This window comes from Hakea prostrata, chromosome 6 (genome assembly GCF_041222555.1).
Source record: "Hakea prostrata isolate BN-2017 chromosome 6, UWA_Hpros_2, whole genome shotgun sequence".
Classification (NCBI taxonomy): Eukaryota; Viridiplantae; Streptophyta; class Magnoliopsida; order Proteales; family Proteaceae; genus Hakea; species Hakea prostrata.
The window spans coordinates 18,656,482-18,778,649 of record NC_142605.1 but is presented as its reverse complement, the minus strand read 5'-3'; the positions used below and the strand labels follow the sequence as shown (position 1 = coordinate 18,778,649).

General features: G+C 37.5%; 1 protein-coding gene and 3 pseudogenes across 2 annotated transcripts; 1 reads left to right on the top strand and 3 right to left on the bottom strand.

Annotated features, from left to right (window-relative positions):
- Positions 1 to 12,921: 12,921 nt before the first annotated feature.
- On the bottom strand, positions 12,922 to 14,371 carry LOC149012442 (allene oxide cyclase, chloroplastic-like; annotated as a pseudogene). The gene is made up of 3 exons (XR_016173960.1): positions 14,036 to 14,371; positions 13,812 to 13,934; positions 12,922 to 13,689 (listed from the first exon to the last, which is right to left on the bottom strand). The product of XR_016173960.1 is annotated as an allene oxide cyclase, chloroplastic-like (transcript).
- A 15,136-nt stretch (positions 14,372 to 29,507) lies between these two features.
- On the bottom strand, positions 29,508 to 31,024 carry LOC149012441 (F-box protein At3g26010-like; annotated as a pseudogene).
- Positions 31,025 to 37,844: 6,820 nt separating this feature from the next.
- Positions 37,845 to 39,632, top strand: LOC149012440 (transcription factor AS1 pseudogene; annotated as a pseudogene).
- A 2,110-nt stretch (positions 39,633 to 41,742) lies between these two features.
- MAP1C (methionine aminopeptidase 1B) lies at positions 41,743 to 76,119 on the bottom strand. The gene is made up of 10 exons (XM_089157839.1): positions 75,738 to 76,119; positions 75,422 to 75,506; positions 69,334 to 69,571; positions 54,101 to 54,262; positions 53,970 to 54,011; positions 52,003 to 52,074; positions 51,039 to 51,118; positions 46,737 to 46,834; positions 44,354 to 44,401; positions 41,743 to 42,001 (listed from the first exon to the last, which is right to left on the bottom strand). The coding sequence occupies exons 1-10, from the start codon at positions 75,868 to 75,870 to the stop codon at positions 41,856 to 41,858; spliced, it is 1,104 nt and encodes a 367-aa protein (XP_089013965.1). The 5' UTR covers positions 75,871 to 76,119; the 3' UTR covers positions 41,743 to 41,855.
- Positions 76,120 to 122,168: the final 46,049 nt, after the last annotated feature.

Sequence of the window (122,168 nt, the reverse complement as noted above, 5' to 3'; positions counted from 1 at the left end):
ATCCAAGATCAATAAGGGCACCAGAAAGCTTGGAAAACCAATTACGGGATGCTTGCTTAAGCCCATTAGTGATTTGTGCAAGCGACAAACCAATCCCCCTTTCGATGATAACCAGGCGGAAGAGTCATACATACCTCTTCATCAAGATCGCCATGGAAAAAGGCGTCGTTGACGTCCAATTGATGTAAGGACCATCCTTTGATAGCAGCAATGGCAAGTAGTGTTCGGACAGTAACCAACTTGGCAACTAGGGCAAATGTCTCATGGAAATCAACCCCTTCAATTTGAGTATAACCCTTTGCCACCAAACGCGCTTTATAGCGTTCAATTGACCCATCTGAATACCGCTTGATTTTGTAAACCCCTTTGCAACCTATGGGTTTCTTGTGTGGGGGCAAAGGTACGAGAGACCAAGTTTTGTTAAGGTCAAGAGCTTCAATTTCACTATCCATTGCCTCCTTCCAATCAAGTGAAACAATAGCCTTGGCAAAGCTTGTAGGTTCAATTGTAGCATTGAGGGCCTTGAGATACCTGAAATGGGGTGAGGATAATCTATGATAGGACAAAAAACAATTAGTAGGAGTGAGAGTACCTGTGCAGGAAGGAGAAGCTTGGGCATCCATAGTTTGACTCAACTTGGAAACGATATCCCTTTTACTTCTATATTACTTAGACAATCTTGTGCACTTGCGAGTACGAATGTAATATCCCTTCCAAGAGCTAGATTCTATTTAGAAGTTGATTTGTTTGGTTTATGCCTAAATGAATGGAAGACAAATGACAACAAACTATTTGGTATGTTTTTGGACAATGTTGCCCTACAAAATTTCAAACAACCGGAAGTTTAAAAACACACGATGAGTCCCAACATAAAAAACTCATTTAATATAGACTTTAAACATATGCCGTATAAAAAAACCATTGTGGCAATGGTTCCAATATGAAAAATTAATTTAGTTCTAGGAGAGATTTAGCAGTTAAATCATAGTAGTTAATCCAATATTAAGAACTAAATTAAGATGAATTCAATAAGAATTCAATAATAATAATAAATAAATAAATAAATAATCATGGCTACAATCCCATGATAAAGAGCTCGATGGTCTTTTTCACTCAAAAATGTTCTGGGAAGAAGATAAAAGAGAAGCTCCATCTTGTAGTTTGTTTGATTTTTTTTTGGGGGGGGGGGGTTAGAAAGTCAATATATCCACGCATGCATGACCAGCTCATGGACATCCTTAAAAAAGTTTGAAAGCACTAAGTGGAACAAGACTGAAAAGTTCAGCATGCCTTAGATACAGTCCTCTATTTATCCAGAGGGTCAACCACCTTGTTAATCTCTCTAGGAATATAGTGGAAAGAACAAGATAAACATCGCCTAGCAAGACAAACACAAGATGTTTCTTGGACAATATTTTGAATTTCCAAGGGAAGGACTTCGACTCCCTCCAAAACTTGAATCAACTCTAGAGAATCTGATTCCACCACAAGATTCTGCTATTCCTTGTAACAAACCTAATTGCATAGCCACATCCTAAAAACCCTTGAGTTATAGTTGAGAAATGGGCTAGTACACAAGAATAGCCAGGATGGGTTTATGTTCATGGTCTCGAAAGACAAATTTAAGGACAACCCTCCTTTGTTGTTTATCAAGAAATGTCCACATTGAACTTGATGTTGAATGGTGAAGGACGCTACCACCCACCTTCCCTAATGCGGCTATGATTTCCCCGAGTTGGCACTCTAGCTAGTTGTTGACTGGTGTTGATCAGTACTACCAAACTCGTTAAAGCCAAATTCTTCATGGGCTATAACTTGCTTAGGGTCTTTTTATATCGGATTTTCCTGAACCATTGAATCAGAATGAACCGTCCGGTTCGGTATATCTTGTTTTAACCTAGCTCAGTGAACTTAGAAGAAGTGAGTTGGCATATACTTTTCGAAAAGTGACTTCTACTTGAGATCATCCTCATGGCACACCACGTGGAAATGAGGACATGGCAGTAGAAGCATCCAAAAGAGGTTGTCACAAATGTCACTTCCCAGCCAAAGTAAGGAGAAAACATAAAGCAACTTGCGTTTGGCCCCAAGCACATCAGAGCATTAAATGCTTTGCTCCACTCTCTTAAGTACTCAATGCTCATCAGAGGGGAATGAATCCACCTTAATCTCCTCGGGATTACTTCTTGATGATCTATCTGGAGTGCTAACACGTCAAATTAAAGGGTTACATAAACTAAGATCTTCGATAAATTTGGGGCCAGGTGTATCAGGTCTTTAGCTTCTCTAGGAAGATTCACACCTTGGCTTCTCTAGCTAGTTAGTCGTGACATTCAATCTGCTCCCTTTATTCGTATATGCCAATCTAAGGAGGAAAGTTAGTCTTCTCCAAAGAGGTAACTTGAATCCTCATTATAATGCCAAAGATCCAAGAAAAAGGGAAGCCAAGAGAAATCTTGCATTAATTCCCCTGCAACTATCCAAGTAATTCAAAGTTCTTTGAGCTTTAACTCCTCATTAAGAGGAATTGTGTTGTCTAGAATCTGACTAGATCGTCTAAGGTGGCTTCCGTCCACAGAGGCGGCCCACTCTTACTGTTCTTCTTGTTTACAAATAATTGGTTTGGAGATGACTCAGGTTATCTTTGAACCAACCTTAGAGCAAATTTGGGAGCAACATCTAGCATCGTCTGTGGGAAAGATAATTACTTTTCTCTTGTATTTTACCTAGCTGAGCAAAGACGGCTGGAGACAATTCAGATAATAACGGTTCCAAGCTCAAGGACATCCACATGGGAAGAAGAAGGCCAATACTCGAAAAGAGGGAACCTCAAAAGATACCTCCAACTAGCCATCATGTGAGATACAACTTCCTGAACATGGATCACCACAAATATTGGACTTCCCTTGTAGGGAGCCATATCAACCCCTGCATATGATTCGGTGCAAGCACTAACCCTCCAAGTGAAGATGATGGAGATGATGAGCTCCTTTCAGACGATGGTAAATTAGTGGAGTCGGCTCATGCCACCAGCAGTTCCAACTGTAGTCTTTTCTGAAACAGTGGTTCCCTCCCCTATCCATCACCAAGATGGGGCCTAGGGAGAAGGAGTGCCTTTGCTCCCCACTAATTCAGCTAGGAACAGACCAGATGATTGTCGGAAGGATCATCATGAAGCTGCCATCGTTCAGTTTTCGACAGACTGGGTACTCAACATGATAGACACTCATTTCCCAAAGCCACAACCAAAGGGTGCTAACTCCCTAAGGTTAGAAAGGCTCCCACGGAACGTTCATTTGAATCCAGTGCATCTACGACAGCTGATGGAGGTTCTAAAGCTTCATTGGCAAGACCGGATGACAAATATCAACAAGTTAAAGACATGAATGATCGTCTTTATCAGCTGGATAAGAAGGTCCCAAACGAAATGCAGTTGGTATTTAATCAAGATCCTTTTGTTCTTAAGATTATGATAGCCCCACCACTTATGGGTTTTCACACTCCTACCTCCACAGTATATAATGGGACAACAGATCCAATGGTTCATATTAGTCATTTTAACTCCATCATGACGATATGTGAAGGAGGAGATGTTATAAAGTGTAGATGCTTCCCTACTTCCTTGACAGGTCTAGCAACAAATTGGTACTCGCGACTGCCAAAGCACTCCATCACCAATTTCATAGAACTAGGCTATGCCTTTGTAGCTCGCTTTATAAGCGGGATCAACAAAGATAAGACAGAAGACAACCTTCTAGCATTAAAGCAATGGCGTACTGAATCGATTTGTGAGTTCATAACTCATTTCAACAACATCTCAATTCTAATCAAGGACTTGGATGGTAAGGTTGCTTTCACCGCATTCAAGAGGGTTGTTACCAATGAAAATTTGGTGATTTCCATAGTGGAGAGGAAGCCCAAAACTCTGGCTGAACTCCTAGATATGGGGTACAAGATGGCAATAGTGGAAAAAGTCTTAGAGGCGAATAGGAGTTATTATAAAGATAGAGAGAAGCCCTTCAAGCAAACTGTTCGCGAGGAGAGCTTCAGGCCAAGACCCCCAAGAAGAGAGTAGAAAGGGAAGCAAAAATGGCAAAGCAGGCATATTGATGATGAGGAGGAGGAGGAGGAGGAGGAGGAGGAGGAGGAAGCCTTCACTCTGCTTAGTAGGTCATGATCTGCCATTTTAATGCAGATCCGAGACACAAGGTTGTTAAAGAGACCCAAAAAGTTACATGCCAGGCCAGAAAATAAAACCGACATGACAAAGTATTGTCTTTATCACAAGGACAAAGGGCATCACACTAATGATTTCCTCGTGCTCAAGATTGAGATAGAGAAGTTAATTGTTGGTGGACACTTGAACCGATACGTTAAGTCTGGCCGTCAGGGAGAAAGATCCCCTCTGAGAAGATATAGAAGAACTCCACCCAGGCAATGAGATGAATCTAGAGGGAAGGCCCCAACAATTCCCTAGAATGAGGATCTTCCTAAGATCAACACAATCTTTGGGAAACCAACTCCTGAGTCCCTCCGCCAAGTACAGAGGAGTATGCGTGTGATAGGCATCGTTGAGCCCTTCAAGAACACAAGGTTTATTCACTGTGAGCCTATCACTTTTGCTAAAAATGAGTTGGTGGATGTACGCACTCCACATGATGACGTCATAGTCATCAAGGTCAGACTAGCCAACCATATGGTCTATAGAGTATTAGTGGATACTGGATCATCAATAGATATTTAATCTCTAGATGCTTTCCGTCATCTCAAGATAGACCAAAGGCGCTGACTTGAAGTGCAACCCTTCTTTATGGGTTTGCGGAAAGTTCAACCACATTGGAAGGAAATATCCAACTTGATCTGACGGTGGGAACTGCTCCCCACCAAGTGACATTACCAACCATGTTTATGGTCGTGTGCAATATTTCAGCTTATAACATCATTCTGGGAGACCAACCCTGAGTGCGTTAGGAGCTATAGTCTCCCCCAGGCACATGATGAGTAGGTTTCCCACCAAGGAGGGTATTGGCATTTGCAAGATTGATCAAAGACGGTCTAGGAATTGCTACTTCAACTTCATCCATAAACAACAAAGAGTAATAGATCATCTGTGAAGGCAAGATTAGATATGGTTTCCCCATATCTTGACAATTTGGTGCCTTTAATTTTCTTTTCTAGCTCGACTTTTTCCAAGTGACTAGAAAGCAGTTTAGCACAAAGAGCAAAGATGTAGGAAGACAAGGGTTCTCCCTGTTAAAAGACCTCAAGAGGGTTTAAATGGTTCAGAAGGGCAACCATTGATAAGCAATGAGAGTTGACATGTGGTGATACATAATGTTATCCGCTTTATCCAGCAACTTGGAAAGCCAAATGAACACAAAATTCTCTCAATAAAAGACCTCTCAAGTTTGTCTTACTCAAGTCCAATTTGACTGCCATGAGTCCAGTCTTGGTTCTCTTACTTTGTCTAATCTCTTGCATCATCTCATGGCCAATCAAGATATTGTCCTAGATATGCCTACCCTTGATAAAACCATTTTAGTTGAAAGAGAGAGATTGGAAAGGATGATTTTGAGTCTGTTGACCAGGATCTTAGAGATTAATTTATAGCTTATATTACATAAGCTAATAGGTCTATATTCTATCACAGAAGAGGGGATGTCCACTTTGGGTATCAGTGAGATGAAGGTGTAATTGATGGAAGCTAAGAAAGATGTTAAGAATACTATACCTTAAGCGGAATAAGCAAGAAAACACAATCAAAGACAAGACACAAGGTTTACTTGATTCGGTTTTAAAGACCTACATCCAAGGATGAGTACAGAAACTCAGCAAGCATTGCACTAATTAATATCAAGAGAAGATTACAGCCCTACATCTACCCATCAAGTGCTCGCAAAACATGAACCAAGAGAGACAACACAAGTGAAGAACGACTACACCTGATAAACAGCAATAACAACTTCTCTCTTCAACACTAACCAAGAACACTAAGCATCAGTGTCTCCCATGCATTAGAAGCTAGTAGACTTCACCATCTCCATGCTTGAACACCTTACTTGAGCAGAAGCAAAGCACCTCCAACAAGAGCAGAACTAGAGCTCTTCCTCACGAACAAAACAAAGACAAGAATATGGATTGAATGGATGAAATCCTAGAGCCAATAATACAATATATACTGAACATCAGAAAGACCTTATTACCCTTACAAACAATAGCATAAGACCCTCATATCCCTCACATACATAAAAGCTCATATCCCCAGCATACATAAAAAGACACTAATGACCCTAACATATTACAACAAAAGAGTCAGAGATAAAGAAGCTTCTTGCATGATTTATGATTCAGACTTACAGATTTCCAGGTAGAGTGCGGTAGGAGCTACTAGAAAAGTCATCAGGGCTAGGAAATTTTAAGGAACTGATACTGAAAACTGAGCTCTTTATTCCTCCCAAGTGATAAAGGCCATGAGAATCTCCACATTAGATGTGGTTACTCTACCTTAAACCAGATCAAAGTATGAATCCAGAATGTGGGGATTAGAAAAAGTGTAAACTTCCTTGAAGTGTTTAATGAAGGCACCTTCAATATCTTTGTCATCGATATGTAAGACATCAACCTTCAAATTCTAATCCCGCTTATAGCTCTTCTATTCACGGTGGTTAAGTGGAAAAGTGTGTGTTTCGATGACCATGTAATGACCAATTTAACCTTGATTTCTCCTTTTGTAAGAGAGTCAGTGTCAGCTTTGCATTCAAATATTTTTTTGGGTTTCCCATTCTGTAGATCTATTACATTGTGGGGTTTGCAAATGTGATGCTAAACTATTTCTGGTGGAGTCTTCTCTCTTAGATAAATTTCCCACAACTGAACTATTCCACTGCTCCAATGCAAATTTGAGAAGTTTTTAAAGCAGGAACAGAAGAATTTGATCCATAAAATTGTACCTTCCAGGCTTCGGAAACAGTGGACAAAAAAGAAGGTTCATGAATATAGAATTTTTTAAACCTAAAAGGTTTTGATGCTGATTTGATAGGGAATTCTACATGAAGAAGAACGGCATGATGATCTGAAGCAATGAAGTGATTATGTTGTCATGAGATTCATGAAATATTTGATAGCAAGAGGTGTTGGCTAACAAGTAGAAGTCCTTGAATTCTTTTAATGCCTTTTTGTCTATTACACCAAGTAGTTTTAGGCCCATGTTCTTGAACAGGGATTAATTGGGCTAATGAAATGAAAGTTTGAAGACCTTTTTGAGTTTATTGGGCTTTAAAGAAAGGTCACCCACTTTATCATGAGGGAATAGATAAGAATTCCAATCCTCCTCATGCCCCAAGCTATGGTTACAAAAGAAGCTAAGTTATGAAGAGTTTGCCATTGATTTTTTTTTGAATGGAGGTGTAAGGGCTCATATAAATAGAGGACACACAGTCCATTGCTTCCAATGATTCTTCCCAAGAACATGTATTCACCAGTTAGAGAGGCAAAGTACATCCACAGCTATACTATCATCCCAACATAGCAAAATGCCTCCAACTCCATTGAAAGGAGGATAAAACACAAGATTGAAAAACACAAGACAATGTACCGTAGTATGAACATGTAGCTTAAATTATGTTCTTAGGATGTCTACTTGCATGGTTAGGAATACCTCTAACATGTTATGACCCTATTGTCAAGCTGAGTGACTCGTGGCAGCAGTATTTGGCTAGTAGGCGCCCAAGATGGCGAGATGCATGAGGGGACACAACATTGTCATGGGGGTCATTCATTAGTAGGATTGCATATAATAAGTTTGGGCTCGTGGGTGCCCAAGAAGGCGAGATGCATGAGGGGACACTAGACCTCCTACCCTCCCCCATTTTATATGGATGACCAATAGTGTGAAACCCGGCCCTAACCTTAACCCGGATACTCTATTGTTTGTAGTTCCGAAGACCCGAAGTAGAAGTGAAAGTCAACTATGGGTCTATCAGTAGAAGACATGGTATTCGACTCCGAACCCATGGAGATTGACGATGATGCCCCATACTTGAAGACCTTGATGGATTTGGAAAAGAGACTGCACCTTAATGAAGAGAAGATTGATTGATGGCCTTAGAGCTTGGTTGGACATGATTTGAAGGCATTCCTCCATGCTAGTGAGTTATAGTTCATGTTGTGAGAATCTATATATATATATATATATATATATATATATATATATATATATATATATATATATATATATATATATATATATATATATATAATATATATATATATATATATATACTTTCCATTTTTGGACAGATGTTATATACCAATTTTGTTTCCGCTTCCACATTTTTTAGATCCTTTGATTATTCTTGATACTAATTATTATTTTAGACATTGGATTCTATTAATAATTCTTGTTTATGATTATGTTATTATGTGGAGTGGTGTGTGATTTAACGTGAAACTGATCTAGTGACTGTGAATCACTCCCTCAAGTACTCAGGAGATATGGTGTCACACCCCACCCAGCCGGATCCGGTCATACCTGAATGCTCATGCGGGTGATACACCGCAAGATCTAGGTTCAATGACAAATCCATACAAAACATGATATGGTATAATTAAATGGACAAGAATAAATCAAGTTTCTCATATAAAGTTATCAAAACTGAAATAATGGTTACAATCATCCATTACTTCAAAATAAAAGTATAACATCAGAGTTTTGAAAAGAAAAAAGGATGCCTTGCAGCAGAAAATAAACTAGACTAATTCTCTAATGGAATCCCCACTAACATTAAGCTCCAAGTCCATCCACTTTTTCTTCGGTCACTCCTTCAAGAAGATAAGTCGGCAACGAATCCTCCATTTGGAAAGAGTCATCATAACCTGCAGTATAATCTAATAGAAAAAGACATATAAAAGGAATGAGTTCAACAGAACTCAGTGAGGTCAACTCAACATCATACTATGCATTCATTCACAAGATTCTACACCACACATATAACATGAATTTCGATAATGTAATAATAATAATGATATAATATATGAATGACTATGATATTATGCTCCTAACTCTATCATGAAGTCTCAATGGTAGACAAGCATTAAGTCACGCACCAGTCTTCTTTAGGTAGTCTCATCACTCTTCCCTCACGGCACTCAAGCAGGGTCGTTAGGTTCTCCCGGTTGTTGTGTAAAGTCATGTCAAGCCATGGTTGGGGATTAAGTCACCACTCTCTCACATCACCATTGGTATAAGATCTGGCGCGTGTCAAGGATAATCCTAGACCCAATGCAAAGTCATACGGTCTCGTACTACATGTGGTATAGATACTTCCCCTATGGCACCAACCAACTTGATTCCGTATCCAATATCTCCCCTCATGCCTAGTGCCCTTTTGGTTCATACTTTCCCACCTATGAATGGAATCCTCAACGGGAGGCATTTGTTGGATCCCATCCCTTAACCCAGCGGTCATCCACATATAATGGACAGGATGATCTCCATGTCCTCTCAAGGGTCATTTCACTGGTCTTGAGCGTCCATGAACCCTTATCTATTATATGCAACCCTACCTCTCTATGATGATAGTGGGTCTGCTTGACACACAAGACCCAACCACTAACATCACGGGTTAACCGGCTTCAATACCCCTGCCGAAAAGGTAGTAATACTCATGAGGTCACCTAACCCAACATTTCTAGACATGCCCTAGGTATGTCAATCAGTAATTAGGGAAGCGTCAAGGGCACCATAGGAATGCGTCCCAAACCGCCTCCTTTGGTATCCTATGGCAGAAATGCCAAAATGGCATTTCCCATTCCCAATTACGATCTAAGGGCAATGGGTGAACCCACAACCCTAGTTTTCAACATGAAATAGAATGAGAAATTTATACATGTAATATAAAGTTAAGTATATTCCTCACCTTTCACTTTATTCTTTTATCCAAAGATTAGTAATTCTTTGTCACAAATTAGTGGTTAAAGACATATTAACCTATTCATGCAAAAGAAATAATTATCACAAATTAGAGCCAATTTGGGTTTCAAACGATATCTCAAAATCTTCCCACGAAAACCCAAATCCTTACCACTACTTTACAAAGGGTAGTTTTCAACCTTACTAGTGAATGGTCTCTAAATCATCACCAATTCGAAGTCTATAACGAAATAAAACTTTGGGGGAAGTTAATTGGCAGCAACAGGATCCTACGGGTACCTTTAATTTGATTAAATTTAACCCATCTCAAAAAGCCCCAAATTTGGTTCTCCTAAATCACCCGTGGGAGACCCGGGAAGCCAAAATACATCAATCAAAGCAAAGGATCTTACCAATACTCCCAAACACAAGGAAACATTAATACAAGAAAAGGACATCATCCAAGATACCCAATAACCTTCTTTTCAAGATCTCCCAAATGAAAGAGAAAAGAAATTACTCCCAGAACCATGTATAAGAGAAGGATTAAAGAAAACTAACCTTCCATAATATTTTCGCAATGATCGAGTAGCCAGAACACCTTTGGTTGGATGGGAAATACTCTTCTCATTTCTTTATCCTTTTCTCCAAGCCTCCGCCTCATTCTAGCCTCCAAAAATGCGTTTACGGATGAGATAAAACATAAATAGGACTTAAAAATCCTAAATTCCAATTTTGCCCCCAAATAGAAAATGGGGTGGGGGGTTGGTTCACCCAAACGGCCCAACTTTTTGTCCATGGTTGGACCCCCAAACGAACTCCGATTTTGATTATTTTTGGCTCGTTGGAAAGGTCTTTCGACGATCTTCGATTTGATACCTTATTTGTATCAATCGGATTCTCCATCACCAATTTACGGATATTCTAAAATTACCTTTTTTACACTATTAGGATTAATCTTCTCTCTTTACTAAACTCTAGAAGAGTTTTTGAGTCATCACAAGGGTCATCCACTAACATTGGTTTCATTTTCAATCCTTCGGGCTCGACTTAAATGGCCCACAGTTATCGCCAACTCGAGGACCGGGTTCTCGGTCTTGAAACCATGGGTTAAAGGAGTAGAAATCCGGGGGATTTCACATTTGGATACCGATTGGATGAATGTGACAAGTTGAATAGGTAGGTCAAGTTTCACAGCAAATTCAAGAAAAGCCTCTTCGTGGTGTACTCATGGCTAATGAAATTGCGAAGTCATAATCACAATTGAAGGGAGAAGGGTTTGAGATAGACATAAAGCTCTCTGCTTCAAAGGACCAAATTGAAGATTGAACGACATTGAAGCAAGGGAAGAAAATCCACCAGATGTGATCTGAGGGACTAGAAGCTCTACCCTGAATCCCAAAATTTATAGAGGATGCTTGAGACACCCCGAAGTGGAGGAAGAAGAGTCCTATGAACAAAAGGAGCACTGCTGAAATTGACCGTTAGAGACGAGCAAATATGCCTGAAAACCAGCTAAACCCTATATTCTTAGAGAGAACTAGTTGAAGATCCACCATGCAGACCGATATGAAGACCTAATCCCCAACATTAGGAAGAATGTAGCTTTCAACTCTCTAATCCTAATTAGTGTGACTTGCATGCTGCGCATTAAATGCGCAGCATGTGCAGCGCACGGTCGAGATCGAAATCTCGACCGTGATTTCGATCTCAACCGTCTGTCTCGACACCGAGACGGACGGTCGAGATCGAAATTTCGGTCGAGATTTCGATCTCGACCGTGCGCTTCACCGTGCTACGCATTTAAACCGCAGCACTGAAGCACGACCCAATCCTAATGAGCTATGTCCAAGCACCCAAATATCCATCCGAAGAAGAAGAACGGATGAGGAAGGAGAGGAGCATGTCCAATACGGGGTTCTAGGGAGGATAGATTGCAATGCAAGTAACAAAAATGAAATTTAAATGCATGCAACAAAATGATTAGGATGGAAACCATGCTTGCATGTCATCAATTAACAAATTAAAAGGGGGGGGGGGTTGGGGAATTGATGAAGAGGAAATTTGCATTGAGGAAAATGAAAAGGTCTTTTGGTCGTATAATATCCAATGTAATCGAGCCTAATTGAAGAAAAAACGGTTTATGAAGTGGTTCTTTAAGGGCCTGTTTGGTTACACGAGTCTGGAGGTTTCAAATCTATAGATTTCAAATCTATGGAGTTATAATTCATAAAATTAATTGTTTGGTTGTGGAATGAACTTTGTGGATTCATCCTGATTCATCCTAAAAAACTATCTGATCAACGTGATTTTTGTGAATGTGCAAATGTATAGCTTTTTTTAAATCTTTGAATTTCACCCCTTACCCATAAATCTACAGATTCACGTTTTTAGTGTAAAAAGGTGAATCTCTAGTATTCATGAATCTAGAGATTTTTACAACCAAACGGATATAACTCTCAGTTCATCAAATCTCTGGATTCATGTAAACCAAACAGGCCCTAAGGGAAGCTATTGCTGGATCTTTAGCATTGTTGGTCCTTGAACTTCTCAAGAAGAGCAAAGCTAAAAGCAAGCAATCTTCCAAAAGGCAAAGATCCGAGCGCCGTCTCAAACAGGAAGTTTAGTGGAAATCACAAAAGACAATCCTTTCTACCAAAAAAAAGACAAAAAAACAATTCTACAGAACTTTTCTCAACTAAGGCTTTCCTTTCTTGATTTTCTCCTGTATAGATAAAGATCAATTGCATACTGTATCAATTTTAATACAATCTAGAACTATACGACATCAGAACATCCTTTCAATGTAATATCCAACCATGGCCCAAGGATGTGCAAAAAGTATAATTTCTGTAATACAATATAATTTTTAGTACACTATCAAAAATCAATACCCAAAACTGAAATTATACCATTCCATTTTTGTATTTACATTTACAAAACCATAACCATATCCCGGTAAGATTTCCATATGAAAACAATATGCATATGATATTAAACTGTAAGGTAATACATTTTCAATGTACAGCCGTCACCACAATAGAAATCATTCCATACCATTTCTAAGAAAGTTGGTGAAAATGCGGTTTTAAATAGGCGAGTTTTGATGTACGATTTCAATACCAAATTATTGAAGGAGAAAAAAAAAGAAGACTACCATCTAAAGAGGAGTTAGACATTTCTATGGGGATTTTATTTCTAACCATTTTCTCCATCTGAAGAGTTCTTACCCAAAAAAAAGAAAAAACCAAATACATAGAAGTTTAAAGAAGGTAACGGGAAAGGAAACAAAAGGAAAAATATTGAAAATGAAAAGACTACAATAGTCCGTTCATGACATGATGATGATGAAGAAGCAGAAGCAGAAGAAGCCACTCTCAGTTAGTAAAGTTGGGAATGATGGCATGTGGTTCAGCAGCTTTGGCAGCAGGTGAAGGTTCAACAGTCGGTGATGGAGGAACTGGTGTAGTCACGAGCTCAGCAGGCAAATCAGGAATCCCTTTCAGATAAAATGTGTAGAACAGCTTGAAAGGGAAGACCAATTGCTGCAATTTCACCTGCCCATAAACCCCTTCAAACACTCCTGTTCCACCCGTCACAGCAAGATAAGTATCTTCATGGGTCAGATAACAGCCCTGCACCGCAATATGCCCATAATCCCCAAAGTAGAAACTGTAAATCGCCTCAAATCTTTCTGCCTTCTTCTCTGGAATATGTTGGATTTGCACACATATCCCGGCTGTTATGCCAAATCTCTTCTGCAAATCCGCGCTATAAATCTGAAATAACCATAACCCACAGTTGGATTCGAATTGAATTCCTTTAATTTCTCAGAAACAGAGTCAAAATTTTACTTCTTTCCCAACCCCCCTTTCCCCAAAACAAAAGAAACTAAACTTGCCTTGTTGGTAAAAGGGACGAGATCCGCCCAAAGACAATACTTCTTTCTGGCTCAGGCGTAGCATTGCAGGGCTTCCACGATCTCTTTCGTTGATCTCGTAAACGCTAAGCTCCTGGACTTTGGCTGCAAATGACAAAATTTGTAACATCACTAATAAGTTAAAGTAATAATTCAAAAACAAAAGGAACGATTTTTAGAATCACCCAAAAAATGAATATACTTACTGGGTCTGGTTGTGTAAGAAGAATCTGGTTCACCATCCTCTTTCTTGCAGAAGAAGGATCTGGTTGTGATCCGACGGATGGAGAGTCTCTGGTTTGTGCTTACGGATCTGAAGATCCGGGAAGACGGTAAGGCGGGACTGTTAAACCCTAAGAGTTTCTGGGTATGAACATAGGAAAGAGACGATCTTGATTCAAAAGCCCTAATTGCAGACGATAAGTTCTTGGAAGCTGCAAATGATCCAGCAGACGCCATTGATGGTGGAGCAGGAAAAAGGGCTCAGACGCACCAGAGTGGGGGAAGAGAGTGGAATATAAAGGGAGAAGCAAAAGTCACGATGGAAAAGGCTAAAGCAGGTTAGGAATAGACAATTTATTTACAGCTTTTTCACGTGTCTTTTTTCTCCAGTAAATCATTCCTAATTTTTCAAATTGCCGTTTCTTTTCTACCCCGAATGCCGTTTCTTTTCTACCCAGCTTGATCGGTACGCCTCTACGGCACAGCCGGATGGCAGGTCCAAACATTCTCTGCATTTTTTATACTACCACCGTGACAGCTGAATGAGTTTTGTGTCAGCTATTAAGGGGTGTTGTATGTCCACCCATGAGGTGTGTATTTTGTCCCCCTATATGGGTGTTGGTGCTTATTTGGTGCTACACTTGTTGCAGCTTTCTTTTTAAGGGTATATTGGGCTTGACCCTATCTCTTGGGCTTGACCCATCCCTTAGCTTGGATGACCCTGTCTATAGCATGTTCGGCAGGTTGGTCAATTTCCATTCCTTGGATATGTTCGATCCTTGTGTTTTCATGCTTTTCTCTATTGTAGTTACTTGTTTCAGTGAATGAAGTGTTGTTTACCAAAAAAAAAGAATGTTGTTTCCAAGATTGTTTCGGACTTTGCTTGGGTAACAATGCAGGACCATCAAGTCGGCCAGCAGATAAGAATTTTGGTCGAAATTTTAATCTCGGTCATTGAAATTCAACTGTGGATATTCAAATTCAACTGAAATTTTAAATCTCACGGTCCAAAATTTTGACAATTTTCACAATTTTCACAATTTTCAATTACATGATTATAGATTGTGCTACATAGCTTTAGTTTTTTCGGGATTGGACCACTATAATTATAAGGATAAGAAAGAATAAAATCTTTGGGAATGAAAAAGTCATAGATTTGCATGACATTCACATGAAAACCTTAAAACCAGAATGTTCGATTGCAAAGGCAATGGTAAACAGAAGTGAAAGGAATCCTTTTTCTCTACGTCATTCTTAGTTCCTAAAAAAGTCAATTAATAATAAATCGGTTCAATAACGTATTAGGTTAAATAATGTGTTTGGGTTGAAGAACTGGTTCAAGTTGTTGTCCTTAAAAACTTCCAAATTTGTCAGTGCAAGCGAAAAAGCTTCGAAGATCAAGGTGGTTCAACCCCCGGCAGGTTATGTACCACCCTCCCCCTATATATAAAATGTGCATTTGTACCAAAAAAAAAAAAAAGAGTTAGTGAAAGCACACAACTTTAAAAGAAGAAAAAGCTCACAATGCTAGAGAAAGTAACCCCAAAATGCATACCTGATAAAGGTGAAGGCGTGAATATTTATAGCTTAGTAGGTTACCTTGATTGTGTAGTGATGGAGTTCAACTTAAACTTTAGAATTGTTCTTAATTTCCCATAAGAGATGAGGAATTTTATCTACTAAGAGAGTATTATTTGGATTGTAGTTGTGGAGTCTAATATGGACTCTAATAGATATCCAAATTATCTGACTTAATTGAGATCTTTATCCCTATCTTTAAGGAGGATGGATAATATTCATATTATAAACATTGCTTAGTGCATTCGTTTCATATGTTTATTCGTGGTCCAACCATTGTTTGATCGGTTCAGTTCTTCTTTGGTTCACCTAGGTAGGTTTATTACAAATCGTCCATAACATAAGCAACCTAGTCACTTGGTCACGTTAAATTCGATGTTTGGCCAAGGGACTAAATTTCTCCCAACCATGATTCAATCTAGTTGAGCGATTTTTAGCTTGATTTGTGCTCGATCAAATTTGAAGACAGATTAGGTGACGTATTAATTTGTGAAGTGACCATTGGATGTGCCAAGGCCTATAGCATGTTTCTCGGAGTCTTTTCATTATATGCAAATCCTTTGAACTTTCCTTGGTTTAGTACTTTTGGCAAAGAATCCCTGGTCGACCACTTCTTCTTTGCATAGAATAGCAATCATTCTATATTTTTTTTCAAGACACAGTAGCCATGGTATCTTGGAATTTTAGTGGCTCTAGATATCTTTCCTAGATGCTATGTTAGATTCCGTGAATGAAGTCATCTCTCGTCTTTATCATTTGTGCTTGTAGGAAATCAACCAAATCTTAAGGGGTATTAATGTGAAATTCTATGAAAAGAATCTTAAAGAATCAATCTGAATTTTATTCCACTAAAAACGAAAAGTCTTTTTCATCAAGTTAGTGTAGACTCTAGAGACTTCCTAAAATCAAAAACGTGGAGAGAATGATTCGTTGCATACTCCAGGGTTTTATTTCCTATTTAGAACTAGATTAAAAAAAGGAAGATGGAAAAATCTCGTTATTGAGTGTCTTTGTCCAGTTTCAATCAAGTGCTTCATCGGATGGTCATCCGGTGTTCAATCAAACTGATTTTTGAAGAGGAGCTTCATAACTTCTTACTCTTCAATTCCAACGGTGAGATTGTGCATTTGAGCTCTCGAAGTCAATCTGATTTGTACGCCAAATCCTTACTTGGTTGAATCATACTAGAAAATTAGAATCGTACCAAATTCAATAAAAAGAAGAAAAACACCCGCTTGAGGAGGGTTTTGGAGGAATGTAGAGGACGAATTTTGGAAACTTTGGTTGGCTTTGGAGACTTGGAGCTTGGGAGAAAGTTTTTTTCATCTTCTTTCAATGTTTACGAACTCTTCTGTGATGTTTTTAATTTCTAGAATGGACTAATTTAATTTTTTTGAGGATCAAATGTAGGCTATCTTTGAATTTCCACTTTTGAATTCATCAATATAATTTTGAAAATTGTTTTCTTTGATTGAATTTTTACTTATGTTCTTAATATTTTTTATTAATTGGCTACTAATCAACTGATTCGTTAATCATAATGAACTGATAAGGAATTTATATGTTTAGTTTGTTGGAGTAAATGCTATGAATTACATGTAAGATAAAAATATACTTACATGGTTTGTGTAGTTGTTACATGGGAATTCATCGAATTTAATGATCTCTTAGTTGTTTTAACTCACATAGAAATATAGTGGGTTAGCAATAAAACAAATTTTTATTAATACTTGGGAGAGACTAGTAAATGGGGGAAGAGAATCTCGACTATCAATCAAAAAAAAATATTTTAGATTATAAAGATAGACCAAAGGGTGAGAAGGATTAGTGTTAAAGAAATGGAAAAGAGACACAAATGAGGAACCAGGGCGACAACGCGCCCAACCGCCCCACACCAGGGCGAGGAGCGAACCGCCCGAACAAAGAAGCCCAACGAGGAATCTCTGAGTTTCGAGCACGCAAACAAAAGAGAAGACGGGTTTCTCACTACGGGAAGCAGACGAAAAGGCAGAGGGCCCCCGCGACGCGGGGGACCCCGGGGAAAGAACGGACGAGCCGGGAGAGGGACGACAGGCGGAACAAAAGAAAAACCAGAACAAAAAAAAGAGACGAGAGAGGGGGGGAAAAGTTAAATAAAGGCGAATAAGATTGTCAATGTGAGCTATACACATTAAATAAACAAGGAAAGTTCATTAAAATTAAGAAACGTATATTTAAAAATAATACAACAATTAGTTATGGTGAAATCTAATCCCTAAATTTTTAGCTATTAACAGATCTCAATCTAAATTTCAATTTGCAATATAGTTTAGAAAAATTTTCTTCCTTATCATTTGTTCGAATAAAATTGGTATAATTAATTTGGTACTTACTCTACAATTCTCGAGGGAACAATTCTTTTATCATTATATTACTTATTACAATAACAACACTTGCGTTATTATTTTTCACAACAAATTTTTGGCTCCATTGCTGGGGACTATTAGATTAATATCAATATCAATTATTGTTGGTTTTAATTTGAACATATTTTTTTCTATTATTTTAATTTATTCATAGTTGTGAATTGGATTTTCTTCCAGGTCCTTTTGATTTTGCATGAGAAGGAGAGGAAACAATAATTTACTTCCTTCCAATCCCGAATTAAAGCAACTTGTTGAAGGAACTCAAAAGCAAAGAAAGACAGACATACTCATCTTTCACTTCTAGAGCAATGGATTTTGAAAATAATCCACCACATCTTGAAATTGAAGCACCAAGGTGCAAGACTTTGGGAGAGTATGTTGTGCCAACTATGAGAGCTAATATGACAGCTATAAGGCATCCAACTATAGCAACTAACAATTTTGAAATCAAGCCTGCTATCATCACAATGGTGCAAAATAATCAATTTTCTGGATTGCCTAGTGAAGACCCAAATCTTCACATTGATGGATTCATGGACATTTGCGACACATTCAAGAGCAATGGCGTTACTGATGATGCAATGCCATAAGATTGAGATTGTTCCCTTTCTTATTAAGGGACAAGGCTAAGAGTTGATTGCATTCTCTGCAACCAGGATCCATCACTACTTAGGATCAAATGGCTCAAAATTTTTTTGTAAAATTCTTTCCACCAGCTAAGACTGCCAGTTGACTAACAAATGTTTCTATTTTTTTGCAGCATGATTCAAAAACACTATTTGAGGCATGGGAAAGACCCAAGGACTTGTTAAGGAAATCCATGGAATAAAGCAATGGAGGCAAATTCATATATTTTTTTATAATGGCCTATCTTGTAACAACCCCCGTCTTTCTAACTTGAGATTTGTATTGCAGGTCCGATAACCCGAAGGTCCAACCGGAATAAGTTATGGAATATCTGGATTGAAGTCCATGATCCATATCCTGAATCCATGGATCTTAATTCTCTTCATGAAGAACCTGCCTTATTCGGAAAGTGGATCACCAATTGGAGTCAAGAGGTGTTTGAATATGTCCGAAATAAAGGTAAGATCTCCCCCACATGTTGTATAGGGTTAGGCTTGAGTTAGGGATCAACCCCTTGAGCAAAGCACCCAAGTACTGAAAAGTACTAGGGGGCGGTTGCCCTAAGCGACCACCAGGTGTGCTTATGGGATTTTTACCCTAATTTGCCCCAGTCCCATATATTTAGCAAAACCATGACCTTTTTACTCATTATTCTATTCGAGATTGCTGTTGTGGACGGTTAGGAGGCAAAGAACACGAGTTGGAAGGTGAGAGAAGCATGGTTTGAGAAGATCCAATCCTTCGCTTGTTTTGCGAATCAAATAGAGGTAAGTGATCCCCACACTCTTATCTTTCTTTCTTTCCTCATCTTTTAAATGGTGTGGATCCATCCCCTTTGGATTGGTGGTGAGTGAATTGTATTGGTTCTATTCCTCATCAGTGAATTTGATTGGATCCTGTCCGAAAACGAATCCTTGCATTCAAATAAATGATGATCTAATTGAAGGAGATGATTTGAATAATGAATCTTTAGAATTCTTGAGTTCTGTTTTGTGCTTGTGTTGTAGGCTCCTTAAGGACGAAATTCTGATTTAGATCTTCCCAAAATCGAATTAAAATTGGGAGATCAAAAGTCAGAATTTCAGTCTTAGAAGTAGTCTGTAACAAGGGCGGTCGCTTGACCCAAGCGACCGGATGGGTCACAATAGCTCTGTGAAGTTGGTCTTTGCTCTGATTTGACTAATGTCTTCTATATATTTTTGCAACTTTATATTTAGGTGATCTCTAAGGTTCTCTGAAACTATTGTTGGTGATGTCTATTTGCATTTTAGTAAGGTTCTTACATATTTACAGGTAAGGATACACTATTATATATATGCGATGATATGCTCTATGATGAACTGTTTAATTCTTACATGTATCATTGCTCGTATAACATGCTATAGTTGAATAATTAAATGATTAGTAGTCAAATGTATGTTGTATATATATGCTTTATTACTTTATGATATAGAATGAATGGTTATGGTTGGTGATGTGATGTAATTGTGATGGAAGGGTATCCATATTGGGTATCCATAGCTTGGGATATCAGAGAGTTGTGGTATGGGACACATGCTTACTGATGCCCCTAGCACTATCATGATTGCTGGATGACATACCTAAGGAGTCTAGATTGCATGGCTAGGTACCCATACATGCTATTACCCTTTCGGTAGGGGAATTAAAGCCGAATGACCCGTGATAATAGTGATGTGACTCTATTTCATCCTACAACAATAACCAATCCGTGTGGAGATTCAGTGGTCCACTGTTGATCATACAATGGTAGGTTGCATAGGTTAGGGTTTGGGCTCATGGTCATCCAAGGAGAGGCTAGGAGTTGTGATGGGTCATGAGAGCATCCGCCCCAACAATATGTGGATGACCATAGGGTTATGGAATGGAATCCAACAATGGTAGCCAGTCTATGAGGGTTCTCATTCCTAGGAAGAGAAGGATGCTGAACTGAGTTGGTTGGTGCCATAGGGAAGATCTGGATTACATGAAGTATGTTACCGTATGACCTTGCAATGGATTAGATACCTCGACATGCACCAATACTCATGCCAATGGTCATGGTAAGAGAGTGTTGACCTAAACCCCAGCCATGGTTGATTAACGAGGACTAAACCCCTTTACTCGGGATCCCAACAGAGGTAACCAGTCTGTGGAGGGATCAGAGCGATTAAACCTACCCAGAGGAGTGCTGGTGTATATCTTAAAGCATGTCAACCGTCTAGAGATTTGCATAATTAGGTCTTAGTAGCATCCATATATTTGCATCTCATTTATTACATGTGTTTCATTGGATATAATGTAGATATATATGTGAAATGTGTTTATCCTTACTCGAGTTCGTTAGAACTCATTTCTTTCTTTGTATGTTAAAATATATTGTACATATGGTGTTCCCGAATCAGGAGAAGTTTTGTATGACTGGAGCAATATGGTACCGTCAGTGGGAGACGGAGATTTTTGCCACAAGCCTTCCTGCGGGTGCTTGGAGTGCGCTTATAGCACTCATTGACGGCAGAAGGAGGCAGATCACTTGGCATTTTGAGAAGTCTCTAAAGAAAAAATGGAGAACCCCCTTTATTTCTAGATTAGAAGAGCAAGTTTTGTCTCAGGAGCGAGCTACCGGAAAGAAACTGATTTAGTTTAATAATTGCTTTCGCTGGACTTGATAAATTTTGAAACTTGATTACTTTGATTATTTTCTTTGATTCATTCTTGGAGTATTTGGACTTTTGTAATCCTTTTTATTTAATTATTTGAACTTGTTCTTGCTTATGATTATTATTACTTACATTTATTATTATTGATGATAAAACCGTGGATCCTGTGACGGATCGCACCCACGGGTTGTCAGGCGGGACCGAGACCGACGGGTGGGGTGTGACTTTTGCAGATGGGTTTTTCTTGCACACACACTATTAACCCATGAAACAATGATGATCATAGGTGCATAAAGTAGAAAATGGGAAGACCATCAATTTATGGAGGCAACGAGATTTAGAAGTTGCATCATATCCCATAGAGGTAGCAAGCTCTACGGATGGAACAAAGTGTGGATCTAGTCTATGCATGGATTGTGCGTTACATATTTATTCATACTGACTAGTAGATCCATCTTTTTCTATCTCCATCTATATTTATCCGGAGTATTGGGAACAATTTGCATAACTGTTTTATAACCATTGATTGTTTGTGAAGACGTTCAGAGGTAACAACTGTAAGCCCCAGGCTATCTCTTCTCTTCTCACTTCCATGATTCACTTAGAAGTTTCAAAGAAACTCTCTCTTCATCAATCTACATCAAGTTTAGTGCCTTGAAATCTAAGGACCACGTAATTGGTCATACAGGGAGTAGGTGGAATGAAATTAACTTTCCTAGTCCTCTTAAATCGACATTTGTGGAGAAGAAAATAGGCAATAGTAAATACACCCAAACTGTATGGTCATTGCATGCTTTCTTTGCACAAAGTGCATGCTGTAAGAGACTATTGCTTTTTGATTGCCACAACTAACATCCATATGATTCGGAGAATTCAAGGTCTGTCATTTACAGGTAATAAAATGAAATATATATGGATGTTCATCAATCATACCCGAATACTCGTGGGGGTGATACACTACAGGACCAAGATTTAGTGACAAACCCACACAAACACATGATATAGCGTAATTCAAGGACAAGGATAAATCAAATTTAAATACTAAAGTTATAAAATCTAAAATATCAATGTTTACAACCATCCATTAACTAATGTTGATCAAAATGAATATCAAAGTTTGAATGAAAATAAGAGTTTTGCAATGGAAATAATTAAGTGTCTTGACAGAAGATGACCTCTCACTTCTAGAAGGATATAAGGGTATAAATGTAAAATAGAGTCATGAAAGACATTATCGAATCCCAAAGCCCTACTAGTTCCTACTGGAATCCAGCTCCATAGGAGCAATCTTGGCATGAGCACGAAGCTCCATGCGAGTCCACCTCCCCTCCAATCGCTCCTTCATAATAATCTGTCAGCGACGGATCCTCCATTTGAATGGAGTCCTCATAACCTGCAGATTAATATAACATAAACATACATATAAAATGAATGAGTTCATCAAAACTTAGTGAGATCAACTCAACATCATATCATGCATTCGTTCACAAATTTCCACATCACACATGTAATATTAATAACGACCATATAATTAATGATAATAATATGATTAATTGATGAAGATGATGTTATGCTCCTAACTCTATAATGAAGTTTCTATGGTAGACAAGCACTAAGTTGTATATTAGTCTCCTCTGGGCGGTCTCATTCACTCTCCCTCAACAAGAGATGTCTATTGGGTTCTCCACAGTTGTTGGGTTAAGTCACAATCTGTGGATGGGGATATAAGTCACCACTCTCTCTCATCACCATTTGGCATGATAACTGGCGCGTGTCAAGGACTACTCTAGGCCCAATGCATAATCATACGGTCTTGTACTACATATGTTCTGGATATCATCCTCAATGGGAGGCATCTATGTCACGACCCCGCAAGGCGGGGGGCCCACACAGACATCCACTAGGGCACGGACGCACGAAAGAAACCGTTTAACACTAAAACCGACTAAACATCTAGCACAAACAAACAACCGCGAAAGCCTCATAAACATATATGACACAGCAAAGCCGGAATTACAGACCCAAGGCTAGACAAACATGCAGCCAAGAAATATAACAACGCCGATACAAACACAAACGACGAAAGAAGAGAACACAACAAAGCAGGATGGCAACACGCACAGAACGAGACGCAACAACAAAGAGCGCGGCCCGAGAAAAAGAAACCAGAAGTAAGTCGGCAAACAGACAACAACAAGACAAAAATATAACAACACCAAACTTTCCGCATTCTCTTCCCCCTACGCATTAGTATCGACAATAGTCGAGCCAGGCAAACCGAGGATGACAACCTTCACCACCGAAGTGGGCTCACCACCGAGGGCGCCTTCACCACGAGGGCTGCCTTCACCACCGAAGGGCCGCCTTCACCACGAAGGGCGCCTCACCACCGAGGGGGCCCACCACCGAAGGGGGCCTACCACGAAGGGGCCACACCGAAGTGGCTGCCTTCACCACCGAAGGGCTCAGGCACAAGGCGACACCGGGATGCAGGGACCAATCTTCACGGCTGCTCATGCCCCATTGGGTACATAAGAGAACTTCGAAGCATACAATCCTTACTCTACCAATCAGAGAACAAGCCAATTTCAAGATACATTCACAACACAGCCTCATATGAGAAAGGGGAAACGATGTGAACGATGGAAACCTCCATCGATCGATTAAAGAAAAAAGGAATGATATTTTTCCGAAAGTAAAGAAAGAATGAAGGATAAAGAGTAGAGAAAGGATAGGGAACAAGAGATAAACCAGGGGGGCAAGATGAGGAGTTGAAACAAGAACGATGAAGGAAGACAAACAGCAATGGAGGTGGGACAAAGAGACAAGATGTGAAAGAGAAGGTGGAACAAAGAAGAGGGAGAAGTAGAAATGAAGAAGGGAAGTGGAAGAGAAAAAAGGACCCAGAGATGATTTCCCCAGACAAGGGAAACACAAAAGAAAACACCCACAACAGGGGAAAACAGGGGGGAGGCCAAAAGGAGATGAAAGAAAACGAAACGGGAGCCAAGGAATCCCAATCACCAGGCTACGAACCCACACCCCCCACCCCCAACGAACTTAGGTCCCTCTCTCTCCTTCCACATCTCTCTCTCTCTTCCTAACCGAACTCATCAAGCTACTGCTACCTCTCTCTATTCCTCCCCTCCTCTCTCCTCCTAAGACGTGCAAAATGAAGGAGATAGTGAGGACATGGAGTACCCAATAAGGTTGGATCGTGATTTAGATTTTAGGAAAAGCACGAAAAGCGTGGACACTCAACAAACGCAAGCTCATCCCGAGGATGGAGAATTTGAAAGGACTATTCAAATATTGGAAGACATGCTTAAGGCTGTGTAATTGACTTCAAGGGTAGCTGGAGTGATACTTATGTTAGTGGAATTGCCTATAACAACAACTACTAATCCACCATAGAGATGGGCCATGAAGCAGTATGGAAGGAAATTTAGATCTCCAATATGTTAGAGTGAAATTGGTGAAAAGCAAGATGAGTCGGACCTAGTGAACGGACTTGTGAGAAAATAAAGGTAAACAAAGAGGTGAAGAGCAAAGAGAAGATGTAAAAGAAAGCCGAATGAGGTGGGCGATAAAGTTTTCCTAAAGAAACACTAATGAAAGGGGGGAGATTTGGCAAAAGAGAAGCAAGTCCAAGATATATAGGATCATTTGAGAATCTAGAAAGAATTGGAGAGAGCAAAGACGCAACTCCAAAATATGATGTGTTTATGTAGATGCTAAAGAAGAGAGAGAGTCAGTGCTACGATACAAAGTGGAATTGAAAGAAGATCTTCCCTATGAAGAGGAACTAGTTGAGATACTCAAACGGAAGGAAAAGGAATGAGAAAAGGCGAACATTAATGAAACGCACGGGCAAAAGCCAGGGAGAGAACGATATAAATACGATGTCCCGTTAGAGGATCAGATGCAAATGAGGACGAAAAGTAAGGAGGGGAGGATGAAGCCGATTAGATATAAGGGGCGAAGGAGGATGAGGTGGAATGTGTAGGAAAAGGGAAAGAGAACGAAAGGAGGAAAGAGGAAAGGAAGAGGAGAAAAGAGAAAGGGGGAAAGAAAAGGGGAAAGGAGAAAAGAAGAAAAAAAAAAAGAAAAAAAAAAAAAAAAAGAAAGAGGAGAAAGAGGGAGAAGACAAAGAGGAGAGAGAGAGGGAGGGAAGAAGAGGAGAGAGGAGAAGGAGAAAAAAAAAAGAGAGAGAGAGAGAGAGAAGGAGAGGAGAAGAGAAGGGGGGAAAGAGAAGAGAGAGAAGGAGAAGGAGGAGAAAGAAGAGAAGAGGAGAGAGAAGAGAAGCCAAGGAAGAGGAGAAAAGGGGCAAAGAAAGAAGAGGGAGAACAGGAAAGGACACACAAGAAAGAAAGAAACAGAAAAAACACCAAAGAGGAGGAAGAGAATGAGAAGAAGGAGACACACGCAGAAGAAAAAGGAAGAAAGACCAAGAGAAAAAGAAAAGAGGAAAAACAAAGAGAGAAGAAAGAAAGAAGAGAAAAACACCGGAAAGAAAGAGGGGGAGCAAGAAGAAGAAAGGAAGAGAAAAGAGAGACAAAAAGAGAAGGAAGAGGAAAGAAGAAGGAGGAAAGAGAGGGAAGAAGAGAAAAAAAGGAAGGAGGAAAAGGAGAAAGAAAAGAACAAAAAGAGCGAAAAAAGAAGAAAGTGGGAAGAAAAAAAAAAGAAAAGCTATAGAGGGAACAAAGAGTCTATAAAAGGCAGAAAGAAAAGAACAGGAAAGAAGGAATCTCTCCTAAAGGGAAGAAAAGTAAAGAGAAAGGATGATAAAAAGAAAGGCAAGAGAGTCGGAGTAATAACAGACATAAGCCCAACAAAGGGGGCTCCCCAAGGAGAACACTAGGAGAGAAACCAAAATGAGATGTAATCAGGGAGAAAGATTAGATGGGGGAAAGGGATAAGTAAAGAAAAGGGGAAGATAAGTGAAAAGAAAGAAAAAAGGACAGAAGTTGTCCCAAAAAACAGAAGAAATACCGGAGAAGAAGGCGAAAGGAGATAGGAGAGACAAGAGAAGGAGGCCAAAGTAGACACACCCAGAAAAAAAGGAGATGAAAGACCAAAGGAAAAAAAAAAAAAAAGAAAGAAAGGAAGAAGAAAGAGAAAAAAAAGGAAGAGAAAAAGGAAAGACCAAGGAAAGGAGAAGGCAAGAGGGAAAGAGAGAAAAAAGAAAGAAAAAAGAAGAAAAAAAAAGAGAAGACACAAAAGAAAAAAAAAAGGAAAGAAGGAAAAGAGAAGAAGAAAGAAGGGAGAAAGAAGGGAGAAGGAAAAGAGAAAGAGGAGGAAAGAAGGAAAAAGGGGGGAGAGGAAAAGAGAAAGAAGAGAAAGAAGGAAAAAAACAAAAAAAAGAAAGAAGACAAAGAAGAAAAAAAAGGGAAAGAAAAGAGAAAAGGAAAAGAGAAAAGAGAAGAAAATAAAGAAAAAAGTACAAGAAGAGAAGAACAAAAAAAGGAATATATATCATAGGAAGGAAAAAAAAAAAAAAAGAAAAAAAAAGGGAAAGAAAAAAAAAAAAAAAAAAAAGAAAAAAAAAAAAAGACAAGGAAAAAAAGAAAAAAAAAAAAAGAAAAAGAAAGCACAAAAAAAAGAAAAAGAAAAGGAAGGAAGGAAAGAGAAAGAAGGGGGGGAAAGAAAAGGAGGAGAGAAAAGAAAGAAAAAAAGAAAAAAGAAAAAAAAAGGAAAGAAAAAAAAGAAAAAAGGGAAAAGAAAGGAGAAAAAGAGAAAGAAAAAAAGGAACAAAAAAAGAAGAAAGAAGAGAACAAAAAAAGAGGAGAGGAAAGAAGAAAGAGAAAAAAAAGAGAGGAAGAAAAAGAAAAGAAGAAGGGAAAAGAAAAAAAGAAAAAAAAAAAAAAAAGCAGAGAGACAAAGGAGAGGAAAGAGGAGAAAAAGAAGGGGAAGAGGGGAAGAAGGGGAAGAAGGGGAAGAAGGGAGAAGAAGGGGGAAGAAGGGGACAGAAGGGAGGAAAGGGAAGGGAGAGAGAAAAGGGAGAGGGAAAAGAAAAGAAGAAAAAAAAAGAGAAAAGAAAAGAAAAAAAAAGAAGAGAAAGGGAAAAAGAAAAAAGAAAAGGAGAGAAAAAGAAAAAAGAAAAAGAAAAGAGGACAAAAAGAAAAGATAAAAAAAGAAAAAGAAAAGAAAGAAGAAAAAAAAAAAAAGAGGAAAAGAGAAAAAGGGAAAGAAAAAAGAAGAAAAAAAGAAAAGAAAGGGAGAAAAAAAGAAAAAAAAAAAGGGGAAAAAGGGGGGAGGAAAGGAGGAAAGAAAAAAGAGAGCAGGGAACCAAATTTAATTTAGGTTAGACAAATAAAGAAAGGAAAAAAAAAAAAAAAAAAAAAAAAAAAAAAAAAAAAAAAAAAAAAAAATATATAAAAAAAACAAAAAAATAAAAGGACAAAGCACGGGACGGGGGCCAAACAGGGGCACCGGAATTATACAGGCGAAAACGGACATCCGGGTCGTATTCAGAGGGGACACAACGTGTCGACTGTCACAATGACACGTGCACATAATAAAATATACTAGAAAAGTGCGGGCTACATCTATCTCTATTTATGGTCTGGATATCATTCCTCAATGGGAGGCATCTTTTGGATTCCATTTCTCAAACCTATGGTCATCCACATATAATGGACATGATGCTCTCCATGTCCTCTCAAGGGTTGGTTACCGGTCTTGAGCGCCCTTGAGCCCTTATCTATTATATGCAACCTACCATCTCATGATGGCGGTGGGCCTGTTTGATACTCACAGGATTCATCCATTGACATCATGGGTTAACTGGTTTCAATACCCTACCGGAAGGATAGTAGTACTCATAAGGTTATCTACCCAAACACTTCGAGACACCTAGCATTCATGCACTTAGGTCAAAATGCATATTCACATAAGGTCAACAGGGTAATGGACGAACCCACAACCCTAGTTGGTAAATAGATACAGAGAACTAAGTCTCAAAACCAATCCCACACATTCTCATATCATCAACCACAAGATTCAAAAATAAATAGAGACAATCGTACTTTGTTACCTTTCATTTGCTCAAAGTCACACACAAAATCACAAGATATAAAATATCAAAAGTAAAGCAAGATATCAATAATGAAATTTAAATAATATTATCAAGCATATAAGATATGGTTAAGTATATTTCTCAACTTTCAAGTTAGTATAGCTCTCCAAAGTCCCACAATGCACACCCAAGAGTATGTAATTAAACCCAAAATAACTCTAGTTGCATAAAAAGAGTAAGTAATAATTGGGAAAAAAGAGATTCAAAATACACTTCCCGGATATGGTCGGTTGAATGGCCGGTAGCATAGGCTTACAGGACCAGTTGAACGGCCGGTCAACCCACCATCAACCTAGTTTTAAGCAAAAATTCAGATTTCGGCCCTGATTCAAAATCAGATCGAAGTGAGACTTTGGGGTCTCCTAATTAACAATAATGGGGTTCTAAAAGTACCAACAATTCATCCCAACTAGGCCTCAAACAAAAAGCTCCAAACTCGGCTCTCGAGAATGCCAGCTGGCGTCTCTGAGAGGTTCAAAACGAATTTGATTGCAATGATTTGCATAATCATCTCTCAAAAACAAAGGGAGATATAAAGAGAAGTAAAGGAAAGCATTCAATGCATTCTATTAACCCCAACTACCAAAACCTAGCATTCAATGATGAAGAATCCATTAAAACTAGGTTTAAAAAAGAGAGGTTTTAAGAACACTCACATTTATTGGCGTTACTGTGATGATTCAAACCACGAAGCGATGCGAGCGTGGAAGGAATCTGAGATCTCCCTTGGTTTCCTCTTCTCTCAAAGCCTCAGCCCCACTCTAGCATTAGAAAACACGTTCTATGATGAGTGGAGGCATAAAATAGAGTTTTTAAACTCATTTTCTCGAAACCGACTTGAACTGGGCATGGGCGGTCAAACAAGGCAGTCAACGGGCCCAATCAACCGGCCCTTGGTTGACCCCTCAACCAAGGTCTAATTCCGCTGATTTTTGGTTTGTTGGAAAGATCTTTCAAGTTCCTACGTTTAGGTATATTTACCTCATCATTTGGATTTTCCTTCATTGATTTTCGGACGTGCCAAAATCTCTTTTTAATGCCTTCATGATTAACCTTCTCTCTCTCCTCTTAAACTCTAGGAGATTGGTCGAGTCATCACTAGGGTCATCTACTACCATGTGGTCCATTTTTGAACCTTTAGGCTCGACTCGAATGGTCCACAGTTGTCGCCTACTCGAGTTCCGGATTCGCAGTTTTGAAACCATGTGTTAAGGATTAAAAATCCTGGGGATTTCACAATAGACCATTCAACCTAAGAAGATTCCGAGGGTCCTCCACCGGAAAGAGCCTAGATGTGGAGATTTGTTAGGTTGCTCTTAGCATAGTGCAACAAACCACCTGAGAATCCCAAGATTCCCTTGCTGGGATAATCACTGCTTGTAGGCAGTGGGATGGACTTGACACAACCCCCTAGCATTACATCGAAATCATTGTGTGGAACTAAATGTGTTGGCCTAGATGCCTTGAGATGGGTAAAATCAAGGGCAACAATACTAAAATCACGACCAACATGTGTAAACAACCAGTAGGCAGCCCCATTGAACAAGGTATGACAATGAAGGGTACTCAAATAGGAAGGATAATAAGGGAGTCGTACCATTTTCCAATTTCCAGTCTCTGAAGAAAAGATTTCCATAGATAGTGAACTCGTATAGTGTGAAAGAAAAAAAAAACTTCAAATTTCATCTGAGTGAGAATGGATAACTGTCATCATAATTGTGGACAAACTGGCACTTTGGTATGGATATCGTCCTTTCGGCTGAGGTAGGGCAACCCATTGCTTAGAGGAATCTCATGTAAATACCAAGGAATAAAGTTTGATACTATTCATGGGGATTCCGTAAATATACCATTCCAAAAATAGAAAGTTCCAAAACAATTGGGACTTTTTCAGAGATTGGATATAATTACTAATTCATGATCAAGCATGTATAGAATAAAAACTTCATTCTCGATTCTATGAGATTTTTTATAAAATTGTTTCATTTGCTTCTCTTCCATGGAAATTTCATTTTCCTAGAATGTATTCTAATTTTTGGTCTAATTCTTCTTCTGATGATCAAGTTAGACACATACTAGTATAGCTTCCCAATCCCAGTAAATAGTAGTAAGCCGTTGCAAGAATCAACAATGGAAAAAATAAGTTTTAAGGCCCTCACTCTATGTTACATGATTGTCATCACATTCATGTTTAACACCATTGTCAAGCCGAAGAAAGTGAAGTCCCTTGTCCTCTAGAGGATAATATCCATAATCATGTGCAAAAGGATCCAACTGGCAAAAGAAACTGATGGGGGTGGTTGTATGTGTATGTGATCCTCTTGCTTGTCTATTCACATACATATAGGCAAAATATGGATTTGAGATCAAGCGGTTCGAACGAGTGGAGACACACTTAGATTTAAAAAGCATCTTCAAAGGGAGCCTAATGAGTATATCAGTTGCCAATTCATCTCCCATAGTCAGCAGTGGATCTATATCTCCAGTGTCAACTTTATTATTGATTCTCTCCCTCCCAGGGTTCTCCATTTTGTTCTCTAGACTCTTCAAGCAATTGCAAGAAATAAAATGCAAAAGTTGCTACAACTAAAGCAAGGGACAAACCACTAAAAGAGATGAATAGCTCAACAAGACTGGACCACATTATCTCATATAATGAACTCAGTCAGGCAGTAGGAGTTGGTCGAAGAAATCCTACTTTTTTTTTTTCTTTTGGCAGGAAGGTCTGTTACATGTCAGTTACTTTGATAGGTCTTCAACTTGTTGGACTTGATTCAGGGTGGGTTGAATCAGAGCATCCAGGATTGACTCTGTTGATCAAAATTTCCATTCCTTGGAGGAAGTGTGGCAACAAGATTGACCAATTCCTGAGAGTCATGAATGAGATCCTCTCGCTGGCACAACTTCTCATAAAGGAATTCGATTGTTTAAAAAAATTACTGTAATGAATAGAAAAAGAATTGGCTAACTCCACTTGTGGCTACTTTGGATATGAAAGAAAACCAGTTTGGTTGTTCATGTTAGCAGCTGGTTAACCACTATTGAATAGCAGGAACAGTAATGATGGCAACTACAACCTCAAAAAATCATGATGAAACAAAACAATTTTGTGGTTGAATTCAATTTCGTCTTTTTCACACGTTATTTCTTAATCGCGTGATTCTCAAAATATGAAATTCCAAGAGGAAACCAACCGAATTAAAAAGAGATTAAACGCAAATACCGTTGAACCGCAGACGAACTTGTCAATCACAAACATACCATACGGTTCGTTTAGCATTCCTGATCTGGTTTACATGATAGTTTTTTTTATCAAGTTCTAACAGGTGACTCCAAATGTTGCTCTAAAAACCCGTTCATCAGCACAAGCGAACAACCTGCAGAAAAGTGATTGACCGGGCTTGGTCGAGGAACGTCTTCAACAATTAAGTTAGTGGAAGCACACAACTTTAAAAGAAGAAAACAACTTGTAGAGCTCACAATGCTAGAGAGAGTAATCCCAGAATGCGTACCTAATAATGGTGTAGGTGTGGGTATTTATAACTTAATAGGTTATCTTGAATGTGCGGTGATGGAGTTCAACTTAAACTCTTTAATTGTTGTTAACTTTTCAGATGAGAGGAGGAATCTTATCCACTGAGAGAATATTTCTTGGATTGTAGTTGTGGAGTTTGATATGGACTCTAATAGCGATGCAAACTATCCAACTTAATTGGGTTCCTTATCCCTATCTTTAAGGAGGTTGGATATGATTCATTCTGTACACGTTGCTTAATATCTTTGTTTCATATGTTTATTCGTGGTCCGACTAAGGTTATATCGGTCCGGTTCTTCTTTGGTCGATTTAGGTATATATATATCAGAAGGTATAGATCGAAAGTGACTCTGTGGTACTGCTACAAAAGAATAAATTTTCTTTCCCTATATTAATATAGATGACCTTTTAGCCAACAAAATTAAATTATGTATAAGGGCTTCCGAGAGGATGTAGGGTGAACTGGCCCAGATGTTTATTTTTTTTCGTTTTTTTCAATAAAAGCCTAGATAAACTTCAAATCCACCCATCCCCCGGGGGCAAAAAAGAAAAAAGCATAGAAGAAACATCCCCTCAGCTAGCGTTCTAGACTTCTCTGGGCCATTAGGCCCACTACTCAACAGCCCACAACCAGTCCATCAGATTCAAATGCCCAACCCAAATTATCTGAACCATCAAGGGGTTGTGAGTTGTCAGTTGTGGGTCGGTTTTATTTTAGATGATCCGGACTCCGGAGAGAGTGGCGATCCGAATAAAGAAAATGACAAAGAAAGATTAGCTGGCAAAATTATTGGAAAGCCCTTTAATAAATAAATATAAATAGGAGTCTAGGACAAGACAGAGAGCGTAGGAGCAATTCCGGTACGAGTAGAGTAGGTGGTGTGTCCGTGTAAAACAATCCCCACAGAATGCAACCACCCCGGAAAAACGGGCGATGCTTCTTTCTTCTCTTCTCTGGGTTGGGGATAATGGATGGTCCCACTTTAGAGTTTAGACCAGTGGGACCACGAACGTTACATAATTATGTACGCACTGATACACAGAGACACAGCACAGCGCCCCTCACCTCCTCAGCTCCTCTGCTACTGCTACTCAGTCCGTCCGTCCGTCCTTAATTACCTCCCTCATATATCTCTTGAGTCGTCTGATAACGATTCTTCACTCGTGATTTGACCATTCATTCTCTCAAAGCAGCATCACATTATTTCCTGCCAGAGTTCTCTCCCCGCATGGTGCGGAACCTTACAGCTTGGCAAGCATTTACGCAGTTCAAAGCTGGCCCACATTTCCAATTCTTGACGTACGTACGTACGTACGTACGTGAGATATTTCTATTTTCTAATCCCAATCCCTGGAAATGTTTACAACGTAGAGGTGTAACTTGTAAGAATGGTTTTTTACTGGTTGAGCTCTGGGATCAGAAGCACCGTGGTGAACAGTGTAAGCCTGTGCGCTGGGCCAATTTGACGCCCATGTTCTCGACATGGCTGCCCAATGCCCTATTGGCAGCCACACACATGGAAAGAGAGGGAGAGAAAGAAAAAAAAAGTAGTAGTAGGGATTTTTCGGTGGTTCTGATTGTTTTCTGAAATATTGGCAGTAAAAAGTAAAAGAGTAAAGTCACCTCACCATTGAATGCGTTGCTAGACAGAAACAGAAATGATGTTTGGACTTTGGAGTTTCTTCTCCCGACTCCCAAGGAAATCCCCAGGGAAGGGAAGACAAGGAAATGACAATAAACTCTAGCTTTCCTTGGCACCTTTTCAATTCCTTCTTTCCATTTCCGCTGGTTCTAACTTCTAAGGTCCCATGAATGCAGCTAGAAACCTCTCCACGCTACTATTGCTTCCGATGAAAGCAAATTTACTGTAGAGAGATGGGTAGCCATGCCAGCCATCCGTCCACTTCACTCACCGCCCTCCACCTTATAAAATAATAATAATAAGCCAGTCAAAGTCGAATCATGTTCGGTGGGCTCGTCTTGGTCAGGATTGAAGCTAATAGCTAACTCAAAAGATATTTGAACATAAAGAAACTTAACCGGAATGAAAAACCTAAGTGCGATGGTAAGAGATACAATCCCACCTGAATTGTTTTCCTTCTATTCTATCTCTTAATTAAGCTCTACAAAGCTCTTTGATGGTACAACTATTGACCGACGAGTTGGTCTGCATCTGACTCTTGTTTGACAAGCCTCCGACAGTTAGATAATTTTCAAACTCATCACCACCACGCCCATCATTGCCATCAACTTTGGTGAACCCATAAGCCTATTGTGGCCAATACTCATAATAAGCCCATTGTGGCCAATACTCATAATTAGACCGGTAAATAGCTAGTCGAAATCTACCATTAAATATAAACTCGTACTCGTTTAAGGGTGTTAGAATTGAAATTATTTTCTTATAAAAAATATCATTATTCGTCTAATAAGAAAATGTAATATGTTTAAATTTTAGATGGTCTCTATCAAAAAAATAAAAAATAAAAATTTAAGTGGTGTCTCACTCACGGTTCAGTGTGTCGGCGATATATCGCCATGTTGCTAGGGGACAACACGACTCCCCCCAGCGACACGATATTTACCATATATCGGCGACATATCACCCTGTGTCAGCGATATATCGCCAGCAAGTCGATATATAGCTGAAAAATTGGCGATATATCGCCAGCAAGTCGATATATAGCCGAAAAATCGGCGATATATCGCTACATTCGCCATATATAACAGCTTTTCGTTTGTTTTCGCCGATTTTTCGTTTGCTTTTTGCCAAAGTGACATAGGGCCTCTAAAAGCTCCCCCGTGTCCGTCGGCAACAATATGTGAAGCATGAGCCATACTCAACATAATTGTATAATGAATAGTAAACTTTAGTACATCTCTTTATTAATTGTGTATTTGTGTTCTCTTTGCATATTTACATTAGTTTATATGAATTTTCCAAACTTCCAGTCTTGCCCGCATATAGCCGAACATGTGCCAATTATAAACTTTAGGTTAGGTGATGTTTTAGGTCAAAATAACAATCTCAATGTGCTTATTGACCTCAAATTAAGTTATACGTCAAATTTTATGTCAAAATGACTTGAAATACCCTTCGAAACAGGGGTTCCCCTACCAAAAGTCGGCAGTCTGCCGACTTTTGGCGACATGTTGCCCGAGTCGCCAAGGTCCGACACGGCGACACGGGCCGACATGTCAGACCTTGGTCTCACTCTCACTAGTGATTTCTTGACATTCACCGAAGTCTGAAACAATTAAACGTAACTAATAAATTGAACTTACGCTAAATATTTTCTTTTCTCTAAATATTTTACGTAATTAAAAAGATGGATGACCAGATTTTGAAATCTAAGATTGACAACTGAAAATCGAAAAATCAGAAATCAAAAGATGAAATTCATCATATGTAATATCCTTATCCCTATATATAAAAAGTGCCTTTATATAAAAAAAAAATTAATAAAATAAAAAAATTCATCAATCAATAATCAAATAATTTATTGGAATGAATGGTCATTGAATATTTCATAAAGTTTTTTTATTTGAATTTGAATATCTTCTATAAATTTTTAGCCGGATTTTATATCGAATGCGGATAAAAGTTTTGCTTATTGGATTTGAACATGGATGAATTGTATCCAAACCCAATCAAATAGTTATTTTTTTTTATTTATTTTAGGGAATGAAGTCCACTCACTCCCAATATCATTCAAATCGTCCAAAATACCCTTTGCTTTCTCCCAAGTCCCGAGTTGGGCATAAAAGGGGGAATCTGGTTTTGGATAGAGATCACCAAGGCTGCAGAGACTTGAATTTATTGGAATTTCATGGAATTGGGAGAGTATCTACAGTGCCTACCCTCTCTTGGTATCTTAGATTTCCTTGTTCATGGTGATAACTGATAACCGCTGCTGTTTAGTCCATGCGAAATTGGTTTAGTATCTACGCTGCCTCCCAAGTCCCAATCAATCCTCCATATCCTATCTATTCTTGGGATCTACAAATTACTGGCGACTGTACTCTCTTTTCCTCTCTTTCTCTCTTTCTCTCTTTCTGAAGCTCAGTGGTTAGTCGTCCCTATTCTATTCTGCCAACGAAAGAGGTTCTATAATCCTCTCTCTGAAGCCATTTTAGACACATTAGGGAGACCCAACCATATATACAGGCCTCTTGTCCTCTTATCTCCCCATCATCTCATCGCATGACTTTGACACCCTCGTGAAGTAGATTCAATAGGGTAACCAAAAACCATCGAGTCCAACCCACCCGAAGCTTCAAATGGTATTCTCTAAGGGCGTGTTTGGTTGTGAAAATCTTTAAATTCATGAAATCTAGAGATTCATCTTTTTACACTAAAAACAAGAATCTATCACAGGTTCAAATCTCCTTTGCTCCTCTGTTTCTTGCATTGGACAGTCTTGTGCTCTTTAGCTTGGGCATGAGTGCTACCGGTTCTGTGGACTATACTAGGCTCCAGTGGGGCTCCGCTGACAGGGCCAGTGCTTGCATTGGTAGTGCACAGGGCTAATGCTTGCATAGATTGCACTCGATAAAAAGTCCGAACATTGTGTAGCAGGGGGCGGCTAGGTCGCTGCTACCGCATCCCCTCTTTTGTTTTCCAAAAAACAAGAATCTGTAGATTTATAGGTTTGGGGTGAAATCCAAAGATTTTATCCCTACTATAAAAATGCTAAACATTTTGCATTCACAAATCACTGATAAATCCCCAGATTTCATTCCACATATTCGGTTAACTAAATAGTTAATTTTATAAATTATGACTCCATAGATTTTAAATCCATAGATATTTGAAATCTCTAAACTCATGTAATCAAACAAGCCCTAAGGCCATTTTAGTCAGGAGACCCAACCATGCATATACAAACTCTGGATCATCTTCCCGTCATGCTCCTGACGGCTTTACAACCACAAGCTTAGGGGGGGGTCCACAAGTAAAAAATAATAAAACATTAAAAAAAATCTCATCACCTTATCATGCCCCCCTTTATAGTTTATGGTTGTAAATCCGTCAGAGAGATGATTCGGACTCGCATATACAAGTCTCTTGTCCTCTGTCTCCCCCTATCAACTCATAGCAGACACCCTCATGAAGTAGATCCCACAGAATGACCAAAAACCACCGAGTCTAGCTCCAACACCACCCAAAGCCTCAAATAGTCAGAATTTTATCTAGTCCATTTATAGTAAAAAAAATTGACCATATAGAAAGTAATGAACCATCCATTTTTTTGTGGATGTATGACATATTTATAAGTCACATCAAAGAGTTGTAATTAAACTAAAATAAAATTTTCTTTTTATCTTGTTACAACTTAACCTCTAACCTTTTGATATAATATAAAGACACATGTCACACATCCACTCAAAAATTGACTAGATAAACTCTGTGCTAACGATAAACTCTGTGCCAAGTTCTGACCCACCACTCCAAAATTCCTGTTCTAAATCATCACTTTGTTGGGAGCACATACAACTCTTTTAATGCTTCTTTACCATACATTAAACTTAGAATCCACTTCACAAGTTTGATGAAATAGTTCAAAAGTAGGGCCTATGCCTTCTATTATGTGGTGAAAAAAATATTTCGCTCCCCCAACAAGAAGGTAACCCAAACTCAATATCAAAAGTTTGCTTATTAGAAATGATCAAGACCCCATAATGAAGAAGTATATGTAGTTGGACTTGATAGTTGCTGTGATAGGTATAATACTTCCCACCCTTAATACAAAACTACCAATCTCCCAAACAAAATGAAAACTAAGACTCAAAAAATTCAGATCTTCTTAACTCACTCATATAAGTGTGAAATCTACATTTGAAATGAATGGAACCTTGTATGCGTGGATCCTACATTTACGTGAATGTAGATGTATAGGTATAAAATAAGTGTAGATGTACAGGTATATGGACAAGCTAGGTGGAGAGAAGATGTAAATTCACACAAAATTCCCACCACCATAATTCCCTTGCCACAAACCCGTAAAGAGAAGGAAAACAAAAAGCAGAACATTGACATGGGCCACCCCACCTTACCCACCCGGTAGGGTAGGCTAATCTGTTCTTACACCTCCACGGCTCCACCTCTCTCTCTATTCTCTCTCTCCCCTCATCGTCCTGTCTTTTCCAACCCTTCTGACGTTTCCTCTGTCAAATTTTCCCTCCCTCTGTCACTGCTCTTTCTATCCTTCCTCCATTTATAGCTCTAAGCCTCTAACTCCCTTAGCTCAGAGTCCCAAACCCTCGCACGAGATCTTTCTCCTCTTGTCTTTCACCTTCCAACGATGATCAAGATTCCAAAACGAACAATGGGTTCTTGATTAAATGGGTATCCCTCTACAGAATTCATCACCAGTGGACGTGAAGAAGAAAGAGGAGAAGACGACATGGTTAACAGGAGATGAAGGAAAGGCAACGTTGGCAGCCTGAAGAAGACGCTCTCCTCCGTGCTTATGTCAAGCAATATGGACCCAAAGAATGGAACCTCGTCTCTCAACGCATGGGCAAACCACTGGATCGTGACGCCAAATCCTGCCTTGAGCGCTGGAAGAACTACCTCAAACCTGGAATCAAGAAGGGTTCTTTAACCCCTGAAGAGCAATCTCTCGTTATCTCTCTGCAAGCTAAGTACGGCAACAAGTGGAAGAAAATTGCAGCGGAAGTTCCTGGCCGCACTGCTAAGCGACTTGGTAAGTGGTGGGAGGTTTTCAAAGAGAAACAGATCAAACGGGGCAACAAAACCCAACAACAGCGTCTCTTCAGTCTTGATTCCTCTTCAAATTCGTCTTCAATCCTAACCCCTTCGGCTCCATTAACGATTTCACCAACAACTACCCTTCTCTCTGCTTCACCTGAACAGGGTAAATACGATCACATCTTAGAGACTTTTGCAGAGAAATACGTTCAGCCCAAGTTGCAGCTTCTACCTTCTCTGCTAATGCCTAACCTCTCCCTCTCTGACGCTCCTCCCATGCTCACACTCTGCGGCGGTGGCGCCGCCACCACCACCACTTCATCGCCGTCGATGCTCCTCCCCTGGATGACTGTTAACTCGTCCACTTCTTCGTCTTTGTCTTCTTCCTCTTCCGCGACGGCTTCGCCATCTGTGAGTCTGTCGCTTTCTCCAACGGACCTAACCAAGATCGACCAAATTCCGCCGGAAATTGGACTGAATGAGCCGCGACACCTCCCGGTTCATCAGTTGAGTACGTTACTTCAGTACTGTAAGGAGCTTGAGGAAGGGAGGCAGGGTTGGTTGCAACATAAGAAGGAAGCGACATGGAGGTTGAATCGGTTGGAGCAGCAGTTGGAATCGGAGAAGAACAGGAAGAAGAGGGAAAAGATGGAAGAGGTAGAGGCTAAGATCAGATGCTTGAGAGAAGAGGAGATGCTTTTTCTTGATCAAATTGAGAGAGATTGCAGGGAACAACTTGATGCTATTTACAGGGATGCAGAGGCTAAAGAAGCTAAAATGGTGGAGATGTGGTCACATAAGCATGTTAAGCTTGCCAAACTCATAGAACAGAAAATGGGTGCTGTGAATTCTTCATCATCACTTCAGCACCAGCAATATCGTCACCATGAGTAGTAGTAAATCGTTACTGCAACTTTCCAATCCATATCTTCACTACTCTAGTCCCTTGTTCTTCTTGCTGTTCTGATTTTTTTTTTTTATTTTATTTAAAGAAAAATCTGTCCTTCAATTTTTGCTGAATAAAATAATATTATTATAGGTTTGAAATCCATGATTGCTTTCCAGATTCCATTTCACGATTGGGGGAGGATCCTTACTAGTTTTATGAACTGTTACATTACATCTTTTTATCAGAATCAGCGTGGAACAGAGACAGAAGATGAGAAAGTATGAGAGAAGAGAGGGAGACCAGGCTAACTTGCTATGTCTAATCTGTTTCAACAATTTTAATAAACGAATGACAATGACAGGGAGACCAGTCTGAAACCCGAGAGTTAAAACTTGAAAGAGGGTTCTTGCGGTCTTGCCTTTCTTTACTAATTTCCTGTGGAGACAAATAAATAAAGCTTATCATATCAAAGAGCTTACTCATCCAACTTTTGGAGTTATGAGGGGCTACTACTGTTCTCTGTATGGGTCGGGTGTGACACTGTGACCAAACATTTTCAGATTTCTAATATTTATCTGAGGTATACCGTTACCGTATACGGTTGACAAATTTATTACAAATAATAAAATTTATTTTTTGGGTACACAAATAATAAAATGTTTTTTTTGGGGTAATAGCACAAATAATACAATTCAATGATGTAAGAAAGAGAATGGGCTCCCATGCTAACCACAAAAGTGACAGAGATGAAGTTGTCTTTCCACTGTGGTTTTCCATTCTAATGTCTACTTTGAAAGCATTGACAACATGTCCGGATTCTTTGTGGGTTACAACTTACAAGTTACAAACTTAGAATTTTGCGAAGAGTTCAAATCTGAAAGGGGAATGCTTCTGAATTTTATGGAAAAAAACAAACAATCCATTCAAGGAGTCTCTTCGGCAAGATTGTCAACTTCACCATCAATAGTGTAATCTATTTTCCTGCGTCTCAGATTAATTACTTCATCTGCAACCTCTGTGTAGTCCCTTCAGAGTCAGCCACTTGTGCAAAGAGTCTAAGTCACCTCCCAGCCGGGGAGCTCATATGGCTCCAGTCTCTACTATACAAAAATGTTCTCCTGATGGAGAGATGATTCAGACTCCTCATGCAAAGCCCCAACATTGACCCACCTATTTGTCAAGACTTTCAATAACAATATAACAGATGGGCACACATGGGCTAAACCTTCGGGTTCAAGCCCCACAGCCTCATAACAGCCCTTCAAAGTCAAGGGAAATAATGTGCTCCCGACACTTTTGAACCACACAGGGGGGAAAACCCTCATGGGATCTATTGAAATTTTTATTTTTGATTTTCTTTTCAATATTTACAAGTGGGCTCCATCATATGTGCAATGCTAAAGTGTAAGGGGAGTACACTGTTCTCCTCCCTGACGGAGAGGTGATCTAGACTCTTCACAGTCAGCCCACTTGTGCAACAGATGAAATACAAGATGCAGTACCCAAACAATAAGATTACAGGTCTCACTACTCTTTTGGATGTTTTCGAATGCAAAATTACGTCCTTGGACATCTGAAACACGACTACGTTTGTTTGCAAATGTGTGGAGTGTGAAAAAAAGATGAAAGAAAAAACATGTAGACCTCATATGTAATGGGGTGAGGAGAAATGAAAGGAAATGAAGAGATTTTGTGAAAAAAAATATTAAATTTGGTTCCACATTGTTGTTTTCCACCATTTTTCTTTTTTTTTTGGTAACCATTTTCCACCATTTTTCACACAAAATTCTACTTTTTTTATGGAATTAAAAAGGTAGAATTTTGAAAAGGCATAAGGTTGAAAAATTAAAATGCCACCTCACTAAACAAATTTCCTTAATTAACTTCCTTAAATTAAGGAAACTTATCTACCAGCTTTCCCACCCCATGAACCAAACAAACTACATTTTTGAGATTTCATAAAAAAAAATTATTTTTTCAAACTCCTCCCCCCCAAATTTTTTTCCCACCCCACCTTTATTCCAGAAAACAAATGGGCCCAAATGTAATCTGATTGTGTGGGAAAGGAAATCAATGATTTCTCTCAAGCACAATCAATATCCATAACAGTCGGGGCCTTAATTATGGATGAAAGTAAGGTCCAAGGCAGAGAAAGACATATACAAATGAATAAGCAGGTAACTAAACACAACCCATAAGAAGAATATTGTTGATGAGAGGGACAAAGCATACTATCAAAAACAATTCTGAATTACATTTACAACATTAAAGAATGATCGATAGCGTAACAGTTCAATACTTTAGATGATAGTTCAACAGTTAACACTTTGTCAAGATTTCAGCTCCAGTTCTGGTGATCAAAATACTATGCTCAAATTGTGCTGCAGGGCTGCCATCAGCTGTAAGAGTTGTCCAATTGTCATCCCATGTTATACACTCGATGGTTCCCATTGTAAGGATAGGCTCTAATAGAAGTGTGAAATCAAAGTGAGTCTTGGAAGGATCCAGAGACGACTTGGAATAATATTAGCACAAGAAAAGAAAAGAACTGAGTGTAACATACTTCCATTGAAAGCTAACAGAAATTCATGAGAATTAGAAAGTGAACAAAATTTCAGAATGTTTTATAAGTTTTGCTTGGTTTACTGACTTCGATTGAAGGAGAGAGGGGGGAAAAATGCTATGTAACAACCTACTTATAAAAACACTTAAATGCTGGAAACTAGGTGGAAATACAAAATAAATCTGTGACTAAGACAGACAAGGCAAGCATCCCAGACATATGTAGCTCAGATAACCAGATTAAGTAATTTCGTCTGACTCTGCAGTTCCATCTTTGAGGTGTTCCTTTTCTTCCCTCAATTACAAGCATTCTTACTTACATCCAGGTAGTAAAGTGAGAAAGCACTATTAAGAAGGGAGTGGGAAAATGGGGCAGGGTCTACAGCTAAAGATCCTCAGCATTTCAACAGCTGGAATGATTATGTTTTCAGGTTTCTGAGTAAAAACAAGAGCAACTAAAATGTAAAGTAGTCCAATCCCAATTGGTAGAAGAATTCTCTTTCTGGTCTTCTTCATAAATACGTTCACACGAAGGGGGGGAGAGTTCATCTTCATGCGTCATCTGGAATGCCTTTTTCCAGACCAACGAAAGGAAAATAGTAACACAACTTAGAAGCTTAATGACCTACACACTCGTGTCATGAAATTTTTTCCTCATTGAACTTTTGAAGTGTGATAGTCACTGAGAAGAGGGGAGAATCAGTGAACCCAAAAACTGATTACTCAAATCTCATAAATCTCAGCTGATGATTCTGTTGTTTCTCAATCTTATAACCACTCAAGCAGATTGTCCACAATCACACAATAACATAGTCATTTGGACACCTTGTCTTGCAACCACTCAACATGACCAGGTCTACGAGATGTAGTATCCCCATCCTGCAGAAAAGCACTCCTACATATACATTATATCTCTCCTCTTCCCCACCCAAAAAAAATAAATAAAGGAGGATATGGAACATGGTTCAGTAACTACCCTACACCTACAACCAAATAGCATACCTTCCCACAGTATGATGCTTAATGCTGATTTAGCAGCTACAATCGTAAGAAGCCACAAGCAGAGCTTTTTCACAGCTCAAACTATGAAGCTGCAATTATACTCTTCTTTATAATAACCCAATTACAAGGAAACTGAGCCCCAATCTAATTAAGAAACCAAATAAATCTCAAATGAAAACTACTAATTTATAAAATCTATAGAGTCTAGTACATCAAAAGGAGAAACTCTTAGAGAACAAAATAAAAACAGTAAAAGAATGAAATTGGAAACTTAATGAACTGAAAACTTAGGCCTACTTTCTGAATACAAAAAATAGAAACTAAACTTTAGCAGCATTAAGAATGAAGATTCTTCACTTAGTGGGCCCACAAGATCTTCTAAAAGCATCCCTATACAAGGCAAATATGGGCTATGACACTGTCTGAGTGGACTGTGTTTTGTATCTTTTTCTTCTTATTTCGATTTACATTCAAAATTTAACTCAAAAGGTTACAGCCTCATGTTTACACAACTTCAACTAAGGTTCAGTGTACGGATATAAAAAATGAGCTTGAAGAAGCTGACATATATGCAGAAACAACTTCATGACAAACTCATGCCTTGGTTCACACCATGACAATGAGAGGGGCAACATTATCATCCAGTTTTCACAGTACTAGTTATACATTTGATCCTTTACTTCCTCCCGCCCCCTTTCTTTTTGCTCACTTTTAACAATTATAGGTACTTATATCCAAGTAATCAATGTGTAAGTGTACTGTAGTGGGGAAGTCCAAACTCTCTTCTCCACACCTTTTCTACCTCTCTTCGGAATTCCACATTTCTATCTGTTGTAACATCAGTAAAATGGTCACCTTGTCCTAGGGGTATATTTCTTCCCTTTTATCCTATCCTGGAATATCTCCAGCTCACTACAAAAAAAGAGGGCCCATGATCATATCATGCCCTTTTCTTTTTCACTTTAATCTTCATCCTATTTTCCATCTTCCATTTGTTGTAATCCAATTTCCTTTTCTCACCTCTTTTTTTTTTTTTTTTTTTTTTCATTTTTTGTTTAGACTGCAGTTTCCCTCCTTTGGGATGATACAGATTTGTTGTTTTGTGACCATAATGTCATAAGCCTATTCCATAGATCAACACTTATTTTCTAGATCAAACCAAAAGTAAAAACATTTGTCGTTGTTATTCTGAAGGATAAATGGTGCCAAAGTAATACGAAAAAAATATTTCTGAAGTAAAATCATGTCCTCACCAATGGTAAATGTTTGACCCTCAACCATAGTACCAGGTCGGTTGTTGCCTGTTAAACAAGAAGAAATATCATATAACATGAATACCATGACTAAAAGATCCAAGTTGCATACTATATACTAACCAATAGATAATCTAGCACCAAATGTAGATAAAATTCAGAGCCAAATTTCCAGCATGTTTTGCATAAGTAGCATGCTATCATTTTGGTTAAACAAACAAACACCTAAGGTTCCCTAGGGAACAGTTTAAATTTATGAATATTTGATGTATAAACATAAATAGATGCATCTGGTATGATTTATAACCCCTATTCTTATTAAAATGAATCAATTTAAACATAAATTCATAAATAGATCAAGAGCTATTTATGATAATCTATTTATGATTTATCACCATAAATTGTTAATTTTTGTGTATGCAGGTAACATTAATGAACATGTGTAGAATTACTAGTTAAGTTGGGTAAAAGGGTAAGACTACCAAAAATTGGAGCAAAACCTTATTTTTCTCTCTCCAACCTCCACATTGCTCACATCTCCCCTTTAGCAATAATTAAAGAATATCAAAACTAGCCGAAACCAATAAAGCGAGCCAATAGCAAAACTAAAGCCAATATATATTTTACAAGGAAACAAAAACTAACTCAAAACCAAAGTGATGAATACATAATACGTTATTTACCCGATGGTACCTAACCTGTTTCTTGTTATATAAAATTCTTTATGTCTAGTCATAACCAAACAAAAATTATTTATAACTCATAACTTATTATCATAATTGATCATAATCATAAATATAAATTATGCCAAAAGAGAACCTAAGCTGTTTTTGTTAATAATGTTGAAATATGTTACATGGGTAGAATCGTCACAGGGGTCTTTTAGTCTTGTACAAATTCGAGATTGTTCTCCTCCATAGTTAATAAAGCTGTCATGTGCGCCACTAGAGACAAGTCATATTCATCATACTAACAGGATACCACTAGAAATTTTGATCTGAAACCATATATGCAGCTCACCTTCTCCCTTTCTTGATTTATGTGACTAAACCACCCAAAGCCGAGCCTCTCTTCCCTTGGCTTGCATCTTCCACCAACAGCCCTCCTAGCTGCTTCTCAGTAGGTCTCCCCTTGATTTAAACTAGATTCAGGGCCATATAGGGGCCAAAAAGGGCCTAGGGTGATAGCCCAACACCCTATGGCCATATACAAAATTAGGGGTATTTTGGTAATTTTGCATTGTTTTAATTGAGTCAAATTAGGGTTTTTGGCCCATTAGATTAGTAGGATTGCCACCTTGTTTTTGTTTTGGCCAAGTTACTAAAGAGTCCAGTTAGGTTAGGAGTCCCAATTAAAGAGGGATTCCCTTAGTTACAGTCCAATTTTTAGTAGTCTAGATCTACCCTTGTTTTCCAATGGATTATCCTACAAGGAGTTAACGAAAGAGTCCTTGTTGGAATAAGAGTCCCAGGTCTAGTCAAAGTCCAAGTTTGAATTACCTTCTAATTTTGAATCCTAGCATGAGTACACCCTTGTAAGGCTATAAAATAAAGCCACTTGCTTGAAGAAAAACATGCACCTTTGCTTACCATTGGATGACAACTCAATAACCTACTTTTCTTTAAATAAATTCCACCTGGTGAAGATCCTTCCAACCACTACAGATACGGTTCCCATGGTCGAAGGCTGATTGATTAGAGAGTTACTTTTGGTTTATAATACCTGACTCACTCACTGGTTATAGAAGAATAGAAATTTAACGATCAAGAATTGAACAAATCATTTTTGCAAGCAAAGAATCTAGACTTGCCGCACTCAGCAGTCCCATCAACTGATGTATATTTTCCTTCTTCTGGGTAATGTCTTTGGGATAGAACTAGTATTTTACAATTAAAGAATCCCAGTGGCAAGTAATTAAACACTGCATTGTAACCAAAAAAAACTAAGGACCCGTTTGATAACTCACCAAGTGTTTTTGCTTCGAGAAACACCAGACACAGTTATGAGTGTTTCTAGAAGGGGAAACATCTTTTACCTATTTGATAAAACTTGCTTCTAGAAGTAGAAACAATATTCGTAGGTGTTTAATAAAATCTGTTTCCACACCATAGTATTTACTCCTGTTTATTTATCTCAGAATAATACAAAATTTGTTAAAAATAATTAAAATACATGCATAAGTATGCATTTACAGTCATTTGCACCCAATACTTCTTTTCTTACATGTCAATATCTTTGCTCTATCTTAAATTGTATGTGATAGGAGATACTTATTTTTATGTAATTCTATCTCAAAGATTTCAAAACAATAGAAAACTCAATTTTCAGAAAAGACAGTAGGGTTCACTAATGTAAAAGAATTGAAATTTAAAAGGTCACTTACGGTGATGCAATATAATTGGTTCAGAGTGAAATACAGTTCCAACACCATGCCCGACAAAACGATCCACCACTCCATAGCCAAATTTTTCAGCATGTTCACTGAAATTATCATACAAAAAACTATTTCAAGTTCTCACCCATGAAAAAGAAAGCTATGTCAAATGAGAAGTGCAAGGACTCTTAAAAGCCTCTCAACAGAGGCAACATAACTCAAAAAGGAAGCAGGAGAATCTGACCAAGCCACAAAGTATATAGCAAGGTCATATTAAAGTCTAGTTACTATCACATATATCATACTGCAAATCTGCAACAATATTAGATGAATGTTCAATGAAGGCCTTTGGACGCTCCACCATAGAGGGGTGATTCAACCAGACTGAAGTAACTAAAGAACCCAGGGGCAGGCCAAAAACGATCTGAGGATAAGTGGTCTGGAAAGACATGCACAGCTTGGGCACTGTATCAAGTATGACCTCAAATATTGTACCTAAAAAAAAAAGGGTATGACTTCAAAAAAAGCTGGCTAGAGGGAAGGAATCCATGTAGGTGACCCCATTAAGTGGGGGTAAGGCTGAGTTGTTGTCGCTGCATCCATGGAATTATGGTGCATCATTTACTTGTTTCAGTTTCCTTTTCTGCCTTCTAGTACTAAAACAATATGTAGAATAGGCAATATTCCCAAAATTATACAATACGGTTGGTATTACACTGACAACTAATGGTGCAAATCCAAACTAGCAGTCTGATTTTTTCTTGCAATATAACAGTTTACACATGTTTATATGAGATAAAATAAAGTTCTGATGAAGTATTAGAGCATAAAGTGTGCGTCATTCATCCAAGAAAAATGGTTGCTAGGCATCACACCTGCACAGTCCCCCCCACCCCCAGCCACCAAATGGCCAACCAATGCATATTGGGCAAAAATGCACTATAACAGTCATTTTGGCAGAAGTTCTGGATTTTGGCCAGGCTGAACTGAAACTAAAATCCTTGTTTTTGAACCTTGCTGATGCAGCACAACCAGAAGTTACTGTTCACGCTACAGTAGTATGAACAGTAACTAGATGATAATTTCATATTTGGTGGGCCCCAAGTCCAGCTTGCATGGAAATAGATTCAAATTTGGTGGGCCCAAACTCCAGCTTGCAAGGAGATAAAATAGGAACTGTTTTTGTGGGAGTTCTAGAGATAATTTAAAATTTTGTTATTTATTATTGGGATAATCATGTAATCAAAGTTTTTATTTGGGTAGGATATCTAGGAAAAAATTTAGTTAGTTTTAAATTACCAAGAGTCCTATTATAGTTGTTTTCGTATCAAGTATGTTTGTTTTGTTATTTAAACACTTATAATCAGCTTATTGAGGATGGAATGAAAATATATGAATTGAAGCTTTAGCTTTGTGCATTTGCAGCAGCCTCCACCTCCTCTTCTTCTTCTTACGAATTTTTTCTCCCTCTTCCCCTTCTTCAAGACTAATTCTTCTAAGATTCTCCCTTTTTCCCCTTTACTTCTTTATCCTTCTTTCTAATCTATTCTGTCCCCCATTACTTGCTTTGAACAACATTTTGTCATGGCCTTAGTCTTTTACTAAACCAGCCGTGCCTACACTTAGCTTTTTGCTCGTACTAAGTCAGCATCCAACACCTCTAAGGGACTTGGCGGTGATGTCAGGAAGATTGCAAAAGGGTTTGGAAGAATGAGTCTAGTATTCCACTAAGAAAACTTGAATACCAATGCTTGAGAACTCACTTGCTTGGTGCCTTAGCCAAATGAGGCCACTTTAAAATAGGCACTTCAACCTACAATGAATGGTTAGATCTATGTTGATGTCTTCCATCAAGCTGAAGAAATTTCTATTATTAATGAGACTAGAATTTTCCCACCTTTGTGGAGGATTCTAGCAATTTACAGGTTTCTTTAGAAACTTCTCTAAAACCTTCTTTAACCCTCCTTGCTTCTAGAGGTTCCAGAATATTCCTAGACTTCTCTTTAAGTAGAGAGTTTAAGCCATTGATTTTGTCTTAACACAAGGTTTGCAAGCTTGCCATAGACCTTTGTTTGGCAGCCTGTGACAGCACACATTAATGAGGGACGGAATAGAGAAGAAACACAGCTAAAGACGATAGTGAAGAAGGGGAAATCTCAAAAGAATCAGTCTTGAAGAAGGGGAAGAAGGAGAAGAACACTCATAAGAAGAAGAGAAGAGGAGAGAGAGAGAAGGAGGGCTGCAAACGCCCAATGCTAAAGCTTCAATTCATCCTTTTTTTGCAAGGGCTTATTTATAGCTTGGCTAAAGCTTTACAAGAAATAGAAACTTACTAGACTAAAAATAGAAACTAATATCCTAGTAACTAGTGACAATAGAATCTTATAAATATAGAAACTACTAAGCTTTATATTTCAGCCACATGTATGAAGAACTAAAATAGAAACTAAACTAATGTCTTAAATCTCCCAAGAATAAAATCTTCATGTAATATGATCTTGGGCTGACAAATCCTCTATGGAAAATTATCGATAGGCCAAATATTGGGCTCTGACACTGTTCACATGAACAGTGTTTGGCCTTCTAAAGACCATCTAACTGAATGGGCTGGCTTGAGCTGGTTTGGTCCATTCCTGGTTCACTTGGTCCTAGTTCCACGCTGGTTGTCTTGCATCAATTTCTCCCTCTTAAAAAAACTCGTCCTTGAGTTCTAATGAAATAAGAAAGGATGTTGTATAGAAAACCTTGTTCAGGAAGTATGTTGGTTTTTTCTTTTAAGGTGTGTGGAATGAAGAGAGGTAAGGTTTGTGAGAGTGATATTAATCACAGTAGTAGTGAATAAGCGGAGAACCGAATGAGGAGGAAGACCATAGAAAGAAGAAGAAATAGAGAAGAAGAATAAGTTGGGAAGACAGATCATAAGAAGAAGGAAACTAGGAAGGAAGAAAGATTGAGAGCAAGCTCGATAGAGTGAAGAATCCAATGGACAAAAAGAGTTACCCAGGTTTGGGCTCTGACACCAAATTAATGGGATACGAAATAGAGAAGAAGGAAGAATAAAGAAGATAGGGGGAAGAAAGGGAAATTTCAAAAGAATCAGTCTTGAAGAAGGGGAAGAAGGAGAAGAATTGTCATAAGAAGAAAAGGAGAAGGGGAGAGGGGGAAGAGAGAGAGAGAGAGAAGAGGGGCTGATGCCCAGTGCTAAAGCTTCAAATCATCCTTTTTTTCTCCAAAAGTTCATTTTATTGCAACATAAGGGCCTATTTATAGCTTAGCTAAAGCTTTACACGATTTAAAAACTAATGTCCTAGTAACTAGTGACAATAGAATCTTATAAGTATAGAAACTAATTAAAGTTAGAAACTACTAAGCTTTATATTTCAGCCACATGCATGAATAACTAAAATAGAAACTAAACTAAGGTCCTAAATCTCCCAACAATAAAATCTTCATGTAATATGATCTTAGGCCCACAAATCCTCTATGGAACATTATCGATAGGCCAAATATTGGGCCATGACACTGTTCACATGAACAGTGTTTTGGCCTCTTTTTGGCCTTCTAAAGACCATCTAACTGAATGGGCTGGCTTGAGCTGGTTTGGTCCATTGTTGGTTCACTTGGTCCTAGTTCTATGCTGGTTTTCCATCACACTCTTATTGCTTGGTACACAATTTATCATTATATATGTCACCACTGTTCGAGTTCATTGACTACTCTTTTGTTCTGCAGAATTCATTTTATAACAAAAGCATATAAAGTCAGCAGATATATGCAGTTGTTTGCCTGCAGAGTCTAATGAGTATATAGTTAATTAAGCTTAACCCATAGTTAAGGGAAAAAAGAATCCATGAAAAGCATCACTACCAACAAAGGCAAAAAGAAAAATGATTCTATTCGGTTCATAATGATTAGTTACCCATAGAAAAGGTACCATTAAATTACGTAAACTTAAACACCAACAGATCCTATAGTCAGGCTAAATGGAAAGAGATGATGCTAGAAAAAACCAGCCTCATTTGCTCCTGAAAGCTAATGGATCAACCGACACATGAACAGTATATGAAGAGTACAGTTGAAAACATATAACTTCTTTTATCATGATACATAAATCAGTGAGTGCTTCAGCTAAGACAGATGAAGATACAATGAAAGGGTAAACACATTATACATCCCTTGAGATGGGTAAATTAAAATTTAGTTCTCTACATTGCTATAGTGCACTAAAATTCCTTAATTAGTTGTCTTTCATAGTCATCCAATTGAAAAGAAAATAATAAATCCAACATATAATGAACATAAGCAATGGACCTTATCCTTTTTCCAATTTTGTTGAAGCTAGCACCATCCTTACATAAAGCTATGCCCCTCTCCAAGCACTCTTCAGTTACCTGATACACAAGAAAAGGTCAAACAAAATTTAAGATCTAAACTACCCAAAATAAAATAAAATAAATATAAATGCTAGTGATAGACTGGTGAGGCTTTGGTTCCAGGAGACATGAAGAGCTTAAAAGACTTTACTAAGAGCGGTGATGATAACAGATAAGATTGCAAGAGAGTAGCAATGGAGGGTGGCTGGGGATGATACAAAGCAGATGCATCAGTAAAAAAACAAGTGAAGAAAGGAGTGAGGTTATGAGACTCAGTGTGTTAGTCTTGCCAAACCCTTAAGGGTCTTAAAGATAAGCAAACCCTTAGTGAACAGTTAGGGGGGTCTCTCATGTGGCTCATAACTGGTAGAACAAGGGCCTACCAATCAAGAGAAGTCCAGTTCGCCAAAAGCATATTTGGCTGCTACAAAGGTAATGATAATAATGTCTGCTAACTTCACACTGCAACCCTAGCATCTGCTGCCAGATGATGTCAATCTGGCAGATGTGCCTTGCAGGCTTGTACAGGCCATGTACTGACCTCTCTCTCATACTCACTTTTGGAGACTAGAATGACAAAACAAAAGAAACCCCCCCGAAAGCCTATTTCTAGACTAACTGGTGTCTGGGCCTCAACACCATTAATGACTGATCTCCATAGTGAGAGTAAGCTTTATCTTTAACTTCTCTGAAGTATGGTCTATTGGAGTTGGTGCCCCTTAACGGTCCCAATTGAAGCCCCAGATATGACCCAGCAGTCTGAAAGATTTTGGTGCCAAAATTTTCAAAATCAACATAGACAAAGTATACAACATTGATGAGCAATTTATTCTCCTAAACATTTTATCGAGTATACAATTAAGCACTACTGACTACTTGTTTCGGTAGTGATACAAATTTACCTTCACAAGGCGTTTTGTTACATCATCAACATCCCCACAAAGAAATGTCTTTGATGTATCCCCATGATATCCCTAATATCCAAATGAAAACCATGTATTGTAAGTAGAACAATCAGTACCTTAAACATTTATGATCAATAAAAAAAAAATTAAAAATGAAAAGCCATAGACAGTTTTAAATGATGAAGTACCACAATACAGAGAAGGATTTATAATACTTAAAGCAGTTAGATTTATTAACTCAAAAAGTTTTAGGAGATGACATAAAAGAATGGCATGAAATGGTTCAAATCTAATTTTCCCTACCAAGAAGATAATACTATTAAATAGGAAACATTAGAAGTGGTCAAAGAGTCTCTATCACGCCACACACTACTCACTGTTCAGTAGTAGAGCAGTTTTTAAGTATGCCAATTTAATTTTTCATGATATCTTGATCTGGATCATATGTCTGTGCTCCATCAATAGTGGAGGTTCATATCAAATTTTAAGTGAACTGTGGAAATTAATCAAGTAATTGTTCCACTTAGGTTATTTATTTGTTGATTTATTCATATGCATTTGTAGCTAGATGCAGTTAGCTTACTAACTTTTATGGAAAACATATTGGTGTAGCCTTGGCTTGAGGGTTCAACCAAGGGCCAAAAGCTGCAGGATCTTAATAAAACCCGAACCAAATATGAGGGAATTTGATCTCAAAGTAGTGGGAGTTTTAGGATAAAGCTCTGGTGAGGAAATGGCTTTACATAATGAAGTGCAGGGAATGGCCAGACATAAGTTTGGGCATATAGGGAGTACACCTAAAATTTATGAGGTATTTGAGTCCAAGTAGGACTCTATGGTCAACAGGTCTAAGAGCTGCAACTTGAGGGCAATCTAGGGGATGGTATACAGGGTTGATTGTCCAAGTTATGGTGAACCTGAAGGCTAGATGGGTGCAGATCTAACTATGAAATTTTGGGGCATATGGAAATCCAGAATTTCAAAGAAGGGACTGAATCTTGGCTTTAATAATCTGATGTGGCTGGAAATTGGAGGGCATGCTATCGTAATGGAGGGTGGAAATGATTAAAAGATGAGAGTGATCTAACAGTTAGATGGGGCTAGATAGAAATTTCTCAAAAAACAGCTTGCTTATATTCACAAGGAAATCTGCAGAAAAGTGCAGGTTTAATGGAGTTCTCCTAAATCTAGAAGAAATTCAAGAAGGGGTAGAAGAAAAGTCCCCGACCTTGGGAGGGGTGAGGGATGGGGATTCCCTGCCTAGCAGCCTGACCTGCTTGGCATATCTGCAGAACACTACCGAGCAGCTATTAGTGCAGGGAGGTAGGTCCCAGCCATGTGTAGACTCCTACCTAGGTCCCTAACCTGCTTGGTAGTCAATGGTGACTAGTGAGCACTTCCCAGCAGTCTCAAGGAAGAAGAAAAGGTCCCTGACCAGCTTCTAATCTCACAAAACAAATCAATTCTCTACTAAAATTCTGTCTGCTTTAGTCTTCTCTCATGGGGTTATATATAGATGGCTAATCAGCCCTACAACTAATAAAAGAAATAGGAAACAAATTCTAAAAAAAGTAGAACTTGAAAACTTGAGACATTTAAAACTGAAATAAGAACATAAGAAAATACTGACATGACCTTATGATTTCAGTTGGGACAAATTACATTAAAGTACCACTGGAAATAAAAATTAAACTAAGCTATTTTGGCACTCATGGTATGGATCCGTAGATGAGACCCACTATCACTTAGACCTATGGGATTATAGGCCCATAACCTATATATGTCCACCCAAGGCTTATCTTAAGAAAATAAGCTTAAATTGGAGTTTGATTGGAATCAGATATGCAACTAAACAATCCACAAATCTAAATAAATTACACTTGGGACATTGAGTTACAAAACATAATAAATGAAATCCAGATGAGTCAAGAACAAAGACAATTGACACAGCAGAAGAAGCATACATTCAAGAAGACCGTCACATCAATGTTGATTATGTCTCCTTTCTGCAAAGGAAATATTATCAGTTTCAAAATGGGAAAAAGGGTAGAACATGTGCTGCAAAAAAACAAAAAGAAAAGTTAGCACATAAAACCTGTAGTTGGCGGGAGTCAGGTATTCCATGGCACATGCACTCATTAACTGACGTGCAAACACTTTTTGGGAACCCCCCATAGCCAAGAGGTGAAGGATAAGCACCACCATCAATAATCATCTTGTGAACTGCTTTGTCAATTTCATCTGTTGTTGCTGATGGCTGATAAGAACATTGAAGAAATGTAGCATAATTATTACCAGAACATGTCAAAGGACTGAAACAATCACATGCCAAACAAGACAAATCACAGAGGTGGTGGTACTGGTAGTAGTAGGGATAGTAATAGCCAATGCAGTAGCAATAGCAATATTAACAGTTGTTAAGGAATAAATTATGAAGTTACAGTGTGCTGTACCACATGGCTTACTACAGTCATTATTGCTTCATATTTTAAACTTATGTACACCAAAGGTATTTTCTTTTTTCCCAGGTGCTCATGGGGTTTCTTGTTACTGCACCTATTACATATTTATAAATAAAAGGTAGTGCTACTGCTAAGGATTCCAAGTCTTTTCTCCCTATTGGTTTGCTATTCTCTTTTCATCTCTTCTCCATCTTCTTTCTCCTACATAAACAAGACCAACCCATAAAAAGTCCTGGATATGTTCATTAATTTGTTTTGAGAGTCTCCAAAGTGATTGTAGTGTCTTTTCAGCTAAGGCTGCTACTTGTGTTGCTGTGACATGGTTTGACTATGAGATCTAATCAAATTATGACTGAAGACTGATCCATGTTTGGCTCTCAATTCTAGTTTTATGCACCTCCTTTTTTAACCAGTGATTTATGTCCTAGTTTCATAAATGGAGATGCAAACATTAGATCGGTATCAAATTTGGCAGACTGGTGTTTTGTAGCTGATCTAATAGAAGCTTTACCAGTCACACACTCTGTGATTCTCTTATTGGTATCATGCATCGTATGAGTATTGTGTTTCATATAGATATTGCATATTTTGGTAATTTTATGGTGATGGGATTGTCACAACAACAACAACAACAACAACATTTGCTACGAAATATGGTGATAGGGGTCAAGACACTGAAGTTAAAGAGAACTGCTTTCAAGCAAACCGTGCCACTTGGTGCAGATCCATCACTGAGACAGGCACTGTATTATTAGGAATACAACTACAGTAGGGTTACATTTGTGTGGAGGTTTTCAATGTAACAATCCACTTAAATGGGCCTCAAGTATGGATAACAAGGTCGCATACTGGATAAGCTACTTTACTTCTTTACTTTGTTTTGGGTTAGTTCAATTGAACCCATTCTATTTGGTTTAGTTTAAGTTGAGTAATTGTCAATAAGTGTTTTACTGGGACTCAATTAGGATTCTAAAATGCCAATCCTGTTTTGATTTTGTGTGTTTTGTTCTTTCACTTTCCTAGTCAGTTTAGGTTATCTTATTGGTTAAGGACTGGGTTAGGCCTTTCTTTTCTAGTAGGACTTCATTTCTGAGTCTTTTACATAAGGTTGGAAGGGAGCAAGTATCAAACATGAGATATAAGAAGAAAAGGGACAACATGGAACCTCCCATCCACTGCCTCATTGGAATGGAAAGGGGATGTGCATGTGGCTAGACAATCAGTTCCCTGAAGCAGTCCTACTCAAAAGTAATAGAAACAGAATACAAATTAATGCAGGATCTCAACGTATGGAGAAGGTGGACGGACTCTGATGTAAAGTGCCAGGGACATCCCAAGAGAGGCCCAGGGGCCAAAAGAAGATTTAGGGTTGCTGCCAAGCACCCCTACGGCTATTTAGGTCAGTCCTTGTTAAGTAAGAGTCCTAGTCTAGTTAGGAGTTCTATTTAAAGCAGGATTCCTTAAGTTGTTGTCCAAATCTCACTAGTAGTCTAGTCCTACTCTTATTGTGTAGTTTGTATCATTCCAGGTTGAGACAAGGAAGAGTTCTAAAGTCCTAATTATTTTAGACGTTCTTATTTGTTTGCTTTCAAAGTTGAGTCCAAGAATGAGTCCATTAATGTAGGCTATAAATACAGTCCAACACATGTAAACAAATCAGTTTATGCTGAATAAAAATTGATTGAAGGAGATTGACATTGGGACCGGGTCCCCGGGAGTTTCCAGCATAGGAAGGGCCTGGCGGCAGCTTGGTTGATTGTTTCTCTTTCGTTCGGTCTTCATCCACAGCCTCCTAATCTCGTAAGTAAACATCCCCAGCCCCTCTCTTCTTCCGCTACTATCGCACCCCTCTTTTTCTCCTTTCTGCATTCCTGCAGCATCTCTTCTTCCTCACAAGACCCTGAACTCAATAACTCCCAAACCCCATCCCCTTTAGGATACTTCACCCCCTCCTTTTCTTCCCCTAGACCCTAATTCTCATATCACCCCTTCTTTCAATTCTGAATTTTCTTGAATTTTTGACTAATCTAGAGACCCAAAATTCAAGGTCAGATCGACACCAATCTAACAGTTAGATCTGTCCCAAACTTTAGGAACCTCATCCCCCCAAACCTAGTGACATTCCCTCCCAATTTCAGTCTTATCGGACGAACCAAACCCCTAATCTAAACCCTAATTCCATTGCTACTTAAATTCCCAAATCCTATTCTAAACCCTAATTCCATATTGCCCAAGATTCCCAAACCTTAACCCTGTAACCCTTTGGCCGAACCCTATATGCCTACCCTTTCAACCCTAAAACCCTCAGGAACCCTAACCGCAGGGTTTAGAAACCCTAAATGCCTGCTAAATACCTTTACTAGATCATGGTTATTGGCCCCAATCTTTGGGGTTACATCAGATTCCTAGTTGATGTGGATTGGAGATAATGCATGATGAGATCAACAAAACCTATTGGATATATGGAGAGAGCTCCTTCTAATGGATCGGTTAAGCAAGGACCATGCAAAGTGGTGTAGAAAGGGACAGCCACAGGCCTCCTCACAACAGAGTCAGCCAGGGATTCCCTTTGGCAGAAAAGTGCAGAAACTGGATTGGTTGAAGGTAGTATCAACAACTAACAACATTCTGAGACAGCCCTTCACAGCCTGGACATGTCTTGGAGAAGCTTTATCTAGTAGAGACCATCTGATCAGATCAAAGGTTTCAGTACAACAAAATTGTTGTCTTCTGGGCAGGAGGTATATAGAGTAGGGATCACCTCTTCTTCAAGTGTTCTTTTAGTACCTTGGAGTGGAGCTGCATTTTTTCTAAACTTTCAAATGAAAGAAGAGCTATGAAAAGGTGAACGCAGCAGCCAAATGGGTGCACCACCAAAACTGCTAGCTGAATTTCATTCCACCCCATTTGGGGGTCATTCATGTTTTCTCCGTACATACAAACAGTTGTCCGGGTTTGCGTATTGGGTGGGTATCCGAGATTTTGTTACCAGGTATGACACATGCCAACAAAGCAAGCATCAATCTTTGAAATTAACAGGTTTAAACCAACCATTACCCATTCCGGACAGCATGTGGGAGGATGTTAGCATAGACTTTGTAAAAGCTTTACCTAAGACCTGTGGAGGAGATACCACATTAGTTGTGGTGGACTGGCTCTCCAAGTACACACATCTCATTTCCATGACTCATCCCCCTACTCGACAAAGGATGTGGCTCTGATATTCAGCAAAGAGATAGTGCGCCTTCATGGATTTCCCCGGTCAATTGTGTTTGACAGAGCGGTGTTTATCAGCCAACTTTTGAGAGAACTTTTCAAACTCGCAGGTACCAATCTGAAGTTCAGCAGTGCATATCACCTCCAAAGTGATGGCGACACTGAGGTGGTGAATAGGAGTCTGGAAATTTATCTTGGGTGTTTTATGCTTGACAACCTAAGGACAGGACTGCTAGGCTTCCTTGGGTGGAGTATTGGTACAACATCACCTACCATTCCGCCATAAAAATGACACCTTTTCAAGCTATCTATGGCCGGGAACCACCAGCATTGTTGTGTTAGGAAGGGAACTACTCCAAAGTGGAGAAGGTTGATGTGTTTCTCCATGAGCGGGATCACATACTTGATGAACTTAAGTCTAATCTAAAGTGGCCCAAGATCAGATGTGCTCTTCCCCAAATAAGTACAGGAGGGAAGTGACGTACCAAGTGGGAGAACAAGCCTTCCTCAAACTTAGCCATACCACTCTAAACAGCTACCCAACTGAGCAACTCAGCCACTGTTATTATGGACCCCATCCAATTGAAGCCCAGATAGAACCAGTGGCCTACAAGCTCCTCTTGCCAGCTGACTCCAAAGTGCATCCTGTATTTCATGTTTTGCAACTGAAGAAGGTTGTGGGTTCTCATATAACTCCCCCCCACCCAGCACCACTACCCTCTTGTCTAGCAGAGGACTGGGAGCTGAAATTCACTCCTGAGGAGCCGCTTGCTCTTTGATATTCTCCCCAAGGAGACCTGGAGGTACTCATCAAGTGGAAGGACCTACCACCCTGTGAACACATTTGGGAAAGTTTTGTTGCTGTGCACCATCAGTTTCCTGAATTTCACTTCGAGGACAAGGTGAAACTCATTTAGGAGTGAAAAAGAGGTTGAAATCACAAAAAGAGCAAAAAAATGGTTTGGGGATGGAAACTCAAAGGGCAAAATCTTGCTGTGGTTGTACCAGGATTTGACTGAAACGGTTGGAATCACAGAAAACCAGCAAAAAAATGGTCTGCGGATGATGTTCTCTTACTTAGAGATGGTTAAGGGCTGCTGTGGTTGTTGAATTGCTGTTAAGCTTGAAGATGTTGAATTGCTGTTAAGCTTGAAGAACAATGCTGGAAATTGAAAAAGGATGATCTAATAATCCGCCATGGCCCTCCGAAGAAGACCACGACCTGAATTTTTTTCAAACTCAGATTTGTATTCAATTCAACTTGAAAATTATGTAGCTGGAGGACTTTATTTATAGCTTCATATAAGAAATAGAGAAGGACCCTAAATTGGTAAACCAACTAGGACTCTGATTCACTTGTCCAAAACTAACTCAACTTCAACTTCTACTTAACTAATTTGACATAAAATAATAATAATAATAATAATAATAATAATAAAAAAAAAACTCTTTGACTAACTCTAGAGGACTCCAATCCACATTCTAATAGTAGATATAGAATCCTAAAAATAAGGAGATTAAAATGGACTCAAATTGTGGGATCCCAACTTAACTGGGAATCTCAACTAAACTTGGACTCTTAAATAAAAGGCAAAATCCTAATTAGAAAAAATAAAATAAAAATATATCTAAGGTCTAGACAACACATTAGACTCAATTGGGACCCACATCTACTTGTCACAAATTTAAGAAAAATTACCAAAATACCATTGAATCGAATTAGGGGTTCTTTGGGGGGGGGGGGGGGGGTTGTTGGCTTGCTTATATCATGAGGTTTCTTTGTGTATGGTTCTTGCTAATGATATTGTTTGAGGCATAAACAGATATTAGTGCCAATTTAGAGAGATGAATATGAATTTTGGAGTCAAAAGGTTTTAAACTAGAAGAATGAAAATGAAATATCTAGTGTGTAACTTTGATGAATAGAATGATGTTTCCTAGAGAATTAAAATATAATGGATGAAGTGGAGAGGTGTGCAGTGTTTTATGTGATCAACGAATAAAATTCCTTTAAAACTCAAATGAAAATTTTATAAGACCATCATATGACCAGCTATGACGTATGGTGCACCGTGTTGGGTTGAGGATGGAATTGAGGATGGTAAGATAAATAAATGGCAAGACTAGGAAGAAAGTAAGGAATGATTATATTAGAGTTGGTTTGGGAGTAGCTCCAATAAATGACAACCTATTAGAAAGTCGTTTGAGGTGGCATGATCACGTTCAATGGAGACATTTGGATGCCACCTATGCAAGAGTGCGTTAATCTGGATTGAAGGAACTAAAAGAGCTAAGGATAGACCTAAAATAACCTTAGGATAAGTTGTGAGAAAATATATGCATCGCTTAAGCCTTGTAACCAGTATGGTCTTGAATAGATCCGATTGGAAGGCAAGGATCCATGTAGCCAACCCCATATAATTGGTATAATGCTTGTGTTGTTGCTGATGTTGTCGTGAGGTGAATGAGATACAGCTACATTAAGATGACTTCTTACCAACCTTATGCAGTGGATACATAAATTTAAGCTCCAAACCACCCTTAATAACCTAGAGGAAGACTCTTCTTTCATGTGGCACTGCATTGTGGACTTGTCCTTCATTATGTTACAAACTAACAACAATATGCAAGTATATGTAGTTTCATATCAGTAGGAAACTAACTAGAAGCCAGTTGCCTGGTTCACGTCTGAACAGGCGAAAGCTGGGTTTTCGGTCAAATTCTGGGACAGGGTTTGATATGTTGGTTATGCTAAGTTGATGAGGTAGGGGTATCTTACTGTAAAAGTCCTGAGATGTTTGGAATAACACAAACTGGTTTTAGAACTTTGAATGGTTGTAGTGGTTTGTTTGAGAGTGTTGGATTGAGTAGAAGGCTTTGTTGTATTCAAAGGATTTGAAGAAGATTCAGCAACTTTAGTAGTGCTAGATGTACCTTTAGTGGTTCGATTTAACATGATAGCAAGTTGTCTCCTAGAGCGAGATCTCTCCACTTTGAGTGCACGCTGATATGCATCTCCAAGATCCCAAATATCAAGAACTTCCAAGGCATCTTGTATATAAATTTAGAGACCATTCAAGTACTCATTGGTGTATTTGTCCACAATCCACGTTCCTTCTCTTTGATAAAGCTCTCTCTTGCAGCCTATACGAAGAAAATACTTCTGAAATTTGTCCTCCAATTTTCTCCATTGAGTGACAGGAACCTTGCCAACAGATTGACATGTTTGCTTTTCACGTCACCACCATACAATGGCCTTGCCACAAAATCGCATAACAATGATGCCAACTCAAGCGATCATCAAGGACATTCCTATGCTCAAAAGTTTCATTTACAAGCGCTAACCAATCAACAATCTCGTCAAGAGGATCGGACGCCGACACAAGGACACGAAAGAAGAAACGAGAAGAACAGCGAAACAGGCTGGAACAGGGCAGAACAAGGGAACAGGGGAGAGGGAGCACACCAGCAGCAGGGAGAGGAAGGCCAAGGGCAACCCAAGAGGGCAAAACCACAATTATGCACAAAAGACAGAACGGGCCGATGGCGCAGGACGGGAAGAGAACAAGTTTGTTAGAGACCGGGGATGGGAGAAAATATAAGGGGAAGAGCCGAATAGTAAGGGGGAGAGGAGAGAAAGGCAAGGATCTGCGGGAGAGGGAGCCTCGGGAGAAGGGATAACCCTAGTGTTAGTTGCAGCACTTATTCTGTTTTATCATTCCAAGAATTAGTTAGCAGATGAATAGAGCGGAGTGATTCAAGTTGGATTGTCGCTTAATATATATGCAAGAATCAACCCCACTGCATGTCTTTATATCAACGAGTAATCTTTGCTGCGGAGGAGTTTGGTAGGGAGATAAGTAGGCAGGAGAAGGGGCCTAACATCGGAGAGCACGTGACCGGGAATGGAAGAAGAGAATGGGCCGAGTTGAATTATTGGAAGACAGGGAAAGACCGCAAACCCAACCGCAGACGACTCGAAAAGACAAGGTAGAACAAAGCGGGGCACAGAGGAGAGAACATACGGCAAAGGGAAAAGCCCAGAGACGATAGTCCACGCCGAAATTACAGGGAAGGCAGGGAAGCGGCACCAACACCGGAGGGATAACCGAGGCGCGACAAGAGACACCGGACCACAACCCAGGGCGGGATTTCCCGAGGTATCGGAGTTACCTATCTTCAAGGCGAAGATCCAAATGGATGGCGGCAGAGCGGAGAGATATCGGGCGCAAGGGCCACCGAGCGGAGAAGTCGGAGCGCGATTGCCGAAGGACCGCAACGGGGGGACAATCCGAGAATTACAAAATCCCTTCCATACATGGGAAGAGTTGAAGAGGAGTTGCGAAAGCGACGGTTCATCACGGCAAGAACACCACGGGAGGCGACATGGAATTGCGGCAGGAAGCACGGGAGTATCGCAACCAAGAGGCCCACCGCGACCGGAGCTAAGGAAGAAGAATGGTTACAAGGGGCATTTTGCGGGGCGATGAAGTAAGGCTGAGTTGCGCTATTTCAACCTAAAATTTAGCCCAGGCAATGGATATGGCCCAATCCACGAGTCCAAAAACAACACCCCGTGGGCAAGAAGATCGAGCGCATCCCATAATGGTTGGGGACGAATACGCCCGGAGGAGATCGAACCGAACAAACCCATAAGTCACGGCAATCAATCGGCCAATGACTCAACCGACCGGGAATGTGGTTAATCAAACAATGTAGGGCAAACCACAAGAATAGTGGCCTCAAAGGGGCGGCACACCGACGATGCAAGTAGCAATAGCAGGGCGAAATGGTGACACCGAAGAACTAAAAGTGAAGATGGATAAAGGCTATGCTCCGGGCGATGGTCCCTACGCGCGGTCGCGGTGTCCAGAAACAACCGAAGATTCGCACCCACGAACACGAAACCCGGGAAGGAACAGCGGACCACGAGACACCATCGAGTTGGGGAGAGCCACCCGAGCCATTGACGGAAACGAACTATCATACACCTCTCCGAGGCTGATTCACCCCGTCGCTGAAATTGAGAGGGTCGATGAAGGAAACCGGTGGTGTTGCTAGTAGACATGGCGCAACACACAACTTTATCCACAACAACGGACAACAGATTGGGTTGAAGGTTGAAGGGAAGAAGCAATTTCAAGTCACTTTAGGGGACGGTAAGCATGTACAAGGCCGGGGAGTATGTCGTGACATTACCATATGCACGGAGACGTGCGTGCGGGAGCTCTTACCATTCGAACTTGGTGGAATCGATGTCATTTTAGGGGTGGAATGGCTTTCCTCTTTAGGGGATATTCGAGCAACCGGAAGCTCCAAACTCGAAGTTCAAATGGGAGAACAAACCGGGACACTAAGAGGGGATCGCACTACTCGGGCGGAGACATCTCACATCAACGGGAAGGCAGCACAACAAGAGGGTAGTGGAATGTGGCTGAAACCATGCAAGCGGATGTTTGAGCCGTAAATCTTGACGAGAGAGTAAGTGCTTTGGAATATTTCAACTCCCTATTTGAGAACCCGGGGACTTACCGCCAAGAAGACAACGGGATCATTCGAACGTTGATCGAGGGATAACCCACCAAACCTCGGGCCATACGGTACCCACATTCACAAAAAATGAGGTGGAGAGATTAGTCGGTGAGATGTTAGCTGCGGACTAATTCGACCAGTGTAAGTCCATATTCCAGTCCAGTGTTGTTGGTGAGGAAGAAAGACGGAGGATGGAGGTTTTGTGTCGATTATCGGGCACTTAATAAGCTCACTATACCCGACAAATTTCCTATTCCAACGATAGATGAGTTGTTTGATGAATCGGGAGGCGCACAGGTATTCAGCAAGCTCGATCTCAGATCCGGGTATCACCAAATCCGAGTTGCTGAAAATGATGAAGAGAAGACGGCATTCCGCACACATGATGGACATTACGAGTTCCTCGTAATGCCCTTTGGGCTTTCCAATGCACCAGTGACTTTCCAGGCACTAATGAATGAGGTATTCCGCAAATACCTACGTAAATTTGTGCTAGTATTTTTTGATGATATTCTTGTCTACAAGGTACCATGGATGATCATTTAGATCACTTACGGTGTGTTTTATACATATTATCACAAAATCACTTGGTAGTGAATCAAAAGAAATGCTCCTTTGCTGTCACCACATTGGATTATTTGGGGCACATAATTTCTGCTGAAGGAGTCTCAGCAGATCCACAAAAGATCCGCTACATGGTCGAATGGCCACTTCCGAAGAATGTCTAGGCACTTAGAGGATTCCTTGGTCTCACGGGGTATTATCGGCGATTCGTTCGCGATTATGGGAAAATAGCCACACCACTCACCAAGTGATAACTCTATGAAATAGAGTTAAGATTTATAACTTTTATACTTGAGATGGCTTGATTTAGGAGTATTTTGTCTTTGTTTTAGTGATAGTATTCATTAGGTGTTGTCTTATTTAGTCTCAACATGTTGCATTTTGTTTAGTTCATTTTTGTCACATTGCATGAATTTCCCTTCTTTTTATGGATGAATTTGACTGTTTCTCTTTCTCTTGAACATGTAGGTGAAGATTCATAATAGAAGAACATGTCCTCTAACTTTGTTGTAGAGTTGTTGCTGCATTGCTACAACAACGGAGCAGAATATTCTCAGATCCAATTCAAATGGAATTGACCAAAAAGGGCTAACTTAAGTGGACTAAATTCTTGTAAATACATGATGGTTTTCAGCCCTTGATCTCAGGAGGAAAGTTCTAATCCTATGGCCAGAATCTAACCTAATGATTGAAGACATTTATGGAAGAAAGAGAAGAGAGGCAAGGAGGAAAAAGGAGAGATTGGACAAGGTTGGGAATAGAGACTCAGCTGAGAGGAGGGAAGAGAGAACAAAAGCTGGAGCTCTTGTGGAAGCAAGGAGCTGTTGGAGTTGCTGATTTGCTGGAGAAGAAAGCTGGAGCTCATGTGGAAGCATTGAAGCCTTAGTTTCTTCTAGTTTTTATAACTCTATCTTCTTACTTTCTAGTCTCATGTCAATTATACTTGGTTTTATGCATTTGAATTCTGTTATGGGCTAAATCTTAGCTGTGTTGGGATGATAGTAGTACCTAAACCTGAATTTTGATATGTAACTAATCATGTGTTCTTTAGTTTTATTGCAATCCACTTTATTGTTAATGAATTCAGCATGTTATATTGACTAATTTCAGTTCTTGAATGATCTTTCTTGAATGAATGTTATGCTTTCATTAATTGGAAAATTAATGAAGTCTAGGTGTTTGTTGAATTGTGTGAGTTAGCATCATCTTTAATTAGGTTGTGTTAATTAGTAGGTTGGGTAGGAATACCCAATTACCTCACATTACCATTGATTGGATTGGGTTTTAATTGCATTCTTAATTCAATTCTTCATAGGAATATGCAGATGTTGATTTAGGATGCTAGCTTATGTGTATTGGAAAATACCATATTGCCATTCATTCCAAGTTCTTGATTTATCTTGGGGCTGTAGTATTGCTTTAGTATTTGTGTTATAAAATTCAGGGGAAAGGAAACTTGATTCCTAGCACACTTGTCACTCATTAAGTTTCTTCCATTGCTTAATCTACATTTTAGTTCCTTAGTTTTCTTTACCTGTCATTTGAGTATTTAGTTAATCAATCACCAATCAACCTTGTTAATTTCATTTAAATCAATTTTACTTTTACATTGAAAGTTAAGGATATAACTCGGGAGAACACTATCATTATTACTGATGCGAACGATACTCGAATATCGAGATACAAGCAACACCAAGCGTGAAGAAAGATGCTACGGGGAGAAGCACACAGCCGAAGCAAAACAAGACTACCATACCAGCCGATGAAAGAATGGTGAAACGAAGCACGGAGGGAGGAGCGCCTCATCAAGAAGGCATCCATCGCCAGAGAAAGCCACACCACGAGCGCCCAAACAGCATGAGAAAGAGTTAATGGCGGGGGTACAATCAAAAATGGCGCCAACCTCGGGAAGACACTAAAGTGACACCAAAGGAGCCTCAAAATATTGGATCAAAAACGGGGAAGATCAGCAGAAATGGAATGAAGAGGGATGAAAATCCTATACAAACCAGGGGGAAAACAAAGGCACCACATCCCGCAAAGGAGGGCCCAACCACGAGTCATCCACAAGGGGAAGGTGGAGAAGAATTAGAAGCGAAGACATCAACCACTATAGGCAGCGATGCAATCAACAGTGGTACGCACAGATATAAGTTGAAGAATGGGACCCAAAGAACGTTGGCACCGAGGGTCAAAATGACCAAACGGGAAACTACCCAACCGGAGCACCTACAAAAGAACAGCAGGGATGGGTAGGTATGAAGAAGGGCAAAAATAGGGCAAGGGACACATGTCAAGGACAAACACAAGCCAGAAACCAGGGGGACAGCCCTCCCAAACCGGACCAAACGGAAGATATCCGATATCGGGATGCCAAAAGTGGGTGGAGACACCATAGGTGGTAGGGATCAACAAAACGGACACCAGGCACCACACACCCAATCAGCAAGAGATGTGGCGAACCCACCGGGAGAAGAGGCCCATGGACCAAAATCCAGTCGGATCGGGGGGTCTCAGAGTAACTGGAAAGAGCTAGGCTAGCGGGACCAACCGAAATAGAGGCACATCCTCAAACAGATCCAAACGAAGTGGGAATCGAGGCCGAGATATATCTCGGCGCAGACAACCAAAAAATTGGACACGGCCCGGGCTGAATATTGGACAATACACATATCATCTCACCAAGATGACACCATTCCAAATAGTCAGGACGAAGCCCCCACACCAAGTGGAAGGGAATCTCCAAAGTAGCGAAGTGACAACCCGAGGGAACGGGACAGAAGAAGAAAGACAACGGGTAGCCCAAGACCGATGCGGCCACAAACAACACCGAAGAGAGGTGACATCAAGAGGCAGGAGGTCAAACCAACCATACCGCCAAGAAGTAGCCAAACGTCCCAAGAGAAGCTCACAGAACACGGCAACCCCAGAAGCCCAAATTGGTCCACACAAAACACTCCCACCCGACCAAGGACATCCGGTGCATGCACAACTAAAGAAGGTAGGGGCCAACATCACAACTCACCCACCAACATGAACCGAAGATGGGAACAACACCCCACAAACACAGACACCAAACCAAGGCAAGAAGGGACAATGGCACAAACCCAGGAGAACCCCGGGAAGAGAGTCAAACAACGAAAACCGACGACAAGGGAAACGAAGGAGGGAGGGAACCCCGAACACAAGTGTATCAACGAAAGAAGAACAAGAAGAAAACAGAAAAACAGGAAAGGGAACAAGGAAAAGGGAGAGGGAGACACAGAGAGGAGAGGAAGGCAAGGGCAACCCAAGAGGGCAAATACCAAAATGCACAAAAGAAGAACAGCGAGGAAGACGGGGATAAGAGAATCAAGGAGAGACCGGGGAGGGAGAAAAAAAGGGGAAGAGCCGAAAGAAGGGGGAGGAAGAGAAAGGCAAGAGACGAGAGGGAGCCCCGAGAAGGAAAGGGAGAGAACGTACATCCAAGAATAGTAGCGATGAATAGAGCGAGGATCAAGTGGATGGTAATATATATGCAAGATATCAACTCTCACGCATGTCTTTATTTATCAACGAGTAATCTTTGCTGCTGTTGAGGAGTTTGGTAGGGAGATAAGTTAGGCTAGTGAGAAGGGGTCCTAACAATCTGTACCTCAGAATTTTGGAATAGCTCTTTTGATTTCCTTTTCCCAATCCGGTTTATGAACTCGTTGTGCATGGTGTGGAGGCATCCTTCTTCAGGGGAAAGGTCAATCACTTTTTGAAGAAGATGAGCCATCATAGGACCCTCTAGTTCTAGAACGAGGTGGAGATAATTTGCTTCTGGCCTCAAGTGTTGAACTTCTCACATCAACTCATCAATTTTTTGTTGCACAGGCTGCTGCATATTTTCAGCAAGTGTGTGCACTTCGTCCAAGAGAATGGTTCTACCTCCTTGTCGTCTTACTTGTCTTGGAGGCATTGTCCCTCCAACCAAAGCTCTGATACTAAATGATGTAGCCCAAGCAGAGCTACTGGAACAATAGGATTGGGAGAGTGACTAGCACACACCGAAACTGGTCACAACTATAAGCAGAATTTCTATTCTCAAGTGGTTCGGGAGAAATGGTGTATTTCCTTCAAATATAGGTTAGGTTGACCTGATTCAAAAGCCAGTATTTCAAGGACTTGTAGAACTACAACTTTTGTGTTTTGAATTTCTTCAGATTAGAACTAGAACAGGACCGAAATGAGGATTGAAGTAAGAGAATATGGGTGGACAGATAGGTGGGTTTTGGTAGAAAATGAAGGGGATGAGTAAAACTTCAAAGGCTGCTCTTCTAGGCCTCCAATGAAAGCTCAAGAGGGCATCAATTCTTCCAGATTGATGGAGTGCAACTCTTCAAGGATGCACACTTAGAAATGCTCCTCCTACTCTTTAAGGTTTTCAAGGTTCAATGGAGACTCTTAGGCAATGTATCCTTCAAGCTTTTAATATTCCATTTACAAAACAAGATAGCCTTTTATAGGAAAAGGTATCTAATTACTACGAAATCCCATTACAAAGGGGTTTCAATGGTTGAGATTGATATAAGACCTAGATATATATTAGAACTAGAAATATAATAAATAGTAAACACTGCCAATAACTAGTGTTGTTCCAAAGTACTTTGAAGCAAGCTCCAATGAAGTAGTTTTGTTCTAAAGCTCCTTGATGCAAGCTCCAATGAAGTAGAGGTTCCAATGCTCCTTAATGCAAGCTCCAATGTTTAGAGAATAACAAGGCCAAAATGGAACTAATTCTTGGGCTGGAATTGTACAAGAACTAGACCAGGCTAGAGGTGGGCTGAGCTTGAATATGGGCCAATCTCCTTACTTGGGTGGGCTTGACATGTTGAGCTTCAAGGCAGGCCGCATCAGACTTGGATCTCTGCGAAGCCTATTTACATGTACTTTGTCCTATTCCATAATTATTGACCAATACTATGTTTTCATTCATAGTACATACTTGTCTTCTCTGTCTTCCAATACTGAAAAAATGTGCAGATTAGGTGATTACAATAGCGTTCAGTGTATGATACCAACTAAGGGTGCAAATCTAAATTACCACATTTTGCAACATTTCTTGCAATATAAAAGTTTACAAATGTTGTTACGGACTTAAATAAGGTATTCCTGAAGTATCAGATCTTAAGATGGCTGTCCTTACCAAACCCCACCCCCTCCCCAAAAAAAAAACCCGAAAAAAGAAATTCCCTGGAAAATGGCGAACCAAAACTCCCAGACAGCATATGCACTGTTTTTTATTACACATCTTGAAAGCTCGAAGCATTACGTTTTTATCCAGTCATATTTAGCATCTGAAACTTTTGTTATCAAGAAAAGAAGTCATTAAGTTTTAGGTATTGGGATCAGACTGATGTATCAGCCCATCCAAATCATGATCAACGCAGCCTGAACCCATCTCCTGTGCTGAGTTTTAACTCATTGAGAGAAGTTCATCTTTAGTATTTGTATTACTAATTAAATGAATCTACAGCATTATACACACCTAGAACAGTAAATTCTGGGGGGAAAAATAATTAGTTCTCACCCTAACTAGTGTTCCTGCATAATCCAGGACACGAGCAGCAAGCTCACAGGCGGCCTTCATCCGAGCAATTCCCTCAGAATCATGAATTTGAGGTTCACCAGAGAGTTCTGGCAACAAAGTTGAACTCAAATAAGGAGGCTTTGGAATGTGATCTGGAACTGGTAGCCGTGCTGAGACCTTTCCACGTCTTAAAGGTGGCCTTCGCTTGAAAGGTTTCACAGTTTGAAGCTCCCGTTCTCTAACAGTAGACAAATATCCCAGATAAGCAACATAAGAAACAGTAAGAAAAAATATTTTCTTAACACCATAGAAGAAATCAAGGAGAACCAAACCAGTCTTTCATTCCCTCAGATAAAAGGGAAAATTACTTGTACACCCCATTGTTGTTATCCCCCAACTTTCGAAACAATTACTTGAAGGTCCATGAAATCTGACACTGTTACTCTACAGTTAGTGGTTGAATGGAGAAGTTCAGAATCACACTCTGTAGGATTTGAACCTACGACATTGGGATTTGGAGGACCGTGTTCTACTAAACTAAACTTTTACCCTTATGAGTTATTCAATTAAAACTTGTGAAGTTTAAATGACCAACGTTCCCTTCAAAGACCACTGCCCTACCTCCATCCTGCACCAAGTCCCCACCTCAAGCACCTGTTCTTCATTCGATTTAACCAGCCGTCCCCCACCCCACAAAAAAAAAAAAAAAAAAAAAAAAAAAAAAAAAAAAGAAAGAAAGAAAGAAAAAAAAAAGGAAGCACCCTTCAGACCAAGACTCACCACTGCATGCTTCTGCCTCCACAAGCTGTTGCAAACTCAGCATCCTACAAGTCCCCTGTCACTGTCACTACCACTATAACCCATATGCAACCCTGACATCACCATGCCAACTTGGAAAATCAAAAGGAGTCCTGGTAGACTTCAAAGCTTAATAATAGAAAAATCATTGAGGAAGAGGCAGAAGGGCGGACACTGGACAGATGCTATTGAGAAGGAAAACAGGGCTCATGTTGAGAAAAACAATGGAATGAAGGAGAAGTTTCGGTCTATTAGTAGGTCTTCCTATATACTTAAAACTCTCTTTCTTCCCCAATATGTCTCCCCTCACAGCCCCTTTTTCTTTTATAATGCCCTCAAATCTCCATTCTTGTCTCCTTTGGATTTTTTTTTTTTGGGGGGGGGGTTTCTTGGTTTTTGGTCATGCATTTCAGAATTTTAAGATTTTTTTTTTAATGCTTGTAAAAATACCACCATGATTGTTGTGCAAGGATTGCAAGGTGATACCAGGGGAAAGCTTAACTGCACAACATAGACTTGTGGTCTTGGATGTGTGTCTAACCCCAAAAACTCATAAAAAGTGCAAAGTTAACTATCCCAGGAAAAGATGGTGGAACTTGAAAGGAGAGTGCTTGAAATCCTTCGCTATTGAAGTAGTCAAACAAGGAAAGTGGGATTTTGAGGGGAACACTAATGTGACGTGGAATGAGATGGCTATGTGTATCAAGAAGGTGGCTAAAGATGTCCTAGGTGAATCAAAAGGAAAACTTCCATTTTTATAAAGAGACTTGGTGGTGGGATAGTGAGGTTCAAGCAGCCATTAGGAATAAGAAAGCTAGTTTTAAGACATGGCAAAGAACTAAGGATGTTGAGGATCTTTAAAGGTAAAGGTTGGCTAGAATGAGGCTAAGAAAATTGCAGGAAAGCAAGGGAGAAGAAGTATGAAGAGTTATACAATAAGTTGGGTATGAAGGAAGGGGAAAATTCTATTTATAAAATAGCTAAAACAAGGGATAGAAAAAGTAGAGATCTTGACCATGTTAGATGTATTAAAAATGGAAATGGTAAAGTACTAGTATGTAATTAGGACATTAAGAAAAGATGGAAAATCTATTTCTCTAACATGCTTCAAGCACCTATGATTCAGATCATTACACCATTCACCAAGGCACCAATTTTCAGACATATATGAGAAGAATTTTGATGTGCAAAGTAAGAGAAGCACTACGAATGATGAAACTAGGCAAGACACAAGGTCCTGATGAAATCTCAATAAAAGTATGGAAGAGCTAAGGAACTCGCAAGCTAGTTTGGTTGACTAAGTTGTTTAATAAGATTATGAGCACAAGGAAAATGCTAGATGAATGGAAGAAAAGCATCGTGGTTCCAATTTACAAAAATAAAGGAGATATTCAAAGCTGTAATAACTATAAGGGCATTAAACTGATGAACCATACTATGAAATTATGGGAGAGAGTAATTAAAACCCGTTTGAGACACTTCACCACAATTCGAGAGAACCAATTTGGGTTTATGCCGGGAAGATCTACAACGGAGTCTATTTACCTAATTAGGAGACTTATGGAAAGGTATAAAGAGTGTAGGAAAGACCTTCATTTAGTATTTATTGACCTAAAAAAAGATTATAATAGAGTTCCTATAGCGTTAATTTGGCAAGTACTAAAGAAAAGAAGTGTTGCAAGTAAATATGTAGACCTAGTTATGGATATGTATGACGGTTCAGTGACAAGTGTAAAAACAGTGAGAGAGCAAAGTAATGAATTTCCAATTACGATTGGGCTAAATCAAGGATCAACTTTAAGCTCATATTTATTTGCACTTGTAATGGATGAATTAACCAAAAACATTCAAGACGAGGTCCCTTGGTGTATCCTTTTTGCTGATGATATTGTGTTAATAGATGAGACTCATATGGGGATCAATACCAAGTTAGAATCATAGAGAGCAACATTGGAATTAAGAGGCTTTAAATTAAGTATAACGAAGACAGAATATCTAATTTGTAACTTTAGTCATGATCAGACAGACGATGAGATGGTGAAACCTGACGATAAAGAGATTCCTCAGAGTGATTGTTTTAGATACCTATGTTCAATCATAAATAAAAGAGATGATATAGAAGATGATATTTCCTAAAGAATTAAAATAGGGTGGATGAAGTGAGAGGTGCATCTGGAGTCTTGTGTGATCAACATATTCCATTAAAGCTTAAAGGAAAATTCTATAGGACCGTCGTTCGACCAGCTATGATATACAATGCAGAGTGCTAGGCTATTAAAAAGAATCATAAAGATAAACTCAGTGTAGCAAAAATGAGGATGTTAAGATGGATGAGTGGCAAAACTAGGAATGATAAGATAAGGAATAATCATATTAGAGTTGGTCTGGGAGTTGCTCCCATAAGTGATAAGCTTCGGGAAGGCACCACCATGTTCAACAGAGAGCTATAAATGCCCCCGTACGGAGAAGTGATATAATCCAGATTGAAGGAACTAGAAGAGCTAGAGGAGACATAAGATAACCTTAAGAGAAGTGGTGAGAAAGGATATGCATAGCTTAGGCCTTGTATCTAACATGGCCTCAAATAGAACTGATTGGAAAGCAAGAATCCATGTAGCCGACTCCATTTAGTTGGGACAAGGCTTATTGTTGTAAAAATACCACCATAATTCATCATGATTTTTTATTTAGCCCCTTATTGCTAGGACGAAAATGGTACATGTTATCTTGTCATATGTAGTTAAGCTTGGATGGGAGCTTTGACATTGTGGAAAATAAGTTTTTCCAAAGGGAATTAGAGGAAGAAGTTTACCTTGATGCCTCTCCTGATTTGCCTTTCAGGAGACTCATAGGTGCGAGCTGCCGCATGCCCTGTGAAGTTTAAAGCAGTCCCCAAAAGTTTGGTATGGAAGTCTTCTTGTTCATGGTACAATGGTCTCATTTTGGCTACACCCAAAGCAATGCTGACCACACCCTTCTTATCAAGAGATTGAGAAGCAAGAAAGTTATTCTGATCATCGACATGGGCGATATTGTGGTCAGTGGCAGCGACAGTAAAGAGATTGCTTGACTAAAGTCAAAACTTGGGAAAGAAATTGAAATCAAGGATCTAGGCAACTTAAGGTATTCTTGGAATTCAGATTGTAGGATCTGCCAATTGAGCATTTCTCTCTCAAAGTATATACACTCTGGATTTGTTACTAAGACCAGCTTGTTGGGATATAAATCATCAGAGATTCCTCTTGAAGAAAATGTTTGTATGTCTAGCACAACTAGTGACCCTATCAACAAAGGACAATATCAGATATTCGTTGGAAAGCTGATCTATATTTCCCATACTTGCAAGACAGTCTTTGCTGTCAGCATGGTCAGCCAGTAGTTGCACAACCCATATACTAATTAGGATACAGTGGTTCGACTCTTATGTTACTGAAGGCTGTCCCGGGCAAAGCAATTTTAATTTCTCCTTACATCTGCAAGTAGAGACCTTCACTCACTCTGACTATGCTAGTTCTTATGATGATCAATGATCAACATAGGGTTTATTAAATGCAAACTTAGTCACTTAGCAAAGCAAGGAACAGATTGTTGCTGCACAGTCAAGTGCTGAGGCCAAGTTTTATGCCATGTCCCAAGGCATTTTCTGAATTAATATGGCTCCCAGGTCTTCCAACATCATTGCTCTTGATGCGTTACTATGACAACAACTCTACTATTAGTATTGCCCATAATCTAGACTAGCATGATAGAACCAAAAATGTGGAAATTGATCATCATTTTACCAAAGAGAAACCAGAACAAAGACTGATTAGCAAATCTTTTGTCAAACCCAAAGACAAGTTGGCTGATTCTTTCACAAAGGGTTGAAGTAAATAAGTAGTGAAGTTCTTGGTCCTCTTGTATGCAATTTGGTATGTGTGATATTCATACACCAACTTGAGGGTAAGTGTTGTGATATAGGGTATAAGGATAAAACTGTCCTCAGGAATTATGTAATGATACCCTAGTGGGTTTATCATCTTTCTGCTCCATCATCAATTATTATAAAAAAGGTAGACCGGCATCTCATTTGACACAAGTGACAATTCCCAAAACCATCAAAACTAAGAGAGAGAAAAAGGATTTAAAGTTGGATAAATGTTAAAAAGGGGATTTTATATGTTGGAAAAATGCAGTCACCTGATAACTCTTCTATACAAATAATTAAGGTTTCATCAAGACAACATTGGCATGTCAAACAAAACTATGAATCATCTGATTACTCACCTTTATTGGGCAAATGGCAAGGGCGAATGACAAGTCTAGGGTATGGCTAGAAGAAATAGAATAGACACAAAACTGTTTTCCACTGACATTAAGGTATGCATATTAGGCCCCTGTCTATTCTTATTGATGTTGGAGGAGTTAACAGATAGTGAAGAGGGCCCTATATTACATGTCAATCGTTGACAACTCAATCTTGATTGATGAAAGTGAATGAGTGAATGCCAAACTACAACTGCAGAGAGTTGCTGTAAAAACAAAAAAGATGAAGAAAGGGATTAAAAATGCAGGACCAAGAAATTAACATGCTTAATTCAATAAGAGACGAAGAAAGCAATTTGTCAAAAAGTAGATGAGTGAGAGATCCGAAAAATAATATTTCTGTCATCTTATTAAATATGCCACATGGGGAGACAGAGAGAGAGAGAGAGAGAGAGAGAGAACAGCATGATGCTGTTACTGAAATGAGAGATGCTTTGGGATTTGCATTGCCGTTGGGTTGACATTTCCAATAAAATTGATGGTAAACTTTACAAGAAAAAAAATATTCATTTTTTGTACCAACAATTATTCAGAAATTCTGGTTTTTTACCTGCTTTTTTATTTGATCCTCATTCTCCCCTGCTTTATTTTTCTGTTATTTGCACACGTCTCTACAGAAATTTTCCACCAATCAATCTGGTATATGACTTACAAATTTTCTCAACTGGTATTGATCGGATCATCAAAGCCACAATGTGCTATCTTAGGAGGGCAATGAGAGTTGGGATGCACAGCTCTGGTAAAGATGACACAGCATCCCAACTATAGTTTCATTATAGCTTGGTGTCTAACTATTTATATTATTTTTTCCCGTCCCTCGGTGATTCACCTCAGTGAGTACCAAAATAAACTTATCCAAGATTATAAACATACAGACTATGTTTCTATATTCCAAACCGGAAAAGGCTCACGCGGAAACCCAAACCTGATAACTATATGAAATAAACCATATAGTTACTATGCTCTACCACACTTAGTAAATTACCTCCGGATTCGCATGGCCTCCTCCAAAAATGATAACCTCTTCGAAACAACTGCAAAATTCTTCTGAACAAAACATACCCTTTTCCCTGAAATGCAAAAGAAAGAAAGTAGAGACATAACCAAACAATTCAAAGTGAACGAACAGCAAATGGGTACACTCTGGTAAAGCAAGAAAAAAACACAGTAAGATATGATAAGACCTAAGGAACCCATATGGCAAATTGTACTCTCCATACGCTAGTAACAAAGAGTACATATAATAAGGATGAACATGTTCAGTGATGATAAGAACTGTGACTCTGTGAGAGTAAACGAACCTGATAAAGCATAAGGTGAAAAGTTGAGCGTGGAACCCATGAACTCAGAGGATGAGGATAACCGCTCTCCATGCATAGAAGAAGATAAGAGTTGCAGAGCTGCTGGACGGGAGAGCGTAGCGGCAAAAGCCATGTTCCTTGATGTTTGTAAGACTTGAGGTTCTGTATCCACTTTCAGTGAATTGCTTATTAACTTGTATTCATTTGTGTATTTGTTTTGAATCAATGGCAAGGAGGAGGGGATAATGAGATGGTAGACACCACAAATGGACGAAATAGTGGGAAATTATGACTCGGGTTGTTACCAGCTCGGTCCATCGATTCGAAATGATCCATGGAATTTTGAAGGAAATCGGTCTAAACCCTAAACACTCTAGAATCTGCAGGAGAAGTGCTACCTCAATTCGAGTTGACCGGAATTTAACCAGTCTCGGCAGAATCGTACCGAATCTTTGAACCCTTTTATTTGTGTCCCATGAAATGCTTTTTGCATCATTTAACCAAAAAAAAACTTCTGTCCTTAGGGATATTACAGTTCAAATTCATTCCTAACCTCTGTTTACTTCTGTAATTTTGAAAATTGTCATGGGGCTTACGTCACTACATGATCCGATGATCCAGGTGGCTTAAACTTGCCATGCATGTTCTTAATGATGGATTATTTTAGGGTCTGTTTGGTTACATGAGTCTGGAGATTTCAAATATCTTTCAAATCTAGAGATTTCAAATTTATGAAGTCATAATTTATAAAATTAAATGTTTAGTTGTGGAATGAAATTTGTGGATTCATCCTAAAATACTATTTGATCCAGTGATTTTTGTGAATGGGCAAATATATAGGTTTTTTGAAATCTCTGAATTTTACCCATTACCCATAAATCTACAGAGTTCACATTTTTAGTATAAACTAAAAAGGTGAATCTTTAGATTTCATGAATCTAGAAATTTTTACAACCTTATGGGTATAATTCTCTGATTCATGAATCCAGAGATTTCAAATCTTCTAGATTCATGTAACCAAACAGACCCTATTTGGAAAAATATCTCTTTCTTTCCCTTATACTTGGAATTTATTCAATTTTACTTCTCTTTCATTGGAGATGAAATGTTTGTAATATGAAAAATATGAAAAATAGCTTTCTAACTTTCAAAGGCCTTTCAAAGATACCAACTTTCATTAAAATGTCGATTTTATTAATAATCAAAAAGACACCAACTTTACAAAAACTTATTGAAGTATCCCCACTATACGAGCAAACTTCTACCTTTCAAAGGCCTTCTCAAAAGAACTTAAAGCCTACTTGGCATTCTATTTGCATCCCTCTCAATTTCCAGTTCAATCATCCTAAACTAGTCCTTCACTTGATGTTATATTAACTTTGTCAACTAATTTGCTACTAGATTTGCTTCCCAAAAATAGTGAAAAATTTTCCATTCAATTTATAATTTCTTTTTTTCATTACCTTTTATGAGGAAATCTGATTTGGTAGTACTTTTTTTTTTTTTTTTTTTTTTTTTTTTTCTTACAAAGCTTTGTTTTCCCCCTCTTTGATGAGACCAAGGTAAACTATTCCGTCCAACGATCTAGCCGATACATATCTTTAAAAACATTACAAATGATCGCTCTCCATAAATTACACTATGATACATTTCCCGTCTCTTAATGGTGACCGATCTTAAACCTTGGTGAGAACAAATGCTATGTTATAGTCTATAATATTTCGACTATATAAAACGTTGGGATCTATTGCTTTTGGCTACATATGATTTGGTTAAGCTAATAGTATACATGTTTTTGCACATTGTCATTAAGAGTATGACACTTAAGGATTTTAGTTTAAGGTTGTTCAAGAGAGTACAAGTGGAGTCACTTGTATTGTCAAGTCCTTTTATTGGAGTGGGTTTTGAAGCGATATTATATTAATAAAACACATCCGTTGAGATCCCAATAATCTATTGCTTTTGGAAACTCTTCAGGAGTTTCGATGATATCAACATATACATTTATTATAACAAAGTTATATCCATATCATTTAATAAATGCCCAATAATAAATTTGATCATTTTTTATACCCTACATTTAGTAATTATCCACTTAAGGATATTATATCATGTATGCCCTGGATTATCTTTGAAGTCTTATTGAACAAACTTTATAGGAATTTTTATTTGCTTTAAGCATTTTGAATCCTTCAAGGATTTTTATATAAATTTCACACTTGAGTGAGCCATATAATAGGCTGTAATAATATCTATTAGACGCATGTCAAAATTTTCATATACTGCCAGACTAATAAGATATCTGAAGGTGATTACATCCACCTCAAGAAAACATGTTTCCATATAATCAATGACAGGCCTTTGCAAAACTTCTTGTGCCATAAGTCATGCTTTATATATCAAGATTTCATTATTTTTCTCATTTCATTTTAGCACGAAAACTCATTTGTAACCCTATTGGCTTTATACATTCAGATGTTTGGACTACATATCCAAAAATTTTACTTTTTCGAACAAATTCAATTATGCTTGAATTGGGTCTTTCCATTTTAGCCAATCATTTCTTCATTTACATTCATCAATAAATGTATGTTCAAGATTTTCGTCTTGTTGCATTATTTCAACAATAACATAGTATACAAAAATGTTTTCGATAATTTTATTTTTTTCGGTTCCATCTTTTTCCTGTAATGACATAAATAATCGAGATCTCTTCATCATTTTTAGGTACCTGAACCTCTTATAGGGGTTTTATTGAAAGTTATATATTTTGAAATTTTCATAATCAATTATCTCCATAATATGACTATCTTGATCATTTGTTTCTTTCATTTTTCTAGGATTTTATCATTGGAATCAATTGGCATTCCACGTTTTAAACGTGGTTTAATTTCATTTGCATTGATAGATTATCCTGCTGGGACATTAATCCAAACTGAAGCATTTGTAGTTGAAATACAAGATTTAGTAACTCTTGGCAAGTCAACAAATATAGCAGTTGATTCATACTACTTTGTAAGTGCATTATCTTTTGAACTTCAGATTCACATTGCTCAATGCGAAGATCTAAATGAGAAAACAATAATGATTTCCAATTAATCTCTTTTTCCAACTGTTTATTCTCTCTCCCTCATGTTGAAAAAAAAAATAATTCATCAAAATGATAATCAGCAAGTATTGCTTTAAATAATTTTCAAATCATTGGCAAGATATTTAATTATATAAGGAGATTCATATCCAACATATATTCCCAACTTTATTTGAGAATTCATCTTTATGCATTTAGGTTCAAGCTAACTGTATGGGCTAACAATTTATAGTATGCAATAAAAAGAAAGAAAGAAAGAAAAAAAGTTGAGTATCTTGCAACAAAAGCCAAAATTCTATTGAAAAGCAAAATTGCTATTAATTAATTCCCAATAAAAAATAAAAATTCATTCCACATTATAGAAATTTCACCCACCTTATAGAAATAAAGAACTCATATAGTAACTAATAACATAGAAATTGCAAGCTCATTCCTTAAGCTCCACCGGATAGTCCTCTTGAAACAAATCTTCAAACTAAAAACCCTTTTAAATTCCAACTTGGGCTATGTCCTATGATTGATTGTCTTGAAATTGGGTCTTGTTTTGTAAGAATGTTGGTTTTTTCCCCTTTTATGAAATCCGTCTTTTTTTGGGTTGATATTTAGCTTGATATCCAAAGAAATACCTCTAGATTGGATAAATATTTATTTAATTTAAACAAACTTAGTACATTCAATTGGGCATTCATACTTGATACGGAAGTTTCCCCGACCGGATCGGACCCGGTCGGGGCTCCGAATACCTACAGTCAGGATAAGAACCGACCAGCTTGGTCAAAGTATAACATACGCTGGACTAATATAGCAACCGTTCTCGATGGAGAAGGTCAACTCAGTCGCTGATTGAGCGGGACCAACGACATGGAGGAATAGTCTCAGGAGAAACAACAGCCTTCGCTGGGTAAACTTACCAAATACATAAAGGGTAACATTTACAGTATAAGAGGAAAGTCATACCCTTCCGATAAGCATCAAATACATTATGAACATAGTCTTGTGTAATCCTTGCACAGGACCTTAATCTATTCATTGTCTGACTTAGCCATCGGAGGCGGTTGCCCGGTATTCTAGCCGGCCCGCGTCTAACCTTTTTGCAGGATTCATTGTCTTCGGCACAAGGGGAGGTTTAGTCGAAAGCAATATCAATATAACTGTAATGCATCAATACTTAATCTTTCTAATTGTCCTTTAAATGTAGAAGAGAACTATTTGATCTTTGAATTCATACTCAATTTTTTTGATAGTCTATACCAACTACCTAGTGGTAATATGATGATTCAAATAATATTTAATATAAAACTATAAAACGGGTTGTTAAACGGTTTATAACGGGTTTGGGTTTGGGTTGGCGCAGGCTCTACCACCCTTAGTCCAAATACAGGCCATTAAGGTTCGGTCTAGGCCGATTCGGGCTATAATGGGCCGTTGCAGTTCGGTTTTAACGGTTCGGGCTGCAAACTTTACTCTTTGAAGAGTTATATCGAAAATCCTTATTATTCTCTTATTAATTTATATCATAAGAACGGTAATTATTCTGTCTTTTGCCTCATCCACGTTTCAGATCATAATTATGGTTATAAATTTATCTTCTTTCAAGCTTATCATGAATTACTGCATTCACTTTGGGAATGGATGAGCTTCATAATTTTTCATTAACAATTCATTATTTTACTAAGTCACAATGAGGCATGATATCAATTCAGATAATATTTTAAAATATTTTTCATGATATTGCTATTGTAATAACACATTTGAAGCATGAAAAGTTGAAAATGTTTTTATTTCCAATAAGTCCTCATCAATAATATTTTCTTTATATAATTTCAATTGAGAACTAATTTTAAAAAATGCAGAACTGTATTCATTTATAGTTTCAAATCTTGCAACTTCATGTGCATCTGTAGACTGTATTCATTTATAGTTTCAAATCTTGCAACTTCATGTGCATTTGCAGAACTGTATTCATTTACAGTTTCAAATTTTGTAACTTCAAGCGCATTCAACAATATTTGTGTTGCAAAACTAGCAACCACTATATATAATAAATAAAATCATTATGTTGAGATTGGTTAATGACAAACTACAATTGTTAAGGCAACCTAATATCTTATAATGTGTTTGACTCTTATATTCAATAAAACACATACCTTAATTACGAAGCACTAACATTACAAGATGGACAAACTCCATTGTTTATAGAAACATGTGGGGAGGTCGATCATCCTTTTCATCTTGGAATGGAAAGCATAATGGTATATAGTCTGTCGTAATTCTTCTTAAAATGCAATTATTTTTAAGCGGAGTCATGTTGATAACGTGTTATAAAATAGAAAAGACATATTAAATACAAAGAAGAAGATTAAGACAAAATGAGTTCAACTTTTCTATTGAGTTATTCATTACATGTTTACAATAGAACTGACATTTTCTCTGATATGGAAATATCAGAGTCTATAAAGAAATACAATATATGATTCTCACACACAATAAGATGATTTTGATATGGAATGCTGAATTGCTAAGATCTTCGATTAAAATGGGAATGCGGATCGCCAAGATCACATGCTGAGATGGATGAGATCTTCATTTGGAAGTTACATCTTTTGGTATGATCTCTTTGGGAGGTGACAGGCATCCATAAATAAATATTATTTATAATATATAAAATATTTTCCATAAAACAAGAGTACATGCTTTTATGTAATAGTATATGATAGTATGATATATTATTTTATTTGAGAGCAAATTGCACTGGCACCCCAAAATAGAGGCTTTAAAGCACTGGCACCCCATTTTATGTTTAAAGAGCACAAAGATCCTAAAATTGGATTTTCTTTGGATATATTTGTCCAATTTGTCACTGAAAACCTTTCAAATACTGTTTATTATACATATATTTTTGAAAATAAATAGTGATTTAACTATTTTTAGTGATAAATTTGACAAATATATCCAATAAAAATCCAAATTTGGGTTTCTGTGCTTTTTGAACATAAAGTGGGGGTGTAAGTGCTTTAAGGCTTCCATTTTGGGGTGCCAATACAATTTGTTCTTTATTTTATTATTTTTTTTGGGTCATCATCAACTGGGGGCCCATGGGTCTGGGGAGGGGGAAGGTATGACAGTTTTTATTTTTTTCTTCTCAAACATTACTCACCCACCCCCCCATTTAAAAAAAAAAAAAAAAAAAAAAAAAAAAAACCACCCCTGGGGGCGGACGAGCACCTATAATTTCAGGTTTCTGCCCCCGGGAAATGCAATGAAACCCCCCCCCCTTTTTGAATATGAACTTTCTATATTGGGGAGGGGTATTACATATATATGCCGCTGGTAGGGTTTGAACCCACACTTCTCCACCGAGAGATAAGATTCTTAACTGTCCTATTAATCCTCTATTGGCAAGGTATGATAGTTTTAGTATGATATGAAAGCCTCCATGCTTTGTCTCTTTTACTTTCTTTTTTAGGTTGTGATTTCTTGTTTGCAATTTATGTGAAATCATTGGTAAAAAAAATTCTCTTTCCCAATTTGATTGATTTTTTAATTTAAAAATAAATAAATAAAGGGTACCAACAACTTGAAAGAAAAAAAAAGGAGATAAAAGAAAAAGGTTAAGTGATAAGGAAACTAATCACAAAAAATGACATTTGAATGAAAACAAAGTATGATAGTCAAGGGAAAGATTTACCACGAAACAATGTAGAGTTATTACCCTCCTGAAGTGTTAGTATGGAAGACTTAATGTGAATGGCTTTTAGACAAAAAAAAAAAAAAAAAAGATTTGTCAAGAAACAATACTATGTGCATTTATATAATAGTATGATATGGTGTCATCATTAGGGGTGGGCCTTGGTGCAACGGTTGATTGACCACAGTTGTAGCCCTAAGGTCAAGGCATTAAAACAATCTTCCAACAAAAAATTGTTAGGATAAGACTGCATAGGAAAACTGTTACTTTGACTCTGTTTGTGTTGAAACCTCTGGCATAGGGTTTGTTTTACATGGGGTCCTTATTGCATGGTTATCATTTTTTTTTTTTTTTTTTGAGAATTGAGTTTCGCCTTGGCCAGCTTACGTGGACCTTGACTCATCTTAAGAGATAGTTATTACATATAATTTAAATAGAAAGTAGGGCTTTGTGTCGTGCCTCGAGGGGATTTGATCTTTGCCAACTCAACCACCACTCGGGGTTTACCAATGTGTTTTTTTCCTATAAAAAAATTTCACTTCTATTCTATTTACTTTCTTTTCTAAGAGACAAACCTTTCTATGAATTATTGTTTACTTACGAAAAAAATGAAAGAAACACGTTTGATGAAATTATGTTTCTTATAAGTAACATGAAATGACATTCTTTTAAGTAAAATCTTCAATATTTTGTTGACCAAGAAAAAATGGCAACATTTTGTTTAACTTTTTATTGGTCACTTAACTAATAAAAATGAATTATACATACTTATATAATAGTATGCTTCAAAAGGAGGAGAAAAAAAAACAATTTAATTAACTCCTCTGTCAAGTTGGTCACAATTATCAACATACTTGGCAACTAATTGACGAACTTTCACTTTACATATCTATTATTCCTTAGCTTCAAATATTTTAATTCATAATTCATATATATAACATTTTGTTTTGAAGTAAACTTTATTCATAAGACATTTTTTGTGGAATAAAATGAGGTGATTGAAAAAACAAAAAAAAGTAAGAGAGAGTAAAATTTTCCACGAAATACCAAAAAATGAGTTTTTTTATTTTATTTTTATGGAAAATAGAGGGGCATGAATTTTAACATAATGACCTACAAGTTTAACTTTTTGAAATATCATTTTCATTCTTATTTTCCTACTCCATTACTAAAAATCCCACCTTTTTTGTCATTCTCACCCCTTTTTCTTTTGTGGCCGTTTGTTTACAAGATAAGAAGGGGTATGAAAGTAAAGAATTAGAAGTCATATTAGTGGAGGTAAAAGACAAGAAAGTGAAATGATAGTAAAATGTGAAACTTTATTTTTTCCACCTCATATTTACTAGTTGGAAAAGAAAATTGCATATGAACACTCAATGCTTGTTTAGTTGAACTAATATATAATTGTCCTTAAATTCTTAAAAAATTGATTATAAAATTGTAATTAACTTTAACAACATAATATTCAAATTCTAATAACCTAATTATAAAAGACTTAATGACAGTAAATATTCACATACAATAATAATCATCACACACGTAAATACGTTTATAAACACTTGTAAACTTATTCAAAAATTACAAAATATTTATATGTTTAAAGGTAATTTATTATGCCAAACATTGTTAGGACAATCTAATCTAAAATATAAATTTGCACATGTTAACAAACATTTATAAACCTAATATAAAAATAATTGGTGTGGTAAAAACAAATTTGGATCCCCACTCCAAATATTCAAACAAATCATATATTGGTTTTCTATGGAAAAAAAAATACAATATTTCTCTCTTTTTAGTCAATGTACTCCACTTATAATTGCAAACAAATGGTCTCCTAGCTTTTGCATACTTGACTAATAACCTTTATGTATATATATATAATCAAAACATATATAACTCCGATAGTCATCCAATGGCTCTAGATGAATATGATTATAGACTTTATTAATTAATTAATTAGTTTTTAAGGTTAATATTAATATGGTTTTATTCTATACAGTGAGAAAAATATATCGTCATTTTGTAAGAAAAAAAAAGGAAAATAAAATAGTTATAAATTGAATCCAATATAATACTAAGAAATCAAAATAAACTATGTTTATACAAACTAAAACCAAATCAGATCAAAAAAGCGAAATAATCCTTAACAAATTAATTTGTATTTCCTTAAAATACATACCAAAATTGAAGAATTCGAATGAGAAGCAAAGTAAACCAATTAATTGGCAACCCAACCAATTATGGATATTATTTGTAAGTTCTAACCTCTCAAAACCATTATGATCTGATTAGTGTGTATGATTCACATGTGTCTTGTGTTATTATTTTAATAAAAATAAATTTTACACAAATTTCCAAAAAAAAAAGAAAAATGATTTTTTTATTATTTATTTAAGAGCACTAAGTAGTTGGCTTGAGAAAATAAATAGAAAACCTAATATAATCATAAAAATGTTTTTCTTTCAATGTTATGCAAAGTGTATAAACCAAAATAGTAGTAGATTAATAATACTTTGTGTTATTCCCAGATTGACACTAAGAGGGGGGTGAATCAGTGTCTTAAAAAAGTTGGTTTGATGTAAAGCTTCTTTAATCTCGAAACAAGATTGGTTAGAATATTTTTGTAGCTATCAACTGCATAAGGACACGTCCATCACACACCACAATGTGGCTGGGTTTACCAAACAGTGTACCACCACTCTGCAATCAAGGCACTCCAATATGTGCAATAAAGAAAAATAAACCAAAGACACAATACCAGAGTTTACGTGGTTCAGTCAAATTGCCTACGTCCACGGAATAATACCCTACCAAGGGTTTCGTATATTACTTAATACACTCCTAGATATTTTAACTGCTACTACAGTCCAGGAATACCAATCATTGCTTTAATTTAAAATGCAATTCAGACAATGGCATCAACCCCAACCCCCTAGACAAGCTCCAACTTGCTAGGTTACAATGTAAAACAATAATTCAAGTTCCACCAATTACATTCATGATCTAGGTCTTTCATTAGTTAATGTAGCCTAGAAAATAATAGACAAGAACTTGTGAATACGGGTTACCTCACTTATGTAAGATGCATGGTAACAATACTTGTTTTTTTTTCTTCTTTTTCTCCAATTCTTCTTTCTCTTTTCATTCTGTTTATTTAAAAAAAACTTGTTGCACCTCTGTTCTCTGTTTCATGCACACCCTTGCTACACTTTTTCAGACAGGCTAACAGCAGCCCTTTATCTCTCTTGAAAGCAGGTAACAACAACTATTTTTCCTTCTTTTCTTCTTCTTAAAAAATCAGGTAGCAACAACATTTTTTCTTAATTTTTCTTCCTTCTTTCATTCTCTATTTTTCTTTCACTTCTTTCTTTCTCACGTTCTTTTTTTTATTAGAACTCAACAATAAAATGCTAGTTTCTCTGAAAAATGATTATTCAAATACCTGTTGCTTCTTCTTCCTTCTCTTTTCACTTTCTTTCATATTTAGCAAAACAAAAGACTTTTATGCAGCATCTTCTTCTTGTTCAAAATGCAGATCTTCAATAGTAGCAGCAACAACTTCTTTTTGTTCAAAATGCAAACCTTCAACAACAGCTTTTTCTTGTTCAAAAACGCAGCAGCTAGCATCTTTTTGTTTAAAAACACAGATCTTCAAGCAACAACAACAACATCTTCTAGCAGCAGCAGCAGAGCATCTTCTTGTTCAAAAAACATAAATCTTCAATCAGCAGCAGCAACTTCTTATTCTCTTTTTAAAATTTCAGAAAAAATGAAAGATCTGGAGGAAGAAAGATTCAAATCATTTCAGCAATGTCTTCTCTTCTTTCTCTTAAATCTACTTTCCCAAAACGATGTAGCAATCTTTTTTTTTTCTTCAATTTCTCCATATAAAAACGATTGCAAAAGTAACCTTCCTTTTTGTGTGTTGCTGTACCATATCAAAGCCCAATGTGTGTTGCTATACTATATCAAAAACCCATATAAAAAAAACCATTGGTTGAACTAGCTCCAATACTTGGCTAAACCAACTTGATTTGACTCCCAACTAATGAACCACTCAAACATCTTAATACTCTCACTTAAGTTGCCTACAATGACAATACCTTCATTTTAAGCCAATGGAACAACAATTTGCTTGGATTTGGCTTGATTTTTCTAATTGGGCTTAATATGGTTTGATTTAAATTTCTTTTGAGGGTAGAAATTTGGTTGGATTAAGATTGACACCACGTACGAGGTTTTTATTTTGTCAATATAGTGCTTAACATAATACATTACACCAACAATTCACAATTGAAGACTCCATCAACAACAAAAAGACTCTACCAACAATCCTTATGTAAAATCTCTTCCAATTATAAATAAAAGATCATTCATTTTGTTGAAGGAGGCCATTTGGAATCCAATGATAGCTTTCTAGCTAGTCTCTAAGACCTTCACACTATGATCATACTTAGTTGAGTCTTGTATCAATCTTTTATATCGATTACTTAGGTGGTTTCAATTTTAGTTCTTTGTATCAATTACACATGCTGATATTGGATAGTCTCACTGTATAATGAACCCATTATACAAAATAATAAGATCGTTTTGAATGCTATAAATACTTTAATTTGCACCATCACATAACATTTTATTGGAGATCCACCTAGTCTGAAAGATAGAACTTTCGAACAATTATCCAGTTTAAAATGTAAAAAAATTCATCAATTCAAATGGTATAAAGATACGTTAATCTTAAAAAATTTAAATTGAGATGATGCAAATTTTATACTTTGAAAGGAAAATTTCCTTCAAGGATTATCAAGTTCTTTAGGAGAAAATTAAATATAGATTAAAAAAAGATAATAATGGAAAAATATCTTATGATAATTTAACCTAGGCAATCTTAGTAGTCTCATACATGAAGAAACCCTTGCCTTTTTGTGTTGACATGAAGTAACGTAAACAAATTCATTAAGAATCCAAAATATATAGAAAAGAATTATGAGGATTCTGTGAATAAATTGGTAGAATCCTAATCCCAAGTAGATTCAAACTTTTGACCTCTTACTTATGAGATGTTGGTCTTTACCAATTAAGCCAACTCCTTAGTGTGGACCTTGAATTTCTTTTTCATATATGTAAAAATTAAGAATAATCATTTCCTTATGTACAATTTAACTAATCCTCAAGGGAGGTAGTTTTTCTATAAAAGATGGCTGACAAGACCCTGATCCAAAAAGAGATTCAAACTCTTGACCTTTTACGTTTAAAGTGTTGATTTTTGCCAACTAAATCGACCCCTTGGAGTAGCTCTTAGATATTTTTTTCCATATATTTTAAACTTAAGAGTTTAAGTTTGGGAAAAATTATTTCTATATCACAATTCGTTAATGGATGATGTGTATTTGTAATTTAAATTTCTTTACATAGTATAAATATGATACTTAGAGTTGTTAGGGCTTGTGTATGAGTAAAAAACTATATTGTCCCTATCCATATCACATCTGATTTTAAGTTGAATTATGAGTTATCATTTTCACACGTTATTAAAATTTTGAATTGTGATTTATCCTTATCACACTACGTCTTAAGTGAAAACCTATGGTAAATAGTTCACTATATGATATTTTTTTTGCTATGACAAATAATATTTGTAGCAAAAGGCAATAGGTCTAACGACTTGTGCGATTTACTATCATAAAAAATGACAACCAACCTATATCACTTGCAAAGTCAATTAATGTGACTAATGTGATAATTGTAGATAACCTCAACATTTAACTAATTGATTATTGCGGACATATAAGTCCGTTGTACATAGTAAAGTATTTGCCATAGAAACTGATTAATATAGCTAAAGTGTGTATAATCTATAGTTATCAATTTTTGTAGCGAAACTTTACGATGATTCTCCATTCGATTAACAACCCATTGATATTTATTGTTGAAAATATTTTATTTATCACAATTAACGGCTTTTGTTATGAAATTTTTATTAGAAGAAACCTTTAATTGTTGTAGTTTTCTCTAAATGTAATTAATTTCTTTGTTTCTCACAACTTTCAAAACGAACTCATCTATTTCATTTTTCAAAGCAACAAAAGATGTTGATGATAGTCTAGCCCCACATGCCAACAATATTATGATTAATGCTTACACAAATTTTTTACAAGTTAAAATTTTTCCTCTCCAAGTGGGTGGAGGATCCGGACTCATGACTGTGCATATGAAAATATCTTGGGGATAAGATGTCTACTTTTTATAAGAAATAATAATTTTTTTTACTCTCCACAATATTTAAGTGTAAACACTATACTCTCGCAATTTTTTCTCCTCTCCAATGGTCAATTACATTTAGGTCTAATGCTTAGTGAAATATTTGATATATTAGGTTTGAAAAATCTTGCATTTTATAATTCTTAGAACGAAATTTTTTTCACCCATAGATTAAATAAGAAATTGTATACCATTTTTTTATAGGTTGAAAATTTTCCTCTCCATGTGAGTGGAAGATTTGGATTCATAGCAGCACATATGAAATATCTTAGAATAATATGTCTATTCTTATAAGAAATAATAATTGTTCTTTACTCTCTACAATGTTTTTTTTTTAGCTTATCACTTATGCATCATCTTTTCCTTTTTACCTTTAAGGATTATTGGATTTCTATAGTCTTTTCTAATGGACTATTCTTCGCAAAACTACCAATGAAAGCACTGACAAAATTGAAGCCCAACTTCTATCCAACAATATCATTGTTTGGTGCAATTTTTTTAGGAAATTCCCAATCCATCTCAAGTTTAAAATCTTCTTTTGGCATCTGTTTGTATATAGGATTACTATGTGGTGATAGTGAGAAGACGTTATAACTCTTATTTGTTTTGTGTGAATGGATTAAAGGGATATAGGCTGTAGGATCTCTTAGGCTGAAAATGGAGAACCTGACACACAACTCTTTTTTTTGAATTTGTACTCCTATTATTATGAGTTGGGGGTTAAATAGTACTAATAGGAAATGATTATTCTCTACCTTCATCATCATATGTTACTTCATGTGGAAGGAGAGAAATGTTAGGGTGATTACTAGGAAAACCCCTAGCTTGATAGAGTATTGCAGTGTGTTTCAACATGGGTGAGAGATTTGAAACTTTTGCCATTTGATGACAACAATAATCAACTATTATAAGAGACATTATATAAAAACCTTAACCTTTGTATGTGTGATAGCTTTAAAATGTTGTGCTCACCACCTTTACTATGGGCAAGGATGCTTGGTACAACTCTAGATACAACAGCATAGAGTGTGTGGTTACTTTTGAATGGAACATCCAGTATCTTAATAAATAATATATAAAAGAAATGAGACTAGGTTATAGGATATCATTTATGGAAGTCAGCAAGGAGTTGACTATGTGCGACAACAAGGAGTTCAGTTGGACAAAATTTGGTGCAATGATAAAGGTGCCTTAGTTATCTTCTCACAATTGAAGACCAAGAATTGATCATCAATCTAATCCCCTTTTTGCTACAAGTATCATTAAGTATTAAGAACATTATTGTTCGTATATTTAAATTCCCTACATTAGAGAACACTTTTAGTTGAATAACAACTAACAACTAATGCATCCACAAGGACTAATTGTAGCATGGACCTTAACAAACTTTGTAATTGCCTAGCTTAATATATCTTTTGTCTTTCTTAGTAAAAAAAATAAATGTTTAAGTATACACACTATACTCTCACAAAAAGAAAATTTCTTCGATGACCAACTACATTTAGGTCTAATGCAGAGTGAAATATTTGATATATTAGGTTTGAAAAATCTTGTATTTTATAAATCTGAGGACTAAAATTTTCCTTCATCCATGGGTAAATAAAAAGTCTTGCATCATATGTTTATTTGAATTTGATGCTCATACTTATGATGTTATTTGTATAATAGTGCATAGCTCTAAGGGGTACTAAAATTAAATTAAAACAATCCAATTTCTAAGACACTTAAGAGCTAATCTTCATTTTGCTTAAAATGACCTTTTGACACCTAAAGGAATGACAATTTTGTTTCAAGCAATAAGAAAAGAGTTTGTGATATAATAAGAGTTTAATTATATGATCATAGTTGATGGTGAGAACAACTCTTCATCCTTCATCGGTGACAAACTTGCATTGAAATATCATGTTTAAAGTAACTTTCATATTTCTAATTTCACTTATCCCAAAAAAAAAAAAAAAAAATGTTAATAGTTTATTAGTGATGGTTATTTTTTTCTTTCTTATCTTATATATTAACCAAATCATTGACTTACAATTGGAGAAAGAAAGTATACTAAACACTTTCAATATTGTATCCTTATTCTAAGTCAAATCATGATAAATTGAGGAGACATGAGATGTGAGACCATGATAAATTAAAAAGACATAATTAAGCTCAATGAATTCAATAACCTTTCATTACCATATAACTAAGGATATATGCAATACATAAGCAGATGTGAACTCTTCTATCCAATTGGAAAAAAAATAAATTGGAATAAGTAATTAAAGTTTCAAGATTATTTTGGGGGACGGGGGTTTTAAATAAATCAAAGATGCGATGATATCAATTAACTAACGAAGCTTAACGACAAGGGGACATCAATAGTTACAAGCAAAGTTTAAAATTGGATTACTAATTTTAAAAAAGTAAAAGAAATAAAGTAATAATTAGGCTATAATACAGTGACAACAATAATTATTCCTTTAAAATATAAAAATCTAAGTGTTCAAAACATAATATTTGAAATGCTAGACACTTAGAAAGGGTGTAATTTCTCAAAACATTGATTACTGTAAATCTAATTTACCCGAAAACCAAAAATAACATTTAACATAAATCTTATCAGGTTAGAAATGAAGTTAATTACTCCCTGAAGTGTTGATTAGTGATAAATTAAAAATAAGAGGGTTTCCAAAAGTAATTTAAAATAACACTTTATTACTAAGATGTACATATTTCAAGTATGTGAATTTACACTAGTATCCTCATTGAGAGAATGTTGTAATAGTAAAAAATGACAAAAAAAAAAAAAAAAAAAAAAAGGAAAAAAGAAAAGAAAGAAAGTAAAATTACAACTTATTTGACATTGTGTGAGATATCTATAAGAAAAACCCAGAGAAATTGGATCGGGGTAAATTTTACCTCACCTTTTAACCTTACAATTCACATGTGGCCCAAAAAAGGGCCCAGAAAAGCCATTTCTGGGCTTTAATGTGGGCTTGGACTTTATTTAAATCCCGGTCCCTACCCATATAATTCTATAAGTTTGGCATATCTATGATCTAACCAGTAACCACCAGAGAGCATGCTATTCTCAATAATGGCCCAGGCTTGTGCATTGAAGGTGAGCAAGGCACGAAGCTCATTAGCATGGGCTTTCTTAGGCCATGGGCCAGCCCACCCATGTCCTTTATTTCACTGGGCTATGCTGCTTGGACTTTCCTGGGCCTTGACAACCTTAATTTGTTACTATATTAGCAGCTTGAGCCAATTCAAAAGTTCTTCAGATGGTCAACCCCACAAGGTTATTTTAGTCATTTTCATTTAGTGTCTTGATAATTTAAAATAATTTAAAAGAACTTATCAAAATGTGACTATGTCATTGATCACCTCTACAGTCAAAAAAAATGTATTCTTCATCTCCAAGTTAACAAGTTGAGGTTTTGGTATTTAATATCTTTCGCTTTTGTTAGGTATAAATATAATCATAGGGAAAAAAAGGGATGAAAGCAAACAGAACCAAATGTAGCCAAATGATCACATTCAAACATAACCCAAACTCCTTTCACATTTGGATCTCTCTCTCTCTCTCTCTGAATCTTTTAAAACAAACAGAGTGATTCTCATATCAGCTCACTTGCCGACCTGAAACACTGGGACCCAATACATATCTAGAAACACAATGATAACCAACTGCCCATTGCGTCTAGAGGTTTGAAAATGGTAGAGCTTCTAGAGATGGACAGCTCATAACTCATGAATGTGGGACAGCATGCAAAAGCTTCATTGAAAAAGGAACTGGTTCAAACATAAGAGTTGAAGAATGAACTAAGATGGTGCTCAACTCAAAGGGTTACAATCAACAATTAGTAATGGGGAATGGTTGGTTTTAAGTCAGGTTGTTGTTGAAAGTTATATCTCTTTGTTTCCTTAGTTCTGATCATTTTCACTTAATATTGTCTCTATAGCATGCAAATTAATGTTTGTTTCCTGTGAATCCTGATGATCCCTAATGAGTGGAACCCATCAGAGTTTGTGATCAATCTATCTATAATAGGAGTTGAAGGTTACCTAACAAGACAAGATACATAAAAGCCCAAAGGCACTAGCCAATCAAGTCACTGATGTTCACAATTGACTCTGCGACTTTGGCATTTTGCCCTATTAAACCAAACAAATTTGCCAACCATTGAATTGATTGGTTTGAGGGAAAGTCTTGGGTTTAACCTCCGAAGAAGAGAAACCCCAACAAATAACCATGTGCAGTCTCTTTCTACCCAGAAGCCAACCCTCCTGTCTTCTTGTATTACTCCATGAGAGCATGAGAGAGAGAGAGAGAGAGAGAGAGAGAGAGAGAGAGAGAGAGACTTACAAGGTCAAGTAAACGAAAAAGGAATGGTGGATAATGGTTTACGCAGCAAGGTTGCTGACCACATGATGTTTTGAGTTGAGTTTCAAAAAAGAATAAAAAAAAGAGAACTCCTTAAACGTTATTAGGTCTATACAAAGGAAGGGTTGAAAAAAAATGATTTCATTTATGGTGAAAGTGTGAAACACACCCAACTTAGACTATTCTTTCAAGTATCAGTAGTAGCCTTCTTCTCACTTTGAGAGGAAGTCATGCATGCCAGCCTTAACTAAATTTCTTCCTTTATTTTTGTTTCCTTCTCAGTTTGAATCTTCAACTGTTTGCTTCTATTGTTGACTGCATCTCTATAATTTGATTTAGTCCTTCTCTCTAGCTCAAACTACAAGCCTGACAGAGACCTACATTTAATTATTTCATCAACTAGACAAAAAATATACAGAAAGAAAGTTCTAGATGACTTGGATGACTTTGAATCTTATTGCAGAATTTGTTGTATGTTATCATGTGATGCTAAACTAAAACATAAAACCATGAAATTTGTGCTGTAGTCCTTGTCAAAAGGTTCCCAAACCACCTGGTTTTGGTGGTTGAAGATCTGAAATTAATCAAAACATGTGGCGGTGCCAATCTAGAAAAACACCATTTCAACTAAGTTTCAAGAACCATTAGAAAGGAATACAGTGTTGACCATGTCAGCTTTGATCTTTTAGGGAAGAGTTAACATCACAAGGGTTTTGAAAGTCTTATTTATCTGCTAGAATATATTTTATCAGGTTCCCATGTCATGAGGTAATTATACATGGGCAGATATTTCTGGGTCTACAAAGATAGAGAAGCTCATCATATCTATCTTAAAGGTCAGGTTTCTGCCTGCAACAAGAATGAGAGCAGTTGAAGATTGAAAGTGAAAAAAGATTCTTTCAGCCGCCCTCTCTATTCCTTGACAAGGAACCGACACACTCTCTCTCCTTTGCTTCCTACGGAGAAAATCCACTGTGCTGTTGCTGTCTTACTCTGGCACCATTGGAATTTTCTCACGGATCGAGTTTCACTCTTTTGCAATAATTGTGCAGGATGCCTAGTCGACGGATCGAAATCTCGGTCGAGATTTTGATCTCAACTGAGTGTTTTCAGTGATCGAGATTAAAAATCTTGACCAAGATCTCGATCCGAGGACTGCACTTCTCAAACTGAATAGTACTGCGCAAAGCAAAATCCCTTTCTCATTCTTTTTCTAAAAAATAAAATACAAGAATAATTATTCCTTAGTAAAACGATACGTTTTTTGATGAGATTAAAAATCTAACACCAAACAGGTATTTTGGCCAAAAAAAAAAAAAAAATGACAAAGATGTGTCTCGATGCTGGCGGCATGACCAGGGGTGTACACATCATGCACTTAGTCTGTAACAACCTATGAAGCGTTAGACCCTACCTAAGCGCCGTAAAAAAAAAAAAAAAAATTGCTCTTGAGTCTTTAATTTTTTTTTGGGTAAAAAGATCTGAAAATTTTTGACGTGCTACACTCTTGGCTGATTGATCAACCAAAGACTAGGGATTATTGGATAAAGATAAAGCCTTTCTTGCCAAGGAGTCGATAACAAAATTCTCCACCCTTGAAACATACCTGAAATTACATGACTCCAAGGACTGTGACAATTGAATTCTGTCCTATAAAATGCTCATAATCTCCACTGGGTATCAACAAGTTCATCATATATGTAATTATTTGAGAATTGAATTGCACTCTCAATGTTAACTTTAGAGAAAATCAAGGATTCTTCTGTAAATAACAAATGAGTAATTATTTATATTTTCATGAGTTAAATGCAATTTCTGCTCGTCACAATAAATAACTCGAAGCACATGAACAAAGTATAAATCAACTAATGCCATCTTCAATGATTTGTTTCGCGAAGACAATGCATGCATGTCATTGCATAGAAAACTCTCAATAATAATACATCTTCTAAGCCAACTATCTGCCAAATGTCAAGTGGAAGTGGAGGATGAGTAGTTATGTGTCAGAAACATAATTACGTGGCCTCATTTGTGACCAACAAGGCCAATATCTCCCGCACCAATGGGTGTTGACATCCAAGTAAGATTCAATGCATGGCAGCTGGAGCAGTGCCTTCCACTCAACGAAACCATTTAAGAATTGGACCAATTATTTTTCGTCCTACATGCATTCACCATCTCCAACTTGACAAGTTGGGGTGCTTATAATTGTCTAACCTTTTGTTTTTGTTATCTATGTATATTTTTGGACAACTTGGGTGTCTAAAATGAACCTTTTGTGAGTAAAATCTACTATGCTAATGGTCCATAATAGATTCTATACAATAGGTTCTTAAAATGTCTTGGATGTCTTTGTATGACGACAAGTCCTAGACTCAGTTCATGCACACAATCCTTAGATCGTGACTTTGGACTCAATACAAATCCAATTAGAAACACAATGATAGCTAGCTATTGCACGCTAAGATTTGAAAATGACAAAGCTGCTAGATGGAAAAGCTGAATACAAGATATCATGCAAAGACTTCAATCCAAAAAAGTTGCCAACCATTGAATTGAATGGTTTGATATATAATTTTGATTGGATTTGATCTTTGAAGAAGAGAGAACCCCAACAAGCAACAATGTACAAGGTTAGTCTCTTCTCACGCAAATGTCAACCCTCTTGTTCTCTTCATGTATAACTGCTTCAGTGAAAAGAAATTTAGTTAATGAAAAAGGAATGGTGGAGAATGGTTTACGTAACAGAGTTGGTGACCACATGATGTTTTAAGTTTAAAAATTGAAAATCTTGGAAGCTAGCTTATTAGATTAGAAATACTAAGAAAAGAGTTGAAGATGCTTCCAATTAGGTTGAACCCCACTCACCTTAATTATACTATTCTTTTAAATGTCAGGTCTTCTGCTCACTTTGAGATGAAGTCATGCGTGTGTTCATATACTAATTAAGTTTCTTTTCTCAATATAAATCTTCAGATGTTTGGTTCTCTACCTTTGGCTGAATTAACCTCTGAACTTTGATCTAGTTAAAAGAACAAGCTTGACAGATTCCCACATTGGGGTGGGGGATATGGAAAATGACCATTAGAATATTGAAGCTAAACTGCCAAAGTTTGGGTGGAAAGTGGTTATGCAGTTGTGGTGGAAGCAGTGCAGCATAGGATAATCTTCGATGGTCATAGAATTAGAAAGAGATGAAACTAGACAACCACAGTTTTGGTTTTATTGATTATTTTAAGGACTTGGTTTTTCTAAAGTCTTGTATAGTTACTTTCTTGATGTATACTCTTTTGTTTTTTCCAGAAAAAAAAACCATAAAATCCTAAAATTTTTAATTATTTTTTACTGTATTTTTATAGTCTTAATTTGTCAAAAGGTGCCAAACCACCAAGTTTTGGGTGTTGAATGTCTGAATTTAGTCATACTATGTGTGTTGCCCAGTTAAAAAAACACACTCTTTCAACTAGGTTTCAAGAACCATCAGAATATTGGAACATACTATTGACAATGTCAAAGTTTGATCTTCAGGGAAGAGTTAACATCATAGTTCTCAAGGGTTTTGTTGAAAATCATATTTCTCAGCTGGAAGAAATTTCAGGTTCCCTTCTCGTGAGGTAAAACACGTATATGGACAGATATTGCTGAGTCTACAAAGACGGGAAGCTAATGGATAGGTTTCTCCCTAGAATAAGAATAGATTTTTTTTTTCTTCTTTTCTCCAAAGAATAAGAATACATCGAGCAGTTGAAAATTGAATCTGAGGTGTCATTATCTGGGAAAAAATTTATTTTCAAGGAATTGATTATAGAAGCTTGTGTCAGCTTTCAATTCTATATTTTAAATTTTATTTGAAGAAAATTTTATTTTTTAATTTAAAAAAAACCTTTTATGTGATTATAATAATAGATAAAACTGTACATTTTTATGTCAGTGTTAATAAAGCAAGCCATGTACACTTCAAGGGGATTTTTTATTTGCGCCCCCCCCCCCCCCAGAGCAGGTGCCTGCTGCTGCCGATGGCTGAGATTAAGCCACGTCATCAAGATTTAATTGAACGGTTGAGATTTAAACATGAGGAGAAAAAAAAAAAAAAAAAAAAAAAGAGAAAAAAAACCCAAGGAAGAAGAAAGAAAGCAAAAGAAGATGACCAACCGAGCAAAACCAACGAGAAGAAGAACAAATAGGACAAAAAAACAAAAAGGAAACAACCAAAAAAAAAGAAAAAAGAAGAAAGAAAAAAAAAAAAGAAAAAAAGAGAAAAAAAAAAAAAGAAAAAAAGAAAAGAAAAAAGAAAAAGAAAAAAAACCAGAAAGCGAGAGGAAAAAAGAAACAAAAGCGAACAAGAAAAAAGAGAGGGGGAAGGAGAGGGAGAAGAAATAAAAAATTTAAAAAAGAAAAAAAAAAAAAAACAGTAAAAGGAAATTTGATGACGGGCTAATCTCCGTTTAAGGCTAAAATAACAAATCCACTTCAAGGCACCTTCTATTTTCTAACCAATACTATTTTCAAGTCAATTTATGTTAGTTATTGTTCCAAAACCCTGTTCGGTAGCCCAAGCAAACTAATCTACAAAAAATGTGCTCAATTGGGTTTGTCGAGTAATGTCTCCTACGATTAAGTTAGTGGAAGCCCACAACCTTAGAAGATAGAATAGTCGTTGTAGAGATCTCAAAGCTAACAGGGGTACTAAAAGAGTGTGTATCTGTTAATTGCAAAGGTGTATGTGTATATAGATTTTAGGTAGTTACCTTGATCGTGTGATCCGTTTCCCAAACACTCGCTGACCATCAGATGTAAGGCTAATAGTAATTAAGTTTGAACTGGACTCCTTAATGACTTTGAACTCCCTGATTCATCCAAAATCCTTATCCCGAATGTTAAGGAGGTTGGTTATAGCTCAAATATTGTATGTTGCTTTAGTGTACACGCTATAATGATTTATTTCATTCATGGTCAGTCCACAATCTGGCAGATCCAGTTCATCCCTGGTCGATCCTAGTCGGTCTGTTAAGGGTTGACCATGTCATAAGCCCCCCAGTCATTTGGTTATACTGGCTTTGTGCCCAAATCAAAGGACTAGGTGTTTCCCAAGTAGACGTTGGTCTGGTTGAGCAAAAGTATCCAAAGCTTTGGTTTGGTCATGTCGGCTGGTTGAGCAAATTTTAGCTTGGCTATGCTCAATCAAGGCGAGGATAACCGGGGTAGTGGAGAGAGGTCGAGATTGGAGGACAGAACCAATGCCAACGAAGATGTTCAATCTTGAGCCCTTTGCATTACTTTTGTAACTTAATTTGCTCGGACGCTGGTTGAGTTTGTCATTAGTAACACCATCATATATATACATTTTGCTTTGTATACTTGTTTTCAATGGCTAACAACTTGCAGCGTTTTCAGATACCTCAACGTTTGTCAACCACTCATTTGTTCGGTATCATGTTTGATCGACCAAGAAGTGGTCCATCAACAAGATGTTTGAAAAGTTATAACCTCGTAAGTGACCACATTTTTGTGGTCTTCTTCCCCTCCAGCATGGTGACTTGGAGAAGGTATCTTAGATGAGGACTTTTCTCATCACATTGCTCAAAAATTGTTTTTGATAATTGTTCATAAAGCATTTAAATGAGGACCTTTCTCATCACAGTGCTAAAAAAAGCAAGTATACAGTACTCAAAAAGTGAGTTTTGAGTGCTCAAAAAGAGAGTCTTCATTTCCTCGGATGTTGGTTCTTGATTATTCTTGGTCATCAATCACTCTTTCCTACAACTATGTATATGGTCAACCAATCCCTAATTAACCAGTATTTTTTTGGTGATTTTGTGAATGTAATCACAACTTTTGTTGGTTGAATCTAGCTTTAGTTGCAGAATCTTTGAACTTCTCTTGGTCGAGCAATTTTTGCAAAGAATCCCTCGTCAAGCACTTTATCTTTGCATAGAATAGTAGTCGGCCTATGTTTACATTTTTAAGGCCAAGTTACCATGATATCTATTCGGTATAGGCATATGCTCAGGCGATTTTGGGTACCTTTCCCAGAAGCTTTTTTCGATTTCAAGGGAGAGTACTTTCCACCTCTTTTTAGGAGTTGCTCAAAGGGCGAAAGTATATGTTGCTCAAAAAGTGAAAGATTTTGTATTAATGTTTGTATTGCTAATTAGCCAAAAAGGTTAGGGAAATTGTTTAAGGAAAGAACAAGAATTGAAGTACCTTACTAAAATATTTTCTAAGATTGCTTGAGTTTCATGATCGAGGAATATCTTGTCGGTCTCTAGATCACGTACGTGATATGCTCTAAGTGTGACCTGTTGGATGACTATGATTGGGCCTTCCTAGTTTGGTGATAATTTTCCTTGGTTGGTCAGATTTGAAGCTGTTGTTTGGTGAAGAACCAAATCTCCTGGAAAATATTGTCTCATTCTTATTATGGTAGTGTAGTAAGTTGCAATTTGCCTTTGACATTCTTCTACGTGATATTGCCCTTTGTCTTTGACTTCATCAATTATATTTGTATTGACTTTCCAATCCTTCAATGTTAGCTTCCTCATCAAACCCCACTTGTCTAAGGGAGCCGACCTACACTTTAACTAGCACTCGAGCCTCTGTTCCATATGTAAGTCTGAAAGATGTTTCTTTAGTGGTCATCCTTGCAATTGTTCGGTATGACTAGAGTACACTTGGAAGCTCATTGACCCATCTTCCTTTTAGCTGGTCGAGTCTTTTCTTCAAACCATCGAGCATGGTACGGTTGGTGACTTCAACCTGTCCATTGCTCTGCGTTTGCGGGTAGGCTATTGAAGATAGACTAATCTTTATAGAATCTTTCAAAGGCAAGGTTCTTGAACTGACTTTCTGTGGTTGGTCACAATAAGTTTTGGAATCCCATATATATAGAAAATATCAAGTATGATGAAGCGTTCCATCTTGGTGGCATTTATTGATGCTAGAGGTTTTGCTTCCACCCACTTTGCGAAATAATCTACTGTGACCACTAGGTATTCTTTGCCTCCATAAGCTTTCTGTAGTTTCCCTACCAAGTTGATACCCCATCTTGCAAAAAGAATAGGGAATAGGACTGATGTTAATGATATTTTTGGGCTATCAAGTATAGTGGCATGAGCTTGGCATTTGTCACACTGTTGAACATAAGTTTTGGCATCTTTATGCATGGTTGGTCAAAAGTAGCCTTGTCTCAATGCTTTATCTGCAAGTGCTCAAGCATCTATATGTGCTCCACATATTCCTTTATGTATCTCCTATAGAACCCTATTGGCTTCTAGGAACCCAAACATTGTAGAAGTGACTGGGTAAGTGACTCTTTTAGAGTATGCTATCTTTGACTATATACCGAACAACTCTCTGATGAATAGCTCAAGCTTCGTTTTGTCCTTATGAAGGTGATCATGCTCTAGAAAGTGAATGATTGACTCCATCCATTCTTGTTCATCCTCTATTTGCATGTGGTCAACCACGTATATGCTTGGACTTTTCAAATTTTCTAAGTAAACTACTAGCTTTGTAATATGTAGTTCCTTTGTAGCCAGGTGAGGCAATGCATTTGCTTGGTCATTCTCCATTCGAGGTACTTGTCTTATCAATGGATCCAAAAATTGGTGTCTATACTAGTCGACCAAGGTGAGATATTTGCCCAACTTTTTTCTTTCGCCTCATATACTCCATCACTTGATTCACAACTAACTGTGAATCACTTTTGATTTCTAAATTCTAAACTCCTAATGTTGTGGCTACTCTAAGTCCAATTAGCAGTGCTTGAAACTCGGCTTCATTGTTAAAAGCCCTAAACTTGAATAAGAGTGCATACTTTATTATGAATCCTCCTGGACCCTAGAGGAGTAATCCTACTCCACTACCTCATGCATTGTTGGATCCAGCTACAAATAGGAACCATCTTCTTGCTTGCTTAGGAACAAATTCCTCATCTTCCTGTTCATCATGGAAATGATGAGTCTCTACTATAAAGTCAGTCAAAGCTTAACCTTTGATGGTCGACCGGGGTCGGAACTCAATTTGATGTTCACTAAGCTCAATTGCCTAGGTGACAGTGGACTAGCCAAGTCTAGTCGATCTAATATCTTCTTTAGAGGGAAATTTGCTAGTACTTCTATAGGATGTGATTGAAAGTATGGTCGGAGTTTTCGAGCAGCTGTTACTAAAGTTAAAGCCTGTTTGTCCACCTCCAGGTACTTGGTCTCAGCATCAATTAGTACATGACTCATATAATATATAGGGTTTTGAACAATACCTTGTTCTTGTATAAGCACGACACTAATAGCAGTAGATGATGTTGTCAGGTGGAGAAGTAGTTCTTTCTTCGGGGTCCGCTGGACGAGTAGTGGAGGATTTTTTAATTTTTCCTTTAACTCGTCAAAGGCTTTTTGACATTCTTCATTCCAAACTTCTGATTGGATACAGTCTTTAGAGCTTTGAAAAAAGGCAGTCATTTTTCTCTTGATTGAGCATGAATTTGTTTAATGTTGCAACTCGACTAGTAAGGCACTAAATATCTTTTATATTCCTCGGTGGCTTCATGTCTTGGATTCCCTTGATTTTTTTTGGATTAGCTTCAATTCCCCTCTAGGACACCATTAAGCATAGGAATTTTCCTAATGAGACTCCAAATGCACATTTCTCTGGATTGAGCTACATTTGGTATGTTTGATGTACATCAAAGACTTCTGCTAGGCCAACAATGTGGTTGGTCTTAGAAATGCTCTTCATCAGCATATCATCCATGTAAACTTCCATATTCCTGCCAATCTGGTTGGTTAAATTTTTATTCACCACTCTTTGATAGGTTGCTCCAACATTCTTCAACCCAAAAGGCATTACCTTGTAGTAGTAATTGCCCCTGTCAGTCATATTGGCAGTATACTTTTCATCATCTGGATGCATCAGGATATGATTGTATTAGGAGTAGGCATCCATGAAACTGAGTAGCTCATGGTTGGCAGTTGCATCTATTAGAAGGTTGATCCTCGGGAGAGGATAGCAGTAGCAGTCTTTTGGACAAGCCTTGTTGAGGTCGGTATAGTCAGTACACATTTGCCACTTGTCATTAGTTTTTTTGACCATTATGATGATAGCTAGCTAGGTCGGGCAGTCAATGGGTTTGATGAACCCTATTTTTTCAATTTTTGGACCTTTGTTCAGATTGCCTCATGCTTCCCACTAGAAAAGGTCCTTCTTTTTGGACTCCTGGAATTGCTTGAGAGTCGATACATAATCGGTGTTCAGCCACCCTTTTTCAATGCTTGGCATATCATCTGCTGACCAAGCAAAGACATCAAAATTATCCTCCAAGAACTTGGTTAGTCTGATCTTGAAATCTAAGTCCTACTTTGCGCCAATCCTCGTGCCTCAACTTGAGTCTTTGGAACTAAGCTCAATCCTTTCTAAATTTTTACTGGTTCTGCTCTTTACATAGATTATTTGTCCCGATCATCCCTTATTTCTACCATCATGATAGAACTTATTTTGGATTTCTTCTTCATATAGTTGACATAGCATTGTCGACTAGACTTTTGGTCGGAACTGCATTCCCTAATGCCATTTTTTGTTGGGAACTTCATCTTCATGTGCATAATAGAAACTATGCTCCTCAGGGAACTGAGGATTGGTTGACCTAAGAGAACATTATAAGCTGACAAATCCCTAATCACTATAAAGGTTGATGGGATGACTTTGTCACAAGGGTGCTCGCCAATCCTTGGATCTAACCTAGTTGTTCCCTCGGCCTGAGTAAAAGTTCCTGTGAATCCATATAGTTGGGCTCTGTATGGGATGAGCATCTTCTCACTTAATTTGAGTTTCTTAAGAGCTTCCAGGGAAAGTATTGTTTGCTGATGAACAAGTGTTGACCAAGACCCGATGAACTTCACAGCTTTCTAGGATTACTTTAATTACCAATGCATCATCATCGGGAGTCTTGATCAGCAGAAAATGTTATAGGTTCTGGTGTAACCCTGACTTCCAACTTCTTGAGTTCGGCATTGCCCACATATTGGGCCTTTCTTTTTGGTTGTCTAATAGACTTCTGCTGTTGGGCCACCGAGCATTGCGTAGATGGGTGTTTGCCTTCTCTTTTGATCACCGCCTCCTTTGGACCTTGGTCGGCATTTGCTCAGACTTATGTGTCTCTCTCTGTTGGTCAACCTTGGCCTTTTTCTGTCTCTGTTAGGTGATCAAACTGCTTATTTTTTTGTTGGGAGATACTTCCTTAGATGCCCCTGTGAGATAATTTTCTCAATATTTGCCTTCAGTTACTTGCAATTGTTAGTCCAATGATGATGATCTTTATGAAAATCACAATACTTATTTTTGTCTCGCTCCTTTGGTTGAGATTGAATCTTGCTTGACCATTTGAGAAGGCCATGGCTTTTGATCTGCATCAAGATTTATGATCGGCTTGTGTTCATAGGAGTGAAAGCTCCTTCCGAGGATTGTTCTTTGGGCTTTGGCTGACGACTTCTATTTGTAGCACTGGCCAAACTCCTATTCTGCTAAGGCTTGTCTTTATTAGTTTTAGTCTTGTGGCAAGTTCTTTCCTTTTTCTTCTAGATTCGATTGTTTCAGATATCATTGCTTGCCTGTGGCAGCGATCGAGCAGGTCTACATAAATCTAAGGCATTTCCTTGCATGAGATTCTTGAACAAGCAATCATGACTGATTCCTTAATATAGTGCATGAAAGGCTATCTTCTCATCTAAGTTCTCAATTTGAATAGTCAAATTTTTGAATCTTTGAAAAAAGTTCCTGATCGATTTTTCAATGACCTTGTTGTACTAAGAAGAGGATATCTTCTCTCTTTTTTGTGTTTACTCCACATTGGAAGCATGACAGAAATACTTGACCAAGATGGTCGAAACTTGAGATTGATTTGTCCTTTAACCCTAAGAACCACTAGAACATGACACCCTTTAGTGAGGCTGGAAAGATTAGGCATAAAGCTACTTCGCTATGCTTGTACGAGGACATCACCGATTTATAGTGCATGATATGTTGTCTTGGACATTGAGTCCTATTGAACAAAGTGAAGGTTGGGTACTTGAAATCTTTCGGCATATCTGCTTTTGAGATAGTCCAAACAAATGGGTCATTCTTTAGGACAAAGTATAGGTCATCTTTTCCTACATCTTTCAACTTTTTCAGTTTTCCATATAGCTCCTCAACCCGCTAATCAACATAGGCAGCTCCTTTGCCTAGAATATCATGGCCATCCATTCCTTCACGGTGGTCGGCCAGTGGTCAAATACCTTGTACTTTGGATCTCTTGTGATGGTCGTTATCCTCTTTATCTCTGGGAGGAGGGTTCGTCATAAGGCAAATACGTTCCCTCATGTGCTAGTCAAATTGGATCACCAAACTTATCTTTTCCCTTGTCAAGATTTCTCCGAGATGGTCGTGGAGACTGGTTTTGCGGAGGTGCTCGACCGTCACCTTGCTTCGACCCCGTCTTCTTGCATTCCATTGGGGAGCAGTTGATTTCCTTGCTGGCCGGGACCTTGTGGAATTACCTATTGACAGACACTAGCCTTGGTCAACTCATTCATCTCCAATTTGTCTTTGTAATTCATTAAATTGATCGATGATCATGAATTGGCTTGTATTGGACGAACCAACAAGAGCATCATTATATGGGAGAGTTTGCTTGGAATTAGCATTGGATCCTAGGGTTGGATCTCCAGTCCCTTAGGATCATTTTGTCACACCCCACCCGTCGGTCTCGGTTACCCGCCCGACAACCCGTGGGTGCGATCCATCACAAGATCCAAGGTCTTAGTCTATCAACAATATTTAAGACAATTAAAGATAATCAAGAGCAAATAATATTCAATAACTGAATTAAATGAATTACAGGAGTCCAAAATACTCCATTATTGAAGGAAAGAAATAAAGAATAAAGGAATAAAACAAAAATGAGGGCAGCGGAAATAATTCAAAAGTGTTTATATCGGTCTTCCAGTTGCTTTCTAAGTCAATGAACTAGACTCAAGTTTAATAAGGTGAGGGGTCCTCCAATTCTTTCGGCCTGACGTGCTGCCCGATCACTTTTCGCCTCGACCATCAACGGTGCGATAAGCGCACCCAGCACCCCAGAACCCCGCACATGCTATTTCCATCTCCCCCGGCGGTGCCACATCTTCTTCATACGGGATGGTTCCTTCATAGGAAATCAGCCCATCTTCCGATATAAATCCTTCTCCCAGGGCTATAAACATACAAATAATAAAGGAATGAGTTCTAAAGAACTCGGAAGAAACAATCATAAATCTCATCCATCATCCAATAATGCCATGATACAAAAGTAATATGAATGAATGCAAAATATGAATGATGCTATGATTTCTAACTATGCAAGTCTCTAACAGGGGACATGCTAAGATAAACACCAGCCCTCCCCGGGTAAGTCTCATCACTCCGATCCGGGCCGGTTACCTCCGCAGGGATCCAGGGAAAAAGGGAAAGTCCACACCGGCTCACAAACCATGGTTAGGGGTTAAGTCAACACCTCTCACCACGACCATTGGTAATGAGCACTGGCGCATGTTGGGGTTCTAATCCAATGCAAGGTCATAATGGTTACATGTCTACATGAAGTCCAGATACATCCCCTATGGCACCAACCAACTCGGTTCGGCATCCTCGCAACCTAGGGGTAAGAATCCTCACGGACTAGCTGCCTTTGTTGGACTCCACTCCCAACCCTATGGTCATCCACAATTATGGGGCGAGATGCTCTCATGATTCCTCACGACACCTGGTCCGGTCCTTGGACATCCATGAGCCCAACCCAACAATGCAACCCTACCATTTATATGACACACGGGACCACCAAGTCACATCACCGTCATCACGGGTCACTCGGTTCAACCCCCCCCGAAAGGGTAGTAGCAGTGGGGTACCTAGCCATGCAATCTAGACTCATCCTAATAATGTCATCAATTAATCATGATAGTGCTGAAGGTACAGCAAGCATGTGTCCCATCCCCCCCGATATTACCACCAAGATATCCCAAAAGGAACACCCCAACTATCACAACCACATACCAATTACCATAATCATACAACATTCACAATTCACCAGGTAATTATGAAATCAAGGCAAACAATAGTAGCATATTAGAATTAAATACAACTACAACAGCATATAACAATAGAAATTAAGACTAACAACTACGACAACATGTTCAAGTATATGTAGATAGATAAGATAGATTGTCCTTACTTGCATATAATTGAAATGTCCGTAAAATGGAATCCAAGAACTATTAGTAGACTTTCTTTCAAACAGAAACACCTAAACACAGGGTTATTAGAATATATAAGTCACATGAATCAATTTGGATCAGAACCAAAATCCAATTGGTCACTTTTCACCAGCGCGGCCGGTCGCTAGGTTGAGCGACCGCCACTAGTGACCGCCAACGGAGTTTCAATCCGAAACAGCTTCGATACTCAATTTCAATCCGGATTTCGAGTAATCTTGACCTAAGTCTCAAATCAAACACTCCCTAAGCCAAAAGGGTGAGAGAAAACTAACCATTACCATCAATAGATTACCCATAACCCTCCCCTTGATTGGATTAACCATCTCATGGAAACAGGGTTCGTTACGGTTATTCCATCTCAAGTAGATTAAAAAGAGAGTTAAAATATCCAAGGGGGTAATCACGAGACGAGGGAAAAAAGGGTAAAACTAATTTAACGAAGAAAGAGAGTAAAGAACGAAGGGTTGATTCAATACCTCACGCCAGAGAGTCAGAGAAGGAAGGAACTGATCTTCCAAGTCATTGTTAGTACTCAGAGACTCTCGGATCTTCTCCCAGCCGTCTAACTTCCCAAATAAGCAACCACGAATAAAGTATTCGTAAATAGACGGAGGTTGCCTATACAAGTCGGGGGCAAAATAAGGCAAAACCCGGAAAACCGGGCGGGCTGGGCGGCGCTAGGTTGGGACCGCCACAGTAACCGCCCCATGAATGCCAACAAGGGTGCTTTACTAGGGGTTGATCCCAAGGCCAACCTAGCCTAAAATAGGAGATGGGGGAGATCTACCTCAATCCGGACATCTCGAACAACACCGACCCAATCCAAATCCAGCCAAGGTAGGCTCGGATAAAGGATCCGGACCATGGGTCCCGGGTATGGATCATGGGCTTCAACCGGATACTCCACAAGTTCACCCGACTAGACCTTCGGGTTCTCGGACCTAGAATACGGATCTTGGGTTAGAAATATGGGGGGTGTTACACATTCAGTTGGCTTCTTGCTAGCAATCTAGATCCAATCACCACCATGGCTTCTTGATCAATTTTCCATAAATGACGCAAAAACTGTTGCTCCAAAAACCAGTCGGCAAAGTAAGTGAACTAACCTAGAAAACCCGTGCTTGACCGGGTTGGTCAAATAACGTCTTGGACTCAAGTCAGTGAAAGCACACAACTTTAGAAGATAGAATAGTAGTTGCAGAGATCTCAAAGCTAGCAAAAGTACTAAAAGAGTGCGTACATGTTAATGGCAAGGGTGTAGGTTTATATATACTTTAGGTGGTTACCTTGACCGTGTGATCTATTTCCCAAACACTTGTAGACCATCAGAAGTAAGGAAAATGGTATTTGATTCGACTGGGACTCCTTAACCAATTTGAACGCTAATAGTAATTGAGTTCAATCTAGACTCCTTAACCAGTTTGAACTCTAACAATAATTTGAGTTTGACCTACACTCCTTGACCAGTTCAAACTCTTTGATTCATCCAAAGTCCTTATCCCGAATGTTAAGGAGGTTGGTTATAGCTCAAACATTGTACGTTGCTTAGTGTACATGCTATATGATTTAGTTCATTCATGTTCGACCGAGATTTGGCCTGATCCGGTTCATCCTTGGTCGACCTTAGTCGGTCTATTAAGGGTCGACCATATTAGTTACCAATATAAATAATCTAAATCTTGTAATAGTCAATTTTCTAAAACATAAAAAGTAATGATCACTTAGAGATTCTCCCTTTCTTTTTGTAGAACTAATGTTGGGCTTAGAATATGGTTGGTTTGGTTCGAAGATGTTAGTCTATTAGTTGAACTTGTAAAATTGAATCCTAGTTAGGATATAACTCGAGTTTAGTTTGAGGATAAAGGGTGGCATTATCTTCACTTTTTTTTACCACACATTCAAGAGAGAGTCCTATCTTTTTGGTGCTTAGGGGTGAACCCCTTAGCCTCCTTTTTTCTGAATATATCCTGGTTAGGATATAACTCGAGTTCAAGGATAAATGACAATATTATCCACATGTCATTTCACTACACATTCAAGAGGGATCCCTACTTTATTAATATTCAGAGGTGAACTATATATTGACCTCATTCTTTATAAATATACGGTGGAAGATGTGAAAATAGTATTATTCTAACTCCGATATTTGGATAGCACACCAAGTGATAAGTGGAGGTATTGTAGTCATGTGTCATGTGTCATGGACATGGTTAGGCCCCATTGCTGATCAATGAGTAATGACATCAGTGAGGGATGAAGACATGGCGGCTAGAGCTAGCTGTGCTTCCAGCCAATGAAAACCATATAAGGTTTGGGTCCAATTTTTAACCTTTTGTATTTGGGCCACCAGGGTGGGGGTCCTATAAATTATTAAAAAAGTTAAAAAAGAAAAAAAACTCATTAAATTGTGATAGTTAATTATTCTTTAAAGCTTAATTCCTAATAGAGTTTATGCTTAATTAGTCATTCAATTAAAAAGTTCATCTGTATTAATCTATGTTGCTAGGTCTTTATCTTAATTAATATTTTAATTTAGAATTTAATTGAGTAATAAGACCGGCCAACCTATCCTTGTGGGTCATGTTTAGTTGGTAAAAAACCAGCCTTAACTAAGGAGTAAATAATAAGAAAAAAGATGGCTTTGTTTACTAAAATTAATAGTCAATAAATCCATTAGAATTCAACAACTATGATTAGAAGGGAACAGACCCATATGTCACCTTCAGATGTACCTCACACACGGCATCAAACAAAAAATCATCATTTTGCCATCAAGAAATTTAAAATCTATCCCATATTGTCCAGCTCCATAATTAACTCACAGGTGATTAAAGCATTGGAGAGGATGAAAAGATCTACTTCTTATCCTAACATGACTTGTGTGAAGAGTGAGGCAAAGACGCATGAAAAGAAACATATCAACCAATTGGTTTGGTTGGAGAAAAGAAATTAATAAGATCACCAATAAAAATCTACAACCCTATTCACAACAAGAGGAGATAATGTGGGCTAGCCAACTTTAAGTGATCTAAAGAACCCTTTCGGTTTATTCCTTTTCCAATCTTAGCCAAAAAAAACCAAATTTGAGGAAAGATTCTGATCATAGAGGATGAAAAGTTCATTAAATTAATGATAGATTAGTGGATTTTGGGCATAAAGGTAACAATCAGATGTGCCCATACAAAGCTTTACCCTTTAAGTTTATAGATTTAAAAGAATGACAGAAAAGAAAGGAGAGGTCTTCATCTATTCAAGTGAGAAAAACATCTCACACCTGGGCCTGCACCTTCAAGGAATACACAATGGCAAGTGGTTGCTAATTGTTTGAAGAACCCTAATTAAATAGTTATCAAACATAAAAGATGATGATGATGATGATGATGATGGAGATGGATTGTCAATAAGAGATGGATGTGTTTACCAAGTCTTTGGTCACTGATCAAGATCTAACCATGTGGTCAATATTTCAGTTTGTCCAATCTGTGAAACTTGAAATATTGTAAAAAATTCAACAATAGATTTTTACCATTTGATTGTTGAGTTTTCAAATTTTGAATGTTAATAGACCAAATACCTCCAACACAATAAATGGAAAAGAAAAAAAAAAAACTCTTTATTTTTTGGATATGAAGTTCATCTTAACTAGCTTAAACAACGCACCTGGATTACACTCTCCAGAGTAATCTTTTATATAGAATTTAAATAAAATAATTAAATTATCATGATCATCATCCAATCAATGTTCTTCTCTTCATCCACAAAGATTTGACTTTTCTTTATCCTATTTTATTTATGAAAATTTATCTAAACTTTTAAAAGACGGATTCAACAGAGTGTTTTTGAAGAAACCCTGTAAGGATTTTGTGAAGTATGGGATGTTGTATGATAAACAACAACTTACTCCCGAAGTCTTAGACTTTTCTAACTATTTTAAAACTAGAATTCTTTAGACATTTGATGAAGAAGTAAAACTTTCTTGAAGGAACTACCAATTAGAAGACAGTTTTAATAAATAAATTCAAAAAAAAAAAAATGACTTAATTAATAAGTTTACTAAGTCCCTGAGCCCCTGGAATTAAACCAACTAATAATGTATGATGCAAAATTAAAAGCATAAGCATGATCATGGGGAACAAGTTCTTCCTATAAATATACTTAATTTATATGTCATGTTTCTATTTTTGAAAAGAAATTTAAAATGTTAACCACAACAAAAGAAAGAGTATCTGTATGAACCTCTATTTGACAAGGATGTGACGAAGCATAGAAAATGCTTTCGACGATGTCCATACAAAGATTTTCTATTTTTTTTGTTGTAGAAAAATTTAAATATTTATTTATTAGTATTTTTAATGTCAACATGTGAAAAACTATAAATCTATTGCAAGTAGAAGTAGCTATCTTGGCACAAGGTGATATTTATAAATGAAACAAATCAAAAGGGAATCACAAGGCAGAAATGTAAATGATATATCTCATGTAAATTGCAAATTGAGAAACCCAAACATGGATTAATTATCTGTAGTGGATGGAAAAAAAAATACTTGGAATCTATCTTGGTGGGTCCAAGTGCAAAACCATATATATCAGCTTTGACTCTGAAGCCCCATGATTCTGGGTATGTGGGTCCATGTGTATCAAGTGGGCCCTCTCAATGATCAGGGTTTTTCACTCACAGAAAGCTAAACATTTATATCAGCTTTTAATAATTTTTTGCAGATGCAATGCTTCCAACCCGTATGCTTTCCATGTTGTGTCACCCCACAAATCCCAACTTGGTTGTATTGGACAAATGAAACGAACCCATACCCCATTATCAAGTATCAACCACATCCATATAAAGAAAGCCCAAGGAAGAAAATAAATTTTTAAAATTCTTCTTCCAGTCCAGTCAGTTAACTGGAAAGGATCCTTGGCCAATAGAAAGGTGACAAATAAGCTATATATATGGAATTTTTAGTTGGATAAGATTTGTCTTCAACTCTGTCCATCTTTCCTTTACTTAGCACGGACCTTCCTTCAGTTTGCACATTAAATGCGTAGGACTGTCAAGTAAAACATTTCTGACCGTTGGATCAAAATTTTGATCGAGATAGAAATTTTGAATCCAACGATACAAAATTTCGCATGACAATCCTGTGCATTAAATGCGCAGGACTGAAGCAATTTCCACTGAGCACACCTTGTAGTAGGCCATTCTAAAGTAGAGTTCTTCACATGCATTCTCTAGTTATCTCCAAAAGCAACCAAAACACGTAAGACTTCCTTAAAAAAATATCGTTGTAGATGGTGTCACAAAGTGAAATAACCTGTCAACAGTTTAAGTGAGATTACCATTTTACCTAAGTTAAATAATTAATTAATTTAAAAACTAAAGGACCGCCTTATAAATTCTCACCTAGCATTTGGTTAGGGCAAACATGCCAATCTCTTAGAGCAATTAGGTGTTGAAGAGCATTTATTCCTTATACACAACTTCATACCTGGAAGAGCACCAGTTGCACATGGACTTCTCAGTAACCGAATCATAGGCATAGGTTTCGGACCCCACTTAGTCCTTCCCTAACCTCTATACCTTCATCTCTATCAAACTTAATAAGACAAATTTCTTGTAGTGGAAATCACAACTTGTGCCTCTCCTAAACAACTATGGTTTGTATGGTTATGTGGATGGATCTAAACCATCTCTAGATCTAATTAATGATCCCATCTGCATTCAACAACACCAACGGATATTCACAATACATTCCCAATCCTGCATATGTCGAATGGGAGAAAATCAGCTTCTCATGTGCTGGCTCATAGCTTTCCTTTATTGAGCTAGATCATGCTCAAGTTGTTGGATGCAACATTGCTCAAGGAGTTTGGGAGCAACTATGCCGTCTTTACTTAACAACATCTACAACAAGCCTCATGCAACTTTGTTTGCAGCTCCATAATATCAAAAGAGGAGGAGATACAATTCATGAATATTTGCTGAAAATTAAGGCTATAGTAGATCAATTAGCAACAATTGGAAGAAGGGTAAGTGATGAAGATCTCTGCCGACATGCACTTAATGGACTCGATCCTGATTATGAATCTTTTGTTACCTCTATCTCTACATGAAGTATTCCAAAAACGTTCTCTAAACTCCGCGGTAAGTTACTTCAAAAATTCGCATGAAACATGCTTCAACTATTGAATCTTTTACTCCTGTTGCAAATGTTGCGATGTCAAATAATTACACTTCTAATGGCAACCGTTACATGATAAATCAATTTACATACCAAGGCCGTATTGGAAATCGTGGCCAATCTAATCATGGTTGTTACAATCCAAATCGGCCTAACTATGCTTCCTAGAATTGGTAATGCTATTGAAAATCATAATAACTCTGCTTTGAATTAATGTCAGATTTGTAATCGTAAGGAACATAAGGCTTTTGATTGTCGCTATAGGTTTAATCATGCTTTTCATATTGGATCTAGTGCCCCTCGTTTAATTGTTAGACCCCAAGTATCTTCTATGGGAAGACCAAACATATACAGTTGAGATATCACTTTGTTAGAGCCACTAACCATATGACTTCTAATTATGAGCATCTCCACACTCCTTAACCATACACAGGATCTGATCAAGAGCACATTGGTAATGAATCAACCCTATCCATCAATCACATTGGTAATGTTCCCTTACTCTCCTCTTCCAATTGGTTAATGCTTAAAGATGTTTTGCATGTTCCTAGTCTCACGAAGAATTTGTTATCAGTTTGTCAATTTACACGTGATCATAATGCCTTATTTGAATTTCATCTTGATGTATTTTATGTAAATGATCAAATAACAGGGATCAAATAACAGGGACATGCCTTCCGCTAGGAACAAGTAAAAAATGGATTATATTAGTTGAATCCGAACGAAGGAAAAGTAGCAAATTCTTCTTCTCAAACTTTGATTGAGAAAGAACCTCTCTTAAGTCTGACTTTGTGTAGGTCTCCTAACCTTCATAATTATGTTGTCGCATTTGTTTCCAATTTGGAATCAAGATCTTTTTATTTGCATAATATATCAACAAGGGAAAAACCATCAACTATCGTTTAGATCTTCATTTTCGTTTCGCAAGTGGGATTTGCTTTACTATGATGTTTGGGGACCATCACTTATTATTTCTATTAAAGGATTTAGATATTATGTGATTTTTGTTGATAACTATTCCAAATTTATTTGAATTTATTCTTTTATTTTGAAATCTGAAGTACTTGGAATTTTTCATAAATTTAAACTTTTATTAGTAGAAATTTTGTTTGATCGACGAATCAAGCATTTTCACCAGTTTGGGGGTGGAATATCATACTATGTGTGCAAAATTGTGATCATTGGAATGAGAGGATGGATCATTGCTCATATCATTGTGCTGAGTCCCGTGGACAAAATGGGCCAGTTGAAAGTGGGCTTAGTGACTTATAATAGACATGGTCAAACCTGAAGGGTTGATGTGGTTACTTTAGGAAATATTGGCCTCATGCATTTGAGACTGATAGTTTCGACCAATCCTACAAAGGGGCACAAACAAAAAAAGGAGTCAATGGTAAGTGTATGTCGATTGTTTAAATTGTTTGGAAATGTTTGATTCAATCGCACCCTGTATAAGGTCGTTTTTTGGATGCAACATGCTATGCGTTACGGTTGAGACATTTTAAGGACAAGAAGTTTGATCTTTCGGAGGGATCGAGTACCATTCATGGTTGGTTCTGTGAGTTAATAAACCTACTTGGATAGATTCCGTGGAAATATTATAATGCTTATTTGATATGTTTTTTTGAGTGAAATGCGCTTCCCATTTAGTGAGGATAAACCATCTCTTCCCTTATCTCAATCTCAATTACTATCCCTCCTTGGATCACCTCCCATAATTCAGCTCACACATTTATCGTCATTCTCACCACCATCCAATGTCCATCATTGTTCCACCTCAAATAGTTCACATAGTCCTTTAATGAGTGAAACACCTTCACCCTCTCCTCTAGATAACGCTTTTCAATCAGCTATAAATAATCCACACCAACCCCCAACCGAACCAACTCCACTTGAAATGGTTCAAGCACAAACCCTATCCACTAAACCAGTTCAAATTCCAAACTTGCCTATTGAACCAAGTTATAAACATCCTATGATAACTAGAAATAATGATGTTTCTTGCAAACCTAAACTTTTTTGGCCAAAACCCCAACTCTGAACAATGACTAAATGTGAGCTAAATATTTTGGTAACCACCGCCAAGAAAGTAAGTGATTGCATTACATGAAGCTTTTTCACCCTACTTAAAAATGGTACTTGGTCTCTCATTCCAAATCCAATATCAATAACATCATTGGCTGCAAATGGGTTTTCTTTAGTCACTCTTCCATCCTTTCCACACCGCATTTGGGTTGTGGAACTTGTTACCTTTCCTAGTGATTGTGGAATCACCCTAGTGGAGCTTTGGTGGAGGAACGAGGACGTGTATTCAATTTACTTCCGTTGCAGATACTCCATAATTTAGGAAAGCAAATCCAGGTAAGGATCTTTCCCATTAATTAATCAAATTGAGATAAATGGAGTTATTACCAAGATAATTGAACCAAAATTCATTCCTTTCATCTCTTAAAACCAAACAAAATGATTCTTGTATCAGTCCACATACAGAACGGAAGCTGGGACCCATTACGTATACAAAACACAATGATAATTGATAACCAACTATCTATTGCATCTAGAGGTTTGAAAATGGCAGAGCTTCCAGATGGAGAGCTGTATGTGGGACAACATTCAAAGACTTCATTGTAGCAGGAGGAACTGGTTCAAACAAAAGTTGAAAATGAACAATATGAGAATGGTCTAAGAAGGAGCTCAAGGGGTTACAACCAACAATTAGCAATAGGATGGTTGGTTTAAGTCAAAATTTTGAAAGTTCCATCTCTTTGTGTCCTTAATTTTCATCATATTCACTTGATATTGTCTCTAAAGCATGCAAATTTTTGTTTCCTGTAAATCCTGAAGATCCCTAAAGATTGGACTTGAAGATTTGGCATAAACCCATCAGAATTTGTTTTTATTCTCCAACTTCAATGCCATGTCAGTGACCAGTCTCAGATCGAAGGAGTTGAGGGTTACCTAAACATACATACAAGCCCCACAGTACTAGCCAATCAAGTCACTGATGGTCATCATTGTCTTCATAGTTTTGGCACTTTTGCCTTATTAAACCAAACAAAGTTGCCAACCATTGAATTAATTCGTTTGAGGGAAATCTGGGATTTAATCTCTGTGAAGAGACAACCCCAACAAATTACCAGATGTGTACTCTCTATCCACCAAATGCCAATCCTCCTGTCTTCTTGTATTATTATATGAGAGAGAGAGAGAGAGACTTATAAGGTCAAGTTAATGAAAAAGGAATGGTGGATAATGATTTACGCAGCAAGGTTGCTGACCACATGATGTTTTGAGTTTCAAAAAAGAAAAAGAAAGAGAAAGAGAAGTCTTGAAACCTTCTTAGGTTTATACAAAGGAAAGGGTTGTATGATTTCAATTATGTTGAACCCCACCCAACTTAGACTATTCTTTCAGGTACCAATGGTAGTCTTCTTCTCACTTTGAGAGGAAGTCATGCATGCGTGATGCATGCCACTCTTGACTAAATTTCTTCCTTTTAATTTTTGTTTTCTTCTCAGTTTGAATCTTCAACTGTTTGCTTCTATTGTTGACTGCATCCCTATAATTTGATTAACTAGCTAGCTCAAACTACAAGCGTGACAGAAACCTACATCTAATATTTCATCAGCTGAATAAAAAAATATACAGAAAAAAAGTTCTAGATGACTTGGATGACTGAATATTATTGCAGCATTTGCTTTATATTATCATGTGAAGCTATACTATGGCATAAAACCATGAAAATTTTGCTGTAGTCCTTGTCAAAAGGTTCCAAAACCACCTGGTTTTGGTTGTTGAAGATCTGAAATTAGTCACAACATGTGGCGGTGCCCAATCTAGAAAAACACCATTTCAACTAAGTTTCAAGAACCATTAGAAAGGAATACAGTGTTGACCCTTTGATCTTTAGGGAAGAGTTAACATCACAAGGGTTTTGAAAGTCTTACTTGTCTGCTAGAAGGTATTTCATTAGGTTCCCATGTCATGAGCTCAGACATGGGTAGATATTTGTGGGTCTACAAAGATAGAGAAGTTCATCATATCTATCTTAAAGGTCCGGTTTCTGCCTGCAACAACAATGAGAGCAGTTGAAACTTGGAAGTGAATAAAATTCTCTCAGCCTCTCTCTCTCTCTCTCTTCCTTGACAAGGAAAACCAACACTCTCTCTCCTTTGCCTCCTACCGACAAAACCCACTGTTCTGCTGCTGTCCTACCCTGGCATCATGAGAACTTCCACACCTTTACAAGAATAATTATTCCATACTAATGTAAAAATTTAGAAGCTTTTTCATTTTTAAATTTATAAGTTATAAACGAAGTTCAATTGGAACCATGATTAATAAAGGCTATATATATATATATATATACATTTTGTTGAAACAACTTTAACTGGGTCTGTGAAGATTGTGTTTTGTACTTGGCATATCAAATGACCGCAAACTTGATACATATTATACAAATGGTCCTCAACAAATCTTGTTATAAGATAGAACCCTTGCATAAGCTCCTTTAATTAAGCTCCTTTGAAATTTATTAATGTGCTAAACTCTTGGCTGATTGATCAATCAAAATCAGGGATTGGATAGAGGCCGTACTATCTCACACATTAAAGATAGAACCCTCCATGCCAGAAAAATAGCAACAAAGTTCTCCTCCTTTAGAACATACTTAAAATTACAAGACTTAAAAAACATACCTAAATTACATGACTGAAAGAACATGACAATTGAATTATGTCCCCTAAACCACTCATAGTCTCCAGTACCACGTTTATCATGTAGGTAATCAATAATACCATGACAATTGAATTATATCCTCAATGTTAACTTTGAGAAAATCAAGGAATCGTCTCTGCAAAAAAACAAATCAGTAATTATCGATTACAAAATTTAATTCGGTGAATTTCACCTGTAATCTCTGCTTGTCACGATAAACAGCTCAATGCTTGTGAAGAAAGTATGAATCTTCACGACTTGTCTTGCAAAGACAATGCAAGAGAAAACTATCTGCCAAATGGCAAATGGAGGTCGAGTAGTTATATGTGATAAAGATGGTGATGTGGCCTGGCCTCCATTTGTTACCAATAAGGTCAATTTCTCCCTCGATCACCAAATGGGTAATGACATCCAGGTAAGGTTGAAAACATGGCGGCTGGAGCGGTGCCTTCTTCCAGTCAATGAAACCATTCAAGGTTGTTGACCTGGTCTGTCTAGCCTTCTAGGATATTTCAGTCATTTCTTTAGCTAGGTTTCTTTTGATAATTCTGAAATACTATCAAAATATGACTATGTAATGGATCACTACCTCCAGAGTCATAGCATGTCTTCACCATCACCAAGTTGACAAGTTGGCCTGGGTGCTAATAATTAACTTTATCCTTTCTTCTTGTTTTGGTAACATAAGTATATTTTTGTACAAGTTGGGGTGTCCATAGTTAATCCACTGTGAATAGAATTTACTATGTAAATAGTCCAATAACAGATATCATAGGTTTCTAGCCATTGCATGCTAAGACTTCAATTCTGACAAAGTTGAATGATTTGAGATATAATTTGATTGAATTTGATCTTTGAAGAAGAGAGAACCCCAACAATTTACAGGAATAGTCTCTTTTCATTTCACCAAAAGAAGTAGTATCTTTTCATATATTTTACCCCAAAAAAAGAGAGTTAAGTCTCTGTTCATGCAAATGCAAACCCTTGTTTTCTTCATGTATAACTATTTACTGTATGAAAAAGAATGGTGGGCAATAATTTACATAGCAGATCGAATTAGTGACCACATGATGTTTTAGGGTCTTGTTTTGGGTACTACATAATTAATGTGCAGCAACTGTAGAAATCTTGACTGTAGACTGCACGGTATTGCATTAATTGCTCAACACTGAAGCACAACCCAATGTTGTAAATTTAAAATTTGAAAATTTTGCAAGCTCAATAGAGAAATATGAAGGAAAGAGTTGAATATGCTTCCAATTATGTTGAACCCCCAACCACCTTAATTAAACTATTTTTTTAAAATGTCATAGTGGTCTTCTGCTCACTTTGAGAAGAAGTCATGCATGTCTTTCTATACTATTTCTTTTCTGAATTTGAATCTTAAAATGTTTGCTTATCTATCTTCTCTCTAACCTAAAACAACCAACTTGACAGAAACCAACATTTAAAAAAAAAATTCTATATTTATAGAAAGAGAGAGAAAAAAGAAATTTTAGATGACTTGGTTGGTCTTTGATTATGAATAAAGTATTCTTCATGTGAAGCTAAAAAAAAACTACACCATAAAACCCTAAAATTCTTGCAGTCTTTGTCAAAAGGTGCCAAACCACCTGGTTTTGGGTATTTGAAGATTTGAATTTAGTCACACAGCATGTGTGGTGCCGAGTAAGAAAAACAGCTTTTCAACTAGGTTTCAAGAACCATAAGAATGGAATACATTTATTGACAATGTCATGTTTGATCTTCAGGGAAGAGTTAAGTCATATTTTTCTGCTGAAAGATATTTTAGGGTCTCTTCTCATGAGTTAAACACATACAAGGACAGATATTGATATTGATGGGTCTACAAAGACAGAGAAGCTCATCTTACAGGTTAGGTTTTTCCCTAAAGCAAGAATTAGAGTAGTTGAAAACTGATTTTATTTATTCTGTCATTGTCTGGGTGAATTTTTCTCTTCAAGGTAGTGATACCAAAGCTAATTGTTTCAACTTTAATAATTTTATATCTATACTTTGATCGAGAAAAATATGAATTTTCAATTAGAAAAACAATAAAAGTTTTTCTTAATATTTATATAGAATTGTATTTGTGATGTGAGTGTTGGTAAAACCAAGCCATAAATAGTTAAGGCACCTTCTGTTTTTCAACGAACAGTATTTTTCAAGTCAATTTATGTTTGTTATCAATATAAAAATAATCAACTTTTAGTAATAATCAAATTTCTTTAACATTAAATAAAAAATGATGACATGAGATTTTGCTTGTCTTGTACGTTATAGAATTAATGTTGTGGTTGGTTTGATTCGGACATGCCGGTGTATTAGTTGAATTTGTGAAATTTGATCTAATTAGGGTATAATTGAGTTCAATTCAAAGGTAAAGAGTAGTACTATTTCACGCCCTTTCACCGCACACACTCGAGAGAGAGAAAACCACATACCTTTGAGCAATTAAACTTTTTACATGTCTTATATACTTGAAGCCTTGAAGGAAGAATTCTGCCAAAAAAAACCAACCTCAAGCTCAAAATCTTTCATCCTCAGTTCTTTAGCCTTGCGGTAGTTGTGAATTGTATGCTTTGGTTTTTATGAATTTGTTAAATATCCTAAAAGCTAATAATTAACAATGGCATTTATATCTATTGTCTTTAACGTTAAAAAATTTCTCTAATAAGAGGCGCCAAGTGCTGGCATTCCACCTACGAAAAGTGGACCAGAGAGGTCTCTCAAGGTAAAATTCAAAAACTAGGAGTGGGGGGGGGGGAAGGAAGGTCTCTTGATTGTAAGAAAACTCCACCACTATAGGAGGGAGTCTCACCTCATCATCATTGTTTAGAGATGAGTTTTTTTTCATAAATATATGTCTATATTGGGGATAGGGGTATTACATAATATAAGGCGATCTTTGTCTCTGGCCCCGAGGTGATTCGAACTCTGACTTCATACTTAGAGGTGTTGGTTTTTACCAACTGAACCACTATTCAGGATTAGAATAGTGGGATCTTGCTAGGTTGGTGTCCCTGACGTAGTAGTGCATGCCTAGCGTTAGATGGGCACTACATGGACTCCATTAAATCTTAGTCGCACAACAAATTGATTCGATTCAGATTAATAAAAAAAGTGAGTTATTTAATTTACTTAAGTTGATGTAATCTGCATATGTTCTTTTGGGCGACTAAGATTTAATGGAATCCACGAGATGTTCATCCAACGTCGGCCTCTATAGGTTCCACCATGTCCAACCTAGCAAGATGTGAGAATAGTGTTATCCCACCTGAGGCATCCCCTTAGCATACCAAGTGGTAAGGGAAAGTGGAGTAGTTATATGTATGAACAAGGTTTAGTGGACCCAACTACTAATCAAATGAGTGAAGGATGGATACTTAGGGCGGCTGGAGCTAGCGGTGCCTTCCAGTCAATGAAAGCCATATAAGGTTGGGTCCAATTTTTAACTTTTCATACTGGGGCCATGTTGTCATTGTTATTATTATTATTATTTTTTTCTTTTCAAATCATCAATTTGTGATTATTAATTATTCTTTAAATCCTAACAGAGTTTATGCTTAATTACTTGTTTAATTAAAAGTTCCATCTGTATCAATAATCTATGTTGCTAGGTGTTTTTCTCAATTAATACTCTAATTCTAAAATGTAAGGAAAAAATTGGATTTATTTAGGATAGTAAATAATAAGAAAAATAATAGCTCTATTTATCATAATTAATAATACTAGTAGAGCATATGGATCCGTTGGGAGATCACAACGGTTGGATCGATCCTAATAGATTCATATGTTTTCTTTTAAAGGGTATTTTATATTAAACTAAGGGGTGTAGAGGTTGGGGACTATTATATATACCATTATGAATGATCGAACTTGACTTTGACCTCTCAATTAGGAGGTGTTGGTCATTGTCAACTGAACTAATATTTAATTGTAATGAATTTATATACTACATTCTATGAACCATGTAGATATTTTTCAAGCATCAAACAAAAAAAAAATCGTGATTTTGCCTTTGAAAAATCTAAAGTCTAACCTATAATCAATTGCATGATTAATTTAGAGGATCAAAAGAGTTCTTATCCTAAGATGACTTTGTTTGTGTGAACAACGAGGTGTGAACACTTGAAAAAGAAAACGTTAATGAATTGGTTGGTTGGGAGGAAAAGAAACAAACCACCAATGAAAATCCGCAACCCTATTCACAACAAGAGAAGATAATGTGGGCTAGACCTTGAAAGTGATGAAAAGAACCCGCGCGTTTGGTTTATCCTTTTTTCTATCTTAGCTAAAGAACAAATATGAGGAAAGATTCTCATCATACGTACATAGGATAAAAGCTTCATTAAATTATCGATAGAGTAGTGGATTTTGGGCATAAAAGTGACAATCAGATGTGTCCAAACAATGCTTTCACCTTAAATTTATAGATTTAAAGGAAGACAAAGAGAGAAAAGAAAGAAAGGATCTTCATCTATTCAAGTGAGAAAGACATCTTACACAACTTCTTCAAGGGATAGAAAATGACAATGGTTGCTGGTTGTTTAAAGAACCCTAGTTAAATAGTTATTAAACACACAGAATATGATGATAATGGAGATGGATTTCAATTGGAGATGGATGTGTTAGGATATCTTTGCTCAATGATCAAGTTCTAACCAATCAGTAGTAGAGATTTTAATGTAGCTTGCAAAGCTTATCTGTGAAATTTTCATTTAAGATATAGATTAGATTAATAATACAAGATTATAGTGTCTTGTGGGCAGGCTTATCTATATAGAATATATGCAAGAGCACAAACATCAACTTGACTGGCTTGGGTGATCACCTGCTCCCTC

Coding starts and splice junctions, on each gene's coding strand:
- MAP1C (XM_089157839.1), bottom strand. CDS start 75,870: ATGGCTTTTGCCGCTACGCTCTCCCGTCCAGCAGCTCTGCAACTCTTA. Junction 75,507..75,737: donor TTCACCTTATGCTTTATCAG/GTTCGTTTACTC, acceptor TTTGCATTTCAG/GGAAAAGGGTATGTTTTGTT. Junction 51,119..52,002: donor TAACAAAACGCCTTGTGAAG/GTAAATTTGTAT, acceptor CTTGTGTATCAG/GTAACTGAAGAGTGCTTGGA.